The sequence below is a fragment of the Peromyscus californicus genome, unplaced genomic scaffold (genome assembly GCF_007827085.1).
Source record: "Peromyscus californicus insignis strain IS unplaced genomic scaffold, ASM782708v3 Scaffold_7__1_contigs__length_154581171, whole genome shotgun sequence".
Taxonomy (NCBI): Eukaryota; Metazoa; Chordata; class Mammalia; order Rodentia; family Cricetidae; genus Peromyscus; species Peromyscus californicus.
Genome location: NW_026294595.1, coordinates 5,584,792 through 5,726,921, shown reverse-complemented (window position 1 = coordinate 5,726,921; position 142,130 = coordinate 5,584,792). Strand labels below are relative to the sequence as shown.

At 52.3% G+C, this 142,130-nt stretch overlaps 2 protein-coding genes and 1 long non-coding RNA gene across 5 annotated transcripts; 1 reads left to right on the top strand and 2 right to left on the bottom strand.

The window, feature by feature from the left end:
• Positions 1 to 37,460: 37,460 nt before the first annotated feature.
• On the bottom strand, positions 37,461 to 39,558 carry LOC128101207 (dnaJ homolog subfamily B member 1-like). The gene is given in 2 exon segments (XM_052724108.1): positions 37,461 to 39,162; positions 39,165 to 39,558. Coding segments are annotated over 2 exon segments (1,005 nt in total). The 3' UTR covers positions 37,461 to 38,551.
• Positions 39,559 to 58,089: 18,531 nt separating this feature from the next.
• Lmx1b (LIM homeobox transcription factor 1 beta) lies at positions 58,090 to 135,725 on the bottom strand. Of its 2 annotated transcripts, none has more exons than XM_052724503.1 (8): positions 135,507 to 135,725; positions 134,581 to 134,767; positions 63,811 to 64,043; positions 61,915 to 62,096; positions 61,651 to 61,728; positions 61,433 to 61,499; positions 59,355 to 59,519; positions 58,090 to 59,080 (listed from the first exon to the last, which is right to left on the bottom strand). In XM_052724503.1, the coding sequence occupies exons 1-8, from the start codon at positions 135,643 to 135,645 to the stop codon at positions 58,923 to 58,925; spliced, it is 1,209 nt and encodes a 402-aa protein (XP_052580463.1). In that variant the 5' UTR covers positions 135,646 to 135,725; the 3' UTR covers positions 58,090 to 58,922. The 2 variants fall into 2 exon arrangements, with proteins under 2 accessions (XP_052580463.1, XP_052580464.1); XM_052724504.1 differs by having other exon boundaries at positions 59,376 to 59,519; positions 135,507 to 135,723.
• Positions 135,726 to 136,038: 313 nt separating this feature from the next.
• Positions 136,039 to 141,550, top strand: LOC128101418 (uncharacterized). 2 transcript variants are annotated; one of them, XR_008215085.1, is made up of 3 exons: positions 136,039 to 136,391; positions 136,520 to 136,645; positions 139,077 to 141,550. It is a non-coding gene; the product is annotated as an uncharacterized LOC128101418 (long non-coding RNA). The 2 variants fall into 2 exon arrangements; XR_008215084.1 differs by having other exon boundaries at positions 136,039 to 136,645.
• The last annotated feature ends 580 nt before the right edge of the window (positions 141,551 to 142,130 follow it).

The following is a 142,130-nucleotide window of genomic DNA, read 5'->3' as shown; positions in this document are numbered from 1 at the left end:
GGTGGTGGCGCACGCCTTTAATCCCAGCACTCGGGAGGCAGAGCCAGGCGGATCTCTGTGAGTTCGAGGCCAGCCTGGGCTACCAAGTGAGTCCCAGGAAAGGCGCAAAACTACACAGAGAAACCCTGTCTCGAAAAAACAAAACAAAACAAAAAAAAAAAAAAAAAAAAGAAATGAGATGCAAACAGGTTCCAGACTTCATCTCCACTGGGCACAGAACAGTGTGAAAAGATGTTCTCAATGTGCTCATTCATGGAGAATAAAGGCACATCAAGAAAAGAGAAAGTGCCACTGTGATAATTAACCATCCAAGGCTGTGGGTTTCCCTGGAGTTGGAATTGTCATGGAAACTCAGCCATGGGCATGTCTATCAGGTGTTTCCAGGAAGGCTTAACTGGAGCAGACTCACCCCAAATGTGGGTAGATTTGCATTCTAGGCCCAGACAGAATTAAACAAAAATCCAAAACCAAACCCAAACCAAAACAAGCAAGATGGGCACAGGCGCTCTTCTCTCTGTCCCCTGACGGCTGACACATGACCAGCTGTTTCCGGCTCCTGCCTGCCTGTCCTGCCATGATGGGCTGAACCTCCAAACTCTCAACCAGGAAAGACTCTTTCTTCCTTAATTTGCTTCTGTCGGACACTTTGTTACAGCAACACAACAGTAACTAACACAGAAAATTGGTGCCAGGAGTGGGCTGTTGCTGCGACATGGTCGACCGTGAGGTTTGTGCTGTGAAAGGCCTGACCATGCGGTTTGTTCTGGGCTTTTGGAACTGAATTGAAGGAGAGAAATGGAGAAGTTTGGAGTTGTGGGCTACAGAAGCCCTGGAGTTATAAACAGAGCTTAATAAATCCCCATAGTGGGAATTTGAACAACCAAATGTTAAGAGAAATACAGATGGTAGGGGCCTAGCTCATGAGGTTTCAGAGGAGAACAAGGATTCTGTCAGGAACTGGGCTTTAGGCTATTCGTGTTTATATAATGTAATACAATATATACATGCATACATACATACATATGTGTATATGTATATATATACATGTGTATTTAAATATATATTTAAATCCTGGTTTCATTCTGCTAGTGTCCTGAGAACTTGAGTAGGGCTAAACTTAGAAGTATTAGATTCATTTGTTACTCGGGAGGCATTTCAGAGGAGAGTTCTCAGGCTAGTGTAGCTACTGCTCACCGACCTCGTCCAGGTCTACAGCGCACAAGAGAGAGACAAGAGGAGCAGAAACATAAAAAGTGTAAAGTTTTATTTAAAAGAAGAAGAGCATCAGAGAGTTTAAAGTTGAAAGCTGCAGAGGCAGGGAGGGTGCAGAGAGAGCAGTGTGAACGGGTTGTTTGTGTCTCACGAGGACACCGTTAAGGAACACCCTTGTGCTCAGCGCTTGGGTACTTGGAGGTGCCAGCCCCACATAGCGCAGGCTCTAGCTTGTGTAAATTCAACTGAGAGGAGCAAGAACTGAGAACGCTTCGAAAGGGTTCTCTGCTCCAAAACAGCCCTCTAAGGAGGTGCTTCCCAGGGACCATCTTTCAAAGGCACACCACTCCAGGTGTGGCGGCGGCGGCAGGGTGACGGTGAGGAAGTGGGCAAACGTATGGAATGGGTCTGATTCCAAAGCTCCTCAGCAGGAGGCTGGACAGCTGTGAGTAGTGGCGCCCTCCCTCTTGTGGCTGATTCCCGAGTCTTCCTGGTCCTCACATAAGAGAAGCACATTCTCAGAGAGATGTCCTCATTGTCACAACTTCCAGCCCAAGTCTAGGAAAATCCCAACTTCGCCTTGGATTTATGCTGAGGGTGCGGGAGTCTTGGGAGGTACAGGACTGGAGACAGGGAGGAGAGAGGCAGCAAGGCCAGGAGAGATGGAGACAGACGGGCAGACAAGAAGCACGGAAGCCAAGATGGAGGAAGGTGACTGAGAAAGCAATGGGGAGGTCGCACATTGTGTCACTTTTCATGTCACTGTGACCAAACACAGGACAGGAGCACCTTACAAAAGAGAATTGCTTGTTTTGTCTCATTGATCTGAGGCCCAATCCATCAAGGCCAGGGGGCCATGGTGGGAGAGCACAAGCCACGTGGTCTTTGCCAGGAAGCAAAGACAGGGGCACGCCAGTATGCCACGCCTTCTTACACCCTGATGTGTATGCAGTCTGAACCCCCAGACCACAGGAGGGCGCTACCTGCACCCAAGGAGTTCTCTCACTCAGTTAAACCTCTCTGGAAATTCCTCACAAAAACATCCAGATGTGCGTCAATTTAGATGATGTGAAATCTAGCCACATTGGCCGTGAAGACTAACCATCACACACATACATGTGTGACATGTGTACACATGTAAACCTTCAATACAAGTACCCAAATTAAACATCGGCACACACAGTCGCTCACCAGACAATGAGGTTGCCCTAACTAGGGACAGCGAGTATGATCGCCCTGGAGGAGGGCACTGGCCAGTGACTCCAGGTGGGTGAACACGCTAAGCACACGGTGAGGAAATTCTCCAGGAGGCATTTCTCAGCTGATGTCCCATTGCTAAGCCGTGCAGGACTGCACAAGTCTGTCTGGATAGAGACAGAGAGAGTGAGGAACAGGCGAGCCCAGAGAAGCTCCACGGGAGGCAGGGACAGAAGAAAGAACGGCATCCGGGGAACACAGATGATGAGGGACAGTGGTACACAGAGGCGTGGAGGCAGTGGTGGGGTGGGAGGTGATGGGAGGGGCAAAGGAGAGAGAGAGACAGAGAGACAGAGAGAGGGAGAGACAGAGAGAGACAGAGAGAGACAGAGAGACAGAGGTCCAGAGAGATAGGGAGAAACAGACAGAGAGACTGTGAAAGAAAAAGAAACAGGCACACAAAGAACGGGGCGGGGGGAAGAGACAGACAGACAGAGACATACAGAGGGACAGACAGAGACAGAGAGATAGATACAGAGACTGAAACAGTGAGACATACAAGGAAGACAGAGACACAGAGATAGAGAGAGGAGATGGCAGAGAGAGATCGGGAAAGAAAGAGACAGGGACACAGACAGTGGCAAAGATAAGAGAGGCGGACAGGGCGGGGACAGTGGACGGGAAGTGGACAGGAATAGATGTGAACTGCAGGGGAGGGGGGAGGGGACGGGAGCCCAGGGCTGGGGAGGGAGGCAGCTGAGGCAGAGCTGGGGGCTACCGTCACCCAGGGGTGGCCATCCTCCCACTTAGGGGATGACGCCCCTGCTGCCTCCACGGCCTAGAAGCTCATTCATCCCTCTTCATCCCCCACCCTGGCACCGGCCAGCCAGCAAATGCTAGAGGGAGGAACTGGGCCCACATATTCCTCACTCAGAACAGAACCATTAATGTTTTCTAAAAAGCTTTTTAGCTGTGGCCTGCTCTGCATGTTATTAATTTCTTTATTACAGATCTTATTTTCAGAGGTCCCTGGGGACCCATTAACAACGGGTTTTTATGGGAAAGAAGTTGGTTAAAGGGGTGGGAATAACTGTTTCTCAGCCCTGAGTCAGTAATCGAAGTTGCACGGAGCACGATGTAGGCTGTTTTAATTTCCAAAATAGCAACAGTTCAGACACTTAATTGCACTTTTATGCCCTTTTCTTTTTCATGCTGCCGAGTGTAAAATATGTGACCAGTAATATGTAACTGCTAACCACTGAGCCACAGACCGGCCCAGCCATCTCATCTCTCCTGGAGAGGGGAGCGGTGAGGCAGGAAGGAAGGGAAGAAAGAAACAAATAGGAAGGTAGGATGGAAGAGGGAGAGGCTGGGAGAGAGGCGACCTGGCTGGGCTCTGAGGGAGGGGCTGGGAGAGAGGCGACCAGGCTGGGCTCTGAGGGAGGGGCTGGGAGAGAGGCGACCAGGCTGGGCTCTGAGGGAGAGCCTGGGAGAGAGGCGACCTGCCTGGGCTCTGAGGGAGGGGCTGGGAGAGAGGCGACCTGGCTGGGCTCTGAGGGAGAGGCTGGGAGAGAGGCGACCTGGCTGGGCTCTGAGGGAGGGGCTGGGAGAGAGGCGACCAGGCTGGGCTCTGAGGGAGGGGCTGGGAGAGAGGCGACCTGGCTGGGCTCTGAGGGAGAGGCTGGGAGAGAGGCGACCTGGCTGGGCTCCACGGTGCTCAGAACCTTGTGTGTGGTCACTCCTGCCTCCCACCTCTCCTGAAAATCCTTCTCTTTGTCTCTGTATTATATGTTTACATTTTTTTCCCTGTGGGGCTGGAGAGATGGCTCGGAGGTTAAGAGCACTGGCTGCTCTTCCAGAGGACCCGGGTTCAGTTCCCAGCACCCAGTTCCAGGGGATCTGACACCATTTTTTCTGGCTTCCATGGGCACTGCAGGCATGTGGTGCACAGACATACATGCAGGCAGAGCACTCAGACACATAAAACAAAAATAAATACATCTTAATTTTTTTTCCAGACAGGGTCTCCTATGTAGTGCTCACTGTCCTGGAACTCACTATGTAGACTTGGCTGGCTTTGAACTCACAGAGATCCTCCTGCCTTTGATACTTGAGTGCTAGGATTAAACCACACCCGGCTCATAATTCTTAATTTAAAAAAATGTTTTCTGTTCCTCTTATATCTCAACCTACCTCACAGCTGTGAGCACCTTGCCAGAGGACCAGGAACCCCAAGATAAGATGACCCCTACCACAAGTTCCCTCCCCTGACTGTGACCAAGTGATACTCAAATGTAAGAGGATCACTTGGGGAATTTTCTTGAGAATTTCCCCTAACTCTTGAAAAGGCACTTACCCACTGTTTTTGGTGTGGCCCCATGAGCAACCTCAGTTCTGCACTGTATCCATCTAGAACTTTCACCTGCCTGAGACGCTCCTGTCTGTGTGGCCACACCTGATCTTTATCATCTTAAAGAACTCAGGAGAGTTTTGTGGCCACAGGTGTTTTTTGGGAAATCTTTTCTGAATTGATACATGGCCTCTTGGGATCAAGGACTGTGCCAAGGTTGCCCCGATGAAAATGACTTATCTTCTGGGTACCTGCAGACTGTGTGTGTGTGTGTGTGTGTGTGTGTGTGTGTGTGTGTGTGTGTGTGTGTGTACGTGCACACATGTGTGCAGAGGCTACAGGTTGACAACTGTGTCTTCCACTTTCCACCCTATTTTCTGAGGCAGAGTCTGTTACTGAACCTTTTTGGCTAGCCTGCCTGGGCAATGAGCCTTAGGGAACTTCCTGTCAATGGGCATGACAGGCTCCCCTGCTCCCCTTGGTGCTGAGGATCTGAACTCAGGTCCTCATGCTCACCAGGAAAACACTCTACTGACAAGAACATCTCCCATCCCTCTGCCACTATTCTTCCATATGTGTTCTTGGGTGATCATGTATGAACCTGATGCTGAGGTCCTGAGTGGCCCCAGTCCGTATTACCTCATCTCTGCTTCACAAGATCAGGAGCATCCCAGGTCCATCACATGATGCTCAACAAGGGACACACAGAGGAGGTAGCCACCAGGAGGCAGCATCATTCTGTGGGCCTCTCTACAAGGCTCTCTTTGTGGTCCCTCTTCAGTGGCTCTCAGTGCTTAGCTTCTGAGATGCTATTTGAGCCAATGCATTAGTAGATATGGTGGTTTGAAAGAAAATTGCCCCCAAAGGGAGTGGCCTTGTTGGAGGAAATGTGTCACCATGGAGGTTGGCTTTGAGGTTTCATATGCTCAGGATACTGCCCAGTGAATCAGTTGACTTCCTATTGCCTGCAAGATGTAGCAACTCTCAGCTCCAGCACCATGTCTGCCTGTATGTTGCCATGCTCCCCTTCATGATCATAATGGACTGAACCTCTGAAGCCCTCACTAAATGTTTTCTTTATAAGAGTTGCTGTGTTCATGGTGTCTCTTCACAGCAATAGTAACTAAGTAATAAGTAACTAACTAAGACAGTAGGCTTGTTAATGACTTTGCCTCTGACCCACATGTGCATTCATGTGCACACATACACACACACATACTCATTCACACAATATGATAATAATAAAGAGAATTTTCAAAAAATGAAATGGATGAAGAACCCCTCCCCCCAAAAAAAGTATTTATGAATTTCCTAAGTATCACACCCCCCCCCAACTCTTGGGTCTAGAGGTTGAGAGTTCTGAAAGTCAAATCCAAAATCTGATTCTGTTGGTAGTTAAATAACAATGATAGTTCAATTTCCAGCCTTGAGGGACTCATGTTAAATTAAAGTTAAGGGTTAGAAGGAGTGGAGCTTATAAATTTGGAATATGGACATCTGGGCAGACTGATGGAGAGTAGAACTCTGAGCCCCAAGTCCCATCAACCCATTTATATGTCAAAATATCCCCTCTCCATTCTGAGATTACTTACCTTTCACCTGGAAAATCTATAATGGCTTTTCCTGAGAGGTATGTGTGTGTGTGTGTGTAAGTCAGAGGCTGACATCATGTGTCTTCAGTTGCTCTCCACTTTATTTGTTTTTGAGATATCCCTTGCTGAACCTGGAAACTCATCATGGAGCTAGACTTGTCCACCATACAACACAGGGATCCCCCTGTCTCTGCCTCCCCAGCATGGAGATAACAGATTCACACTAGCAGGCCCAGCTTTTTACACAGGTTCTGGAGCCCCAAGTCAAGTCCTCACACTTGCACATCAAGAGCATTAGCCACTGAGCCATCTTCTTAGCCTTTGTTCTTGCAAGGGAAAGGCTAACTTCTTCCAGAATTCCCACCCCACACCCCTCATTGTTTCTGGATTTATAACCAGATTCAATGCTCAGCAAGCTTCAGAGAATGAAGTGCAAATTATAACTCATAAGGAGACATTGCATGAAGGAAATGGAAATGCAAGATGTCTCAGAGTTATAGTGACATGGGAACACATCCTAAAGGGTCAGATTGTGGTAGAAGAGCATAATGTTGGGTCTAGCTAATTTGATTATATGAATACATCTTAGTTTGCTTCTTTGTTACTGTGATAAAAAAAATGACCACACCAATTTGGGGAGGAAGGGGTCGTTTTGGCTTACAGGTGACAGTCTATCACTGAGAGAAGCCAAGGCAGGAACTGAAGTGGAGATCTCAAAAGAACTGCTGATTACTGGCTTGCCTCCAGGTTCCACTATCAGCCAACTTTTTCATACAGCCCATGTCCACTACTTAGGAATGACAGCCCACAGTGGTCTGGGCCCACCCATGTCAATCAGAAATCAAGAAAATGCTCCACAGACCAATCTGATGGAGGCAATTCCTCAATTGGGAGGATTCCCTCTTCCCAGGTGTGTCAAGTTTACAGCTGATGCTGACTATGACAGATTGTGGAAGCAAAGATTCCAGACTTATTACAGTAGTTTATGTGGCTGGCACACTCAGTACTCAGTATAGCCCACATGAAACAATGTTGTAGCTTCATAACACCCTTCACATAGCATGGGCAGAAGAGGTGGGGTTGGGTATGATGTCCAAGAAAAGAGAAATTAGAATACTCTAATGGATGTATTATTTTGTGGTGGTACCAGGGACTAGGATATTACTGTGATAGGCCAGATCATGTTTTGGGGACTTTGGGTTAGGAAAGCAGTGGAATGCTTTAAGCACTGCTTAATGGGCCACACTAGTAGGAGTATGGAAGACCACAGTGCTGAAGATGATTTGAACTGTGGGGACCTGGCTCAAAAGGCCTTAGAGGAGAAGAATTTATTATGTTACCTAGAGATCATTCTTGTGATATTTTCATGAAGAATGTGACTGCTTTTTGCCTTTGTCTGAAAAGTCTGCCTGACGCTAAAGTGAAGAGTTTTGGATTAATTGCATTGGCAAAGGAAATCTCAAAACAGCCTAGTATATAGATGCTCTCATGTGGTTATTAGTTGTACTAGCTGGTTTTGTGTGTCAACTTGACACAAGCTAGAATCATCAGAGAAGAAGGAGCCTCTGTTGAGGAAATGCCTCCATGGGATCCAGCTGAAAGGCATTTTCTCAATTAGTGATCAATGGGGAGGGCCCAGCCCATTGTGGGTGGTTCCATCTCTGGGCTGCTGGTCCTGGGATTTTTAAGAAAGCAGGATGAGCAAATCATGTAAAGCAAGCCAGTAAGCAGCTCCCCTCTGTGGCCTCTGCCTCCAGGTTCCTGTCCTGTTTGAGTTCCTGTCCTGACTTCTTTCAATGATGGACTATGATTTGGAAGAGTAAGCCAAATAAACACTTTCCTCCCCAACTTGCTTTTTGGTGATGATGTTTCATCACAGCAACAGAAACCCTAAGATACTAGTATTCACTCTTATGAAGACCTATAATGAAAAAGAGTAAGCTGGGAAGGAAAAATACAAAACGTATAATTTGAGGAAGAGAAGGACACCAGGAAGTGGAATGGAGTTAAATCCAATGTTCAAGGAGATAAACAGATTAAGAAATGGAATAAAGGGGGTGGTGACCTCAGGACAAAACTACACCCAGCTAAGCTTCCAATTTGTGAAAAGGAATTAAAAAACAGCTTAGATCCTGGTATGGTGGTGCATACCTTTAATCCTAGTACTCAGAAAGCAGAAGCTTGGTGGATCTCTGAGTTTGAGGCCAGCCTGGTCTACAGAGAATATACCAAGACAGCCAAGCTTAGGCAGTGAAGGAAACCATTGAAAACAGAAAGTTGTTGAAGATGTAATTGAACAAGGGGACCATGTTCCAGCACCAATGAGTAGTGGAACTTGGCAGCTTTAGCCATGTGGTTCTGGCTTTAGAGTTAAGGATAGAATAAAGGGGATATTGAATCTTCCTCCACAGCTAAGGAAAGCCACTGGGTCCAGGCATGTGGTAGGCATGCCCCTGCATGGAGGTCTAGAAAGGCCATTGTGGCAAGCTTTGAAGGTGAAGCCTGGATTGCCTTGGAGACACCAAAATTTTGGAGATGACAGAATTGTAGTATACCTGCAGAGGAGAGCTGCTAACAGGGAGTGGAACCAGCCCAAGAGAAAGAAGTGTGTTGCAGTCAACAAAGCTGAAAGGAGTTGGAGATCTGAAGAGCTTTGACATCAGACATGGAGATGCAGAGTTTGGAGTTTGCCCAGCTGGTTTTTGGTCTTGCTTTGGTCCAGTATTTCCTCACTGTGTTCCCTTTCCTCCATTTTGGAACAGTAATGTATATTCTGTGGCATTGTTTGTTGGAAGTATGTGATCTGCTTTTTTATTTTGACTTTACAGGGGATTACAGATAAGAGATTCCATGAGTCTCAGAAGGGACTTTGGACTTTGGAATTTTAAACATTGTTGAGACTGTGATAGACTATGGGGACTTTTGAGGTTGGACTAAAAGCATTTTGCATTATTTTATGGCTACAAGCCTGTGGGGGCCAGGGAGTGTAATGTGGTAGTTTTAACAGAAATTGCCTCCATAGACTCATGTGTTTGAACGCTTGGCCAATAGAGAGTGGCACTATTAGGAGGCATGGCTTTGTTGGAGTAGGTGTGGCCTTGTTGGAGGAAATGTGTCACTGTAGGGGTGGGCTTTGAGGTCCCTTATGTGCTCAAGCCATGCTCAGTGTGGGACAGCTCACATCCTGTTGCCTGAGGATCAAGATTAGAACTCACAGCTTTCTCCAGCACCATGTCTGCCTGCATGCTGCCATGCTTCCCACCATGATGTTAACAGACTAAACCTCTGAAACTGTAAGCCATCTCCAATTAAATGGTCATGGTGTCTCTTCACAGCAATGGAAACCCCAACTAAGACATCCTGAAACCCATCCATTTTCTCTCTTGCTCTCCCCCCAGGAGGCTCCAGATGACAAACTAACCACAGCTTTAGGAAGTACATTGGTAAGACAGGTGTGGCGGAACACACTAAGTTCCAGCTCTTTGGGAATCTAAGGTAGGAGCATTGCTTCAGCCCGAGAAATGTGAGGCTGGTCTGGGCAACTAACAAAACATGTCGAGGGCTGGAGAGATGGCTCTGGAGGTAAAGTACTTGCCTTGCAAGCATGAGGACCTGAGTTCGATCCCCAGAACACAGTAAAAAAAAAAAAAAAAAACAAAAAAACAAACCCTGGCATGGTGGCATGTGCTTGCAATCCCAGCACTGGGGAGGTAGAGACAGGAGGATGCCTGGCTAGACAGCCCATCCTTATCAGTGAACCCCGGGCCAGGGAGATCTTGTCTTAGAAAACAAGGTGGGTTGCTCTTGAGGAACACCTAAGAGGTTGATCTCGGACGGGAGCACACACACACACACACACACACACACACACACACACACACACACCACAGAAACAAAACAACAAAAAAAAGAAAGACAAAACCTTGGTGGGGGTAATGTCAGCACCTCTGAGGAACTCCACAATATGTCTTCTCTGTAAGAGAGACAGATATGTTGTATTGGTGTTTTGAGAATTTTCTCTGGGATTGGGGGTGGAGTTAGGTGACATCTTCCTGCTTCCTTCTAAGATCCCAACAACAAACCAGAGTTTGATTCCACCAAAGTTTTCTCCAGGGGTGGGGCAGTGAGTTTATTGGGTTTACTTACAGAGAGCATGGGTGACCCAAAGCAGCCACACTGGAAAGTCTTCACTCGGTATGAATGATGACTGCCTCACCCCTGCGCTCCCTCCCACCCCCCACCCACCCCCTGCTCCAGTTGCATAAGATAGGGCATATCTCTCCTAGTCTTCCCCAGCCTATATCTTCTAGCCCCTCCCCTAGACCTCCGAGTCCTCATGCAGTCAAGACAGACTTGCACACGAATGGCTGGGAGGAGTGGCTGGGTACTCAGGTGAGGGTCCAGTGACCTTCCAACCCACCCCTCCTTCTAGGGTCAGTCAACAAGTCCAGCTGTGGTGTCTTCTGCAAGCAGACACAGCTGGTCTCATGAAGATGATGGTATTCTGCTGTGTAGCAATTAGGAAGTTGTTGCCCGGCTTTCAAGGAGACCCAGAATCCCATGGTGGCAGGGACCAAGGGTGGTACTTTGCAGAGAGAAACAAGGTGACTACCAGTCCTTTATGCAAACCAAAGCATAGTGGCCATTAGCATTGGCAGAGTGACTGTGGTGCCCTGGACTGTGGGAGATGGGAAAGCCATTAAAATCTTTCTTGATTCATTCTCATTGGAATGGCATTCACCATGATGTGGGGTCACTGTTCCTGGTCACAATGCTTCTCTCAAAACCACCATTCACAGCTCTACTGGTGTTCCATACAGCATTGCTTCTGACCAGAAAACCCACTTTGTGGAAAGCTGAGTCAGTGTGAAGAAGGCTATGTCCCGTGGAACCCACTCTACCTGTCATTCCTGCATCCCTTACAGCAGTGGTCTTCGGAAAACTGGTGTCTTCAGTTGTGACACCAGAGGTGTGGCAGTCCCTTATAGGCTAAGGCAGAGTCTTCTCAGATGGGGATATATTCTGGATCATTGTCAGCAAAATGTGTCTTTTTGTTTGTTTGTTTCTGAAATAGGGTTTCTCTGTGTAGCCCTGGCTGTCTTGGAACTTGCGCTGTAGACCAGGCTGGCCTTGAACTCCAATATCCCCCTGTCTTACCTCCTGAATGCTGGGATTAAAGGTATGTACCGTCACCACCACCCAGCACAAAATGTGTCTTTTATTCAAGTAATGTGGTGTGTTACACTGATTGGTCATCATATTATTTATTCCATGAACAGGGTCCAAGACTCTGTAATCAAAGGATTAACATGGAAATGTTTTTTTCTCATCACTGCCCCAATGGTCTATTAACAACAATTTTTCTTCCTTTGTAGTTGGTGTCCCTGATATTTCGGACTCTGTTGACTTAGAAGTCTTGACTCTAAAGGGAACAGGACTCCTCCTGGTGGGCATGACTGTGAAGCCATGAACTGGGAGCTGAGCATGCCTCGGGGTGGCCTGAGTTCCTCAAGTCTGTGAAGCAACAGGCAAGAGAGTGTGTATCATGCTGGTTAGATGGATGGATCCTGGAACCAATCAGGAGTCTGGGCTCTCACAGGGGGTCAGGGCAGAGAATATGTGGAATACAGAAATCTTTGGGGGAGACCCCGTCCTACTTTCATGTCCTGAAATTAAAGTTCATGAAAATGAGGACATCCCCGAACAGATGCCATGGTTTGTATATGGTCCAACTGTGTCCCCCAAGGGTCCACTGTGATTGGAGGTTTGGTATTAGGAGGTGGGACCTGCAGAGCTGGAGCCTAGAGGAAGATCTCAAGTCACTGGAGAGATGCCCTCAGAAAGCATTTGCAGGCTGGAGGACAACTCGGGGGTCATTTCTCAGGTCTAGGAAGACACGTGTAAGCTAGGGTAGGCAGCCAGCAAGACCCATGATCCACCTCACTCTGGGCCCCAGGGCTGGGGTCACGGCAGTGCACTAGCATGCTTAGCTTTAAAAAAAGTCAGTCCTGTGTTGAATATGATTTTAAGGTGTGTTACTTTTGTTTATGTTGCATCTGTTTAACTCTGTGAAGCTGTGTTACACTGCCTGTCTAAAACACCTGATGGTCTAATAAAGGGCTGAACAGCCAATAGCAAGGCAGGAGAAAGGATAGGCAGGGCTGGCAGGCAGAGAGAAGATATAGAAGAAGAGATCTGGAGGAAGGAAGAAAAATGAGAGAGGAAGGAGGAGGACATTAGGGGCCAGCCACCCAGCCACCCAGCCACCCAGCCACCCAGCCACCCAGCCACCCAGCCACCCAACTACCCAACTATACAGCCAGCCACAGAGTAAGAAATAATGAAAGGTATACAGAAATAGAGAAAGTTAAAAGTCCCGAGGCCAAGATAGATATGCTCAGTTAAGAAAGCTGGCAGGAAACAAGTCAAGCTAAGGCCGGGCATTTATAATTAAGAATAAGCCTCCATGTGTGATTTATTTGAGAGCTGGGTGGCAGGTCCCCCAAAAGAGCAGAAACAGCAACAGCCCCAGGCATCAGACTCAGGTCCTCAAGCTCAAAGAGCAAGCACTCTACCAGCGAACTCTCTCCCAGCACGTTAGTTTCCTCTCTACTCGTGTAGTCAGTCCTTAAATTCTCTTCTCATCATCGTGCTTTTCTAGAAGTGCATCCATTTCCTACAGCTTAGTTTGTTCTTTGTGCTCCCTGAAAGCCTTTTCATCTCTGCAAAGTCGGTCGCACCCTCTCTTCATTTCTGATTTTAGTAATTTGAGTTTTCTCTTGTCTCTGGGTCAAGCTTAATAAGATTCGTCAATTTTGTCAGTCCTTTCAAAGAACTGGGTTTTGATTTCTGAGTTTTCTCTTCTGTTCTTCTATTTGCTATTGAGTTAGTTTCCATTGTAGTTATTTTTCTCCTTTACTACTTGGGGTTTGGTTTCTATTAATCTCTTATTTTCCCAAGGTTGAAGATCAAATCATTGATCAGGACTCTTTCTGTCTGTCAATACCTGCATTGATAGCTACGCGGTGTTCCCTCTTAGTACTTCTTCTCTTCTCTCTCTCTCTCTCTCTCTCTCTCTCTCTCTCTCTCTCTCTCTCTCTCTCTCCCTCTCTCTCCCTCCCTCCCTCCCTCCCTCTCTCTCTCTCTCTCTCTCCCCTCTCTCCCTCTCTCTCCCTCCCTCCCTCCCTCCCTCTCTCTCTCTCTCCCTCCCTTCCTTCCGTCCTTCTTCATTTCTGTCTCTGTCTCTCTTTCTTTGAGAGAAGGTTTCTCTGTGTAGCCCTGGCTGTCCTGGAACTCACTCTGTAGACCAGGCTGGCCTTGAACTCACAGAGATCCACCTGCTTCTGCCTTCTTAGTGCTGGGATTAAAGGAGTGTACCACCATGCCCAAATAGTATTTCTTTACCTAAGTTTGCAATATTGCGTTTTTCTCTTCTTCCTTGCTCTTCCTCCTCCTCCTTCTCCTCTTCCTCCCTGCCCCTGCACCTTAGGCTAGCCTCGAAATTACGAAGTGTCTTAGGCTAGCTTTGAATTCACAGCAGTCCTCCTGCCTCAGTCTTGTGAGTACACAACCATGCCTAACTGTTTCCATTTTAATTCTTCTTGAAGTGTCTTCTAATTCCCCTGTGATTTCTTCTCTGGTCCATTAGTTATCTAGATAGGGCTGTGTTGTTGAATTTCCACAGGTTTTTTTGTGAATCCCCAAATTTCCTTCTGCTGTTGTGAATTGTTGCCTCGTGACTGGAGAAAATACTTTGACTATTTGGTACTTTTAATCTGTTGAGACTTGTTTGCTGGTGCCCTGGGGAATGCTGTGCAGGCACTTGACAAGAATGCCCACTGGTCTCCTTGGAGGGAGTCAGTCAGGTCTGACTGTTACACAGCACTTCCATCTTGTTTCTTTGTTGGTCTTGAGACTGGGCACTATGCCTTCAGTTGTGATTGTTGGATTGTCTATTTTTCCTTTGAATTCAGTTATTTTGCTTCTTTTAGGGGGGAATCCTATGATTTCCTTTAAGGACTGCCACTTTTATTAGCATAAAATAGCATTTAAAAAGTTTGTATTTATTTTATATCTGTGTATCTGAGTGTATGTGGGTTCACCACATGTGTGCACCTGCAATGTCTGTGTATCTGTGTGTATGTGGGTGCACCACACATGTGCAGATACCCACAATGTCTTTGTATCTGTGTGTATGTGGGTGTACCACATGTGTACAGATAACTGCAATGTCTGTGTATCTGGTGTGTATGTGGGTGCACCACATGTGTGCAGATACCCACGATGTCTGTGTATCTGTGCATATGTGGGTGTACCACACATGTGCAGATACCCACAATGTCTGTGTATCTGGTGTGTATGTGGGTTCACCATACGTGTGCACCTGCGATGTCTGTGTATCTGTGTGTATGTGGGTGTACCACATGTGTGCAGATGCCTGCCAAGGCTGGAAGGAAGTGGTTCCCCAAGAACTGAAGTTACAAATGATGTGGGTTCTGAGAACCGAACCCAGGTTCTCTGCAAGAGCATCAGCACTTTCTAAATGCTGAGCCATCTCTGCAGCCTTAAAATCCCCTTCTTAGAGTGGGCATGGTGGCACACGCCTGCAGTCTCAGCACTGGGGAGTGAAGGCAGGAGACTCCGGGTCAAGGTCACCCTATGTGAGACCCTTTCTCAAACAAAAATGCGCTGTTTTCTTCTTTTTTTTGTTGCTCATAACAGTTTTTGTCTTAAAGTCTGTTTGTGTCATTGTAGACAGTCACTTCCAGGCCTCCTTTCTTTGCTATTTATGTCATATATCATCTATTTCCATTCAATATAGCTTTTCCATTTAAAATATACCTGGTTTTGTTTTGCATGCATGAGTGTTTGCCTGCATGTATGTTTGCACCATATGCACAGTGCCCTTGGAGGCCAGAAGAAGGAGTTCGATGTCTTGGGACTGGAGTGGCAGGTGGTTGTGAGCCATCATGTGGGTGCTGGGAACCAAACCAGGTCCTCGCAAGAGCAGCCAGTACTAACTGCTGAGCCGTCTCTCCAGTTCCGGTTTCCATCTTTGAACTTTCAACTTACTCATGTGTGAATCTGAAGTTTGGCTTTCATAGATAGTATACAGTTAGATAATGTGGTTTTAAAATGCTTATTACATTTATTTATTTAGTGGTGTGTGTGTGTGTGTGTGTGTGTGTGTGTGTGTGTGTGTGTGTGGGTATGGGGGTGCTTGTGCCATGGTGCAGGTCAGAGGACCACTTGCAGGACTTGGTTATCTCCTTCCACCGTATGGGTCTCAGGGATGGAACTCAGGTCCTCAGGCTTGGCAGCAAGATCCTCTACCTGCTGAGCATTCTCCCTGTCCCTGATCACAGGATTTTTTTTTCCACCTATCCTCCCAATTCCTACTTTTGATGGGAGCATTCCATGCACCTCCATTTATCGTAGCTACTGACATGGCAGTGTTTTCAGCCTAAGCTCTCTACGTGTTTGCTCTGTGACCTATGACCTTGGACTGTCCCTTTCTCCATCGCTGCTCTCCCCTCCTCTGAAATATTTTTCTTGTGCGCCATTTTCATCCCCTTGCCTTCCCTTTACTTAGGTGTTGGAGTCACTTCCTTTGTGGTTACCCTTGGGATTTAAACAAACAATTAATATAGTTCATTTTAATATCAGTTTAATTACACTGGTATGAAATTTTCGTCCTACACAGTCCCTCCCTTGTGTGCGGTGTGTCTGCCCTACAAATGAGATCCCTCACCTGCCCACTGGCCTCAGCACGGCCTTCATTGTTGCTCTTCTGTCTTGTCATTGAAATCAGGAGAAAAGTTACAGAAAAAATATACCTGTACTTTTCTTATGTTTACATATATTGTTACCTTTGCCAGCGATCTTTCATGTATTTATTTATTTATTTATTTATTTATTTATTTATTTATTATTTATTTTTTATTCATTATTTGTATTTTTGAAACAAGTTCTCTCTATACAACCCTGGCTGTCCTGGAACTCACTCTGTAGACCAGGCTGGCCTCAAACTCACAGAGATCTGCCTGCCTCTGCCTCTACCTCTTGAATGCTGGGATTAAAGGTGTGCACTACCAGGTCTGGCCTGATCCCTTTTTAATTATTTATTCTCTCTCTCTCTCTCTCTCTCTCTCTCTCTCTCTCTCTCTCTCTCTCTCTCTCTGTGTGTGTGTGTGTGTGTGTGTGTGTGTGTGTGTACATCAAAGAATAACTCTTGGAGTCAATTCTCTCCTGCTACACTGTGTGATCCAGGGATCAAGCTCGGGTGGTCAGGTCTGTGTGCAAGCACCTCTACCCCCCTGAGCTCTCTTGCCAGCCCCAGACTTCACTTCCTCACATGAACTGGAATTAACCACTGGGTGCCTTCATTTCACTCCTACTGGTCTCCGTTATGGCAGACAAGAAATCAGTCATTCATCATCCTTAGGCTCCCTTGTGTGTGATGACTTGCTTTCCTTCTGACGCGCTCATATGCCTTATCTTTCCCTCCACCAGCTGATGATGTATCAGGCTGGGACCTCTTTGATACTATGTAACTTGAGGATCATTGATTTTCTCTGATGTGTAGATTATGTTTGCCATCAAATTTGGGTGGTTTAGGGCCATTGTTTTTCCAAGTCTCAAGTCTCTTGGTCTCTCTCTCCTTCTCTCCCCCCTCCCCTCCCCTCCCCTCCCTCCCTCCCTTCCTCCCTCCCTCCCTCCCTCCCTCCCTCCCTCCCTCCCTCTCCCCCCTCCCCTCTCCCCCTCTCCCCCCTCCATCCTTCCCCCTCTCCCCCTCTCCTAGAATTCCCACTGGCATGTATGACATGCCTGGTGATGTCTCAGAGGTCTTCAAGACTCTGTTTTTCTCCATTCTTTCTCACTGTGCTTCTGGCGTAGAGAATCTCTGAGGAGTGTGCTTCAAGTTTATTTATTCTGTCTTCCCTCATTCGGATTGGCAGTGAATTCTTCAGTACAGTTCTTTGACTTTTTGTCTCCAGCATTCCTGCTTGGATATTTCCTACCATCTCTCTCTCTATTGGTTTCTCTATTTGGCGTTATTCTCATGCTTCCTCTAGTTTTTAGATGTGGTTTCTTTTAGTCCTTTGAACATACTTGAAATAGCTGATGTGAGGTCTTTCCCCATAAGCCCAACATCTGTGTTTTTATAGGAGTGGTTTCAGTGGACTCTGCTCTTCCCTGTTTGCGGCCATATTTTCTTGTTGCCCTGAACATCTCAATTTTATCATAAGAACTGGGTATTTCCAATAATTCAACGTGGCAACTCAGGAAATTCAGTTCCTTCTTCCTCTCCCTGTCAAGTTTATTGTGATTGTTTTGGTTGTTGTCTGTTTTAGGGTTTGGTTGTGAACTAATTCTGCAAGGTCTATATTCTTGTCACATGTGACCACTGATATCTCTGTATTAGCTGAGTGGTCAGCTAATAAATGGACAAAAGGATTCTGAGATGCTGGAACCAGTAAAAGTCTCCAAGTCTGGGGGCTGGAGAGGTGGCTCAGAGGTTAAGAGCACTGACTGCTCTTCCAGAGGTCCTGAGTTCAATTCCCAGCAACCACATGGTGGCTCACAACCATCTATAATGAGATCTGGTGCCCCTCTTCTGACCTGCGATCATACATGCTGTATACATAATAAATAAATAAATCTTTTTAAAAAAAGTCTCCAAGTCATTTTTAACATTTATTTATTCACTGTATGTGTACATGTGCATGTGTGTGCATGTATGTGCATGTGTGTGCACACCACAGAACACATATGGAAGCTCAGAAGACAGCTTGCAGGAGCTGGTTCTTTCCTTCCACCATGTATGTCCCAGGGATCATAGTCAGGTCGTCAGGCTTGGTGGCAGTCACCTTTACCTGCTGAGCTGCCACGTGCCAGCCCCAAAGTCTCCAAGTCTTCTGGAGGGGTCACATCTGAGTACACGTGTCGGGGTGTGCCTTCGGTGCTCAGATGGTCAATATACAACTCTACCTCACCTTCACACCCTGTTTGCACAGAACTTCCGTGGTAACCAGAAGTGAGAGCCTAAACCCCTTCTCAATCTCTGTTACACATGCAGGTAGCCTTCTTGATTTCTTGGGATATGTTAGGGCTTTTCATGCTCCCTCCCCCATTGTCATTCCAGCCCCCCTACTTCCTTCAATGCCCTTTGGCTAACTTGCCAACTTCCTGCTTGCCCAAGCTGTTACTGGAGCTTGGGGCATCCACTGTTCTATTTGCATCTACTTCTGTCTGATACAAAATGGTATCTGAACTGGATGAGTTCTGAGTGATGTGAAGCAAACACCAGTAGGTGGGATCGTCTGTGGAAACACCAGCAGGTTCATGCGGACTGTTCTCTGGGAACCCGGGCTCCCCGGGTCCTCAGATTGGCTTTTCCCCTCCTAAGGGCTGCAGGGCTGTGGCTCTGCCTTGAAATCCCCGCGCAAGGCCACCAGAGAGCTGAGGGCACAGACAGGAGCAGAGAAGGTAAAAACTCCGTGAAGCTTGTAGTTCTCGCCCAGAACCAATTATTGCAATTTTCTCTGCTTAACCAAACCCTCCTCAGATTGCTTCAATCCTTTGGTTAATTTCCAGACATCGGAAAAGGTTGTTTCTGACGCTTTCTTCCCCCCGCTAATGTTTTCATTGCTTTTATGGAGGAATGCCATTTTTTTTTGGTGATGTCATCCCTTTTTTTCCTTAGGGGTACATAAAATAATAGTGTTTTTTTTTGTATAATTGATGACATCTTAGATTAGATAAAATATGATAAACTTTAGCTGTATAAAGTAACTAATGGAGAGTCAACAGTAAGGTGGGCTGATATTTTCACCTTATGTTATTATATGAAAATGGTATTGACCAGCTCTTGGCTTGCCCTGCCAATCATTCATGCCAAAATTTAATGAGGGCTACTAAAAACCATATAAATAAAATGTATACATTTTAAAAATGATTGCCCGTGTCCAGGTGTGAGTGCATACCACAGCCTAAGAGTGAGGTCGGAGGCCATCTTCCTGAGGTCAGTGTTCTCCCTCCACCATGGGATCTCGGGATTGAACTCAGGTGCCCAGGCTCAGACAGAAAGCACTTTTACCTGGTAAGCCCTTTAGCCAGCCCCAGAATATATAACATTTAAATGACCAGAGTAGAAAATAGAATAAAATGACTGGTTCAATAGGAAGCAGGGAAAATGTCAGGCGAGGTGGTGGTGCACACCTTTCATCCCAGTACTTGGGAGATGGAGGTAAGAAGTCTAGCTCTTCCTTGCCTATGTACTAAGTTTGAGAGACTATCTAAAAAATAAAAATAAAACAAAAATCTGGATGTTTATAACACTTTCAGAAGATAGATCCAGGCATGGTGCAATGTCTTTAATCCCAGTACTCAGGAGGTAGAGGCAGGAGGATGTCTGTGAGTTTGAGGCTAGCTTGGTCTACATAGTGAGTTCCAAGTCAGTCAGGGCTATATAGACAGACCCTGTTTCAAAACAAACAAACAAACAAACAAACAAATGTCTCAACAATAGAATACACATTTCTGGTAGAGAATGAAAATGTAACAAGAGAAGTATAAACAAACACTGGGGAAACTGGTAAAGAATGAGAAGACTGTGAGAGCCAGGCCCGGTGGCACACGCCTTTAATCCCAGCGCTCGGGAGGCAGAGGTGAGAGGATCTGAGTTCAAGGCCAGACCGGTCTACAGAGTGAGTTCCAGGACAGCTAGGTCTATTATATAGAGAAACCCTGTCTCAAAACACCACACACACACACACACCACACACACACACACACACACACACACACACACACGCACGCACGCACGCACGCGCACACACACACACACACACACACACACACACCACACACACACAAAAAAAAAAAAAACAAAAGAGAGAGGACTCTGTGTGAACTACAGATCCTACTACAGGCAACAGTTGTACTGAGCCAAATCAGAGAGTCTCCAACGCTGCAGACATTAGAATGTAACAGACTTCAAACACCTTTATGAGAAAAACCAAAGTGAATAAAAGTAATGAGCCAGGGCAGAATGATGAGTCAGGAAACAAAGCAAGCAGCCATTATCTGCAAAGTTACAAGTTATTCTACTAAAATAGGCTCTAGAGTGGCTGGCATCTTAGGACACAAGTTCACCATCAGACAGTAGACATGAAGGGAGCTGGAGGGGTCTTTTGAGAGACACTATGAAGTTAACTTATAAACTTGCTTGGAATAGACACCTCCTTTAGAAATCTAAAAAGAATTATTTTGGGGAAATCAAATTGCACATAAACGAAAACCCACTGAAGTAAAATGGAGGGAGAGAGCTGATTCCACAAAGCTGACCTGTAGCTGGAGTTTTCCTGTGTCCACCTGGCTCCTGCAGCTGCTCAGACCCAAGTAAACACACAGAGACCTATATTACTTATGAACTGTATGGCTGTGGCAGGCTTCTTGCTAACTGTTCTTACAGCTTAAATTAACCCATTTCTTTTAATCTCTAAGTTGCCACGTGGCTTGTGGCTTACCGGTACTGTTACATCTTGCTTCCTCTATGTCTGGCTGGTGACTCCTGACTCAGCCTTCCTCTTCCCAGCATTCTCCTCTCTCTTTGTCCCGCCTATACTTCCTGCCTGGCTACTGGCCAATCAGCACTTTATTTATTAACCAATCAGAGCAACACATTCACAGCATACAGAGCAATATCCACAGCACTGACCTTTGACCTTCATCTGTGTTCTGTGGCATTGTATCCCTCCTCCACCACACATGTACATTAATAATAAGTGGGAAAATTAAGATTTCACTGACAATGGAGACAAAATCAACTGAATGTTCACAGAAGATACACAAGATTGATCTATAAAACAAATTCTCTTTGTTGATTTAATGAGATCTAATAAAAACATCTCAATGAATCTAATAAGTAGGCTGTGTGTGTGACTGAGAGACACACTATTGCAGACCATGAGTCTACAGACATAAATAACTGAAGTCAGATGGAATTCCAACCAAAGACACAGCAACAACTTTTGCAGGAACTCAGTCAACTGTGATGAAAATCCCTGCAGGATAAAGACCAAGGGGCTCAGTGATGGCTGAAGTGCTTGCCATGCATGCAAGAGCCTGGGTTTGATCCCTAGCACCCATATGCTGGTGCGTGCCTGCAATCCAGGCATTCAGAAGATGAAGATGGGAAGATCCCTGGGGTTCCTTAGATAGCCAGCAAAGCTGGATCAAGAAGCTCCAGGTTCAGTGAGAGACCATCTTAAAAGAGAGTTGGGTGGTGGTGGCGCCCGCCTTTAATCCCAGCACTCGGGAGGCAGAGCCAGGCGGATCTCTGAGAGTTTGAGGACAGCCTGGGCTACAGAGCAAGATCCAGGACAGGCTTCCAAACTACACAGAGAAACCCTGTCTCAGGAAAAAAAAGAAAAGAAAGAAAAGAGAAACAATAAGATGGAGAATGATTGAGACACCCAATGCCAGTCTTTAGGTTCCATATGCACAGGAGCACATACACATACCTATACCTTCCCAACACATGCAAGCAAGAATAGCCAGATCAATGCCATTTTCTTACATATTTCTGTGAGGCTGGGAATTGAACCCCGGGTCTTGCATGAACTAGGCAAGTCTTTGTCCCAGGCCACCCAGGACAGTCTCAAGAATCTGCAAGGAGGAAGGGAGGAGGAGCAATGTTGAGCATCGCTAGCTGCTCAGACAAGCAAACCCCAATCATTTAGGAGTCAATACCATCGAAGGCCATCTCTGGCTGGCCCACAACCCAAAAGAGAAGTTTCTGACCAGTAGGCAGCTCTCCTTGGAGAAGCTATTTGGAGGACCTGGTTTATTTGTATCACGGTGATGGACCAGAGAAGAAGATGAAGGCTCAGGGGCTGGGCGGCTTTACAATTGAGTGCTGATTGTCTTCATTTACTTTGCTGGTCACAACTTACTTCCATGGTCACACTTGCTCACAATGAAGCCTGTGAGACAGGGCCCAGCTGAGACCCTCAAATAAGAGGAGACAGGTGTGATGACAAGCCAGCAGTCTGTTACATTTGAGAGCCATGGAGTGTGCTCACACTCTTTTTTCCCCTCTCTGCTCCTTCCCAGTCCCTCTCTGCATGGGTTAGTGGACTTTGATTGTCCCTGGGTTGTTGTGTCCATGGATGTGACACTACCTGATACACAGAACCAACTGTACTGTTATGTGCATGTTTACATGCACAATCATTCTCAATCCAACTGTACTGTTATGTGCATGTTTACATGCACAATCATTCTCAATCCAACTGTACTGTTATGTGCATGTTTACATGCACAATCATTCTCAATCCAACTGTACTGTTATGTGCATGTTTACACGCACAATCATTCTCAATCCAACTGTACTGTTATGTGCATGTTTACATGCACAATCATTCTCAATCCAACTGTACTGTTATGTGCATGTTTACACACACAATCATTCTCAATCCAACTGTACTGTTATGTGCATGTTTACACGCACAATCATTCTTAATCCAACTGTACTGTTATGTGCATGTTTACACGCACAATCATTCTCAATCCAACTGTACTGTTATGTGCATGTTTACACGTACAATCATTCTCATTCTGTCGGCACTCAGCATCATTTGCTGAGATTTGTCCACGTTGATGCATGTAGCCCTGGTTTGTTTATTTCATTCTCATGAAAGCAATATGACCTCAGGTCACACATGTACTTTAACTCGTGGACACAGATTTCTGATTTGTTGAAAGTGCAAATGATCCTTGTATAAACAACCATGTGCATAACAGCAAAGTATCTCAGGTGTGTCTACCAAGGAGGGAAATTGCTGGGCTCTGGAATATATAGGGTACCATATGGTCCTTTTCCAAAATTGCTCTGATTTACTCTCCATCAGCAAGAATCCTCATTTCTCCACATCCTCATTAACACTTGGTGCCATGGGATATCAGATGTTACATTTGTGGGATATAAGAAGGGACCTTTTTGCTGGTCTATTTTTTCCTTCCCAATTATTAGTGAAGCTGAGCATGTTTTCATTTTCTTATGGGAAATTCTCATTTTCTCCTCTTTATATTAGCTGTTCATATCTTATGCTCACTTTTCTGTTAGTTGTTTGCCTTTGATATTACTGGGCTGAATATCTTTATGTAATCTGAATAGTAACCTGTTTTTTTTTAAGCTCTGAAAATACTTTCTGCCATTTTGGCTTTTAAAGTTGAAGTAGTAATAATTCAAAGTTTATTTTAAAGTGCAAGTAACAATTGTATATGCTATACATTTATTGGATATTGTGTAGTGTTTTAATTAAATGAATTAACTTATTTTTTATTTATTTTTATTTTATGTACACTGATGTTTTGCCTGTATGTATGTCTGTGTGATGGTGTTGGGTCCCCTGGAGCTAGAGTTACAGTTACAAGCTGCCATGTGGGTGCTGGGAATTGAACCCAGGTCCTCTGGAAGAGCAGCCAGTGCTCTTAACCGATGAGCCATCTCTCCAGCCCCAGTGAATTAACTTATTGTGTGAGTGTGTCTGAATACAGACACACCTGTGGTGATGAGAGTGGGAGATTAGAGGACAGCATGCAGGAGCTGGTTCTCTCCTCCCATCTTGTTTTGAGGTGGGATCTGTCTTGTTTCTGCTGCTGTGCTGTATACTGGTGCTGGAGCTTCTGTCAGATTCTCCAGTCTCAGCCTCTCTCTAATCACAGCTTAAACTGTGGGTTGTGATCTGTCTTAGTTACCTTTTCTGTTGTTGTGATAAACAAAGCAAACCAAAAAAACAACATGACAAGGTGTGGAGAGATGGCTCACTGGTTGGAAGTGCTTACTGCTCTTGCAGAGAACCCTGCTGGGCTCCCAGCACCCATATGACCACTAACAACTACTTGTAACTCCAGTTCTAGAGGATCTGATGCTCTCTTCTGGTCCCTGTGGGTACTTGCACACACAGTGAACATAAACTCATGCAAGCAGACACACACACACACACACACACACACACACACACACACACACACACACAGATATTTAAAATTCCCTGACCAAAGCAACTCCAGGGAGAAGGGAGAAAGGCTCTCAGTTCTAGGTTACAGTTTATCATGGTGTGAAGGTCACAGCAGGTATTCGAGACAGCTGGTCGCACTGTATCTACAGTCAGGAAACAGCAAAGAACTCATGTTCAGTTCACTTTCTATTTTGCATACAGCTCAGCATCCTAGCCCTGGGAATGGTGGCGCCCACACTGAGTTAACCTAATTTAGTTAACCACCTCAGTTAACCTAATCAAGGCAATCCTCCGCAGACGTTCCCAGCAGCCCCTTCTCTTAGGTAATTCTAGCCCTCATTAAGTTGACAACCGAGATTAACTACACACAACCCAACTTGGAGTCCTTAACAATATGAGGTTCATGAAAAACTGGAGAACAGTAAATAGTTTCTGAATTGCAATGGCCAAAAACTAATTCAACACCAAATGTGGAACAGTGGCAGTGGCCACTTGTGTTTCATTGGGAGACATCACTGCAGCCTGGGTTCTGAGTACAGAACTTACACACTTTACACTGTTGTGTGGTCACTGCCCGCAAAGCCAACGGACGCTGCCCAAACACCTCCACTCAGACTTCAGACTATTACGTGTTATAGACTGCAGTGTGTTTTACTGTACAGTCAAAGTTTTCTGCTCCCACATAATGGATTAATTATAGAAAACAAAACCTAGTGTTTTCCTGCTATCACACCTCAGCTTCTGTCAACTTGGTGTATTTGGATTGTGTTGTGCTGGAATATTTGATTTTCAATGTGCTGTTTGACTTGCTGAGTTTTATAAAGAAATCATTTGATGGGTATTGGCTTGGGATTAGGAAAGAACTCCCAACACATTGTCAAATGTCCCTAACGATGTTCCTGTCATTGTCCACTACATATTTATGTGAAGTGTTGTTCATTATTATAAAATCAAAGTATCAATCAACTCAGAAAACTTGGTTGTTCTATACCTTGTGCTATCAAATATTCAGCTAAGATGGAATTCTTTATATAAAAAATAAGCGAATCCATCTCATTAAGTATGCAAATTTGCTCTTTTAAAGTAAGTGGTATAATTATATGTAAACTTAAGAAATGTTTTAAAATAAATTTCTTCATGACTGATTATTAGGAAATGTTTGATTTGCAGGTGTATTTTATATACTGACAGACACCGGGGTCGTGAGAAATGTTTCGTTAGTGGATACTTTTTGAGCAAATCTGGTTTCTCCCTGGTGTTACCAGGTGGGCTAGGGAGAGGGACGTGAGCGGCCCCTATAGGCCAAAATAGTTAATGCAGCCGACTCTTCAAAGCTCCATTAATACTAGTAAGAAAAATGACGGCTTCCAGAGGCCTTCATAAAGGCAGACAGTGTGCAGAAATGATGCGTTCATAGGCCACACACTAGGGATTGCAAAGACATAATTCAAATCCAGGTCTGTCGACTCCCTGCTCTTAAACATATGCCGAGGGGAGGGGTGTACCTTGGGCCATTAGAAATTCTTCAAAGTGACCCAAACTAGCCTTCTCTCCTTACTGCCACCCATGACACCCTAAGGTGTGACATTTCTCCAAGCACAAAAAGCCACGTGGTGGCGACCGTGCTGACTTCAGGCCTTTCTGCTGCTTGCTCGGCTGGGTTCACTGTGTTATTTTTTCTGTCAAACTATCTATGCTTGTAAGACCTAAGTTTTTCGGGGTTCTGCAGAATGTGCGCGTGCCTGTCTCGAGGCTTTTGAGATGTGCCCATAGAGATGGGCACTGACTTGACCAACTTGGTTTCCCGAGCTGGTGAATAAATTTGGGGTGAGCTCATGCAGGAAGTGAATGAATGAATGGTAATGGCGATAGAAATCAGAAAGTAAGCCATGAAGTCTGGAAGGATGCTGAACCTGTAACTATAGCAACGGTGATGCTGCTGAGTGATAGTGCTCAGAAGATGGTAGCCATGGTAACCTTGATGTTGAGGCGGTTGTTTGGACCGGACTGGTCCTACAGCTGCCCCTGTTCATGCCAAGTCTGACCTGTTTACTGTCCTGACAAGATAATGACCACAATTAGTAGCCACTGTCCCAACACACTGGCCACACCCTCCTCTTGAGTGGCCCATGAAACTCAGTAGCTCCTGTGTAGCAGGGAGGGTACAGAGCCTGCCTAGATGTGAGTGCGTTGGGGGGTGGGGGGGAGAAGCAGAGTGGAGGGCAAATGGGTAGGGTGTGGCTTGTGCAAATGCCCGAGACAGCCAGAGCGGTGGGGTGTGCAGCGGGTGCGTAGGTGCGTTACGCGCAGAGGGATAGTCCCAAGCGTGTGCAAGCCTCACGGCCGGATGTATGGGAGGCACGGTGTGTGTAAGATGGGGTGGGGCGGCGTGTGTGGTCGCTGTGCGGGGTCTCTCTCTGGAGTGTGTGTGCACTCCCGCCCTCGGCTGTCGGTGCAGGGGGCTTGGAGGGGGGTGCTCCGCCCCATCCATCACCCGGAGCGCATTGAGCCGGGCGGATATGGCGGTGTCACGGGCGCCTCGGCTCCCAGATCTTATCCTCTTCATTTCCGCCCGAGCCGAGCCCGCCCGCGCCGGCTCCCTGAAGGCTCCATCCATCACCGGGGGAGGGGGCACGGGGGGGGCGCGGGGGGAGGGGCGGCGGGATGCAGAGTCTCCGGGCGGACACCCGGGAAAAGCACGGGACACGTCGAGCGCAGGCGACAAGGCCCGGGAGACGCGTGCGGAGCGCAGAGCCCCGCAGGAGGGCCCCGCGGGGGTGACCTTGCCCGCTGCCCCGGAGGGAGGCCTTATTTCATTTCCCCGCGCTGCTGAGGTTTCTGCGAAGTGTCTCTCTCACCTCTTTAAATTTTACGGCGCTTGGCCCGTGGCCGCCGGGCTCCGCCCCGGGAGGAAGCGGGTGCCGGGGCGGAGAGGCTCCGCGGGCCGAGGGTGGCCCCGCCAGGCAGGGCGCGGGTCAGGCGCCGGTCCCCGGCCCTCAGAGCTGTTTGGACTGCAGGGCGGGGCTTCCATGAGTTTCTCTGCCAGGCCACGCCCCTTTCCCTTGGCTCCTTCCAGACCGCACCCCCTCCTCCTACTCTCGGGGTGTGCGATGGGACCCTGATCGTGGAAGAGGGAGCAGGTGGGGCCGAGTGGAAGCCAGTCTTAGAGCCCCAGGGGACCTGTAGGTTTCTGCTGGTAGGCTGTTGCCCCGAGGTCTAAATCAGGGTCAGGGGTACCGGGCCAGCCAGGCAACACTGGTGTGGGTGTTCAGACTGGCACCTGACGGGAGAGACCAATTTGAGGGCTGGGGATCCAGGACTAGAGTGAGTCTCCAGGCCTCAGCTATTCCCTCAATATATCCTGGGCCGTCCAGGATAACTCCATAAGGGAAAGCTGCCTTAGGTAGTTGCTTAGAGGCGCTATGACAAATAACGGGGTGGGGGAGGAGCTAGAGAAAACAGAAGGTGCGTGTGAACGGCAGAGCGGTTTGAAGGGGGAAAGTTGTGAACAGAAGATGGAGACTGAAGGGGGGCGTGCAGAGCAGAGGGGGCGTGAGGGAGGAAAGTGTGAATAGCTGAGGGGACGGGAGGGGGAGGGGAGTAAAGAGTAGAGGGAGAATGGGGAGGGATATGAACAGAGGGGTTGGAAAGGGAGAGGCGTGGCGAGCAGGGGGTGTGACAGGAGGGACCGGAGTAGGAGGGAAAGAGAGGTGTGAGGGGGAGAGTGTGAAGTAGAGAGGGGCGGAAGAAGGGGGTGTGAGCAGTAAAAGGGGTTTGGGGAGCAGAGGAGAGGGTGTATGGGTGCCCTTAGCTGGGGTGTCTTAAGGGACTGGGGTGTCAAGTTTGTGCGGGGGCGGGGCGGGGGGGGGATGTTGGGGAAGTGCTGTCCCAGTCCGTGGAGCCCATTCCAGGGGAGTTAGGATCAGAACACAGTTCTTAGGTCTGCAGTCATCCACTTGATTCATCTACAACTTACTCTGCACCAGTTCAGCCGAAGCACACACAGCTGAGCAATCGTGTACACAGCTTGTGACGGCACGGAACCAGAACCAGGAAACCAGACCCTTAGCCCGGGGATCTCTGTAGAAGCTGTGGAATACTAGGGGTGGAGGTTGGGAGAAAGGGGGGGGGCATAGACAGAAGCGGACCACAGCTGGAAATGTCCACTTGGTTGGAGCTAGCTGGAAACCTCAAGGGCTGAATGAGGCTTTGGAACTCTATTTTTTTTTTTTTTTTTTCTATTGAGCTGGAAGGAAATGCTCTGGATGTCACTCTCCAGGGGTCTCAAACATTGCCATCTTGTTAGGAGCGCTGGTCACCAGCAAGAGTCAGCCTCCCTGGCATAGCTTCCCTGCCGCACTTCCCAGCCTGGCTTCTGGGTCCCTCTTGGGCTAATGCCCCAGTCTTTATCACAGCAAACCATCTTTTGCCAAATCCTATCCATCTACCCTCTACACATCCCTCCGTCTGTCCCCTCCTCTTCCTGTCCTGGCTCCAGTGGTCCCTCCTTTGCATTACAGCATAGTCTTCTTCCTGGAACCCCTGTCATGCTCTGGTGACAATGGAGCCTGGCCAGGCCCCCTAGAACCCTTCAAATGTTGCCCACTGTGCCTAGGCTAAAGCTTGAGTTCCCAGCTTCTCCGTGGCTCTGGCCTGGCTGTCTTGGGCACGCTCCCCTTACTTTACTGAAGAGCACAGGCTTTTTCGTGCCTCTGAGTCTAAGGCTCCCTCTGCCTCAATCGCTCTCCTGCCTTCTCCTAACTTCTCATTACCTACCCTTCTAGTCCTGCTCCAATGTCCCTGCTTGCTGCTGGCACCAGCTCCACTGTGCTCTCACGGCCTCTATGGCCCTTATCTTGTTAGGGTTTGTCTGATCTTGCACTAGACTGATTATTTGCCAAAGGCTGGAGACGGGAGCTCACCTGACAGGAACCTGGATAGAGGAGTGAGGAAACTCACTCAAGGAAAGGGGGGGACCTGGAACTGGGTGGGCCCAGCGCCAGGGAGGCTGCAGCCTGCTTCTAGCCTGTGTCTCTAGGGCAACATAATTGGGGCATGAATGAGCAGAAAGGGGCCAGCGGTGCGACCCCGCAGCTTTCACCTGTACACACATTCCGAGCACACTCACGCTGTCGTCAAGGTCTGTGGGACAGCCACCTGGAAATGAGGACTCAAGATTCAGGAATGTTCCACTTACTGCTTGTGGCTTTTGCATCTCATCTCAGAGGAGGACTGGTTGTCATGGAAACTGGGGTGCAGGAAGTGCCAGCTGGCTCCTTCCCAGGGTGGGAGGCTCATGCTGAGCAGGCTGCGCAGCACACTGGCTGAGCTGTGGAGGGCACCTGGTGCTGAATGACTCTTGGCTGGGCTGGGTCTCATTTCATCCCCCACAGGAAGTGAGAGCCCATCCCAGAAACAAGCTACAATTCTCTACCCCTCCCCTGCCGCTGAGTGAGCTCTCCGGCCCCGCCCCCACCTCTGTGTGAGCTCTCCGGCTCTGGAGGGCATGGGCTCCAGTCCTCATCAGGCTTTTCTGGTGGGCTGTGCAATCTGCGATGGGGCATTTAATCAGTTTGCTTCTCTCTAAAATGGGGTTAGCAGCTGCAGCTGCAATATCCACTTATGAGAAGATGATGCTCTGTAACCAGAATACAGCCCTGCGGTGTGAGGATGACAAAAACAAAGCAAGATGGGACACTCAGTGACCTCTGGAGCCTGCGATGCTAGAAAGAAAGGGACCTCTTCAGGGACCAAATGCCTCCAGCCAAAACAAACAACAAACAAACAAACAACAATACAAATACACAAAACAAACAAACAAACAACACAAAATCACAAACCTCAATGCGATGAGTAGTTTTTAATCGTCAGCTTGTTATAATCTAGGATGACATGAGAAGAGAGCTTCAGCCGAGCAGTTGTCTAGATCAGGCTGCCTGTGGGCATGTCTATGGGGAGATTTGTCTTCATTAATTGATGCGGGAAGACCACGCTCATTGTGGGCAGCACCATTCCCTAGTCAGGTAGTCCTGAACTGTAGGAGACTGAAGGCTAGATGGTAGCAAGCAGGAAGTGAGGGTCCGTGCGTTTACTCCTTCAGCTCCTGATGTGAGTGTCACGCTCTCAGTTCCTACCTTGACACCTCTGTGAAGGACTAGACTTAACTTTACAGGCTCAGGAATATGCCATGATAACTGAAGGGATACAGAGCAGTATCCTCCTGCAGACATCCTGTCTGCTGTATACAGGAAAGGAAAGCTTAACAGGATGCTGTCTGTGGTTTATGGCCCTTGGAGATATCTAGATAATCCTGCTGAGTAGTCCAGATAATCCTGTTCAGCGGGTTGTGGTTCCCTGCCAAAAGTCTAGACCAATAGTTTCAAAAAATCACCTTGCCTCTTCTACCCAATCCCAAGTTGCCAATTCCTGGCTTGTGGTTTTTCCCTATAAAAACCCTCCACACCTGGGCTCGTGGCTGTCGCCACATTTCCTTCCATCTGCCATGTGGCGGCCCAGGTTTGAACCTGAATAAAAGGACCCTTATGTGCTTGCATTGGAAACCGGCTCCTTGGTGGTCTCTGGGGGTTTTTCGAAATGAGTACAACACCTCCACAACCATGGATTGTAATCTGGAACTGTAAGCTGAGTGAACCTTTTCCCTTAATTGTATTTTATCACAGCAACAGTAACCAAACTAAGACACACGCAAGATGATATAGAACTGAGATTTAAGCAAGGAGTGGTGGCAAACTGGTATTAGAAAAGTCAAGCTGAAGCTTGCCATGAGCTCCATAATGGACAATTTAAATGCAGTCCAGAGGCCAAGTGAGAGAGGCAGATTTCCGCACTGGGCCAGAGTCGCTTAAAGGTGACGTTAGCCACCCTGGTTAGTCGCAGTCCCAGCTCCCAGCAGGAGCAGGTAGAAATGCCTCAGTGTGCTTCCTGTAGAAACCTTCAAAATGCCCACAGACTAGCCCTTGACAGAAGGGCACACAGTCAGTGGTTGCCAAACTACAAGGGAAAGAACCGTGTTGAGTGGCAAGGGCAACAATGTGCTTACATATCCCCTTAACACTTCAGCAGGTGGAATTAGTAAATGTAGACTATAAAATCAAGTAGAAAATGTTTGAAGAAATGCATGGTGGATACACACACACACAGAGGGAGGGAGGGAGGGAGGGAGGGAGAGAGAGAAAGAGAGAGAGAGAGAGAGAGAGAGAGAGAGAGAGAGAGAGAGAGAGAGAGAGTGTTCAAGCGTGAATGAGATACTGGGAAACACCTTACATATAACTTGTGCAAGCAAACACGGTCATTGATGGTGCAAGGGTCTCCTCAGGGATGAAGCGAGCCGCCCAGTGGCTAAAAACACTTGGTACCCAAGCTTCACCACCTGAGTTCAGAGTCCCAGAACCTCCGGACAGCTGGACTCAGTGCCCCAGAGGCGAAAGCCGTTGCTGCGCAAGCGTGGAGACCAGAGCTAGGTTCTGCAGGACCTGGGTAAATGCCGTGCGGGGTGTGGCAGACCACCTGTAATTCTAACTTCAGAAACAGTGATGGGAGCTGGTGATGGTCAGGTTTTTTGTCACTTTGACACAAGCTAGGGTCATCTCGGAAGAGGGAATTTCAGTTGAGAAAATCCCTCCATCAAATTGGCATGGAGGCAGGTCTGTGAGGTGTTTTCTTGATTGGTGTGGGAGGGCCCAGCCGACAGTGGCGGGGCCACCCTGGGCTTGTGGTCCAGGATTGTATAAGAAAGCAGGCTGAGCAAGCCGTGGAGCATAAGCTAGTAAGCAGAGATCTTCTGTGGTCTCTGCTTCAGTTCCTGCCTTCAACTTCCTGCTCTGACTTCCCTTCATGATGGACTGTGAGCTGTAAGATCAAATAAACCCTCTCCTCCCCAAGTTGCTTTTGGTCAGAGCAATAGGAAGCAGACTTCAGGACCCCCCCACCCCCACCCCAGAGCAAGCCGGCTAGCCATATTGGCAGTGTGCTTCACTGAATGAAGAGGAAGACTCATCAAGGTTGGTTCTGACATCAACCTTGGCCTCACCACATGCACTGTAAACTCATATACATGCAGACACACCACACACATGAAAGTGGAAAAAGAAAACAAAAGATGGACACAGCCGCACAACCATTTTGTGCCAGCATACTCCCATGGGAGACGGCGGCGGAGGGGTGGGGGGCTGCGCAGCGGGCAGGTAATCTCCAGAAACTTGCTGACCAGTCAGCCTGACTTACAGAGTGGCAGAGACCCTGTCTCAGACAGGGTGGAAAAGTTAGGACCAACAGCTGAATGTGGTCCTCAGCCTCCACACAGGTACGTGCACATTTGCACCCTCAAGCATGAGCAAGCATCCACACATGTGCAGGCACACACACAGGCACACACACATACACAATTTCTTCAGATAGGTTCAATGGCAGGTTGTATACAGCTAAAGAGAAAATCATGAACTAGAAAGTAGAAATGTAAAATTTACCTGGAACACAAAACTGCAGAGGGGATGGGACAGGGGGATGTCTGTTGGCAGAGTGGGATGGGGAGGGCGGTTACATAAGACCCACCAGGAAAACGGCAAAGTGAAGGGGTGGGAAATATGCTGGCCCATGACTGGGAAATTTTCACAGCTTCTGAGGTTCGAGTTCACGCCTGCACACATTGTAACAGGCTTACAGAGCTCCAAAACTAGGGAGAAATCAGAGGGAACCAGAGGGCCGGGGCTGGTGGTATGCACCTGTCCTCTTTGCACTTGGGAGGGGAAGGTAGGAGGATCAGGAGTTCAAGGTTACCCTTGGCTGCATAGCAAGTTCGAGACCAGCCTCAGATTTACAACACTGTGATACCTGTCTTCCCGGACCCCAAAAGAATCCACCGGAGAAAAGAAAAAATTGAGTACAAAACAATGATCTTGGGGATGACAGTAGAGGCATCCACAGCTGCAGGAGGAACCTGCGAGGAAGTTCAGGCTGGAGAGAGGCCTTGGGGGTTAAGAGCACTGTTGCTTTTCCAGGGGACCAGAGTTCAGTTCCCAGCATCCACATGGCGGCTCACCACCACCTGAAACTCCAGCTCCCTGGGATTGATGGCCTTTTCTGGCCTCCACGGGCACTGCACTCATATGCACAAACCCAGACACAGGGATATACACATGGCACATAATTTAAAATAAAAATAAAACCTTTTATCTGGGCGGGTGGTGGCGCATGCCTTTAATCCCAGCACTCGGGAGGCAGAGCCAGGCGGATCTCTGTGAGTTCGAGGCCAGCCTGGGCTACCAAGTGAGTTCCAGGAAAGGCGCAAAGCTACACAGAGAAACCCTGTCTCGAAAAACCAAAAAAAAATAAAAAAATAAAAAAAATAAAACCTTTTAAAAAAACCCAAAAGTTATCTTTAAAGGCATTTCAACTATTAAATAACTTGAATTAGACAATGGAATCAGCAAGTGAAAGTAGACATTCACACTTGGCACCAACCTTTCAAGGATGAGAAAGAAGTAAAGTTCTTCACATGGACCAAAACTGGAACCTTTCCAGCATTAGAATGCTTGGCTGGGTAGAATTCATGAGGCCCTGGATTCTGATCCCCACCCCCAACAGTACAGGAAAAAAAATAAATTTAAAAGGAAAAGAAAAAGGTTATTAATTTAGACATTATTATAAGAAATAAAGAAGTTCCTAGCAATGATAGAGGATTTAGTACTAGGAAGGCACAATGATAGCCAATAAAATAACTTTAAAACACGCAAAGTGATAATGGATAGGAGTCTAGAGACGGTAGAGCCGAGACTGCGCAGATCTCACTGTATCCCTTCCCACTGTTACTCCAAGCAAAGGAGAAATGGAAACAGTGAAGGTTTTTTGTTTGTTTCTTTGTTATTTTCATTGTTGTTTTTGGTTTTGGCTCTTCCGGACAGGGTTTCTCTGTGTAGTCCTGGCTCTCCTGGAACTCACTCTGTAGACCAGGCTGGCCTCGAACTCAGAGATCCGTCTGCCTCTGCCTCCCAAGTGCTGGAATTAAAGGCCTACGCTACCACCATCCGGCTATCATTGAAGTTTTAAATTACAAAATAAACTTGCATTTGCTCAGTCAAATTCGCTAGGAGTTCTAAAGTCTTAAATGCAACAATTGGGGAAATAAGTCTTTCCAGGCGCACGTGGGGGACTGGAAAAAGTAAGCACGCTAGAACACAGTAGACTTGTGTTTTACATATTAAAATGCAGCGAGTCGCCTCAGCAGGTAAAAACACTTGTTGCCAAACCTGATGGCCTGAATTTAATCCCTAGAATCCATTGAAGGCAAGAACTCCCGAACAATGTCCTCTGACCTCCACATTCACACCATGACGTGTAACCCACCCATACACTCACAAAGACACATACAAACACATAAATGTGAAAAAATCCAATTAATACGTTTGTAAATAAGAAAAATATCATCACAGAAAATCTAAAAGTACTTGGAACTGAGTGAACACCCTGTGTATCAGAATGTATGTAATGAAGCAAAAGTAGTAGTTTGACAGAAACCGAGAACCTTCGAGTGGGTAATATAACAAGCTAACCATGGGGCTTAAAACGTTGCTAAAGGGGCCGGGGGCGGGTGGTGGCGCACGCCTTTAATCCCAGCACTCGGGAGGCAGGGCCAGGCGGATCTCTGTGAGTTCGAGGCCAGCCTGGGCTACCAAGTGAGTCCCAGGAAAGGCGCAAAGCTACACAGAGAAACCCTGTCTCGAAAAAACAAAAAACAAAAAAAACAAACAAACAAACAAAAAAAAAACGTTGCTAAAGGAAAGAAATAAAACTCAGCAGCAATAGAACCCATAGAAGTAGAAAGCTTCAGAAATTAATTTAAACAATGAAGATGTTAGTTTAAGATCAGCCTGGTCTATATAGCATGTTTTAGACTAGCCAGGCTACATAGTGAGAGCCTGCCTCAAAAAATAAAATAAAAAAAAAAAATAAAAATAAAAAACACAACAAAAAACATAGATTTAAACATTTTATTCTTTAAAAGTTGAATGAAACAGATAAGCATGTGGCAGAATGTATATAGAATATAAAGATACAAGGAGTAAGCAATATCATAATTTTAAATAGAAATATTACTGTAGAGATTAAATATAACAAGAAAATATCCAGTGTAGCTTTGTATGAACGGCATTATGAACAGGTAAAATGTGCAAATTCCTTGAAATATACAACTTATTAAAGAAAAAATCCAAGAAAAGGACTGGTTGAAGAAGAAACAGAAATCCTGCCGCCCCATGAATCTACACAAACACTTCACCAGAACTCACTGAGCTCAGGTGATCTGAAATATTTGTGCCCCAGCACTACAAAGTAGTAGAAATAATATTATTAATCATAACACATTTTTAAAGTTCTTATCTTGCCAGGAATACAAGGACATTTAAACTTGAAAAATTTATCAAAATCATACTTAGCCAATAATGAGTAAAAAATCATCCATTCTCCTTACCGGAACAAGACAGGTGTCCAAGCCAGCAGCGTCCTTGTCAACACTTCACGGCAAGTTCTGGCTAGTGTGTTTGAGAATGAAAGAAAGAAGAGAGGGAAAAAGTATAGAAGCTCATCATGGCTCCAGACTGTAGAATTGCCTATACATAAGAACCTCAAATAATCTATCTAAGCCAGCAGGCTGGCTGCTTGGAACTAATTAGTTTATGAAGGTGGCAGGGTATCAGATCACTATTCAAACTTTTTAAAAGTTTAAATGATGTATATGTGTGAGTGCTTTAGTGTATGTTATGTGTACCATGTGATGCAGGTGCCAGAAGAGGCCAGAAGAGGGCGCCAGATCCCCTGGAACTAGAGCTACAAGTAACTGAGTCATGAGATATGAATGCTAGGAACCAACCAAGGTCCCTGCAAGAGCAGCCCAATGTTTTAACCACCGAGTCATCTCCAACCCTCAGTGTTCAAACTTAAACTGCTTTTCTCCACACTTACCAACAAAAATTTTCAACTCAGGAAAAGGCAAAATTGAGAATAGTGGTGGACAGATCTAAATAAAAGTCCAGGAAAAGAGTGCAGAAAGTTATTCGACCTTACTGAAACACAGCAAAAGACAATTAACTATGATTTATCAACACTCCACAGATTACCTAAAATAATCATAATTCCAACCAAAATTTTAAAAATGTTTTATAGGGCTGGAGAGATGGCTCAGCGGTGTTCCTGGATGAGTGGGAAGACCTCCTTTAGATGTATTCTGCACATTAGGAAGTGTTAGCAATTAAGGTAGTGTATGGCTGGGGTGTCACTCAGTTGTGGAGCACTGGCCTAGAGTGAGCAAGTCCTTGGTGTGTCCCAAGCAGGCAGGCAGGCAGGCAGGCACAGGCAGGCAGGCAGACACAGGCAGGCAGGCACAGGCAGGCACAGGCAGGCAGGCAGGCACAGGTAGGCAGGTACAGGCAGGCAGGCAGACAGGCACAGGCAGGCACAGGCAGGCACAGGCAGGCAGGTACAGGCAGGCAGGCAGGCAGGCACAGGCAGGCACAGGCAGGCAGGCACAGGCAGGCAGAGGCAGGCAGGGCACAGGCAGGCACAGGCAGGCAGGTACAGGCAGGCAGACACAGGCAGGCACAGGCAGGCAGGTACAGGCAGGCAGACACAGGCAGGCAGGCACAGGCAGGCACAGGCAGGCAGGCACAGGCAGGCACAGGCAGGCAGGCACAGGCAGGCAGGTACAGGCAGGCAGACACAGGCAGGCAGGCACAGGCAGGCACAGGCAGGCAGGCACAGGCAGGCACAGGCAGGCAGGCAGGCAGGCACAGACAGGCACAGGCAGGCAGGCAGGTACAGGCAGGCAGGCACAGGCAGGCACAGGCAGACAGGCAGACAAAGCAGTGTGTTGTTGTCATAGGGTCAGAGACAGACTAATTCAGCCATAGTAGGCACTCACGCATGGGAACCTGGCCTCTGATGAGACTGAGATTTCAGATCAGCGGTGCGCGATAACTGGGAATCCATAAGAAAAAAATAATTGAAAATTAGCTCTGTGCTTCACCTGTATGCAGAATATCATAAGCGACTTTTTGTCTTTTTTTTTTTTTTGAGGTTTACCATCAGTCTTTAATGCTGTCACACTGCATAATGACAAGTCACACACTTTGGTCTCGTGTTGGTAGTGGCAACTTACAATGAATCGAATGTCAGAGCACCGGGCTAGCTTCAAAGAACAGACACCTTCACTCCCAAGGTCTGACTCCATCGCAGCCCTGGGCAGACAGCAGCAGTTGGAAGGGGCTGCTTTCATCTGAGTGCACACCAGCTTTGAATGGAATTATAAAAACATAATACAGACGTTCCACAGTGCTCCTTTCATCAGAAGCAAAGACCCTTTCATATAAAGGGATTATATCTAGGGCTGTGCAAAATTCAAAAGGATTAGATCCTTTTGAGAGTTCAGAGTCCATTACACACACACACACACACAAAATCACCTGGGCCTGAGAAGTCCCAGGTACGGCCAAGGACTACCTTTGGACCGACTAACAAATACTGTGGCCATAAGCCAGCCATCTGACTTCAACAGAGCCAGAGGTCCAGGGGATCTCCTGGCTGTCCAGGTCCCAAACCTAGAGGGAGGTGGCAGTGAGATTTGCTCACCTGAGGCTGGCCCTGTGGTCCTGCAACCAGGTATTGCTTGTGCTGCTGGTCTGGCAGTCCTACTGAACTGGTCTCAATTTGAGATAGCCAAGACAAGACAAGGTTCTTCTGGGGAGGAGGAACACGGCGTGGGACAAATACATAATAACACAAGAACCTCTCACACAGTGCAGACTGACTAGTGCACAGGTCTGCCAACAGAGATGCTGGGCCACTGCCACATGACAGCCAGAAACTAAGGACAGCACAGGGGGCGAGTCCAATTGCAGGCCTGCCTCACACCCTTGGTCAGGAGCTGGGGTGCAGAGGGTGGGTCCATTCCAGGAGGGCTGTTCTTCCCACCGCCTGCCTAGCGCTCGAAAAATCACTGTAGTCTAGTGCGCAACTTTGAAAGATTGTAATATAGTCTGTGGAAAACATTCGGCAGAGCAAAAGCCCTCCCTGGGCCCTCCCGCTGTATGCAACCAGCGAACGGTCCGGAAATCTGCAGCTCTGGAGAAGTCCCTGGCTCAGTCCTTGGGGAATGCAGGCGGCTATATGGGAAGAACCTGCTCCAGGACGGTTCTGGAGGTCAGGGGAATCCTTTCGGGGAAGACGACTTCAAATTCGATAACAAGGTCCCCACGTTTCTCGGGTGTTTTGGGGAGAGGGAGGCCTTCTCCAGGAACTTTCCACCGCATGCCAGGCCTGATGACATCTTTGAATACAACAGGGATGGTCCTGCCGTCCAGAGTGGGGACATTTACAGTGCAACCACAGAGAGCCTCCCGAAGGCTAATCCTGGCTGGATAAATGATATCAGAACCATCTCTCTTGAAGATGTTGTGTGGCTTGTCCTTTAAAACAAAGACGAGGTCAGCTGGAATGTTGTTGGAGGTCTGGTCCCCTTCCTTGGGAAAGGTGATTTTGGTCCCTTCTTTCCAGCCCCTCTTCACTTCGATGGTCAGGATCTTATCTTCATTTCGAATGCTTTTTCCATCAGGGTTCAGCCGATTGTGGGAGATTTTCATCTTCTTGGTACAGCCGCTGTAGATCTCTTCAAGGGAGACCCGGAGGTCATGGGTGACTGGGGGATCTTGCTTCTTTTGGGTGGGCTCTTGGGCAGGGCGGGCACGTCCAAAGTTCACATTGGGGAAGCCACCCTACCCATGGGGAAGGCAGAGAATGGGTCATCGATGTCCATGCCTTCCTCCCAGTTGCGCTGCCCAAAAAAGGTATCAAAGGGGTTTCTGCCACCAAAGAACTCAACAAACACAGCATGAGGGTCTCCATGGAATGTGTAGCTGAAAGAGGTACCATTAGCACCACCACTGCTACCACCACTGGGGCCACCACCCTTTAGGCCTTCCTCTCCGTAGCGGTCGAAAATCTCGCGCTTGCGCGGGTCGCTGAGCACATCGTAGGCCTTGAACTTCTCCTCGGCGGGCTCCTTGTTCTTGTCGGGGTGGTAGCGCAGCGCCTGGCGGCAGTAGGCTCGCTTGATCTCGTCGTCGGACGCGCCGCGGGCCAAGCCCAGCGCCTGGTAATAGTCCTTGCCCATGGCCACCACTCCCAGCTGTCGCCGCCTCCGGCTCCGCAGCTGCCCTGTCCCGGACTCTATCCTTTTTGTCATTTTTTTTTTTTTTTTTAAAGATTTATTTATTTATTATGTATACAGCATGTATGTCTGCAGGCCAGAAGAGGGCACCAGATCTCATTACAGATGGTTGTGAGCCACCATGTGGTTGCTGGGAATTGAACTCAGGACCTCTGGAAGAACAGTCAGAGCTCTTAACCTCTGAGCCATCTCTCCAGCCCCCCTTTTTGTCATTTTTGTTGTATATTGTGGTGACAAGGTCTTACGATGTGGCCTTGAAAGCAATCAATTTTAAAGTTTTTACATTTCTTGTTGATTGACTGTGTGTTTGTGTGAGTGCGCATGCATGCATGCCAAAGCATTTTCAAGGACCCCTTACGGAAGTCGGTGTTGTGTGTGTGAGGACCCCTTACGGAAGTCGGTGTTGCGTGTGTGAGGACCCCTTACGGAAGTTGGTGTTGTGTGTGAGGACATCTTACGGAAGTCGGTGTTGTGTGAGGACATCTTACGGAAGTCGGTGTTGTGTGTGAGGACATCTTACGGAAGTCGGTGTTGTGTGTGTGAGGACACCTTACAGAAGTCAGTGTTGTGTGTGAGGACATCTTACGGAAGTCGGTGTTGTGTGTGTGAGGACATCTTACGGAAGTCGGTGTTGTGTGAGGACATCTTACGGAAGTCGGTGTTGCGTGTGTGAGGACACCTTACGGAAGTCGGTGTTGTGTGAGGACATCTTACGGAAGTCGGTGTTGTGTGTGTGAGGACACCTTATGGAAGTCAGTGTTGTGTGTGAGGACATCTTACGGAAGTCGGTGTTGCGTGTGTGAGGACATCTTACGGAAGTCGGTGTTGCGTGTGTGAGGACATCTTACGGAAGTCGGTGTTGTGTGTGAGGAGGACATCTTACGGAAGTCGTGTTGCATGTGAGGACATCTTACGGAAGTCGGTGTTGCGTGTGAGGACACCTTACGGAAGTCGGTGTTGCGTGTGAGGACACCTTACGGAAGTCGGTGTTGCGTGTGTGAGGACATCTTACGGAAGTCGGTGTTGCGTGTGAGGACATCTTACGGAAGTCGGTGTTGCGTGTGAGGACACCTTACGGAAGTCGGTGTTGGGTGTGAGGACACCTTACGGAAGTCGGTGTTGCGTGTGAGGACACCTTACGGAAGTCGATGTTGCGTGTGAGGACACCTTACGGAAGTCGGTGTTGCGTGTGAGGACATCTTACGGAAGTCGGTGTTGTGTGTGAGGACATCTTACGGAAGTCGGTGTTGCGTGTGAGGACATCTTACGGAAGTCGGTGTTGCGTGTGAGGACATCTTACGGAAGTCGGTGTTGCGTGTGTGAGGACATCTTACGGAAGTCGGTGTTGTGTGTGAGGACACCTTACGGAAGTCGGTGTTGCATGTGAGGACATCTTATGGAAGTCAGTGTTGTGTGTGAGGACACCTTACGGAAGTCGGTGTTGCGTGTGTGAGGACATCTTACGGAAGTCGGTGTTGTGTGTGAGGACATCTTATGGAAGTCGGTGTTGCGTGTGTGAGGACATCTTACGGAAGTCGGTGTTGCCTGTGAGGACACCTTATGGAAGTCGGTGTTGCGTGTGTGAGGACATCTTACGGAAGTCGGTGTTGTGTGTGAGGACATCTTACGGAAGTCGGTGTTGCGTGTGTGAGGACATCTTACGGAAGTCGGTGTTGCGTGTGTGAGGACATCTTACGGAAGTCGGTGTTGCATGTGAGGACACCTTACGGAAGTCGGTGTTGCGTGTGTGAGGACATCTTACGGAAGTCGGTGTTGCGTGTGTGAGGACATCTTACGGAAGTCGGTGTTGCATGTGAGGACATCTTACGGAAGTCGGTGTTGTGTGTGTGAGGACATCTTACGGAAGTCGGTGTTGCCTGTGAGGACACCTTACGGAAGTCGGTGTTGTGTGTGAGGACATCTTACGGAAGTCGGTGTTGCCTGTGAGGACACCTTACGGAAGTCGGTGTTGCCTGTGAGGACACCTTACGGAAGTCGGTGTTGTGTGTGAGGACACCTTACGGAAGTCGGTGTTGCCTGTGAGGACACCTTACGGAAGTCGGTGTTGTGTGTGAGGACACCTTACGGAAGTCGGTGTTGTGTGTGAGGACATCTTACGGAAGTCGGTGTTGCATGTGAGGACATCTTACGGAAGTCGGTGTTGTGTGTGTGAGGACATCTTACGGAAGTCGGTGTTGTGTGTGAGGACATCTTATGGAAGTCGGTGTTGCGTGTGTGAGGACATCTTACGGAAGTCGGTGTTGCCTGTGAGGACACCTTACGGAAGTCGGTGTTGTGTGTGAGGACATCTTACGGAAGTCGGTGTTGCATGTGAGGACATCTTACGGAAGTCGGTGTTGTGTGTGTGAGGACATCTTACGGAAGTCGGTGTTGTGTGTGAGGACATCTTATGGAAGTCGGTGTTGCGTGTGTGAGGACATCTTACGGAAGTCGGTGTTGCCTGTGAGGACACCTTACGGAAGTCGGTATTGTGTGTGAGGACATCTTACGGAAGTCGGTGTTGCCTGTGAGGACACCTTACGGAAGTCGGTGTTGCCTGTGAGGACACCTTACGGAAGTCGGTGTTGTGTGTGAGGACACCTTACGGAAGTCGGTGTTGCCTGTGAGGACACCTTACGGAAGTCGGTGTTGTGTGTGAGGACACCTTACGGAAGTCGGTGTTGTGTGTGAGGACATCTTACGGAAGTCGGTGTTGCATGTGAGGACATCTTACGGAAGTCGGTGTTGTGTGTGTGAGGACATCTTACGGAAGTCGGTGTTGTGTGTGAGGACATCTTATGGAAGTCGGTGTTGTGTGTGAGGACATCTTACGGAAGTCGGTGTTGTGTGTGAGGACATCTTACGGAAGTCGGTGTTGTGTGTGTGAGAACATCTTACGGAAGTCGGTGTTGTGTGTGATGAGGACATCTTACGGATGTCGGTGTTGTGTGTGAGGACCCCTTACGGAAGTCGGTGTTGCGTGTGTGAGGACCCCTTACGGAAGTCGGTGTTGTGTGTGTGAGGACATCTTACGGAAGTCGGTGTTGCATGTGAGGACCCCTTACGGAAGTCGGTGTTGCGTGTGAGGACACCTTACGGAAGTCGGTGTTGCGTGTGAGGACACCTTACGGAAGTCGGTGTTGCGTGTGTGAGGACACCTTACGGAAGTCGGTGTTGTGTGTGTGAGGACATCTTACGGAAGTCGGTGTTGCGTGTGAGGACATCTTAGGGAAGTCGGTGTTGCGTGTGTGAGGACATCTTACGGAAGTCGGTGTTGCCTGTGAGGACACCTTATGGAAGTCGGTGTTGCGTGTGTGAGGACATCTTACGGAAGTCGGTGTTGTGTGTGTGAGGACATCTTACGGAAGTCGGTGTTGCCTGTGAGGACACCTTACGGAAGTCAGTGTTGTGTGTGAGGACATCTTACGGAAGTCGGTGTTGCCTGTGAGGACACCTTACGGAAGTCGGTGTTGCGTGTGTGAGGACATCTTATGGAAGTCGGTGTTGTGTGTGAGGACACCGTACGGAAGTCGGTGTTGCGTGTGTGAGGACATCTTACGGAAGTCGGTGTTGCCTGTGAGGACACCTTACGGAAGTCGGTGTTGCGTGTGAGGACATCTTACGGAAGTCGGTGTTGTGTGAGGACATCTTACGGAAGTTGGTGTTGCGTGTGAGGACATCTTACGGAAGTCGGTGTTGCGTGTGAGGACATCTTACGGAAGTCGGTGTTGTGTGTGAGGAGGACATCTTACGGAAGTCGGTGTTGCGTGTGTGAGGACACCTTACGGAAGTCGGTGTTGCGTGTGTAAGGAAATCTTACGGAAGTCGGTGTTGTGTGTGAGGAGGACATCTTACGGAAGTCGGTGTTGTGTGTGAGGAGGACACCTTACGGAAGTCGGTGTTGTGTGTGAGGACACCTTACGGAAGTCGGTGTTGTGTGTGAGGACATCTTATGGAAGTCAGTGTTGTGTGTGAGGACACCTTACGGAAGTCGGTGTTGCGTGTGTGAGGACATCTTACGGAAGTCGGTGTTGCGTGTGTGAGGACATCTTATGGAAGTCGGTGTTGCATGTGAGGACACCTTACGGAAGTCGGTGTTGCGTGTGAGGACATCTTACGGAAGTCGGTGTTGCGTGTGTGAGGACATCTTACGGAAGTCGGTGTTGCGTGTGAGGACATCTTACGGAAGTCGGTGTTGTGTGTGAGGACATCTTATGGAAGTCGGTGTTGCATGTGCGGACACCTTACGGAAGTCGGTGTTGTGTGTGTGAGGACACTTTACGGAAGTCGGTGTTGCATGATAGGACATCTTACGGAAGTCGGTGTTGCATGTGAGGACACCTTACGGAAGTCGGTGTTGTGTGTGAGGACATCTTACGGAAGTCGGTGTTGCGTGTGTGAGGACACCTTACGGAAGTCGGTGTTGCGTGTGTGAGGACATCTTACGGAAGTCGGTGTTGTGTGTGTGAGGACATCTTACGGAAGTCGGTGTTGTGTGTGATGAGGACATCTTACGGATGTCGGTGTTGTGTGTGAGGACCCCTTACGGAAGTCGGTGTTGCGTGTGTGAGGACACCTTACGGAAGTCGGTGTTGCGTGTGTGAGGACATCTTACGGAAGTCGGTGTTGTGTATGTGAGGACATCTTACGGAAGTCGGTGTTGCATGTGAGGACCCCTTACGGAAGTCGGTGTTGCGTGTGAGGACACCTTACGGAAGTCGGTGTTGCGTGTGAGGACACCTTACGGAAGTCGGTGTTGTGTGTGTGAGGACACCTTACGGAAGTCGGTGTTGTGTGTGTGAGGACATCTTACGGAAGTCGGTGTTGCGTGTGAGGACATCTTACGGAAGTCGGTGTTGCGTGTGTGAGGACATCTTACGGAAGTCGGTGTTGCCTGTGAGGACACCTTATGGAAGTCGGTGTTGCGTGTGTGAGGACATCTTACGGAAGTCGGTGTTGTGTGTGTGAGGACATCTTACGGAAGTCGGTGTTGCCTGTGAGGACACCTTACGGAAGTCAGTGTTGTGTGTGAGGACATCTTACGGAAGTCGGTGTTGCCTGTGAGGACACCTTACGGAAGTCGGTGTTGCGTGTGTGAGGACATCTTATGGAAGTCGGTGTTGTGTGTGAGGACACCGTACGGAAGTCGGTGTTGCGTGTGTGAGGACATCTTACGGAAGTCGGTGTTGCCTGTGAGGACACCTTACGGAAGTCGGTGTTGCGTGTGAGGACATCTTACGGAAGTCGGTGTTGTGTGAGGACATCTTACGGAAGTTGGTGTTGCGTGTGAGGACATCTTACGGAAGTCGGTGTTGCGTGTGAGGACATCTTACGGAAGTCGGTGTTGTGTGTGAGGAGGACATCTTACGGAAGTCGGTGTTGCGTGTGTGAGGACACCTTACGGAAGTCGGTGTTGCGTGTGTAAGGAAATCTTACGGAAGTCGGTGTTGTGTGTGAGGAGGACATCTTACGGAAGTCGGTGTTGTGTGTGAGGAGGACACCTTACGGAAGTCGGTGTTGTGTGTGAGGACACCTTACGGAAGTCGGTGTTGTGTGTGAGGACATCTTATGGAAGTCAGTGTTGTGTGTGAGGACACCTTACGGAAGTCGGTGTTGCGTGTGTGAGGACATCTTACGGAAGTCGGTGTTGCGTGTGTGAGGACATCTTATGGAAGTCGGTGTTGCATGTGAGGACACCTTACGGAAGTCGGTGTTGTGTGTGAGGACATCTTACGGAAGTCGGTGTTGCGTGTGTGAGGACATCTTACGGAAGTCGGTGTTGCGTGTGAGGACATCTTACGGAAGTCGGTGTTGTGTGTGAGGACATCTTATGGAAGTCGGTGTTGCATGTGCGGACACCTTACGGAAGTCGGTGTTGTGTGTGTGAGGACACTTTACGGAAGTCGGTGTTGCATGATAGGACATCTTACGGAAGTCGGTGTTGCATGTGAGGACACCTTACGGAAGTCGGTGTTGTGTGTGAGGACATCTTACGGAAGTCGGTGTTGCGTGTGTGAGGACACCTTACGGAAGTCGGTGTTGCGTGTGTGAGGACATCTTATGGAAGTCAGTGTTGCATGTGAGGACACCTTACGGAAGTCGGTGTTGCATGTGTGAGGACATCTTACGGAAGTCGGTGTTGTGTGTGAGGACACCTTACGGAAGTCGGTGTTGCGTGTGAGGACACCTTACGGAAGTCGGTGTTGCGTGTGTGAGGACATCTTACGGAAGTCGGTGTTGCCTGTGAGGACATCTTACGGAAGTCGGTGTTGCGTGTGTGAGGACATCTTACGGAAGTCGGTGTTGCGTGTGTGAGGACATCTTACGGAAGTCGGTGTTGCGTGTGAGGACATCTTACGGAAGTCGGTGTTGTGTGTGAGGACATCTTATGGAAGTCGGTGTTGCATGTGCGGACACCTTACGGAAGTCGGTGTTGTGTGTGTGAGGACACTTTACGGAAGTCGGTGTTGCATGATAGGACATCTTACGGAAGTCGGTGTTGCATGTGAGGACACCTTACGGAAGTCGGTGTTGTGTGTGAGGACATCTTACGGAAGTCGGTGTTGCGTGTGTGAGGACACCTTACGGAAGTCGGTGTTGCGTGTGTGAGGACATCTTATGGAAGTCGGTGTTGCATGTGAGGACACCTTACGGAAGTCGGTGTTGCATGTGTGAGGACATCTTACGGAAGTCGGTGTTGTGTGTGAGGACACCTTACGGAAGTCGGTGTTGCGTGTGAGGACACCTTACGGAAGTCGGTGTTGCGTGTGTGAGGACATCTTACGGAAGTCGGTGTTGCCTGTGAGGACATCTTACGGAAGTCGGTGTTGCGTGTGTGAGGACATCTTACGGAAGTCGGTGTTGCGTGTGTGAGGACATCTTACGGAAGTCGGTGTTGCGTGTGAGGACACCTTACGGAAGTCGGTGTTGTGTGTGAGGACACCTTACGGAAGTCGGTGTTGTGTTTGAGGACATCTTACGGAAGTCGGTGTTGTGTGTGAGGACATCTTACAGAAGTCGGTGTTGTGTGTGAGGACATCTTACAGAAGTCGGTGTTGTGTGTGAGGACACCTTACGGAAGTCGCCTTTTAGGGATTGAATTTAGGTTTTCAGACTTGATAGCAGGCACCTTTACCCACGAAGCCATCTCATGAGCCCCAGCAATCTATTCTTGATAAAGATTTAAATAAGAAAGTCAAGAGAACTGAAGAGTTGGTTTAGTGGTTAAGAGCCCTGCCTGCTCTTCTGGAGGACCCAGGTTCAATTCCCAGCACCCATATGGCAGCTCACAACTGTCTGTGATTCTAGTCCCGGGGTCCGACATCCTCTTCTGGCCTCCACAGACAACAGGAACAGATACAGATGCAGGCAAAACTGGCATTTACATAAAATAGAAAAATAGCCGGGCGGTGGTGGCGCACGCCTTTAATCCCAGCACTCGGGAGGCAGAGCCAGGCGGATCTCTGTGAGTTCGAGGCCAGCCTGGGCTACCAAGTGAGTTCCAGGAAAAGGCGCAAAGCTACACAGAGAAACCCTGTCTCGAAAAACCAAAAAAAAAAAAAAAAAAAAAAAAAAAAAAAAAAAATAGAAAAATAATTTAAAAACAAAAAAGTCAAAACCTTAAAATTCGCCAGGCATGGTGGTGCACACCTTTAATCCCAGCACTCGGGAGCTAGAGGCGGGTGGATCTCTGTGAGTTCGAGGCCAACCTGGTCTACAGCGTGAGTTTCAGGACAGCCAGAGCCACATAGTGAGACCTTGTACTGAAAACAAATCAAAACAACAACAACAAAAAACTTAAAATATCCCAGTCTAGCTTTAGGACTCCTGTATTGAAGGATTTTGAAATAAGACACACAAGGTCCTAGCTCCAAAATGTATGATAAATTGGGCTACATTAAAAATGATTTTTTTATTCCTCAAAAACAATATAGAGAAAGATGAGGTACAAACTGTAAGTGAAACGATTTGTAACATTTATAAAGTACAAAGGATTTCCAGTCAGTGTATGTGTGTACTGGTGTGTGCGTGTGTGTGTGTGTGTGTGTGTGTGTGTGTGTGTGTGTGTGTACTGGTGTGTGCGTGTGTGTATGTGTGTGTGTGCACGCACATGTTTGTGTACTGGTGTGTGTACTGGTGTGTGTGTGTCTGTGTGCGCATGCGTGTGTGTGTGTGTGTGTGTGTGTATGTGTGTGTGTGTGTGTACTGGTATATGTGTGTGTGTGTGTGTGTGTGTGTACTGGTATGTGTGTGTGTGTGTGTGTGTGTGTGTGTGTGTGTGTGTGTGTGTGTGTGTGTGTTGGAAGTAAATGAGAAAAGATAGAAGAAAACTGAACAAAAGTTGTGAACATTTCACAGAAAGGACACTGATTTAGGAGACACATGTGGAAAACTGCTCAAACTCAAGTGTGGCCACTCACATCATTGGGCAAGTCAAGCGTGAAACGTCAAGGTGCTGGATTTAGGAGGACTCAGCTGTTGACATCACTTGCTGCTCTTGGAGGACCTGAGGACCTTTGCCAGCATCCACATCAGGCAGCTCACCACCGCCTGGAACCCTACCTCCAGGGGATCCGACGTATTCTGGACTCTATGGGCACCTACACTCACAAGTGCACATGCATGCGTAAAATTAAAAAATAAAAATACGGGGCTGGAGAAAAGGACCGGCAGTTAAGAGCACTGACTGCTCTTCCAGAAGACCCAAGTTCAATTCCCAGCACCCACATGGCAGCTCACACCTGTCTGTAACTCCAAGATCTGACACCCTCACACAGACATACATGCAGGCAAAACACCAATGCACATAAAATAAAAAATAAATAGATAATTTAAAAAAATAAAAATTAATCTTAAAAAAGGAGAGGAACTTTGTCAAGACGGTCAACGTGAGAATGCTGCCGCTGCTGGAAAACATTGGTTTTGTGCGTTGTCCTGGCAACCCAATAGCACCCGCCCAGGTAGTGTGCTGGGAGGTTCTGGCACATGAACCTGTGCAGACAGGGATACTCATTGGAGCATCGCCCATTTCAGTGAGGAAGTGAGAGCAGCTCACTTGTGTTCACCGGGAGAATGAATGAATGAATAGATGCACGAAACGGTGCGTAGCTAATGAATAATGAAGGAGGGTAACTGCCACAGCGTGAGTGTTGTGAACAACAGAGGTCTCCCAGAGGCCAAGGGCGACCTTGATCGCCTTCCTTACTGTCCTACTTCTGCCTCCTAAGGTCTAGGATTATAGGCATGTATTGCCACGCCCTGACAAAAATAGATTTTTTTTTAAACATACACAGAGGGCCAGTGAGATGGCTCACTGGGTAAAGGGATTGCTGTCAAGTCTGATGACTTGAGTTTGATCCCTGGACCCCAGGTCATGGAAGCAGAGCCAACTCCTGCAACTCCTGAAAGCTCCCCTCTGACCTCCACATGTGTACTGTGGCACATACGCACATGGACACAAAATCAGCATATGAACAAGAAACACACACACACGAGCAAAAACACAGACAATAATCACAACAAAGCAGGCTCTGAAACACAGCGGTGCACATCCGAGTGGCCAATATGGTAGGGGAGGAGACCGATCGCTCCAACCAGCCTGGGTGAGTGAATTTATGTGACGAAAAGAAATGACCAAGCTTCAAAACAGATTTCATGAGTTTGATCACCATTTATGCATGGTACTGGGAGCTGGAGAAGATGCTGACAACTGGTGGAGACACGCACAGAGACAACCCGACATCGCAACACTTGGTCTGGGGAGATGGTGTTTCTCTGCCCCCTCTTCCCCACAGGGAGTTTGCTGAGACAAAGCATGGGTCCTGCACAGAAAATAAGAGGCTTACAATGGCCTCGTTAAAGTGTAAGGTGGGGGCTGGAGAGATGGCTCAGAGGTTAAGCGCACTGACTGCTCTTCCAAAGGTCCTGAGTTCAATTCCCGGCACCCACATGGTGGCTCACAACCATCTGCAATGAGATCTGGTGCCCTCTTCTGGCCTGCAGGCATACTGTATACATAATAAATGAATAAATTTTTAAAAATGTTAAATAAAATAAAATAAAGTGTAAGGTGGGTTGGAGAGATGGCTCAGTGGTTAAGAATACGTGCTGCTCTTCCAGAGAACCTGGGTTCGGTTCCCAGCATCCACATGTAGACTCGCAACCATCCGTAACTCCAGTTCCAGGGGACCTGATGCCCTCTGACCTCCGTGCACACCAGGCCCACTCCTCGGAGAGCCCTGGCCTTCTCCAGCAATGTTAAAAGGAACATGGCCAGGCTCCCAGGAGTCTCAGCCTGACCGTGTCCAGTCCCAGCTCCTTCAGCTGCTCCCAGATTTGGTTTCTCAAGGAAGGTCTTCTTTCCTGCTCTCTTCTTTCCCTGGCCTGTCTGATGTTCACTGAGTTTTGAGGCTCTTAACTTGATCATTGCCTTCCTAGTGGGGTGATGAGGAGACTCTCATCTGTGATGATGAGCCCCATGTCCAGCCTTTTCCCAGCTCTGAAGCATCTCTCTCTCTCTCTCTCTCTCTCTCTCTCTCTCTCTCTCTCTCTCTCTCTCTCTCTCTTTGAGACAGGGTTTCTCTGTGTAGCTTTGGTTCCTGTCCTGGATCTCACTCTGTAGCCCAGGCTGGTCTCGAACTCACAGAGATCCACCTGCCTCTGCCTCCCCAGTGCTGGGATTAAAGGTGTGCGCCACCACCACCGCCCAGCTCTGCAGCATCTTTTCACATGTGACATGTGCCCCGTATTTGCAAGTCACTCTGAGCTCTGTGCTCTCCTCTGTCCAGCGAAAGATGCAGCTGGTGCCTTGGGGTGGCCTGGGCTGCACCGAGACAGGGGGGATGGGCTCCTCGGGGCAGTCTTCTCTACCTGCTCTGTGTCTGAGCCAGTGCCACACCTTTCTGCCTTGGCTGAGTCCTTACCCTGGTTCCCGTGGAGAAATCTCCTCGCCTGCCCTCAGGCCACTCCGTGGTGCTCCTTGCCTTAGAACCTGGGCTGCTGAAGCTGCCCACCCCTCCAGAATGCAGAGTTGTAGAAAATGTGGGCTCTCTCTGTTTTTCATTCCATGCAACATTGCTTGATGGACCACACTGGTGCCCCAGGAACTGCCGCTCTCTAGCTCTGTGACCTTGAAGAGGCTCCTTCACCTCTCAGAGCCTCGGTATCTTCATCTATACAATGGGGTCACAATGCTACTTTGAATGGGAGTTAAATGAGACAATAGCCAGAGCCTGACTCATGAGCAGAGGAGCCATCATTACTGTTATTGTCATGGTCGTAGGTATGATTGTTCCTCAGCATTGGCTGGGCGCATTATAAGCAAAACAGCCACTCCATAGCTCCTGTTGACACCCTTCCATAGACACAGGAGCAGAGAACCCTGTTCCATGCAGATGCTCATGGCCATGAGAGCTGAGATGCCAGGAACCTCTCTCAGGGATGCTCCATATTATCCACCATACATGTCCACCGCCCACTTCTTTGCTCTCTTTGGATTTTTTGAGACAGGGTCTCACTTTGTAGTTCAGGATGGCTTTGAGCTTACTATGTAATTCAGGCTTGTCTCAAACTCACAATTTTCCTGCCTCAGCTTTCTGAGTGCTGGGATTACAGGAGTGTGCCATTCATCTTTTAAAAACGCAAGGGACACCAGCTGGGGTTAGGTCTATTAGTAAAGTGTGTGTGCACAAGTGTGAGGGCCTGGGTTTGACCCCCAGAACTTACACAAAAAGCTGGGTGTGGTGGCCTGTGCTTGTAGCCCCAGCCCTGAAGAGGCAGAAACAGGTGGATCCCTGAGAGTTTCTGGAAGCCAGCCTAACCTAATCAGGCAAGTCCCAGGCCAGAAAGAGACTCTGTCTCAAAAAACAAGGTAGCTGAGAACAGTGGCACACGCCTTTAATCCCAGCACTCGGGAGGCAGAGGCAGGCGGATCTCTGTGAGTTCAAGGCCAGCCTGGTCTACAGAGTGAGTTCCAGGACAGCCAAAGCTACACAGAGAAACCCTGTCTCGAAAATAGCACAATAAAATAAGTTGAATGGGTACTTGAGGAGTGGTGGAGGTTGTCCTTTGGCCTACACATATAAATGCACACACGAACATGTGCACCTGCACACACTGGCATAGTGTGTGTATTTGTGTGTGTGTGTGTGTGGTAGTGTATCATGCTATATGTTTTGAGCAGCGCTGAGGATGCAGTCCAGAGCCTCTGCATGCCAGACAGGTGCTCTGTCACCAAACTACATTCTCAGCCCACATTTATAATTTCGTTTGCTCCAGGAATGTCTGACAATATCTTGTTGGAGGTTATTGCAAAGAAAACACCTCCAATTTCTCCTCTTAAGCACCAGTTCAAAATCTGTCCCCTATAGAATAGGATGGCATTGCAAAATTGGGGGCTTTATATAGACGGAGTGTGTCTCCTAAGGATGCATGTGCTGGTGTTCAGTTTCCCTGTGGCAGTGCTAGGAGGCTATGGGACCTTTAGGATGTGTGGTCCTGGGAGAGGTACTATCTCAGAGAGCACTGCCCTCCCATAGTTCTCACGGGGCCCTGATTGGGAGGATCACTGTAAGGTCCTCTGACCCTCCTGTTTCCGTGACATGGAATTCTTACAGTTACTTCTATACTGTGTAGGGCAGGGAATTTCCAGCACCACACATGACATGGACCCCGCAGTGCCTGACATTCATTCTCCCCATTGGCCATCTTCAGGCTCCTGAGCAGTCTCTTCCGCAAGCACTGGGAGCCCATGGATGATGGCCTGCCCGACTCTCCAGTGCCACCTTGTGGCTTGATGGGTGACTGCAGGTTCAGTGTGGAAATTCTGGCTGGTCTGTCTTGGGATTTAGTAGCTACTAAAATAGAGGGTGAAGAAAGAGAGTGGGGAGTTGTTCACAGAAAGCCACATGGATGCTCTGTCATATGGGGGAGATGTTCCTGCAAGATTTTGTGCTAAGAATATTTAATATGTCACTTGATGGTCAATTTCCAAATGAAAAGGCGGAGGTTCCTGGGACCCTGGCAGGGATATCCAGAGCTCCAAGGGATGGACAACGCACATATTCTTCATCCAGGGAGTGGATATGGGTTCCTCCTCCTCTTCCTCTTCCTCCTCCTCTTCTTCTTCATCTTCTTCCTCTTTCCTCCTCCTCCTCCTCCTCCTCCTCCTCCTCCTCCTCCTCCATCCCCATTTGAGAATGGAAACGTTTCTTTGCATTACACAGTAGTTCCCAGTGTGCTGACCCAAACCCTGCTGGTTTGGAGCCTGGGCAAATTATTGTTCCTCCTTTCCTGCCTGACCCTGGCGTGTCCCCTGTGGACACAGGTGCCCTCAGGATCTCCTGTCTCCATTTTTGACCTCCAGACTCCAAGTTCAAGTGGGGTGTGCCCTACCTCCATGCCTCTTGTGGCTCCTGCCTCAGCCTCAACCCTGCTGTTCCCTCTTCCCAAACGTCCTTGATCTCTGTCTCGCTCACTCTACTCTGAGCTCCTTGGTATGTTCAAGGCAAGCACTTCCTCTTCCAGGAGGTGTCTCTGGAGTGCCAGCACTGTGGTGCTCCCTCCCTGCACCAAGTCCTTGTGTCTTTTGAGTAACTAACTGCTCACACTTGACCCAGGAGGCCTGGGTCTTGGAAGAAAGAGAAGATGGGAATGGGCACTCCAGGCCCTATCTTCCACCTCCAGCCAAGTCTGGAGGTTGGATCAGAACTCAAAGCTGTGAACAGAATGCCCTTGTCCTGCAGTGACTTGGGTGCAAGGTCTGGCTGGTATAATCTGGGGACACTGAGACGCCATCAGCCTCCAGGAATGGGGGTTTTGAGGAGGGGACCCCTCCCCCTCTCACTCCCTCATCCACGCCTTCACCTGGACTGGGGGGGGGTGACAGGCAGGTAGCAAGGGATCAGTGGATTAGCCCAGCCCCCAGCCCCACATTTTTTAGTGACAGGATTTTAGACATTGCTGTAGGCTAGAGGGCTGGCAGCCCACTGCTCTTGAGGAGTGGAACATGGAAGTCCTCCCCCGCCCACCCTGCCCCAAGCCGCCCAGTTCCAGCTTGGAGCTCGGGCACCAAGGCTCTGTTTAGTCCTGCCTCCCAGCTGTGTAGCTTGGGCCATGTGACTTAGATTCTGAAGGTGGAAGAATCCCCTTGTCTCCTCCAGGTGTCTGGTCTGGCCTTGGAGGATCAGATCCTAAGGTCAGAAACAGTGGGCCCTGGGAGGAGCAACAGGGGTGTGGTGGTGTGGGGGTGGGGGTGTGGAGGTGGGGGTGGAGGGTGGTGGAGGGTGTGGAGGTGGGGGTGGAGGGGGTGGTAGGGCTGAAATGTCTGTGGTCAAAGCTGCTTTCCAATCTTAGTTTTTTCCTCGTGTTAACTTTGTCATATTGACCTATCACCTTCTCCCTTGGGCCTCAGTTTCCCTTCTGAAGCCTGGGATCCTGCCTTTCAGGGTAGTTGGGGGCCACAAATGAGGAAATGGAATCTCTGAAGTCACTTAGCTGCCAGAATTACCCAAATCGGCCAGCTCAGCAGAGGCTGTGGAGGAGCAGGCCTCTAGGGGGCGCTGGTGTTCACTGGCAGAGTAAGAGGTGCTATGGTGGATCTCAGGTGGCCCTGGCAGCCACCAGAGCCACACTCTGTTTGACCTGTTCTGTTCCCTGGCTAAACTGCCCAACTGTGCCTCAGTGAAGAGACCCTATGCTTGGCCTCTAGCTCCTCAGGGGCCCAGTTGCGGTCCATGTCACCCCATTCATTTGGGGGCATCCTTGGCATGTCATCTTATTTGGGGGCGTCCCTGGAATGCTCAGCTCACATGCCTCAAACCAAAGACTCCCCATTCCATCTTCTCCTCTTGTACCCCAGTAGCAAGGAACAAAACCTAGATGGTTACCTGAACACTTTGAGAGTTTGGCCTTCTCCTGCTCTCCACAGGCACCACTCTGGTCAAAGCCGCGGTCACCTCTCACCTTAGAGACACAGCTGACCCCCTGCCCCCATTCAGTTCTCCTAGGCCAATCACATAACTTTTCTGCTCAGCAGCGTCCTTCTTCCGGCCCCCAACCTTGGCTACCTTTCTGGTTAAGACACTCAGATTCTGCCACCTCCAAGATGTGGAAGCCACTCCCAGACAATCCTCTCACCAGCTCCCTGTCCCGCTGAGTAACTTCAGATCTCAGCTGAATGGCTTCTTCCGGGAAGCCTTCCCTGATCCTCACCCCCCATGAGACTAGGTGCCCCTGGACCAAGGCTCCAGTGTTCCTCACCCACACTGTGTCAGGCTTCTACATCCTTGGTGGTGACCATCATTTCCCTGCTTCTCAGCCTGGTTGGCACTCAAAGGACCCTTCCTAAGCAAGGGCTGGTTGAGGGAAGGGAGAGGTGAGTGAGTGTTGGGTAACTGGGCAGGGGGAGTGGTGACGGATGACTGCGTGGGCTCAAGGCTGGAGATGGCAAGGGGCTGAGGTGGTACAAGAAGGAACGGAGGAGGAGATTAGGAGGTGGAGTTGGGCAAGACCAGGAACGCCCCCAAACCCTGTGTCCGTGACTTGCTGTGCCTGGCAGCCACAGGGAAGTCCAATAGTGTCACAGGCAGGTCCCTCTTAGGCCCAGTCCCCATCCCCCAAGGAGAGGCCACACAGGCGTGTACAGGTTGTTTATTTACAAATATACCAACATCTCATCTTTTTCTCATTGTTTCCATTTCTGCTTTTGTGGGAAGAGGCAGGTGAGTGGAAGGCGGGGGTGGTGATGTGGTAATGCTAATAAATAATTTAACAATGACAAGTTATTAAATAAAATGTGTGTGGGGATGGCAGGCGGGCAGTCTGTACAAGGCAAACGGAAGAATACGATGGGAGACCTGGCCCCAGCCCAGCTGCAACAAACCCCCTCTGGTGGGACCCCGGGGCACCCCGGGGCAGGGCAGCAGCCCAGAGACCGTTGGCAATTGCCCCTGTGAAGAGCCCTGTGCTCAAGGGTCCTTCCTGCTTCCCTGCTCCAGGCCACATGTGAGCCTCCTTGTATCAGGTGTGAGTGTGTGTGCATGTACGTGTGTGAGTGTGGTGGCCCTTCCCCACAGTGGTCAGTCCTGGGCTGCAGCATCCCCCTGGCCCTAGGGGTGCTCAGAGCTCTGAGTCCATCTTCCCCCGTCCTCTGACTGAGCAGGGGGGACATCCAGGTAAACTGGGGTGGTGGCCTCACTTCAAAGGAATGTCCCTAAAGGAGAGACCGCCTCTCTGTGGGACCTACTCATGTTGTGGCATTTCCTCACCGTCCACCCCCTCCAGGAAGCCTCCATGACAACAGGCTGCCTGCACCCCCCCCCCCCCCCGTGGTGTGGTCTGACCCGCACACTGCTGTGGGGCCTGTGTGTGGCCTCTTGTGAGTCTCTGAGGGCAGCAGAGTATGGGGAAGCCTCATGGAATGAGCTCACAGAGAGGACGGTGGCTGGGACAAAGCCGGGGTACCTGTCACTCCTGTGTGACACCTGGGCAGGCTCCTTCCTCTGCCTGAGCCTCAACATGCCACATCCCCAGGCAGGAGGTGGGACTCTGTTTTTCTCTCAGTTTCTGCCTCTTACTCTCCCACATCCCTCTGCTCCTTCAGGCTGAAGGCTAGCCCTCCCAGTCCCATACCCCTCTGTCAGCCTCAGCTCCCCAACCTGAGTGGGGTCTTTAACAAGGTCTGGGCAGGGCTGGGTCAAAGGCTGCCTCTGCTCACAGGACAGAAGCCTGAGTCCCTGAAGCAGTCCAGGGCTGGCGTGGGCGCCCGTGTCTCAGCAGGGCAGCAGGCCACAGCCATGGTGAAGGAATCCTGAGAACAGCTGCCAGGGCATCTCCGGCCTGATGGCTGAGGTCCCTCCTCTGGCAACTTAGAAGTGTCCTGATAACATCTTCTGCCTGGGGACACCCGCATGGGGACAGCAGAGGCCAGGGCAGGACCTGGAGTCTGGAGGCCCCGGAGCAAGAAGGGAGGACCCTTAGGGACCAGCAGCTGCTGTGAGGCACACTGGTCCTGGGTGGGGGCCTTTCAAGAGATAAGGAAGATGGGGACACACCTACTATCCTTTCCCGATGCAGTTCTGTCATCTCGGGGCTGTGAGGCCTTGAGCACACCCCTTCCCCTCTCCTGTCTCAGGTTTCCCAGCTGCCACAGAAGGGGACCTACACAGCCCATTGGTATTGTGTCTTCCAACTTAAAACATGGTTAAGAGAAGGCCAGGTCTCCCTGGAGCTGGTATCTACCCTGGGTCTGCCCCAAATATGCCCTGTACAATTCAGCCAGGGGCCTGTGCCAGAGAGGGGAAGGGTAAATCCCAGAAAAGCAACTGGTTCAGGACCCTAACTTCAGCATGGAGATTAGTAATGTTCTCTTTATGAAAAGAGGGACACAGGAGGGCTGTGTTGGCAGTTGCTCTTCCGAACTGACTCCATCTTGTGACATCTGAGTGGGGTTAAGGGGGTTTGAGGTCTCTCCAGAGACAGAGAACAAACCCACACAACTAACTAGCCAGACACAGGAGCCCAAAGTGGAAAGAGAAGAGAGACACTCATCCTTATGTGCCCATGGCTAGAGCTCGGCACACATCAGGATGTATGTTGGGGGTTAGGATTCAGCATTAAATGAGTGACAGCATCCTGGGCATCTGGCCCAGGACCCAGTGCCTGTTGGGGGCCAGTGGAAGTTGCCAAGGAAAGACCCACTATTGCTTCTGCTTTGGGCAGGAAGAATCCAGGGGACTCCGGGTGGGACTGACACAGGAGGCTGAAATGCTGGAGGGCTCTACACTGTGCAGGGGTCTGCAGGGAGCCCCATAGGGCTGACCTCTCAGCCAGCTGAGACAGAGGGAGACAATACCGTGGGTTCAGAGTAATGCCCCAAGCTGACAGTCAACGGAAGGTCAGGTAACTAGGCACAGGCCAGGGGCCTCCCTGGGCTCTGAGCAGTCAGCCTCCCAACTGCACATGTTGAGGAGTTGTGGCATGTCACTGTACCAGTGCGAGGCCCAGAGGCTCCTTACAGAATGACATGGGTGGGTTTCCAAAGACCTAAGCCACCTGCTGGATCTCGGGCCACATTAGCAGAGGTAAGGTGGTAAAGCAGGGGAGGGGATGGGCCTGTTTGGTGTGAGCTGGCTAATGTCAGGAGGGAAGCTTGGTCACACAGTCCCACCCCTGCAGAGGAGTACAGTACCTGCCCGGGTACAGCCTGTCTGCTAAGGAGACTAAGGGTCAGGAGAGGCCACAAGGAGGGCAGCTGCCCTGTCCAAGAACAAGGGCCAAGGGAACAAAGAACCAGATGGTGTCAAGCCGGTGACTCTTGAGGTCCTTTCCATCTGGATCACCTGCTGGGGCCCGATTCTACCTGGTTCTGCGGGCTCCATCTCTGGCCTGGGACCTGGGTCTGTGACTGCCCCCCTGCCCTGCCTGTACAGAGCCTGGGATCCATGTAGGCCCCCCCCCCCCCCCCCCCCCCCCCCCCGCTCACACCCGAAGCCTCCCTCCTTCTGTTCTCTCCAGCTGCTCTCAGAGGCAGGCCCTGCCCACTGACCTCACTGTCCCTAGACTGCAGAGCGTCTGTCCACCTCTTCCACATCTGTGTGTGTGCGCGCGTGTGTGCACCCAGGTGTATACACATGTTTACACAGGTGTGCCTGCAGATGTGTGTGCCTTACACACGCATCTCTGTCCCTTTGGGTCTCTGGGCTCTGCCCACATCCCTCCTCTTCCTTGGGACTCCTAGGCCAGGCAGGGCCAGAGAGACTGTCGCCCCTGCTCGGTTCCTCCTCTACTCTGCCCCAGCCTAGGGCTGGGGACAGTGACCCTGGGCCTCTTGGACCCAGAAACCATCCCCTGCGCTGACCAGAAGGGGAAGTGGTCACCTGCGCAGGACACCCGTATAACCGTTTCTCGGGTACCAGGCACTGTCCCAGGGCTGACCTTGCAGGGACAATGGAGCTTGGCTGGAAACAGAGAGAATGTTTAAGAAAAAATAGAACAAATATAAGCTTCCCAAAAAAAGAGGTGGGGAGGGGAAAGAAGGTGACGGAGTCCGGGGCTGGGAGGCAAGTGACTGTCCCCAGGGGTCACACGGTCTCTGTGGGCAGGACACAGTCCCTGCCCAGGCTGCACCCATCTGCCTGTCTGGCTGTGCCCAATGGGCACTTGAGCCAGGTCCGGCTGGCCGAGGGGAGGGCACCGTATGGCTGTCTGTAGAGTCTGAGCGGGTGGTGGGCTGGGGGGCCGGCTGGCTGCAGAGGCCTGTGGTCCCACCCTAGGCCCAGGCCCAAGCGTCCATGCGGCCCGGCTGGCTCTCAGGAGGCAAAGTAGGAGCTCTGCATGGAGTAGAGCCGGTCGATGGGGTTCCCCACGCGGGCCTGCAGGGAGCCCACGTCCGAGGAGCCGAGGAAGCAGTCGCTGAGGCTGGTGAGGGAGGTATCGCTATCGATATCGTGGAAGATGGAGTCGTTCCCTGTGGGGGTGCAGAAGGGATGTCAGGAGCTGGGTGTAGGCCGGGGCTCAGGGGGTCCTGGCAGCCTTGCAGGCTCCATGGCCAGGGGTTACGGGCAGGCCAGCTGGCTGGGGCTGGGCCCTTCCCGTCAGGGGGAGGCATGCTGGCAGTGCTCGCTGGACTGCCCTGGGCCCTGGGCCCTCGGCTTAGGGCAGCAAGGACTGTCAGAGCCTCTGCCCGGTGGCGAGGCAAGGGCAGAGGGCAGTGCTGGGCAGATGGGGGTGGGGCAGCTTACCATAGGGGTTCATGTGGTCACCTGGCATTTGGGGCGGCGTGAGGCCCTGTTGGAAGGGGTCGCTGCTTCCGTAGGGGCTCTGCTCCATGGCCACGATCTGTTGCTGCGGAGGGGCCAGTGGCGTGTAGGAGGCCATCATGCCCTCCATGCGGCTTGACAGGACCTCTGAGGACAATGGATGCCTTCACCAACTGGTCCTGCCTGCCCTGTCCTGGGAGTCCCTTCAGATGCCGGCAACTCCCCTCCTAGACGCACTTTCCACCGTCTCTCTCCAGTGCCTTCCCCCAAAGACTTCCCATTGCTCTGTCTTCCATCAGCTCCAGCTGTAAGGGCACAGCTGGAGAGGCGGCAGGCTGTGTTGGCAGTAGCCATGTACCACGGTTCACCATGGGGGAGCACTAAGAGGAACCCAAGCCTAAGAAAAGCCCTCATCCCCGCAGAAACTCAAGCACCACCAGGAAGGGACGCCACAGGCTGGGGAGGGGATGGTCTGCCAGGTGGGCCTGGGAAGTCCAATAGCTGGGGCCAGGCCATCAGGGAGCGAGGCGTCAACGCGGGCTAACACGTTGTAGGGTAGCTAGGCCGACAGGGTGTTTTAGGAACGGGATGCAGCAGGGTCCCCTCTGGGGCTATCTAAGCAAGGAAAGTGCTGTGGAGAAATGTTGGGAGGCTGGGTCTGTTGGGGAAGAGGAAGTGGGGGAGGCCCTGGGGACCCTGTCAAGGTCTCTGTAAGAAAGACAAACCATACTCAGAGGGGTACAATGGGCGATGGACAACCGCTCCCCGGATGGCCACAGAACAGAGGGAAGGGTGGGGGCCAGAGGCGTTATGGGCAGTGAGGTAGCACCAAATGGGCTCTGGTGGGCCGGGAGGATTCTAGGTGGCATCTAGGAGGGAGCAGGGGCCACTGGCAAACAAGGAATGCTGTCCTCCAAGAACAAGTGGGGTGCCTGGTGGCTGGAGGCAGAGGACTGTGGCCCCAGGAGAGCCTCTAAGAGAAATAAGAGATATGGGGTTTTGGAACCTCGTCAGTAGGTCCCCAAGTCTAGGCTGGGGTGCTGGCCTGGCTCCAGCCTTGAGTGGCAGAGCTGCCTGTGGGTGCCTAGCATCTTCCCAGGGCCGCCCGCTCCCGCAAGCAGATGGTTCTGTCCCTCCACCACACTGGCGGTCTCTGGAGCCCTCTGTACCCCCCTTCCCTCCATAACTTCAAAGTCTCCATGTCCCTGTGGAGCCATGGAGACCATCCCCCGCCCAAGCTGTTGGTGCTGAAACAGATTTCTGACCTTGGACAACCTGCCTTCCACTCCATGGACTGGCTCCTTACTGCCGACGGCCACCCACCATAGGCTTCCCCATCCCCACCCAGCTTTTCTGGGGCACTTTCACAAAATGAGTGAGCAGCCAGCATATGTCACTGCTAAAGTGCAGGTTGGAGCCCTATATATGGGCAGCCTCGCCCCTTGCTAGTGGTGGAATCCCAGAAGGTCCCTGGATATCCCCAGGCCTCTGTTTCCTCATGAGGTATGCTTGACAATCCTGGCCTAGAGGGATTCCACGAGAGCAGAGTGAACCAGGGTGGGCAGGATGTGAGGCCACTCTTAGTGACAGGGGACAACAACGTCTTCCACAGTAGCAATCCTGACAGACAACCCTTCCCGATCCTGACAGACAACCCTTCCCAATCCTGACCACCCTTCCCGATCCTGACAGACAACCCTTCCCAATCCTGACTACCCTTCCCGATCCTGACAGACCACCCTTCCTGATCCTGACCACCCTTCCCGATCCTGACAGACAACCCTTCCCAATCCTGACTACCCTTCCCGATCCTGACAGACCACCCTTCCCGATCCTGACAGACCACCCTTCCCGATCCTGACAGACAACCCTTCCCCATCCTGACAGACCACCCTTCCTGATCCTGACCACCCTTCCTGATCCTGACAGACCACCCTTCCCGATCCTGACCACCCTTCCCGATCCTGACAGACCACCCTTCCCGATCCTGACAGACCACCCTTCCCGATCCTGACCACCCTTCCTGTGCAACCTCTGCTCCCCATGTCTCTGGGGCTCACCTTGGCCCAGCCGCTGGGAGTTCTGCTGTTCCTGCTGTTGCTGGTGCCTCCGGGCCAGCTTCTTCATCTGCAGGGGGACAAGCCAGGCACCTACTCAGTCTCAGCCTGCACGCCAGGCCCCCTTTATGCCCCTCACCCCACATGGACCCTTCCCTGTCTTCTCTCCATCCCCACCTCCCAGGTGTGCCCTAGACCCTGGAGTAGCAGTGACCTCTCACCTTTGCTCTTTGGTTCTGAAACCAGACCTGGACCACACGCACGCTGAGACCTGTCTCTGCCGCCAGTGTCTCTCGGACCTGACCCGGAGAGAGGGGGCAGGGCGGTCAGTGTAGATGGCAGCTGAGAGGTGGCAGTGGGTTGAGGGATGGAGGGACACTCCTGTCCCCATCGGTAGCAGTGGGTTGGGGAGGAGGAGCTGGACCCACAATGAGCAAAAGAGGGGTGTTGGCCTCAGACCATTGCCCCCCCCCCAAACTCCTCACCTTCCGACAGGGCTTGGAGGAGACCTCAAAAGAAGCTTTGAAGGCTCTTCGCTGCTGCGTGGTGAGGATGGTCCGGGGCCGTTTGGGCCTTCTCGGGTCCTTCCCATCGTCTCCACTGCCCTTACTCTGGCTGCCCTGCCCCTTTGCCGGCTTCATGTCTCCATCTTCGTCCTCACTCTTCACTGTGGGAGACACAATCCAACCTGTCAGTTCAAGCTTTGTATCTTGAGGTGAGAATTCCTCCCCACACCTGCTGTGGCCCCCAGTGGCCTCAGGATAAAGTGGTCCCTTCCCTACGCCCATAGGGCCTTCTTTGCCTGGACCTTCATCTCCTGCTCCCTGCATGTCCTCACTCCCTCATTCTGGGCCAGCCTGGTCTAACTGCTGACCCACAAGCTTTCCTGTGGCATCATCCACAGTTGCTGGTGCTCATGGGCTCAGGGAGACAGTGAATCAGGCCCCTGTGGGGAACGTGACCGAGGTGCACATGCATGGCCACGCATGAGCCTCAGGTAGGTACACACTAGAGTGTGTGCAGGATGCTGGCGCTCCCACACAAGGGCAGATCTGCTCTTACACGTCTCTGAAGGCCAGCAGCCTCCTGCATAGGCATGTGGCAACTATGGCCCAGGCTGGCCCTGGGCTTCCCCAACTCATCATGTTTGAAACCCACCTTCGGCTGGTCTCTTAGGGTCATGTGTCATGCTAGCTGGGGACCAGGGTGAAAAGAGAAGAATGTCAGGAGCCTTCTTTCTTGAGACCTCCAGGGACTAACAGCTGACAGAAACGCGGGGGCCAGGCATCCTCACAGGAGGACTTAGGACTGCGAGATGCAAGCGTGTGCACACACACAGTATGCTCACTGGGGGTACACACACCTGCATCTTGGCACAGAGGTCCACACATATGCTGCTTAGAGACATTTACAATCATGGGCACACAGAGGCTTGTACCCACAGGCAGGGACATACATGCCAAGACACATGTGGCATGAAGAAACATGTATGTACACCAAGCAACACACAAACACTTCCATGACCCCAGGGCTTGGGGCCTTAGAGAGCCAAGTACATGGCTGAGCTTCCTAATGGCCGTCAGCTTCCCACACCCCTCACCTCTCCCTAGCCCCACTTTTTTTGGAGGTGAGCCCCATGGAGGACTGTGATCCCTTCTATCTTATCTGTGAACTGGGCCAGTGACCTTCCCTTCCGTGGGAGTGCAGGTGGCCACAGGGATGCTGTCACAGTGTCTAACCCAGGGATGGCCAGCAGCAGGTACATGAGGACTCTGCCACACTGAGGCCCAGACACTGGGGCCCTGGCAATGGCAGATACCCCCCACATGGGCAGAAGCCATCCCTGTGGGCCTAGGATACCTCAAAGGACAGGCCAGTCATCTCAGCATGTACCCTGGTCAAGTTTCAGGAGTGACAGGGTGCCAGCTGAACTTCAGGCCTTGCCAGAGAGCAAGTGTATGCACGCACAGTGCATGTGAGTATTTATACAAACATGCATATGTAGCCTATGAGTGTACTGGTTAGCTGCAGAGATATGAAGCACATACGTGTGTGTGTGTGTGTGTGTGTGTGTGTGTGTGTGTGTGTGTGTGTGTGTGTTTGCCTAGGGAGAGCTTTGCATGTTTGGGTGTGTGAGCACATGTCCCCACATAGGGGCACATGGGGTGGTGTCTCTATGGCACTGGGTACATGTGTGGTCAGATAGGCATACAGGTGTGTGTGCTCTGGGGCCGGCAGCCAGATAAATACTAGGGTGGCATGCAGGGATGGGTGTGACACACCAGTGCTCTATGTGTGTGGGTGCAGGTCTGCAGAGCTCAGAAGCCCCCCTCCAGCATCCCACTGAACCATGTCCTGCATCTGTCCCAGCCCAGGCTCACCAGAGTCAGACTCATCGGGGCTCACGGAGCTGAGAAGATCCTTCTCCTTCTCGTAGTCACCTTTGCACAGCAGCTGGCCCTCCTTGAGCACGAATTCATCACCCTTTCGCAGCTGCCTCTCGCACACACAGCAGCAGAAACAGCCCAAGTGGTACACACACTCGAGCGCCCGCATCACAAACTCGGTAGGCGCGATCTTCTCCATGCAGCCGCTGCATTTTGCCGCGAAGAGCCTGCAGGGCACGAAGGAGGCACAGGCTGGGCTGAGAGAGTCTCGCCCAGGACCTCTCCCTCTGCCACCCTGGCAGACAGTGGGGTGGTAGTGGGGGAAACACCCTCCTCTTTTGCATGTCCCACGGACCGGTCAACTCTGTTTCTGGGTCTTCCGGCTCAGACATGGTAGCCACTAGAGGGCAGTGTTCAGGGTCAGTCTCACTTCCTGACCACTAGCCTCCTTCACCCCCATAGCCAAATAATCCCAATTTTGCCCTGCCCTCCAGCCGGGACCCTTCTCCCTACCCTGGGCTTCCAGATCCTCAAACGCTTCAATCTTCCCTCACCTGTGCACACAGGACTCAGAAGACTTTGTAACACACGTTGATCTTGTTCTTTCCTGATCCACACTCCTGTAGCTCCCTAGTGCCCTTAGGAGAACATCCCACCTCACTACCCCTGGCTTCCTGGCTGTAATCCCTCAGAACAGCCACGAGGTCTCCAGAGCACCCTCACAGCAGCCCCTGGGCACGCTCTGTCCCTGCTCCTTGGCTTGGCGTCACCTTCTTGTCCCTTCGTTTCAGCCTGGGCACAGTTTCCTGAAACATGGCTAGTAGCTGTACTCAGCACGTTACCCGTGCATGTCACCTGATCTTGCAATGGCCTTGAGATCAGAGAGACCTGGTCCCGTTTTAGGGATGAGGAAAAGGAAGTGCAGACCAGAGTTCCTCGTGCTCAGCACACATGTGATGTAACAACTCCCCGTGTGGGCTGATCCAGGCTCTGTCCCCCATCCAAGGGTCCAGCCCGAATAGGGTCTCCACGCCCCTGGCTGGCTTGTGCTGGAGGGTCCTGCTGTTCCGCTGACCACCCCTCCCACACCCCGCCCTGCCACGCGCTCGCTCTGTGGGAACTCGGCCTCAACAACACTTTGATGGAAAAATTTATGAAGAATCAAATTATTGCTGCTGGGAGGGAATTAAAACCATTTTTCATTCCCCGCATCCCCGGGCCACGTCTGCGGGCGCCACCTTGGGAGCACTGCGCGTCCCATCCCTCTTTATGGCCCGCCATCACGGGCACAGATTACAGCTGCAATTCTCTGCTAATCGGTTCTGGTGCAGGGACAGCAGTAAATGGCAGGCTCCAGCCCTGCCTCCCTTCCCGGGGCTGCCATCAGCACCGCCCACCACAAAATGCTGTGGCGCAGTGGACAGGGATTCCCACAGTCCTGGTTGCTGCCCTGGCACCGGCCAGAGCTCTCGGCCTGGGGACAACTCCCGTACCCACCTCTATTCTGTCTGGCAGACTCCTATTCAACCTGCAACACCCAGCTCCAATGCCACCTTCTCTGGGAAGCCTTCTGTGATGATGCCCTAGTCTAGGGCACGTGGCCTCCCCTACCTGCCTCTGAACTTCCTTACTGCCTCAGGTTGCTCTGCTGCAAAGTGGGGGAACCAGAAGACCATCCTGAGGATTTGATGACATTGAGCATGTGAGTCAGCAAGAAGCCATTATGTATGTCTTCAAAGTAGTCCCAGCTCTAGTGGGGATACCTCAAGGCAGGTTATGGCTCCTTCTAGTTCCAGGGGGCCTCTGTGTGCATTTGTGGTGTGGGTATGCAAAGTCTGGGTGTGGGACTGAAGGTCAGAACAGGTGCTTGAGGCAAGTGGGAACCCTCTAGCCCCACCTCAGCTTGTGACTTTGCAAGGAAGGCACAGGCCGGGTAGTTTTGTTCAGGGCCCAACCTGTCCCATTGGCAGCCATAGGTAGGCAGAGGATCCGAAGAACCCGTCTGGCCATGGACTCCTTCCCAGAGCAGATGCCTACCCCTCGCTGCTGCTCTGCACCTGACCAAGGCACCCAGTAAGGGCTGCAGGGATCTGAACAGCTGGAAACTGGTCATGTCTTGGCCATCTTGGCAGGCCCAGGTGCCAGGCCAGAGTCAGCACATCTTGTGGGACTCCAAGACACAGAGCTTCCTGGGCTGCAGAAAGGCAGCCAGCAGGGTGTGTGTTGGGGGGTGACCTGCATTCAGCGACTATGCCACCAAGCTGGCGCTCCCGCATTCAACAGTCACACTAATGCCTTGGCAGCAGGGGGTGGATTGCGACTTTCTCCAAGCTTATCAACACAATCTATTATTAATACCCCTCCAAAGGCTCCAGCAGCCATTTCCAGGCAGCACAGTCACTCGGGGCATCATCTGTTATCTAGATTGCAAGAGCCTGGGAAATAAAACAAACGGCGTGCACTTTATAAACGGAATGTGCCATCCGTTCGGTCTCCAAGCATCTCTCCACCCAATAAAACATCGGGGGGCACGTATGAAATACTCACTCCCAATTACGGGGCCGGCTTTGTCTACCACGCAGGGATAGAGTGAGAGCTACTCTCGAGTGCATGTGTGTGTGTGGGGGTTCCCTTTTCTCTCTCATCCCCTTCACCACGGGCACATGGCTGGAACCAGAAGCCACTGAGAGCCAAGGAGGAGCGGGCCAGCCACAGGCAGGAGGACACTGCCATCACGGAAGCTTGGAAGCTTTGTGAGCAATTCCTCTCTCCCAGCCTCAGCTTGCTTCTCGGCACAGCAAGCAGGAGCTACCAGCTTAAAGCTGCTGGCAGACGGGGAGGGGGCATGCCTTGGCTCCACCACTTCAAGGTGCAAAGCCAGGGCTTTGCGTGTCCTAGATGAGCACTCTATGTCTAGCTCCATAGCTCCCTTGCTATGTGACTTTGGGCAAGACATTTAACCTCTGAGACTCCAGTTCTCCGTCTATTAAATGGGAACATTTGGGCTGGGAATGAAGCTCGGTTGGTAGCGTGCTTGTCTGGCATGCATGAAGACCTGGGTTCCATCCCCAGCACCAAGTTTAACTAGGCATAGTGGTAAACACTTGTAATCTCAGCATCGGAGAGGTAGAGACAGGAAGATCAAAAGTTCAAGGTTGGGGCCAATGAGATGGTTCACTGGGTAGGACTTGCTGCATAAGTCGGAACCCAAGTTCAATCCCTCAAACACACAGAAAGGTGGAAGGAAGGAGAGATCTCCATGTGGCATGCTCTAGCACGTATGCCTCCCACCATACATACAGTAATAAAAAGAAATGGAAAAGTTCAAGGTCATCTCTGGTTACGCAGAGTTTGGGGCCAGCCTGGCTACATGGGACCCTGCCTTAAAAACAAAGAAAACAAACAAAAAAACGAGCCAGGCAGCTGTGGCGGCGCACACTAACTTTAATCCAAGCACCCAGGAGGCAGAGGCAGGAGAATCTCTTAGTTAGAGATCTACAGAGTGAGTTCCAGGAAAGCTAGTGCCACACAGGGAAACTCTGTCTCAAACCCCCAAAATGGTGGTAGTCGGGGGTGGGGGTGGGGCTGTCCTAACTAACTGCAGAGCAACTGGGAAGATTAGGCGCCTGGGAGGCCCTTGGCACCATGCTGGTTCAGGGGGCCTTGTGGTCCCTGCTTATTGGGGCCCCCATGATTTCTGGGAGCAGGTTCCTGGCTGTGTGTACAAGTCCCAGCATGCCTTGCAGAACCCCCAGGGCCAGTCCCTCTTGCTCCCCTCTGCCATAATGGGTCCTGCTCTCTGGACTCAGAGACAGAACAGCTCGCTTGGTGGCTGTCCACCTGTGTCATCTCTCTAGGTCCTCACAGACCGACCGGGAGGCAGGGGCAGACACTTGTCCAAGGTCACACACAGCACTGCTCTGACCCTGTGAGTCCAGAGGGCCTTGTTTCTGGGTACCGGGTCTGTGCACCTGCCCCAAGGCTATGAGCTTCCTGGAGGCCCAATCCACATCACACCCCATGATTCTTCTTCTCCACAAAGGGTCTGGGTTCTTTACAAAGTAAACCGAGGCCTGGAAATAAGCTCAGCATGTTTGCTAAGCATGCACGAAACTGGGTTTGATCCCCAGGGTTGCATAAGCCAGACATGGTGACATATGCATGAATTCCCAACACTCAGGAGGTGGGTCAGTAAGCTTAAAATCATCCTTGACTATATAGTGACTTTGAGGCCAGCTTGGGATCCATGAGATCCACTCTAAAAATAATAATAAAATAAATAAAAACCAAATTGAACATCACTCTATATGCCCATTTTTCAGTGATCACTGTGTAAAATATTCTATCATGAGGACTTCCCTCTTTGAAAGAGTTCCAGGATGTAAGATCCTATTCCCATCAGCAATTGGTTTGGTTTGTCTAAAGCATAATTTATTAAACTCATAACAGGCTAATTAAAAAAAAGTCTGAAAACACAGTATTTTGCAGAGGATTTGAATGTGGGTCACAAATCTGACAGACTAACTTCTTAGCCAGTGGCCACTGTGGGATGTCTGGAGCAAAGCTCTAGCTGCACACAACACTGGCCTTTCTGAGATGTCCTCACCCCAGATGTCTTCAGCCAGAACCCAGAGTTCAGGTGGTACATGCTGAGCTCAGAACCCAGGCTCTGTCACTGTCAAGCCCTGGAACCTTGTTTAAGTATATACTCTTGTGCCTCAGTCTAATGGGGACAACGATAGATGCTGCTGATGTGGGGGTGGTGGTGGTGGTGGCAGGGCTCCTGGGGCTGGATGGGTAAAAGGGGACTGTGATTGCTTCTATTACTTCTTCAAGATTCCCAGCGCTGGGGCAGGAGAGATGGCTCAGTGGTTAAGAGCACTGACTATTCTTCCAGAGGATCCAGGTTCAATTCCCAGCACCCATATGGCAGTTGTGAACATGCCACGCCCACACAGCAGTTCACAACTGTCTGTGATCCCAGTTCCAGGAGACCTGACCTCCATGTTAAAACACCAATGCACATAAAACAAAAATAGATAAATTAAAACTATCCCCAGCACTAGCTTAGCACTCTTGTTGAGTGGAGCTCCCTCCTCCTCCTCCTCCTCCTCCTCCTCCTCCTCCTCCTCCTCACTGCACAGCATGACCCATCAGCGCACTTTTTTTGTTTTTGAGACAGGCTTTCTCTGTGTAGCTCTGGCTGTCCTGGAACTCGTTCTGTAGACCAGGCTGGCCTCGAACTCACAGAGATCTGCCTGGTTCTGCCCCTGAGTGCTGGGATTAAAGGCGTGCGCCACCACCGCCCGGCCCATCATGCACTTTACAGTTTGTGGGGCCCCAGCTGGGTTCTGAGGATAACTTCTATTCCACGTGTGTGCTCGTGGCTCTCAGGGACCTCCTTCAGCCCTCGAGACAAGGCCTCAATGGGCAGCTTCAGTGATGAGTCAGCCTCCCGGGCCTTGTAATCACCACACTCCTCCCCAGAGGACACTGCTGCTTCTCAACTGATAAGGAGAGAGCCTGAAGACACTCAAAAACCTAGCCTTACTTCCTTGCTGTGGTTTGGAAATGTCTCACAAAGGCTCATACGAGGCTAGCCTGTGGCACTATTAGCAGGTGGTGTTTCTTGGGAAGGTAGGGGAAAGGTTAGGTCCCTGTGCCTTGAAAGGGGCCCTGGAAACTGTCATGATGTTCCACCCTACCATAGGCCCAAAGCCACTAGGCCAAGTGACCATGGACCAAAGCCTCTAAAATCATGAGCCAAAATAGATCTTCCCTTCTTAGCAGATGATTGCCTCAGGGGTTTTGTGACAGTGACTGAAAGCTGACACTCCTTCGTTGAGTCAAAGCAGACTTCAGTTTACTTCACAACACTTGAGAGCACAGAATAATCTCAAGGTAAAGCCCAAGATTAAATCATGGCCCTCTAAGCCACATCCTGGCCTGTCACCAGCCAACTTGCTCTTCACTGCCCCAAACCCAGCAATTCCGGTCGGCTTCCGAGGTTGGCCCTCTCTCGCTCTTCCCTTTGCTTCTGGACTGTTCATCCTTCAAGGCCTGCTTCAAAGGTCCCCTTCTCTGTGAGGGCTCCCCGATGCCCTCTCAGCCATTCTGTATTTATGTGTCCAGTGTCCCTACGGAGCTAGGAACCGACACTGGGTCTAACTCACCCCAGGTCTGACACCGAGATTATTAGCGTTTGTTGAATGGATGAACGACTTTGTGAAAAATGAAATGGCAGCCAGGTTGGGTGAGAAAAAAATTATGTTTCTTTAAGGGGCTCTAAGAATATCACTAGGTAACAAGACACAGATTTGCTCTCTCTAGAAACACACCGGAGTCTGTCTGCCTCTCTCTGTCAAGGCTTCTGTCAGAATGTCACGGTGGCTGAGGCAGATGCTTCCTAGCTAAGCCCCAGAGCTCCTGGACATAACTGCTGGATTCTTCTCTCCGACGGAGACCAGGTGAATGGATGCTGCTGGTTTGGTGGCCTTCTGTGCCCACTGCAGCACCTTCCTTGATTCATCCAGCCACACACTGGAAGCTGGCTCTGAGGACGCCTGGGCACAGAGCCAGACTGCCTGGTCCCACAGAGATGGCCACAGTGTGGCAGGTGATCTGCCAGGCTGTGCTCACCACAGGAGGCTGGGATGACAAATGTGGAGGACAGCTGGGGACTTCCTTGTAGAGGGGACATAACACAGGCCTAGGGAATTGATTCTGGGAGGTGGCAGGAGTGGTTTTGAATCCTAGCTCTGCCCAACTAGCTTCCTGATTTTGGGACAAGATACCTCTATCCTGACAGTCTGGCTCCCTGTTAGAAAACGGAGGTTGGGTGCCCACCTGGCAGGTGTGGTAGCCTTCTCCAGGCCACACTCAGGTGGTGGCAGGACTCCAGATTCTGATGGGGCTCAAGATAGCAAGAGCTCCCTGTGGCATGGGGTTCTTACAGCTGGGGGCAGTGGCACCCTATGATGGAGGTACAGGGGTGAGGGGCAGGCCTCCAAAGCCCAGGGACAGGGCCCTGGACAGTAGGGGTGGGCGGGACCACAGGAGCCAGCCCATCACTGGGACTTGCTGACATCTCCCCCATGCGTCTGTGCATCCTTATCATTCCGGGCTTAGCTGTTTTTTATTTGGAGACAAAAAGGGGCCTGTTGATGGGATCCAACTCAAACCAGCTGCAAACATCTGCTTTGATGCGGCAGGAGCCGCAGGCAGGCCCGGAGTGCGTGTCAATCAGGCGGCTGGAATGTGCAGCGTGGCTGGCCATGCTCACTGGCTGCCGGTGTGGTACCTCCTGGCCTGCCAGGGCTTGGCAGGGCCTTGCTGACCTGCCGCCTGCCCAGCCGGCATGAGGGTTGCCCCGGGCTTCTCTTAGCCCTTTGATCCACCTCCAGGGCACAATGGGGAGGCTGCAGCCAGGGCTGGAGGTCACCAGCCATAGGCAGGCAGGGACTAGCCCAGTTTGGAGACTTAGGTACTGTCCTCATACCAACAGGCATACATTCAGGGATCCCACAGACACTGGCATCTTCTCCATGCCAGGCACTAAATGAGGATGGAGCTGGGAGCAGAAGAAAGGGACCATCCCAGGCTCCACCTCAACTTCCACTCTCACAGCAGAGGGGACATTCCATAGGTTAGAGTAGCGTGTGTCTATCTGAACAAAGAGACCAACACACACACAATGTACCAAAGGAGACAATAAAGCTACACAGGGGCAATGAGGGGTCTAGAGGGCTGCAGTTTTAGAGAGGGCAGTCAGAGGCAGCTGGACATCGAGGGAAGGGGTTCCAGCTGTGGGGGACAGCAGTGTAAAGGCCCTGAGGTCGGAGTGCACATGGAGTGCCAGGAAGTGACATTGTGTCCAGCACCATGGCTGGAGCAGGTGAATGGAGGGAAGGGACCCAGGTGCAGGCAGAGCTGGGGGAGGGCTGCTCATGTGGCCTGGAAGGGCTGCGAGCTAATAGACTAGCACTTAAAAGTCTTTTTAAAAATAATTTATTTAACTTTATTTATGTGCATTGGTGTAACAGTGTCAGATTCTCTGGAACTGGAGTTACAGACAGTTGTGAGCTGTCATATGGGTGCTGGGAATCAAACCCAGGGCCTCTGGAAGAGCAGCCAATGCTCTTAACAACTAAGCTATCTCTCCAGCCCCCTTGAAAGTCTATTTAAACATTTATTTGTTTGTTTATTTATTTAGTGTGCATGTGGTGGGGAGACAACCGTCTGAGTCAGTTCTCTCCCTCGACCGTGAGGGTTCCGGGAATTGAACTCAGATCATCAGTCTTGGTGGCAAGCACCTTAGCCCCCTAAGCCATCTGTTTGGCCCTCTGGTTTGGCATCTTAACTGGCTCTCTCTGGTAGCTGTGTGGCTGTGACGGATGAAGAGCAGAGACAGGATTGGGGACATCAACCCAGCGACCTAGGCGAGGTGAGGTCAGCATCCGGAAGTAGCCTCACCCCCAGGAGCCTTCCAAAGGAGAGGACGCCAGAGGAAGGGTTGGTCTGACCCTCTCAACAAATCGGGGGTGAGCATTAGAAAGGAAAGCCGAGGCACAGTAAGGGAGGGGAGAATGGGGCCTCAGCTCTGGACAGGATGTGCCCAGGGCAGCACCTGACATCTGAAGTTCTGGAGAAGCTTAGATGGGAACACACACATAGGTATGGACATGAGCATAGACATACATGAGCACACACAAACACAGACATACACATGTGCATACCCATGCAGGCCTACAGAATGAGCTTGTACTATGTTCCATCTTCAGTGGAACTCATCATGGAGTTGGGTGGGGCACTGCTCTGAAACCAGGCACTCCTGGGTAACAGACAGGAGCCCTCTTGCCACCAGGGAGAGACAAAGTCTAGGACAGGGGGGAGGTGGATGAGCCCCTCTCCCCGTCTGAGCTCCTTCCCATGAAGACCTGTGGTCCAGCTCAGGATGCCGATCCAGACAGAAGAGACACAGGAAAGCCCGCGGAGGCAGCCAAGTGTGTGAGCGCACCAGGCTGGGGGCTTCGTCTGTGTTTGAAGAGAATGGGTTCTAGTATAGCTTGGGTAGTGGAGGGTTTGTTGGCATACAAGAAAGCTTGGGTTTGATCCCCAGCACCACATAAAGGCAGGCGTGGTACCACCTGACTGCAATCGCATCACTTGGGAGGTAGAGGCAGGAAAATCAATGGCTGATGTTATCCTAAACCCCATAGAGAGGATTGCTCTCACCACATTCATGCACCCGCTGTGAGCCAGGCCCCGGACTGCTCCTTCCTTTCCTTCTGCTGCCCACCCTGCCTCAGGAGCCATCCACACTCCCCTCCCACACCGAACCTGCAGTCACTAGCCCCTGACACTGGACTCCACAGCTCTTAGTCCTGTTACTTACACTCTAAGTCTTAGAGTCCAAGACTTACTGGAGTGTTTCCTGCAGACCAGGCCCCACGTCTCATCACTGAAGAAGGATATGGAGTTAGGAAAGGCACTAGGCTGCTGCTCTCCTGGCCCTTGGCGGAACACGGGGGTGGGGGTGGGGTGGGGGTGGGACGGCGGGGCGGGGGTTCTGTTCTTGAAACCCTCTGTGGCTTCCTCCTGCCCACCTGTGATAATTTTGTTTCACTCTGTCTGCTCAGAGTGGCCAGGTCCATGTCCCAGGCTGGAGGTGCTGAGTATGTGAACAGCTGTGTGGTCCCCACAGTCCCGGTGGAAGACGAGAAAGCCCATACCACGTGACATGGAGCCACTAGCTTTGTCTTGGGGTCCTCCCTGACTGGCAAGGGCTGGGTTCAGAGCCATGTGCCCAGGAAGGGCTGCAGGACTAAGGCAAAGCCTGAGCAGGTGTATGCTCAGCCAGGTAGAAAGCAGAGCTGGGCAGCCAGAAACTTGCTGGCAGCTTCAAATACCCCAGAAGAGCTGAGGGTGGTAACCCTCATGTGTAATTGATGATTGCCCCAAGTTCAAAGCCAATGTCTACATAGTGGGCTCCAGGCGAACCAGTACCACATAGTGAGTTCCCATCTAAAAAAAAAAAAAAAAATTTCAGAGGAGGAAAGACAAGATGGCTTATTGGGTAAAAGAGCATACTGCACAAGACTGAGGACCCAAGTTCAATCCCTGTGCAGAGACAGACAAGCAGAGAGGCCATCCCAGGAGGGAGCAGCTGGAAAAAGCAAAGGTATGAGGAATGCGGAGGCCTTTTGCAGGGCTAGAGAGACAGTGCATTCGACTGGAACAGGCTGGTAGGAATGAAACGTCATCGAGCAAGGCCTGAAGACAAAGCACATGTTTTTGTTCTGTACAATGGTACATCCATGCACCCATTCACAGTCACCTAACTGGCTACGCATCCATCCACTCTCCTATTCACTTATCCATCTTCCCATCCCTTTATCCATAAATCAGTCTAGCCAGCCAGTCACCCACTCATGTATCCATCTATCATTCACCCATCCACCTATCTACCCATCCATGTGTTCATCCACCTATCATCTATCCATCCATCTGGCCACTCACCCAAGTATTCCTCTATTACCATCCACCTACTCATCCATTTTTCTTACATCCACCCATCATTCATTCATCTACCATCTAGCCACACCTTTATTCATCCCACCCACTTCTGTCTATACCCACCCATTGCCTCAGCCGTCCACTCGTCCACAGACTGCCTACTCATCCATCCCAACCTCTCACTGAAATGTGAAGTGTTAGCATTTGCCAAACACACACCACAGCCAATTGCTGTGTCAGGTGACAAGGACGGAGTGGGAAGAGGACCCAGGGGCTCTCCTGGTAGAAGGAACAGCAGCATTCAAGAGAAGGGGGTCCCTGCAGGAGGGATCTGGGGCACAACTGTGGGGCAGAACACTGACCAAACTGGTATTGTGGTTTACTATTCTAAACCCTGTTTGTATAAACTGTAGCAGGGCTTAATTAGGGTTCTATCAACATTGATAAACTTTCTTTGAGCTAGTGTGTTCTAGTAGAAACTCCATTAAGGCAATTTAATTTTTTTTGATCAATTTTCTTTCTAGTATAGTTAAATAATTTACAACTTTTCCTTTTTCATTTTTTTATTTCACTAAAATTATTTTTATTGAGATAAATGATTTTTTTCACAGGAATTTTTTTCAGAGGGCTTGCTCTGCTGTGGGGTTTGTGTCTACCTCAGCCTTGCTGATGGCCAGTGGCAATGCATTACACCCGCCCAGCCTCCCTGCTGGCAGCTGGACTTCACACGGACTTTTTTATTTACCAAGGTAAATCTCCCCCAGGATCAGGAGGGTGTTTTTCAATCCTGCCAACTCAATCACTGAAGTTTGTTTTCACAAATCTTACCAGGCAGCCAATGAAAACACGCCTACCCAGGGACCAAAACACTGAGTCAAGACAGACTTCAAGGTGTCCTATGTGGACTGCAAGTGTCCCCAGAACCTGTGTGTTCCTTCTTGTCCTTCAGGGACACAGACAGCACCTCCTCTCTTGACCCCCATGTTTCTCAGAGTCTAGTCCCTTACTGAACACGTCTGAGTTTTGCCAAAGAGCCTTAAGCCGGTTAGCTGAGTAGTTCGTTTCTCTTCAGGTGAGATGGTCCTTTCCTCACTTCCCCTCTGCTCCATGCTCCCCTTGACGTAGCCATGCATAACACAAGCTCTCTTAGCACAGATGCCCCAGTCACCATGAGATCTGGCCCAAGCCTCTCCTCCACCACGCATCTGTGTGTGTACACATTTCTCTGGTCACGCTCTGGTCTGAAGCCACATTGTGACGCATGTATAAGGTCCTACCAAGTGAGGCACTGATGAAGTCTGCTCAGCCCAGAGCTCACAGCTACACAGGAAGAGCCTTCCTTCAAACAGGCTTCCCTCCCGCCCCACCTCCCCAATCAGTAGTGGCGCACGCCTTTAATCCCAGCACTCAGGAGGCAGAGCAGGTGGATTCCTGAGTTCCAAGCCAGCCTGGCTACACAGAGAAACCTTAAAATAAAAAACAAAACAAAAAACTAACCAAAAAACAAAAACAAAAAACCCACACAAAGCAACAAAAACAAAAAACAAATAAAAAAGATCCCAGGATAGCCTCTTGGAAAGGTAGGGTCCCTTCCTCAATGCAGAGTGCCCGATAGGCGGCACCACACTTTTCTAGGAGTTGGGAAGAACAGGAAAGAGGTGCCAGAGATAGGGAGGGAGCCTGAGAGTTGCTCTTGGGGTGACTTTGGGGAGGACATAGTTATAGCTGGTGAGTAGAACAAGTCCCCATGATGCACCACAGGATTCTGAGAGGTGGGTGCAGGAGGGGGCGGGCTGAGAGTGACTGTAGGCTTGGAAGCCTGAGGGCTGGACCTTGCAAAAGCCTGTGGGCTCTGTCCTGCAGGCTGGGGTGGCCGGGGCAGGTTAACCCTGGTGTCCCTGCAGGGCAGGGCACACAAGGCCACTCATGCAAGGCCACTCCTGGGGACCCCCCTCTACTGTTGGCCCGTTTAGTGGGTAACTGATCGCCCCACGCCCCGCCCCAGCCGCCCGCTGCCCGCGTGAGCCGCTTAATCACCGCCCGCCCGGCTGCATTAGCATAGTAATGGCCTTTAAATTGAGCCTCTTTGTTTTTTAATTAAGCTCCCAGCAGGTACAGAGAAGAGCGATTATTGAGGAAGCTGCCAGCGCTAATCGCCCGCAGTCATTTGACAATTAAAAAGCGCCTAGCTTTAACCCTTTCCCTGCGCCCGCAGCAGTACCCCCCAGCGTTTAGCACCCGCTGTGTGTGCGCACGCTTTCGACTGGGATCCGAAGATCCCTCCCCTAGCAACTCAGAGGTCCTTGCCAACACCCCCATTTTGATGAGGGGCAAACTGAGGCACAGAGCAGGGAGGTAACTTGCCCAAGGCACACAGTTTGGGCGTGGGAGACCGGAGTTTGGCAGACAGGTTGCTATGGAGACTCAGTGCCCAGCCTTGGCGCCTTGCAGCGCCCTCTGCTAAGAACACCTTCCCGCTTACAGAGTCTGGCAAAATTTTTCTCACCCTTCTAACGCCTGTGGGGTGGAATTCCCAGGCCTCCTCTCCTTCTCCTTCCCCATCCCGTGCTGTGTACAGGCATGGGACTGGGCCTCCCGCACACCTGAGAACAGCTGTGTGAGAAGAGGCAGGCGTGGGCTCTGCCCAGATGGGCGGCCCACCGAGAAGTGGGACAGGAAAATTCAAAGACAAGCACCGCAGTTCCAGGTCCAGCCCCTCCAGGGAGAGGCGGTCAGACACACCTGACCTCGGAAGTTTGGAGGGAGGTTCTAGGAAAGGCGTAGCGTAGGGAGATCCAGAGGCACCACCAGCAGGACCTAGAAAGAAAAGCTGAAGGGGAGGGGCAAACGGAACCAGAGGAGCCGGGCAGAGCGGGAGCAGCCAAGGGGCTGGTCTTACAGACTTCACAAACAAGTGCACTTATGTTTAAATGGGTAATGCCTCCCGTGATTTACTACAGAAATGTCCAAAAGGCAGCTGGCTGCCGCCTCCCCCACCATATCCCTAGTCTCCAGATACTCTCCCCAGAGACAACCTATGTCTTGGTTGGGGTCTCCTTCCTGAGAATGAGATAAGTAACACATGGGTGTGTGGACCCATGGCACCCCTCAACCCAAGCTTGGCCTTTTATAAAGAAGACTGGCTGGGTCTCTCTGTCTCTCTGTCTCTGTCTCTGTCTCTCTCTGTCTCTCTGTCTCTCTGTCTCTCTCTCTCTCTCTCTCTCTGTCTCTCTCTCTCTCTCTCTCCTCTCTCTCTCTCTCTCGCACACACACACACACACACACACACACACACACACACACACACATACACACACACACACACACACACACACACAACCACTCTTCACTAGGGCACCTGACTTCCAGCTGCCAGATCCTTCACCATAGGCTCAAACTCGGATTTACTTAACCTGCACCCCGCGGAGGCCTTGTGGGCCATTTAAAGGATTTTGTCTTACTCTCAAGAACCATTGAAGGGTTCTAAATGGGGAGTGGCTTGAGCGATTTACATTTTCAAAAGATCACTTTGGCTCCTAGCTGGAGCCCTCTGAGAGCTGCTGTTGGGGTCCCGCAGGAGGCAGAGCAGCTTCTTTCTGGCTGGGGGTCAGAGAGTGGGAGAGGGTTTGGGAGAGAGCTATTGGGTGGGGAATGCACTGGGCTTGGGCAGGATAGAGGATGCCCCAACCCTGGCCACCCTGAGATGGGGCGCCGGGTGGTGGAAGCCGGCTCTCGGCCCCTGCATTCCTGTCACCTCAAGGCAGGAGCCTCCCATAATGGGGAGGGCCCACAGACACTCAGGAGGAGATGGGGGGCCTGGTTCCCCACACACACAGGGTTCCAAGCTCTGTCCCTGTCTGGCTCAGTTTCTCAGGGGCTCTGACCTCATCTCTGTATTCTACTCCAGGTTGAGCGGACGAAGCCTGGCAGGGGCTGTGTCTTTCACAGAGAACTATCCCCAGGGTGTGTGGGGCAAGAGGGGAATTTGGATAGAAAGAGGAGCACTTGACTCTGATCACTATTTTTTCTCTGTTCCAGGCTTGGGAGTGGAATGGGACAGGCTGTCGGCACCCTGGAGCCCCCCTTACTCTGCCTGTGACTCAGAGCTGGGGTGGGGGCAGTCAGGGCCACCCACCGGCTGCCTTGTCCCCTGAGCAGAGGCAGGAAGCAAGGAGCCCTTGCAGGCAGCTAGGGGTTAACAACCAGCCCACCCCCATCTATCAGCTAACATCTCCCAAACAGACAGACAGACACGGCAGCTGTCCAAACAGCCCTGTGTACCTGGCCACAGCCGCGGAGGGGACAGGGCAGTGCTATTTACTCAGCTCCTGCCCCACCACACGCACACTCACTCACTCACACACACACACAAGGGCATTTCCATGCAGTCTCCCTTGGGTTTGTGCTGAAGGTTCGACAGTTGATAATGCTAAGCGTCCTTGTTCTGAACTGGGGTCTCTGGACACCAGTGTTAGGGTTGATGGTCCAGCCCAACCACTGCCGCTCACCATGAGCAGAGAAGCAGCACTAAACTGCTCTCAGAGCGTGGGAACTGGGGAACCAGCTCAGACACCCTGGGGGCTTGTCAGGCTTCCTTCTCGCTCCCTCATGGCTCTCTGACCAGCTCCAAACGAGGTTCCAATGCAAAGGCACCAGCTACCATTCACTTCAGTTGAGTGGTCCAGGAAGTTCCCTCCATCACACCTGTCCATCACCAACCAGGATGCTTCATACAGGGTTCCTAGGTCTGACCCTCCTCAGTGGTGAGCTACCTCCCACCTCTCCACTGGTCCCCAGGTCTGGTGTATCAGGTGCCCGGGAAGTCCAGCCACAAGCATGGCCTCTCTCCCTCTGTTGGTGACCCCCTATGTACTCTGCAAGTTCTCCCCAATGCTCCTTCCCTGGGGAAAGTGTTAAGGCTCTACTGCTCCGCTCAACTTGTACCTCCTACACAGAGCCTGGGTATTTAACTCCCCTATGGCAGAAGGCTTCTATTTTACAGAAAGAAAACCAAGACTCACAGGGGCACCACACCTGTGCCAAGCCCCACAGCTACAGTACAGGCCCCACATAAGCAGCAAGATAGGGGCTGGAGAGCGGTTTAATGGTTAAGAGTGCTTGTGGCCCTTGCAGAGGACTGGAATTTGGTTCCTTACATCCATGCTAGGTGGCTCACAATTGCCTGGAATTCCAACTTCAGGCTATCTAATGTCCTCTTTTGGCATTCGTAGGTACACACAGGCACATGCACACACATGCATGCACACACTCACACTAGGAGAAGAAAAAGAGGAGCAGGAGAAAGAAGGAGGAGGAGAAGAAGAAGGAGGAGAAGGAGAAGAAGGAGAAGGAGAAGCAGCAGCAGAAGCAGAAGCAGTAGCGGCGGCAAAGGTGGGTGCAATCTTGGGGAAGGACAAAGTCCTTGACTCATGTGTCAAGTCCTAACGGGGGTAGCATAGGTCAGCAGTGAGAGATGCCCAATTTGACTAAGGTGCCTTGGATCTGTGAACCAAGGTGCCCAGGGAGGGATGCCCCACTTATCAGGGCTCTCATGAACTCAGGCTCAGGCTCCACTAGCAGGGACATGTGCAGCCCTAAGAAGTGTATCCTCTCCCCAAGGCCAGGCTCTAGAAGGCTCTTCAGTGCCCCTACCCAGTATGACATCTTTACAGCACATGCTGGGCCTGCGAAGGCCTGGGTGGGGTGAGGGGGACTGTAAATTCCTGGGCCCCTGGCTTTCCATCCCTAACAACCTCCTCCGTGGCCACAGCGCCTGTCCCTTCGCAGCCAATTTACATGAGGGGTCCCAGACCTTGGGCGTAAAGCATTCCAGACTCCAGAGAGGGGGCAACTATTGTTTCTTTGGGAAAAAAATAAAATAAAATATAAAATAAACCGGATCTCTGCAGCGTCTAATCACTCTCATATGTGCTATGGGGTTCCCAGCGTGGACAACCCTTTCCAGTGTGAGAGCCCCTGGGGCACAAACCCGGCTTCCCTGTGAGAGCCTGTGAGGGAGGCTGCTGTGGAAGAGATCGAGGCAGAGGGCAGAGCCACTGGGCCCCTGTCTAATTTAATCTACTCCATAACCTCACAATGACTGAATGTCCCATTTCACAGAGGGTACAACTGAGTCTCTCGTTCAAGGTCAACAGCCAGTACCTAGCCCTGTCAGGATGTCTCCTGGGAACTGCCCTGCACTGAGTGGCCTCCCTGTGTGAGGGCCGTGCACTGCCCTCGTAAGGGGTCTGGTCCCACCAGGCCTGCCCCAGGCAGGCCCGCCATAGCCGCAGCTGGGGCCTGAAAGCATCAAAGCTGGTTTTTAATAAGGAGGATGAATCTTCTTGGAAGCCTCAATCCAGGAGTGGAGGGGAGGGGGTGGCCAGGCAGCCAACGACCTTAGTTCTTCTGCCCCTCTGAAGGCAGGGAGGGGAGCCCTGGCCCAGTGGCCTGTCACTGGCCGCTGGGGGCCTGGGCGGTGGGGGGTGGCTGCCCCGGGCCTGGAGGGAGCTGGCTCCTCTAGCAGAGTAAGCTCACAGGATATTACACAGCCTTTGTGTGCCTGGTGACCCAGCTGCTGGTTATTGAAAAATTCCACCGCTCGGCACAGGGCAGGCCTGCTGACCCCTCATCCCAGGACGCGCCTATCTTTCAAAAGATACAGGATTAGAGCAGCAGGCACGACCCTGAGCAAAGCCCGTCTGGGGTGTCTGTGTTTTCGTGGCCTCACGGGATACTGGTTGGAGTGGGTTCTTGGCGCAGGATTTAATTAGTTGGAATCAGTCTGCGATTACTGTGGCGACTATTTACCCAGGCACTCAGCAGTCTGAGCCCTACTCAGAACAAAGATGGGCCCCTCGGCCCTGGGCTGGCCAGGCCAGGGGCCCCAGCTGAGCTTGGGCCCAGCTGGGCGGGCAGGGAGAGCTGCAGGCCCGGCCAGACCTTCTGCCTGCGCACCTCATTTAGTCGATATTTGTGGGTTTTCGAAATGCAAAGCATCTACATGGGGCTTTTAAAAAATTAAAGCATCTCAAGAAATTTATGGCCAACTTCCGAGTGGCCCCTCCCCCAGCTCGTGGCTCTGTGGCGGTCGGTGGCCAGGCAGAGTGAGTTTGCTGGGGTGGGATGGAATTCCTGCAGGAGGATGGTGGGGGGGCTATGCCCAGAGGCTGGCCTGGCCCTCACTCTGCCTCCTCAGGTGTGTGTGTGTGTGTGTGTGTGTGTGTGTGTGTGTGTGTGTGTGTGTGGCAACTACTTTGCTTAGGGAGGTGAGCTGATTTCTCTTGCTTGCACCCATTCCCATACCATGGGAGCTTTCCTAAGGCCTACAGTGCTACTGGGAACAGGAACTATGAGTGTACATGTATGTAGTCTAGATGGCCCCTCCTCCTGCATACACCTGCCTGTCAATGCACATGTGCATGCCTCCTGGGCTCATACTTACCTGTCCGCAGCTGTTCAGCTCTTGGTATACGGCCAATGTTTAGCAGTCTACATCTACGCACACTTGCAAATCCAAGTGTGCCCCACTCTATGCACACATGCTATGCACATGGACCCACACACACTGACACAGGCCACTGAACCAAGAGCTGCACTTGTGTTCAGCCAGTGACAGGCATAGCTCTAAGCATGTTCACACATTCATACACAATGTCTGTACACACATGTACAGACAAGTGGGGACATCAGCTTCCCCGGACCTATGGGAGGCTATGGGGGTAGTTTTGCAGCCCAGAGTCAGGTGTGGCTTAGAGATACTTTGAGTTTTGTTGTTTGTACATTTATCTCTTGGCAGGGTCTCACTATGTAGCCCTGGATGGATTAGAACTCTCTCTGCAACCAGAGTGCTGGGATTACAGGTGTGAGTCACCACACCTTGCTAAGGTAGTTCTAATGTGGAATAGGACCTCTCTGGTTGGGAAAGCTGCCAGATCAGACTGCAGGGCAGATCTGGGGGTCTGGTCCTTCATTCAGGCAGGCCTTGTCCCAGCTCTCACCAATCTCCCTCTGTCCAGCCTGTCCTCAGCCTCCTCTGAAGACTTCTTGGTTCTCACCTGCCCTCCCACCGTAGCCATGGCCACTGAGGCTTATGTCCTGTAGCTTGGCGCATTTCAGGGCCACCTGCAGGTCAGGGACAGAGAAGCAAACTGCTGGACACAGAAGGACTCTGGGTATAATGGCCTCCTTTTCTGCCCTGCTGCAGAAATCAGTAACCCTGGCCCTACCCCAGAGCCACAAGGCCTAATGTTTGTATGCTGTGGGCACTTGCACATACAGAGTCACACCCACACGAAGCCACTAGAATCCCATTGACTGCACTAAGAGGAACATACAGAGGGACAAAAACCCTGGTAGTAGACATGGGGAAGCAGCAGATAAAGGAGGCCACAGTAGACGCTGGCCTACACAGGAGCCTCTGTAGGTGGCAGACACATGCACGTGTGTTCTGTGAAGATACACACACACACACACACACACACACACACACACACACACACACACACACACATGAAAGAAAGTGGTCTCAAGAGAATGATTCTTGGATGTTCCAGTGTGGCCCCAAACATGGCTACTGACTCATTATTGTTGAGCCTTGGGCAGTGAGCCACCCAAATCCAAGGCTGGTTGGTGACCAGGCAGGATCCCAACCTACTGCTGGTCACCACCCCCAGTTCTTACATCATCCCCCTCTGCTGACACTGCTAGGCCCTCCTTCAGGCCTCTCTACTTCTCCCCTCACAGACACCATGGGGGGTCCCTGGCTGATGCCCCCCTCTGCTCCCTGGGCTGGGTTTCTTTTCATTGCCCAGCACCTCCCCTCCCCCGGGCTGGCTTCCAGCATGGCTTGCACCTGCCTATCTTCACAAGCCCCCCCCTTTCCTGTCCTCACTCCACCTGTCTGCCTCACACCCGGGGACAGCCACACCAGGGCTGAACCCCAAACCTGTTGCTATCTTTGGGTCATTTCTTAATGGTCCATGAGGTTGATGGATCCTTATTTATAAAAACCTCCAGAACGGCTTCACAAAGGAGGGCTGTGCAGGGCATTTTCTCAGAACTGGGCAAGGGAGACTGCTCCCTAATGACTCTCTTATCGCCATCCAGGTTGAGCACCACAGGACAGGGGGACGGCGGGGGTATGAAAGTGGAGGGCAGCAGGATGAGGTGGTAGCCCCTCTGGAGTCTGAAAGATGCACTCCAATCTTGCCTCTATTTAGCTTTGTGGGCTGGACCCCTGGCATTCATCCAGGGCCTCAGTTTCCCCCCTTTTCTGGGAGGTTTGAGCCCGCTCAGATGGCAAAGTTACAATAAGACCATGAGTGCTAAATGATCAAGACAGACTCAGAGGGTGACTCCAACATCCTCTCCTTCTGGTTCAGCTGCTGTCACATCCCAGACGGACCCTATGTCAAGGTTCCCAGATCCCAGGGACTTCCACTGGTCTCAGGAAAAGTCTCTGTCCCGAGCCCTGGACATTATAGTACTTCCTGGTGTCCCCCTCCCTCCTCTCCTAGCCTGAGAGCTCCCAGCTTCCTTACCCTCCCAGCTCTAAGCTCCCAGCCACCGTGCTAACAAAACTGTCCAAGCCCATGGGCATCATGTCCCTCCCTGCACTTCCTTGCCCGAGGACCTGGCTTCAGCCCCTCTGCTTGCCACAAACTGCCACCCAAATGGAAGCAGGCCTCACTTTTCCAGGGGCCTCCATGAGGGGCCACTCAGAGGCAACTGGCCGGGGTTTGGTAAGCAGCTGCCGTGGGACAGGCAGAGGACAAGGGCTGGACACGAAGCTCACACCATCCCCTTCTCAGCTGTTGACCACTTTCAGCTTGCTTTCCCTATAAATGTGACACAGCACACATATACACAGACACACAGACACACAGGCACACACACACACACACACACACGCAAGGGGGGTGGAGATAATGCACACCATATGGAGGTTAGAGAACTGTACAGTTGGTTCTCTCCATTCACCTTTGTAGTCGGTTCTGGGGATTGAACTCAGGTCTTCAGACTTGCATGGCAACTGGGCTATTTCACCAGTCCCATGAACCATCCATTTCTTCTGGAAACTCCAGACACCCTCAGCCTGTCTCTCTCCACATTGCAAGTTCCTGGTCTCTGCCTCCTGAGGTGCTGGGATCATACTCCACCTGATCAGGGCTGGGTCCTCCTGTGGCTTTAGTTGTTGCTTCAAAGTCCCCAAAGCTCTGCTACAGCACTGGCTGTTCCTCCAGTCAACTCCACAGCCTCACATGACCATGACACCAGCCCACAGAGGAGAGAACCGAGTCTCTGGCTCAAGATGACCAGCCAGTATCTGACCTAGGCAGGATCTCCTCAGATGCACAGGCTCCTGAAGGATGTCCTGCAGCTGCTGGGTGCTCCATCTCCTAGGATGCTCTGTGGGTGCCTCAGGGCAGCAGAGCCCCAGTGTTCACACCCCAGCTCCTGTCAGTTAGCATATGTGCACAGTGACAAATGCACCAGAATGCCTGCTGATGTGGTGTGTGTGACAGTCAAGCCCTGGCATGGAAAAGGTTAATAAATCTAGGTCTACCCATTCCCCAGACAGTTGTGCCTGACAATACAGGTTAATTTGTGTGCGCTGACATGAGAGATGGTCCTGGGCATTTTACTGAGCAGGACAGGCAAGAGGTTAGTTAGCAAAGATCCAGGTCCCATGAAATGGAGAGCCAACTGGACACACTCAGCATGCTCAGAACACATTTCTAAGAAACAAGTTTGTGAAGTTCATAAGTAAGGGTCAGAGTTCAGATCTCCAGAACCCATGCAAATGTGATGGCCACCTTTAATCTCAGCACTCTGGAGGCAGAGATGGGGATCCCCGGGGCAAGCTGGCTAGTCACACTAGCTCAAATCAGTGAGTTCTAGTTTCTGTAAGAGGCTCTGTCTCAGTCCATTAAAATGGAGAATGATTGAGAAAAATGTCTAATGTCAACCTCTGGCCTCCATGCATGCACACACACAGGCATGTGCCCCTGTACATGTGTTTGTCTACATACATGTGAACACGTATACTCACACCCAAGCCACACATGAGAGAAGGAAGGAAGGATCCAAGGACGGAAGGATGGGAAGGCAGGCTTGCGACCATCTGGGCTATCTGACTTCAGGGGGTGATGGGATAAAGGGAGATGGTCCCATTTTGTTTTACTTCTGCTTTGCAGCAATGGCTTTTATATTAGAAAAATAAAGGGACATAAGAAATAATCAAAAAAGTAAGGAGGCATAAAGAAGAGAGAAAACGACCACTTCTGCCTGAAGTCGGATCTTACAGGGTGACATCGCTTTCCAGGACTGAGGTCCCTCGAAGCCCGCCTGCCCAGGTCCTCCACTGGCCTCCTCCACCTCAGCTCTCTACCATCAGCAATTCTTGGGGAGTGACAATCCAGCTGTAGGCCGGGGAGATGAGTCCGTAGGTAAAGTGCTTGTCGTGCAAGCATGAGGGCCTAACTGGTGGCGCACGCCTTTGATCCCAGCACTCGGGAGGCAGAGGCTGGTGGATCTCTGTGAGTTCGAGGCCAGCCTGGTCTCCAGAGTGAGATCCAGGACAACTAGGGCTACACAGAGAAACCCTGGCTCGAAAAACAAAACAAAATCAAACCCAAAACCAAACCAAGCCAACCAACCAAACAAAAAACAAAAACAAACAAAGAGTCTAAGTTGGAATCCCCTTGGCCAGCGTGAACACGGCGGAGTGTGGTTGCACACCTATTGTGACAGACATACAGGTCAGAGGACAGCTATACAGGGTCGTTTCTGCCGTTCACCTTCATGTGGGGCTGTGGGGATCAAGCTCAGGTCTTCGGGCTGGGGAGGCAGAGATGGGGTCCCTGGGGCTCGCTGTCCAGGCAGCCAAATCTGCTAGTTCCAGGTTCTGAGAGACTCTGCCTCAAAATATAAGTGGGAGAGTGTTATAGGAAGACACCTGAGGTCAACTTCTGGCCTCCACATGCACTCACATACATGTGCACATGGATCTGTACACACACACACACACACACACACACACACACACACACACACACACACACAGAAGAAAATTAAACTGCAAACAAGGTAGAGAACCTGGACTTCTCAGCACAGGCTCCACAGTCCCCTGAGCTGGCCTCAGCTTGCCTTGCATTTGTGTGTGTGTGTGTGTGTGTGTGTGTGTGTGTGTGTGTGTGTGTGTGTGTACACAAAGTGGCTGGTGCTAAGCATAAAAGGCACAGGTCTCTGCCATTCCTGTTGCTACTGCCCTGACTCTGCCACCTGCTGTTCACAGCTCCTTCTGTCCTCTGCCTGTTCTCTTTGTCTCTAGCTCTCACTGTCTTCCCTGCCCCTTCCTGGAAAGAGGCTGTATGGCTCTAGCCACACACATGCATGCTGTCACTGTCCCCGACCTGGCCCTGCTCCCTTACCACCCCTGCACTTCACTCTCAGTGCCCCCTCTCCCTGGCCTGCTCGCAGTCTGTCTGTCCGAGCCTTGAATGCTTTCCTTCCATCAAGGCTAGATTCTGGAAGTGCTTCCTCCAGGAAGCCGGCTGGGCTCCTGCTGGGTCTCTGAGAGAGGAGCCATGCTCCTGATAGCTCTGGGTTCAAGGCCAGTTTCTGTCTCCCATCAAGTGTTCCCAGCATGTGAGACAGGACAAAGATCAGAGCCAACCAGCAGGGCCTTCCGAGGATGGCTGAGGTGCAGGTGTGGGTCCTGGGTGACCTGTCTGAGGATGGTTGAGGTGCAGGTGTGGGTCCTGGGTGACCTGTCTGAGGATGGCTGAGGTGCAGGTGTGGGTCCTGGGTGACCTGTCTGAGGATGGCTGAGGTGCAGGTGTGGGTCCTGGGTGACCTGTCTGAGGATGGCTGAGGTGCAGGTGTGGGTCCTGGGTGACCTGTCTGTGGTAGATAGCTGGGACACCAGGATCCTTCTTCCTACCTTTGTTCCATGGCGGGGCACGTGCAGCCTCCCGCACACTGCCCTCTGTGTTTGGGTCTCCATTTGCATTCACCCTGGAGACAATGGTGCGGTCCTTAGGGAGTGCCCAAGCCCCCCTTGCTCATCAGGGGGACACAGCTGAGATGCCCCAGGCTGGCATGGGCTGGTCCCACCACCGAGGAGGCAGGCTACCCAGGGGCTGCTGTGCTCATGGGGGTGGGGGGCAGCTGGTGTCTGCCCTATTCGAAGGCCAGCAATTCTCCACGGCTGGTGAGGGGTGAGTAGGAGTGCCCTGCAGGCTCCCCTCTGCCAATACACATGCCACCCAGGCCAGCAGCCCAGTACCATGGGAGGGAATCTTTGTTTTCCTAGCAAGAGGAAGGGGACCTCTTGGAACAGCCCCCTAATTTGGCAGGCACTGGGCTCACACTGGTTAAGCATTTTCTCCCAACACTCCGTGACTACTCAGTACTGCATCAGCGCAATAAATACTCATTTTTAAGAAAACTGAGACTAGCCGGGCGGTGGTGGCGCACGCCTTTAATCCCAGCACTCGGGAGGCAGAGCCAGGCGGATCTCTGTGAGTTCGAGGCCAGCCTGGGCTACAGAGTGAGATCCAGGAAAGGCTCAAAGCTACACAGAGAAACCCTGTCTCGAAAAACCAAAAAAAAAAAAAAGAAAACTGAGACTCCATTTCGCCACCACAGTCAGGAGCAGCAGTTAGCAGGGCTGTAGAATGTCACTGCACAGATGGCAGCCCCACCCTGCCAACCCTGTCATGGCTGGGGTGGGGTGGGTGGGGAGCGGTCATAGGCCATGCCAAGCTGCACCACCTTCCCCCCAAATCAGACCAGGGAGCAGGGGGGCAGGCCAACAGCTAGGCTGCCAGCTCCAGGGAGCCATGGTGGACCCCCACACCCATTTGGGGAAGACGACAGCCCCCAACATGAACAGGAAGAAGACAGTGCCCACCTAGTGGGATCTGCTGGTGCCAAGCTCCGTCAGGTGTCACTCACTGACTGTGCCAATCCTGCTGATGAGGTGGATGCCTTTATCCCTACTGAGGCCAAGGAAGATGAATTACTTTGGTGAAAGTCGTATGCAACTTGTCTATTAAGCATGGAGTAGGGCACGTGTCTCCATGGTGCATCTCATCCTTTAGACGGGGAGCGGAGACCTGCATGAGGTTATATGTCTTGCTCCTGCCTCCGGGCCTCAGCAGGGATAAAGGGATATACTGCCCACCTTCCCCACAAAAATCATGGGGTTGCCCATCTGATCACTAGGGCATTGGGTTAGACCGGATAGGGGACTCGGGCAGCCTGGGGCTGTAACGAAGTCTCCAATGTTATGCAGGCAAAACAAACAAGGCCCCTCTGTGCAGGGCTGGGGGATTTGTGCTCATTGCCATGGAAACAACACAGAGCATGGGGGAGGGGATCATGGCCTGCCACTGCCTTTACAGATGTGAGCCCTCTACAGCCTCAGACAGGCCAGGCCATGAGTGGCCAGGAGGTTGCGGGAGCCCAGGGTAACCAGATAGGCATCTTATCTCCCCAATGTCCCCCTGGGCTGGGCTTGAGAGGCAAGGTCCTGGCATAGACCTTGGGTCTGGGCTATGTGGGTGTGGTGGCTGGTGCAATGAGGGCAGAGGAGCCTTCTGAGTCACATGTGCCAAAAATATATGACAGAGATAGGAACAACAATTCCTACCCACCTGGCTAAAAATAGCCACACTCAGGAGGCAGAAAGGTGTGGGGTTCCCCCGAGAAGGCCTGCCCTGTGGGTGGCCAGTTCTGAGAGGAACTCCTTTCTTGGAGAGATTCACCAAGGCCAGGGCCAGCCCTCTAGCGTGCATCTGAGAAAAAGCATCCTTGAGCACCCTGGGAGGGCTGGTGCCAGGCGCTGCCTAGGGAGTGACTGGCAAGCCAGGTCCCAGGCAAGCTAAGAGGGCAGTGAGAACAGGTGGTCAGGGCTTACTGTACCCTCCTGCAGGGCAACAGTGTTGTGAGCCTTCTGTGTGCTTCTTCTCATTTCAGTAAGGAAGAAAGGATTCTTATCGCCAGTCTAAAAGATGATGAGACTTGGCCGGGCGGTGGTGGCACACCCCTTTAATCCCAGTGCTCAGGAGGCAGAGCCAGGCGGATCTCTGTGAGTTTGAGCCCAGCCTGGTCTACAGAGCAAGTTCCAGGACAGCTAGGACTGTTACACAGAGAAACCCTGTCTCCAAAAAACCAAAACCAAACCAAAACAAACCAAATAAAAAAGAAAAGATGATGAAACTCAGACCCATAGAGTTCAAGTTCACAAAGTAACCCAATGTTAAGAATTACTGAAATGGAACTTGAACACAAGTCTGGTAAAGTTCAGAGAGGGGCATTCATTTGCCTCAGATCGCCCAGCAAGGACCAGGATTAGAAATTAGGAGTTTCTGGCTCCCAAGTTCAGCACATTTGAGGTCCCAGGCTCATCTCTGGTCAAAGCACCACTGGCCGGTAAGCCCTGCCCCTACCCCAGCCTCCTCTGTCTGCCTGTTGGGTCCCACCTGGGCTGAGGGCACAGACCCCTCACTGCCAGGGGTGGGGGCACAGCCTAGCACAGGGCCTGCGGCATCTGGACGTTTGTGAAACTCGGCAAGGGTAGCCCTTCTCATGCCCTGCCAGGCTGGGCCCAGCAACAATGAGCCATCTGTGCCCAGGTCAGGGCCTGCTCAAACAGGCTGCCCACCGGCTCCCAACCCAGCCGCACACTCTTCCTCAGGCCCCTGTGCCCACCCTGGGAGCAGGCACCCTTCTTCTCGAGATCAGGGTGTGGGAGCTCACCATGCCAGCCAGGGAACTGGTTCTGCAGAACTTCCTGGGCTGTCAGTGCTTGGACTGGACCGAAGCCAAGAGGACTCAGGGCAGGAGCCAGTCTCTGGCACTGCCCTCTGGCAGCAAGACTCCTACTTCTCAGCTACAGAAACCGGGGTTGGCAAGGAATTTGCACGACCATTTCCTGGGCCGATACAATAATGATAATAACAACCTGGCTATTAGGTCAGCATCTATTGGGCAGACATGCATACCAGGCCTGCGCTAAGCACGACACACGAGTCCCCTTTAGATGTGAAACCTGAAGCCCAGAGAGGTCAAGTCATTTGCAAGAGACCACACAGCAGCATGGATTGAAGGGGTGTCCAGGCTGTCCTGACTCTTGCTCCTTTTCCTCTGTAGGACAAGGCCCTGTGTGGAGGTGGAGGTCAGGGCTCTGTTGTCCTGCAGGTGCTGTGCCCTGGGGGCCTAGCACTGGGAGCAAGGCCCCTTCCCTCGCCGCCGCTCTGCCTCACAATCCCTGCATTGTTGGTTCATTAGGTAATTTCCCTGGAAGCACCAGCTGTTCCCAGGGTGGGGAGATGTCTGATAGAAGTGGCTTCGGCAGCAGGGACCACTGGGCCAGAGGTGCTTGGGCCTGCCCTAGTGGGGCAGAGGTCACACCGGCCAGGTGTTCCACCCTTGCTGTTGCCTGAGGGAACCCCTAGGCCTTGAAGGACAGCAAGGGGAAGCTCTGGCTCCGCCCACCAGGGCCTGGCATTCCCAGGTGCCTGCTCAATGCTCCGGCCACAGCCTGCACACAGGCTGGCTGGAGGGAGGGAGGGAGGGAGGGGGAGAGGGAGGGGGCACTCAGAGCCCCAGGCTTGGTAGGTCCAGCTGAGCAAAGGCAGTTGGGGAAGGAGGGACCGCCCTCATCCATGGCTCCTCTGAGGCCTCCTCTATGTGGCCTCAGGGCTGGCCCATTAAACCTGCTCCACTGCCCAATAAACAGACAGCAACCATGTGCTTCGGGTCAGCCTCAGTGCCCCCCTGACAGCTTCTACCAGCCACACCCGGAGCAGCTGTGGGAGGCATCAGTCCGCCTCATCCAAGCTCCTGGTGGCCTGCTGCACCGAAACCCTGGTCCAGGAGTTCTTTATAACACGTGTGTGTGTGTGTGTGTGTGTGTGTGTGTGTGTGTGTGTGTGTGTGTGCAGGGTGTGCAGGGTGTGCAGGGGCTCCCAGGTCACCCAGCCTCAGAGGCTGCCCAGCATTGGTTAGAACTAGCCAGGCATGAAGCTTTCCGTACAGCGAAGAAGCTGCCCTGGGTGTGCCAATTGCTTAGTCCTTTCCTTGGGGACCTGGTATCTCTTGCCAGTGTCAACATTGCTGTTACAGGGACAACTTCTGCAGATCTTTGACTATGAGGTACTCCTGCTTTCACTTTCTGTGACCTGCCTGTGTCCCCAAAGCACACTGTCACTGCTTGTGGCGTTGAGACCCTAGTACAGCCCAGGAACCATGGCTGGCTCAGCTGCAGCCTCAGTCCTAGATCCCCGAGTGTCCGGGGAAGGAGGACTGTCAGACACAGGAAGCAGGAGGGCAGGGGAAGCGCTTGTGCTAGCATGAGGACCTGAGTTTGGGTCCCCAATGCAGGTGCCAACAACCCTGGTGCCAGGAGGCAGAGACAGAATTCCTGGGCTTGCTCCTCAGTCAGTCCAGCTCAAATGGCAAGCTCCAGGTTCAGCAAGAGAAGCTGTCCTAAAATATAAGGCAGAGAAAGGACCTAAGGCAGGACATCTGACGTTGACCTCTGGCCTCCACACATGCCCACACGTGCAAATGCATGGACACACACATGCACACACACATAGACACACACACAGGAAGAAAGGATTGGCTAGCAAAACAAGCATGTGAAGTGTATGCCAAGTACTCATGCCAGCCTCTACAGTGCCCTGACCTGTGGCATCTGCAGTTCTTGAATGGTGCTTACCATGTCCTAGGCTTCAGTTCGACATTTTGCAAATGTCAACTCTCAGAGATGCATGGAGGTAGGTCCTGTTACCACTCTAGTTTACAGAGAGGCGAAGTGGCTGGTCCAGTTTCACAGTTGTCAACCTGGCTCCAGCATCCAAAATAACCATAATACTATATATGCCTGTGTGTGTGTGTGTGTGTGTGTGTGTGTGTGTGTGTGTGTGTGTGTATGCAAGGTGTGTGTGTGTGCATGCAGGTATGTGTGTATGTGCAGGTGTGTGTGTATGCAGGTGTGGTGTGTGCAGGTGTGTGTATGTGTGCAGGTATGTGTGTGTGCAGGTATGTGTGTATATGTGTGTGTATGTGTGTAAGCAGGTGTGTGTGTATGCGGGTGTGTGTGTGCATGTATGTATGTGTGCAGGTGTGTGTGTATGTGTGTGTAAGCAGGTGTGTGTGTGTGTGTGTGTGTGTGTGTGTGTGTGTGTGTGTAGGTAGAAGCCAGAGGATAACCTTGCAGTTTTCAGTGCTGTTCCTCAGGTCTTACCCATCTTGCTTTTTTTAAAAAGAGAGTCTTTCACTGGTCTGAAGCCTCCCAATTAGATGAGCCTAGTTGGCCAGTGACCCCCAGAGATCTGCCAGTCTCTGGCAAGGTCTTTACCAGATCTTTACTATGGCAAGCACTTTACCAAGAGAGCCATCTCCTCAGCCATTACGCTATTTATGCAGGTGTCAGAAGTTATAGCCACACTGATTATACAACCCTACTGCAACCTCCAAGGCTAGTGTAGACCCCCGCCCCAACACACACATACGCTGTGTAGACACCCACCCCAACACGCACATACGCCATGTAGACACCTGCCCCAACACGCACATACGCCATGTAGACACCTGCCCCAACACGCACATACGCTGTGTAGACACCCGCCCCAACACACACATACGCTGTGTAGACACCCCTGCTCCAACACACACATACGCTGTGTATATACCCCTACCCCAACATGCACATATGCTGTGTAGACACCTCTGCTCCTCCCAAGGCAATGGCTAAGGCTCTCATAAACACCCTCCCTTGGTGCCATCTGGGGAGCTGAGCCTTGTCTGCATCCAGAGGAGCTGGCTGGGTTCTTACCCTGCCTGTGTGAAGGTGGCTGCATAGGTTGGGGTGAGTGCCCACAGAGCTAGCCCAGCTCTGGCCCAGCTGGGGCTCAGAAGGACCTCCAGGGGACAGCGTGAAATTGCCATTCTCTACTCAGGGGCTGCTGCTAGAGGGAGCCTCTGGGCCCAGCTGGGAGGGGGTCAGCGGGTGCCCCTGGACATGTTCCACCCAAGACTGGGGCGTTCCTCACCACCTGCCCTGCGCTGGTGGCAGGAGAAGAGACAGGCAAGCCTGGGGCAGGAGTCACTTGACACTGTCATGCTCAGTAGGGGTAAGGGCTCCATTCCGGCCTGTGAGCGCCTCCGGGGCCAGACAAAAGGACTTGGCTCTGGCTGCAACAGACAGCAGAGAGAGAGAGAGAGAGAGAGAGAGAGAGAGAGAGAGAGAGAGAGACAGAGACAGAGAGAGACAGAGAGACAGAGACAGAGAGATAGAGATAGGCAGAGAGAGAGAGAGAGGGAGAGAGACAGAGAGACAGACAGAGACAGAGACAGAGACAGGAAGAGAGACAGAGAGAAACAGACAGAGACGGAGGAGGAGGAGAGAGGAGGAGAACAGGAACATCTGTGTCAGAAGACAGGAATCCTTTACAGAGCTGTTCTCCCGCTCTTAGCCCCAGGCCCAGGCCCAGGCCTCTCAGTCACAGCCAGGCCCTCCCATCCCAAATCTCAAGCCCAAGCCGGCCACCTATGCCTTCAGCATGCTTGGATGCTCTGGATGCCTCATGCTTCCAGATTGGGCCTCTCCTGCTCTCACCAGGAAGCCTTCCCTTCCTGCTGCCAAAAACTCTGGCCTGACAGAGGCAGGGCCTTCCCAGATTTGGACACCAGGGCCTCTCTGGCTGCAATTTATGCAAATGACTTAGCGAGGTTTTGGCTTGATAATTCGATTATTTGTTCAGCATTTATCTTAAGCAAACTGGATGACAAAGAACTGCAAACTAATGTGATAAAAACCATTTATAAAGCTGCCTTGTTCGGGGGCCTTCCCCTAAATATTTGTGACAAGGTAATAATGCTGCTGCGTGCGTCCGCCTGACTTTAAATTGGTTACTTAGCTGCGTGATGGATGAGGGGCGAGGCCACCTTCTTCTGAGGAGAGCTCCTGATTTCTGATCTCATTTTTTGAGGATAATGAATTATATCTAATTAGTCCTTCCCAAATCTAATCAGGGGGTAGGGATTTGGTACCCGGAGGGAGGGGGTTGGCAGGTGGCAGGGAGGGCAGAGGGGTCAGCAGGCGGGGTGCCCTGGGCCCTGAAGGAGGGGGTTGGGCAGCTGTTCACCCACCGCCACACCTGGCTGCAGAAGCCATGACTTTGGCTCTCCTGCTTCCTTCCCCAAGTCTGCCTTCTGGGCTCTGCAGGCTTGCCTCCTCCTGTCTCCTTATCTCCGTATCTCTCCCTCTCTCTACTCTGCTCTTCCACGCTTCCAGACTTTGGCCTCCATGGGCTTTGCTTTCAAACCTAGTGATCTCCAGCTTGCCTGGCTGGGCTCAGGGCCCTTAGTCTTTGGTGTCTTCTTCCATTCCACTCTCCCCCACTCCAAGTGAAGAGCCACGCTTCTTGTTCATTCTTCTATGGAACCTCTCACCACTAAACTGCCAGCCCTGCCTGGACCTTCCTGTTGAATGAAGGAAAACGCTCCTTTAGGACAGACATGGGCCTGTGACAGGTGAGCAGAGTGGACGTCAGTTCTCATCTCGCTCTGTAGACGAGCCTTGAACTCGGAGATCACCTGCCTTTGCCTCCCGAGTGCTGGGATTAAAGGTGTGGGCCACCATGCCCAGCTCTGATGCCCTCTTACTTAACTTTGTGTGCTCCATTCCTGGTGTGCCCATGCCAACCCATAGCACATCCTCATTAGCTGTTTGTCGGTTGGCTGCCTGATTAAATAATCAAGACCCTTGCAGCCCCAAACTGGCCCAGGAGCTGCAGAACTGGGGCAGTCACACCCTTGTAGAGGCAAGGGCTCTGCAGCTGGGATACACTCCCGTTCTTCCTGGTGAGGCTGGTGGGGTCTAAAGACCATGGGTGTCTCCCTGATCTAAGCCTGGCCCAGTGGTCAGCAGCCTCTCCTGCTACATATAAAGAAGGTGATCCTAGAGCCACACTGCACCACTGCAATGGAAAACCAGACAGTGTCTTGAGTTCCATTTGCTGTGGATAGAAAGTGGCCACGCTCCCTCCATTCCTTATGCACTGTGCCTGCCCAGTCACGGGATTCACCCACCTTGCCTTTAAACACTCCCCAGCACTTCATGCATGACCCATTTTTCTCTTCACAACTCGATGGATCCATGGCCTCTTTGTGAGAAAGCACTTCTAATTCGTACTATGCACTTTTCTTTTGCCCATTTCCCCTGTAAGTGTGTGGCAGGTGTGAGTCTGCACGTGTGAATGAGGCCAGATGCCAATGCAGGTGCTGTCTACCTTGTATCTGGAGTCAGATCTCTCATCTGGACCTGGAATGCACCAGTTAGGTTAGGTTGGCCAGGGAGCTGTCTACCTCCTCCTCCCCAGGGCTGGGGTTAGAAGGACAGACCTGGTACCACAGCTGCCTTTCTTTTTAAACATGAGTTCTGGGAGTTGAACGCAGAGGCCCATGCACCTATCTCCCCAACCCATTTTACTTTTTTTAAAGTCCCAGGATGACCCATGAAATATTCAAATCCTCACACCATGCTGCTTCAAAGGTGCAATCTGCTGAGTGAGAGGGGATAGTATTCTCCTCTCAGCGCTGAAGGTCCACAGCTGATCTGGGTAGGAGGCTGTTTGTGGACACACCAGAGTCAGGTCAGAGGGTCAAGTGTTCTCCATGGTGTCCACAGGGGATACAAAGCAGCTTCTGGAAGCATCTGTGATGGTTACAGTAGGGAGAGGTACCAGTGACACTAAGTGGAGCCTGCTGCACATGAAATGCCCAAGACGGCCGCCCTTGTGGCGATCAGCTACTGCAATTGAGCAATCCTATAACACAGCTGTGTTGGTCTCATCTGAGGACTCAGCTCTGTCCCTCAGAGGGCACGGAGACTGAGGAAGGAGGAGGGAAGAGGGACATCCTTCCTGGGGCCCCTTGGTTCACTGCAGCCCTCCCTATCATAACACCGTTTCTCCAGTGGCTTCTGGGGATTCCTCCTTGCCTGTCTGAAACCATGAACCAAGGGGGAGGCCTCTGAAGATCCTGTTCAATATTGAGTTCATCCAAGTCTTAACCAGAACCTCTGCTGAACAGGAACTGGGCAAGGGCTGGGAATCTGACACCTGCCCATTTTCCTTTCTCACAGCATGCACTTGCTGTGAGTTTGCTAGCAGGAAAAAACCAAACTTTCCCAGCGCACTGATCAGCCTTCTGTGCCAGGTAATTCATCCAGTTCAGTCATTTAGACCTCTGACCTATTTCCTCTTCTGCTTCGGCCGCTAGGACTCTATCTTCACAAGAGTTTAGCCTGGGTGCCTTTTTCTAAGACTCTGCCTCTGCCTCTGCCTCAGAGGCGGCCTCCCACCTATCCTTTTGGGAAGGAGCGCCATCCAGGAAGAGTGCCATCCAGGAAGTCCATCATCCAGGAAGTACACCATCCAGAAAGTGCGTCATTCAGGAAGAGCTCCATCCAGGAAGTGCACCATCCAGGAAGTGCACCATCCAGGAAGTGCACCATCCAGGAAGAGAGCCATCCAGGAAGTGCACCATCCAGGAAGAGAGCCATCCAGGAAGAGCACCATCCAGGAAGTGCACCATCCAGGCAGTGCACCACCCAGAAAGAGAGCCATCCAGGAAGTGCGCCATCCAGGAAGAGCGCCATCCAGGAAGTGCGCCACCCAGGAGGAAGCAAAGCAGCACTCACAGAGAACAGGGCTGCTCAGGCCCAGGCCACATTCATTGTCAAAACAGCAGCCCCCTGTGACCTCACTAAACCCCACTGACCTGTGTGCTTTAAAACAGTGAGCCACCACGGCGTGAGGTGGAGCTCAGTGGTAGAGGACTCGCCTAATTTGTGCAAAACCCTAAGCTCCAACCTCAGAACAGGAAAGAAATTTTTAAAAATTTAAAAAGTTGGGGCTGGAGAGATGGCTCAGAGGTTAAGAGCACTGACTGCTCTTCCAGAGGTCCTGAGTTCAATTCCCAGCACCCACATGGTGCCTCACAACCATCTGTAATGAGATCTGGTGCCCTCTTCTGGCCTGCAGGTGTATATGCAGACAGAATGCTGTATACATAATAATGCTGTATACATAATAAATAAATCTTTAAAAAAAAAAAAATTTAAAAAGTTAAATTATGGCCAGTGAGCTGCCTCTGTGGGTAAGGAAGCTTGCAGCCAGGCTGGCAGACCATGAGTTCTATCTTAGGTTCCCACGAGTGTAAGGAGAGGGCTGACCCCTGTGACCTTTGTCCATGTACTGTGGCATGCAGGGCACACATACATAAATAATATACAAAACGTTAAATTAGAGAGGGATTTGATATTATATGAATGAAACAAAAAATAAAACACAACCACGCTCCGTTTCTAGCTTAGAGGAGAGTCATGCTTTGCCAGAAATTATTCATCTCTTTGGCAAACACTTTCTTTCCTTTGTTTATATTTTTGAGACAGGGTCCCACTCAGCAGCCCACTCTGGCCTGGAGCCCCGTGCAGCCCAAACAGCTGTATAACGCTGCATGGGCTCCACAGGTGTTCTGGATGCCTCCTGGGTGCCAAGGTGCAGTTCCTCATTCTGGGTGAGGAAAGAACAGCTGTCTCTCCCTCTTTGCTGGTGTGTTATGGGGACTTAGCTGGGTTGAGGGACAAAGGCAGGATTTCAGTCCATGGGACTTAGTGTCCTGAAGCTTACTTCCTGTCTTATCTGTCTGTCCTGTTGGGACAGAATTCTCGCCCTTGCCAGCAGGCATTCCTGACCAACAGAGCTGCCATATCAGGGCAGGGGATGGGGCTGGGGACACTGACTCTGGCCCCAGGCCAGGGCATCTTTGGGAGCCTCCTCAAAGTTGGCCATCCTGTAATAATAGCTCTTTGTGATTTCTGCCACCACTGTGCTCCTCTCTCCTCTTAGCTTCGGGACACATTAGTACTGCTGCCTAGAACACAGTGAAGGAACCCACCCAGGGTCGCACAGCTCAGAACCCGAATTTAGGACCAGTGTCACAATTCCCCTTCCTCTTCCCAATAGCAGGTCCTGATCCTTGTGGACTGATCAGGGTCAAGCATCCAGCAGGAGCTTAGCAGTGCACCTGTTCCCTCCAGGACTGGGCACTATGTCCTGTCTACGGGGCCAGGAGAAGAGGAGAAGCCAACCCCAGACAGGTGCCTACCATCTGTATCAGAGACGAGCAAGAAGTCCCCTCTGCCCTTCTTGCCCTGTCCATCCTCATTCTTCACTGGCACAGAAGGCTGACCTGCCTATCTACCTCCTTCCTGCCCTCCTATTACAATCTTGGTGGGGTGCCCACTACCCCCACACCCCAAGACAGCCTCTGCAGGTAAGATCCCCACTTTTAAGTTATTCCTGTCTGCAGGAAAAGCCTGAGCAGCCAGAGGCTAAGGATCAAGGAATCGGCTGAGATGGAGGTGACCAGGGCTCTCTGACAGGATGCTTAGGCAGGTACTGTACCATGGCAGTGGTGGCAGGACCACAGAACACCCCCAGAGCTGGATCATTCAACACGCAGGCACTAGAAAGACCCCAGGCCCAGCTCTTGGTTCTGGAGCAAGGCGGGGTTGTGGCTCTTGCTGCATTTGAGCACAATGGGCACACCACAGAGACTAAACTGGTGGATCCAGGCCCCAGGCAGAGCCCAGGTACAAAGGAAAAGTAGCCAAGAGATGCAGAGAAAGGGAGAGCTCCAGAAATGCCCAGGCCTCGATGGACGGGAAGATAGGACGCAGCCGGTGGGGATAGAGATGAGAGGTGACATGATGGCCTGATTCTCACCATAGGAGCCTGGAAGAGGGAGGTGAACTAAGATGAAACAAAACAAACCGTGCAGGAAGGCCTGAGGTCAGAAAGGACGGAGGGAGGGGTGTTTAGAACCAAAGGCAGGGATCCTTGTGCCAATGGACTGGCTCTGTGTCTTGTGTGGAGGTAGACATGGTAACCTACATGTGTGACCAATTGCATAGACACACACACACACACACACAATCAGACAAGTGAAGTGAAACTGGAGCATTAGGCTGGTGTCAACATCCAAGGTGACACTGTGATACATGTTAGCACCAAGGGATGCCGGGTATAGGGTACAAAGGGAATCTCCATTTCTGACAATTGTATATGAATTATCTCAAAAGAAAGAGGTTAATTATAAAATGTCTCCAAAAATGCAACAGAGAGCACTGGTTAGGGATGGGCCTGGGGATGAAGCTGCATGAAGTCCCAGTACAAAATGAACACCCCACCCCATCACCGTGCACCCCACCTCGCTTTTCCACCTTGCCTGGCCCTGGCCCTGGCCCTGGCCCTGGCCCTGGCCCTGGCCCTGGCCCAGCCTCTTCCAAAGGCTCCTTCTCCATCCATTTGCTCAGGTCCCTCTCTCATCCCCCTGCAGAAGCCAAGGTTTCACACAGGCATTAGAGACCCATCACACTGTTTCCCACAGGTCCTGAGGGACAGGGCATTTATAGGGTTGGCAAAGACCAAATATCAGGACAGAAGCAAGGTAGTCCTCAGCCCAGCCTCAGGCCCAGGTCTGCGTGCCATGTTACCCGCTACCCAGAGTGAATCTATTCTGTACCCGCTGTGCACACAGGTGGATGCCAACTGACCTGGAAGTGTGCAGAGAGGGGACTGCAGGCATGTATTGCATGTGTCATGGGCCACATTCCCCTGGACACACACCTTGGAGCTTCGGCCTGCTCAGGCTGCCCCTCTGGACGCCTGCCTGTAGGAAGGAGGCTCTGCCAGGTGTGGGCTCCCTCTACTGCACCCCAAACAAATCCCTGGCTGATAAGGAGCCTTTGAACAGAAACCCCTCCCTCCTCTGCCATCAGATAAACAGGGAAGAAAGAGAAAACCCCTTCTTTCTCTCCTGCAGCTTCTGACACTCCACACAGGGGCTGCCCCAGGCCTCATCCCCCCCCCCCCACGGCACCCCCTTTCAATCATGTGGATCACAGGCATCTTGACAGGCGGCTCCTCCGGTTTGGGTTTCAATCCAGGGAGCCGCAGCCTCCGGCAGCCCAGTAAGGCCTTTACACCTGAGTCTGATTGAATACAGAGCCTCTGTTGTGGGGACGCTTCTCAAGGGTCCTGGCTGCAAGGGCACCTGAGCCTCATGCGGCGTCCCGCCTCTGAGACCCCACCCTTGCACCAGGTACCCTGGCTTGAAATTTTGTTTGCTTTTTCTTTTTGTCTCAATGGCTCTTACTTGGAAGGGTCCTCTCACTCAAACTGGATCTTTACCTAAGCTTGTAGGCCCCCACTTCCTGAGTCCCAGTCTGTGGGATTCCTGGAGTAGACCCCAGCTTAATGAGCCATTAGCTCAGGCCCTGGTCTGTGGGGGTCCTCAGGTCCTAGGCCCTGTAACTCAGATCCTGTTGTCAGAGACACTAACTGCTGTGCTCTCCAATTTGTGAACCCAAACCTATACTGGAACTGGGGAGATCTCAGGAGGTGGACAGGAGCTGGAGGAGAGTCAGGCAGGCAGGTGAAAGGACATCTTTCCCATGGCTCTGCCTGGGGCCAAGGCATAATTACAAGGCATAAGGTCTCAGGTGTGTGTGCTGAGGGGCAGGCTGACAGCAAGGCCTCCATTCTGTTTATCCTTCACAAAGACCCCCTGCAGGGGACCACAGTCTCCCTGCGGTCTCCGCTCTAAGCTGACCCCAGCCCCTTGCACCTGCCAGCTGCCTAGTGAGAAGGCCTGCAGCATTTGGGGTGGGGGTGGGGGCTGTCCCTGGACTACACAGGGACCATAGGCCAGGCTGGGCCCCCTCTCCTACTCCTTCTTCCAGGTGCCTCCCCCGCCCAGCTGACTCAACAGAAAACCCTATGATTTATTTATGCCCAGGAGCAGCCTCTGCCCAGGCTGCAGGAAGGAGGATCCATTCAGTCCCAGAGGGGGAGGAGAGGGGGAGAAAAGGAGTGAGAAGGACATACAGGAGGGGGAAGGGAGAGGCAGGCCTGTCTCCTCCACCCAGGAGCCCCATCTAGGCCCCTGTCCTTAGGTCCCCAGATCCTAAGGAACCTTCCCCATCACCGCTTCATCTGGGCTGTGGAGGACCCAATTACTTATAATAAACAATTCCGTTTATCTTTATCAGAATCATTATCTAAATTGGCTACATGACACATACTGTTCTCTAAGTGTGCCCCGGGGAGGAGGGGCCATAAAAGCCGGGTTCTGCACTCCGTAATTATCCCTCTATGGGCCATAAACCATTACACTGGTGTTTAAAATAGGTATGGCGAGCAGTTTCCCTGGCCATGAGAGCTGCCCAGGGCACCCACGGAAAGGATGCAACTGGAAGTTTTGCTGCGACCAACAACTTCCAGCCGCTCCAAGGTGGCTCCTGTGAGGACCTAGCCTTGCTGTCCTCAGAATGATAAGGGGCCTGGCTGGAGGTGTGGGCAACATAGAGAAGCCAGTGAGGGGGGTAACCATCAACCTCTCGGGGGCTCTTCCGTGCCCTCCTGACATAACGAATGGCCTCTGTCCAGGACTGCGGCCCCTCCCGCCCCACTGATGCTGACTTGAGTTTCCCTTGGTGTTTGGAGAGGTGCCTCCACCCCTGGTCCTCCCCTCATCATGCCCAGGGAGGGCCACATCAGCATCTCACCCATGATTAAAACAAAACACAGGCTGCCCCCTTGGAGCAGCTCCTCCCTGTCACCTCTCAGCTGATGGGTCAGAGCTGTGGCTGGCTCTGGCCTTGGTTTCCCAGAGGCCTCTGCTTCCTCTAGCTACTATGAGGGTTGGCGGGGGACTGTGTCCCTAAAACTGTCCCTTCTCCCAGCACCCCAATCCCTTGCTTGATATTCTGGGAGCAGGAGGCAACCTGGCAGGGTAGGATGTACATTCTCTGAAGTCATTTGTATCCAGTTCCTTCTCGGTGGACTCAGTCACTGGGACTGACAGGTACAAAACTGACTGTTTCTGAGGGCCTTCCTGCTGACCTCTCCGGGGACGTGGGAGAGGGTGGCAGGGGCTCCCTGGGCTGGAATAGGGAGGAGGACCATTTTGAGCAATGGCTTTCAGCAGGTGCAAAGATACCCAGTCTAGGCACAAAGCAGATATGTGAGACTAGCACCAGGTGCTTGCTGTACATCAGGAAGTGTCCCCAGACTCACTTGCTACGGCTCAAGCATCTCTGGGGATCTTGGAGAACTGCAGATTCTCCCAGCCTGGACTAGCTGATTAGAAAGCCTGGGCAAATCGCAGCAGCACCGATTGGCTGCTCAAGTTTGAGAACCTGATTCTGGAGCCCACATCAGAGAGAGGGCATGCTGATGCAGAGAGGAAGCGCGCGGGGTGTATGTGTGTGTGTGTGTGTGTGTGCGCGCGTGCGTGCCTGGGACAGCTCCAGAGGTCTTGAATCCCTCTGGAGGGATGCTGGAGACCCAGGGGTTGAACCTAATAGCTTCCCTGAGACTTTAGGATGGAGGTGGGGTACAAGGTAGGGTGGTGGGGATGCCAAGGGGACAGAGAAGGGGCAGTGGGAGGAACAGTAAAAGGGTCCAGTGGAAAGAGAGGTGGTGAGGAAGGGAGCACGCAGGATGACATCAGGGGCTCTGACCTAAGAACCCGGACGGAGGGGCCAAAAAGATGATGGCTCAGTGGTTAAGAGCACTGGTTGCTCTTGCAGAGGACCTGGGTTCAGGTTCAATTCCCAGCACCCACACGGAGGTTCACAATCACCAGTAACTACAGTTTTAGGGGCTCCAACATCCTCTTCTTACCTTTATGGGTACCAGACATGCAGGCAAATGCTGTTATACATAAAATGAAATAAATACATAAAAACAAAAGAACCTTGGCAGATGTGCGACTCCCCCAGAGTACAGAGTAGAAAAAGGCCCAGGTTCTGGATGAGTGGGGCTGGGAAGCTTCAGGTCTAACTAAAGGACCAGAAGTTGCTGAAGTCCTAAACCCGGTGGTGCTCAGCATTTATGAGCTGTCTGTGCGGCAGGCACCTCCCTCCACCTCATCCATGGTCCCAGCTTCCAATCCTTCCAGCCACAGCCTTTCAATGCCAGTTACCCTTAGGGTCCCAGGCAGCCTTATCACCCCTGGTGCCTCCGACTGGCAGCCAGTATCGTCCTGATTCAGGCCATCATCAGCTGCACAGGCATCCACCTCTCAATCTCCGCAGCCAGCAAAGTGCCAGTCCACGTACTCCTTGCTCAGGGACCTTCCCCTATCCCTCTGAGGCACCCCTAAGAAAAGGATGAACTTGCCCACTTTACAATGAAGACACTAAGACATGGAGAGCCCAAGTCCCTGGCAAGGAAACATAGCACCCAGGAAGGAGTTGATATGTGAAGCTTAACTCTGGCCTTGCTTTTCATTCAAGTAGGGCCCAGGTTCCTCTTCAGCTGCAGAACCTAGCCTCCTTCTCCCAGGACAGGAAGGAGGCAGTACCCAGGGCGGGCAGACCCACAGGCTGGAACCTGCCTTCAAGGGAGGCCCTGGAGGCTCGAGGCCTCCTTAATGTGCCTATAACTCATTCTCTGGGTTCACTAATGCTCCCGGCTATTAGTGCCGAGCACAGCTAAGCAAACTACAAAATATTCCTCCGCCTCAACAATCAATTTCCATATTGTTACAAATGGAGTCCATGCCTGCTGTGGTTCATTTTTCTTCCAGGTTTTTCCCCCCTTCCCTTTACCCGGGACTGTGAGGAAGTCATTATGGGGTGTTATGAATTTCACAATGTGCTAAAAAAAATAAAATAAAATAAAAATGCAAACTGTGTGGCGTCCACGTGCTAGAGAGCAGCCCTTCCCATCACCCAGGGAGTTGCTGGGGTCAGGAGAGCAGGAGGGAGATGGCAGTGACAGCCGCTCCCTGAGGACAGGATGGGAGGCAGGGGCAAAAGCCAAGTCTCCAGGGAAAGAAGTCTATGTCCTCGTGAACTGCTTTTTCATTTTGTTAGGTTTTTTTTTTTTTGTTTTTGTTTTTGAGTCAGTGTCTAACCATGTAGCCCAGCTGGTCTCAGGCAGGTGATGACCCTGCCTCCACCTGAGTGCTGTGTGTGCCTCATGGCTGTCTTGTTTGGCTGCTCCTGAGCTGAAGAGTCCCCAAAGGACAAAAGGACACAGTGTGGTCTCACACCTGGGCCAAGGCACTATTCAGCCTGGGCTGGAAGGGCAGAGGCTGTCATGGCCTCCTGGAAGGGTTTCCTGAAGGAAGGGAATGCAGGGGCAAGGGTTTCCCTACAGCTGCCTTGAGCCACCAAAGTTCCCCAAAGCGAATGATGTGTCAGGCAAAGGGCCAAACAGCCGGGGTGCAAACAAACACCGCTGCCCGTCAGCGGCGGACTGGTTAACCGTGGGGTCAGTGGACAGTGGGAGAGAGCAGACAGACTGCTGTGGAAGGAGCCGTGCAGTAAACCACACACCCACCCCAGGTCGTCACAAGGGTTGTGGGAAGGAAAGCACGAGAATGTAGGAATGGGGTCTGGAGTTGATTTCTGGGGGCTTGTGTATGGGAGCCCTCTTTTACTTTGTTCAGACACTCTATATTTGAATTTTTCCTAGCACATATACTTTGCTAATGCTTTCTATTTACACTAAAATTTTTCCATTAAATTTATCACTATTGTGTGTGAGTTTGGACACGCATGTGCATAGCTTGAGTGTGATGGTCAGAGGACAACCTTGTGGGGTCAGCTCTCTCCTTCCACTAGGGGTTCCAGGGATTGAACTCAGGTCACCAGACCTGCTAGTAAGTGCTTTTATTCTCTGAGCCATCCCACCAGCCCATGCTTTGCTGATGAAGATTTTTTTACAAGGATATTTGTTCAAAAGAGTTAGCACACACGCATTTTCTTTTGGAAAACCTTCCCTGATCCAATAAAGCAAAACATATTCACTCTGACTTTGAATGCCTCTGAAGTTCTGCAGCTACGTGAGTACATAACACCATGTCCCCATCAGACTGTGATCTCAAGATTGGGAACTAATTGTTCAGCTTGCCTTGACAACTGTGGAGCCTGCGCTGGGCAGGATTTGTCTGCTGTGCCCTAGCAGTGGGGAGGGTTGGGCACAAGAAAGCTTTGGTGACTGGACCAAGAGTTTATTTCAAGGAAACTCTGGTTCTAAGCACCAGACCCTGCTCATCTGCCAGAAGACAAACCCTGGGGCCAAGGCACTTGTCTTACAGATGTGCCAGTTGGCCCTGACCTCACAGGAGACAGCACGCCTTACCAGCCACTGTCTTGTGGACATGAGCCTTACATAAGTAGGCTTTGCTTGTGGGTTTTACTGTTGTGTGTCTTCGTTTGCTTAATATATCTGTATAGCATGGGAGTTCAGTAACACTGGGTGGGTGGGTGGCTAAGATGATGGATGGATGGATGGATGGTAGATGATGAGTGGATGGATGGATGGATGGACAGGTAGATGATGGATGATGAAAGGATGGACGGATGGACAGATAAGAGAGTAAATGGATGGCTAGATGATAGATGAATGAGTGTATGGATAGATGCATGGGAGGTGGATGTGAAGATGGACGGATGGATGGACAGGTGGATGACTGAAGACAGGAGGGGACAGCATAGTTTTCTGCTTTTCTTCATGATGACATCCCTCCTATTCTTCACAGTGGAGCAAACAGTTTCTGAGCAGACCCACCTTCACTCACTTCTATTCCAGGGATCCAGTGGAGCTGCTATCCCTAAATCTCCTCTCCATCAGTGTCCCTCACAACTTGTCCTTCACGAGGCACAAGGACACTATCCTTCCTCCTGTACAGCCCCTGCAGCACTCCCTTTAGACTCTACAGTCAACTCAAACATGGACTCTGAGGACAAATGCCCATTCTAGGTCTCTTGGGAACTGTTCCTTCAGCAACACCACACCCTAACTCTCCCCTTATGTCTTCAAGGGTTGCAGAGGGCGGGTCTTCTGCCCTTCACGTTGTCAGCACCATCTCACTTGAAGGATCTATACAAGTACCTTCTACCTTCATGAATCCCACACCCCTCACATCATCCTATATGGTAGTGGAGGTTGTCCACAGAATAAAATGCCCAGAATCCTAAGTGGGTTAAAATTTTGAGCTCAGTTAACCATGTGCCCTGTTAGGGCTACATTAGAGATGGTCCTGCACCCTGCTGGGCTCTAGAGCATCCCTCACAAAGCAGGTAATATTAATGCAATAACAACTCGGTCTGGTAATATTGACATCCCTGTCTGCCTCCCTTATAAGTCTAAGGAGTCCCTGGCAACACGGTCCAGCTGTGAGTCCCTCCACAGTGTCAAGCAGGCCCAGAGGAGATGCTGAGGCGTTTGCTAGGGGCCAAGAGCAGTTTGGATAAAGTTGTCTATCTGCTCTGGGGAGGTGGCTCCCTGTTCTGAGGGTCTTCACAGGGTCCTCCAGTGGGACATGCATAGCTAGCCAGATGAGCATATACCTCGAGGGGCCTGCTGCTGCTGGGCCAGGTGGGAGATGAGAGCAGACAGCCTTTCTGCAGGCAGACTGATGGCAGGAAGAGCCCCAGGCCCCTCTGTCCCTGTCAGCGCTTGGCAGGGGTTCTGAGGAACTCCACATCACTGCTGAAAGGACCTGTCTTGCTTGAGAGAAACTCCAGTGAAACATACTGGCCTTCAGCCGCACCTCACACCTGACTCAGGCAGATACAACCAGGGACAATGCTGGCGTCAGCCCAGCTGCTCTATGCTGCTCTATGAGGAAGAGGAGGAGGAAGAGGAGGAGGAGAAGGAGGAGGAGGAGGAGAAGGAGGAGGAGGAGGAGGAGGAGGAGGAGGAGGAGGAGGAGGAGGAGGAGGAATGGATCCTGGTTCATAAGACAGGAAGCTGAAGGCTGGGGAATGGACTTGTCCAAGTACCATGGCTAGGGGGGACTCTCCCCTAGGTCAGCTGGAGGGCCTGGCCATTCTCTCTCTGTCTTGCCTTAGTGAGGGGACCCCTCTCAAGACTGACATGGTCATCTCACCATTCAGGAGGCCCAGGCTTTGGGAGGGAATTGGGAGCAAACACTGATCCTCAAAGACAACCACCAGAGCCTTCAGTGGCGAGTGTGGCTTCCCATGGGGTGGGAGCATCTCCGGGGAGAGGGCAAGGCGGCCCAGCTTTCCTCTCCACTATCTCTGCAGCATGAAGCTGAAGGGTGCAGAGGGTCTGGGAGGAGCCCTCCCTGGGGCGCGATCGATAGCTTGCCAGCAAACAGGCTTTTCAGAACTGGCTTATGGACTTCTCTCTCTGCCTCATTCTCCAAGCCTGACAGCTGTGGAGCTGATGGAGGAGACTCTCCAGCCTGGGAGGACACACACACGGGCTTGGTTACCTGGCAGGATGCGATGACTCCCACCTGGCCTCCAGATGGCCCTTTGTCAGCTGCTGGGACACAGACAGGGTAATAGTTCACAGGGGTGCGCCTGCAGCCCCAAGCCTGCCACTCTTCCACTCCTTTCTGGCCACTCGCTGGACCCCTTTAAGTCCCAGTTTCTAGAAGACTAGGGTCTACTTCCCAGGGTCACTGTGACATCTCAGGGAGAACACAGCACCTCCACACGCAATAAGAACCCCATAAAGACCCTAGGTATCATCTGTAGGGGAATTCCTCTGCCCCACCTCAGGAGCCTTTTCCCCAGCAAGTCAGAGGCAAAGGAAGAGAACGCATGACAGTCCTTGATCTACCATGTCCTTGAATTGCAGAAGAACCCATACTGGGAGGGAAATGGGACCCAGGATGCCAGGGGTCATCCTGGTTTACAGGTGTGGTCTGGACCGTCCTAGCAATTAACAGCATCTCCCTTTGCTCTCAAAGCATCCCTGCCGGAATAATGAAGATATAGTCACTGATCTGTTGAACTGCTCACTTCTGCCAGGGAGAGACAGGCTGCCTCTAAGTCTTGTCAACAACCTAGGAGTAGGGATATGCTCCCCAGGGAGACAAGTGGAATTCAGAAAGCGTATCTGACTTGTCCAAGGACACACAGCTGAAAGTGACCCCAATGCACCGTCCACATTCATCGAGCCTGCCTGCTTAGATGCTCTGGCCTCGCCCAGGCAGGCAGAGCTGAAATTCCAGTTCCTTCTCCAGCTGTCTTCAAAAGCACATGCAGCCTTTCCCTGGACTTGCAGGTCAGTGAGAGCAGGCCAGCTACCTGCAAAGCACCCCCCTCTCCCCCCAGCTGTGCACACAAGAGGATGAGATCAAGGATAATAAGCTGAGATCTTATCGGAGGCTTGGAGGCTGGAGGCTGCCTCTGCGCACTGTAGGCAGCTCCTCTTTAGCCTGGGGAATCCTGTTTTCTTTCCTAAGTGGAACATCAGATACTCATCTCTGATTTCACTGTGGATTGGGGGGTGGGGATGGGGCAGCCACTTAACACCTAGACCCAGGGTGAGGAGGGGGAGGGCTGTGTATCCATCACCAGCTGACAGCATGGCTGTCCCAGCTGGGCAGGTGGGGGCTGCGATGAGAGGTGGGGTCAGCCTATCTCAACCTCCAGCACAAATGAGGCCAGAGCTGCGTTGGCCATCCTCACGTTTCCATTCCCTGATTTTCAGAACTCCCCGGGGGCTATGCTGGAATGTCCACCATTGGGTAATGTCAGACTGTGGAGTAGATGGTAGTGAATGCATGTGACCAAGCAGGCAGGGTCAGCCCTCATGGACAGCTGGGAAGGGGTGTAGGTGCTGGTCTTATTTTGGATGACCAAGGCTGGCAGAGGATGGAAGTCACCTTCTTGGTATAAGACTGTAGTTAGCCACAGAGGTATGAAGAGTGGCAGGCCCAGGGGAAGAGGCCTTGAGGGAGGCACTGAGTGCTGGTGGTAGGTTCCTGAACCGGGGGAGGGGAAAACTAGCATTCATGATCATCTGGGGTCCAGACAGCACGCTATGGGGCCAGAAGAGCTGGAGGTGGCTGAGGGCAAAGACCAGGGCTCAGGGTTCCCATGCCTGTGTGGCATCCAGCCATTTCCTCTGCTTTGACCGCCCCCATTCTCTCTCCCTCTGTGCAGTGTTCAAGAATCTTCCTGGGGCCTGAGGTTGCTTAGTCCCGTGGTATGGGAGACAATGTGTGAACAGACCCAGTTTCCATCCTGTCTGGCCTCTTGGGCCAGCTGGGAATCCATACCTGCATCCCACTGCCATAGTTTCAGATGCCACGATTACAGAGAACTATGGGGTGAGACTGCTGTCCTAGTTGAGGAAGTGGGTGTGCTTTCTTCTCTGTACCTCAGTTTCTTTATCTGAGGGGGGCATGACTGAGAGAATATGTATAGTGTTTGCCCAGAGCCTGTTCTGCAGGGTGAGAGCCCTGTTGCCATCATGCTCATGTGTAAGAGGGTAGCAGGCTAGCTGGGGCTGGCATGTGGGTAGCAACATGGGGAAGGGTGGACACAGGAGAAACCTGGGAGGATGGTGACATGAGAATCCTCAAAGATGGAGTACAGAATCCCTCCCCTACACACATACACATGGGTTAGGATGAGGTATGGGCCTGACCCCAGGACAGAAACTCTGGCTAGGATATTGAAGATCAGGAGGAGGAAGAGGAGGAAGAGGAAGTGGAGGTGGTTCCATCTTTCCCTCCACAGGCTTCCCCTGCCTTGGGAAGACCACACTATCAGTACCTGGACCCAGGAAGTTATAAATACCTGGTCTCACACCTGCCCTGCCAGTTAGCTGTGATTCCAGACACACCTCAGTCTCAGAGCGTCAGTCTTCGTCTCTGTAAATGGAAATAGCAATGTGGCCACTCTTCTTGAGAACACAGAGGATGTGCCGCAAAGGATCATGGGAATTCACCCCTCAACTCAAAGACCTGGACCCTGACCCTCCATGCTCTAGGAAAAAGACTTCCATATCATAGGCGCTTACAAAAATCCTGGTGGCCTGAGTGTGTCCGTCAGAGCTCCCTCTCTGCTTGCCGGCCCTGCCCCATGGGGCCCTAGCCCCACGGATGGAGAGATAGAGTTCATGCCTCCGGAGACTCTCTGGACTCTTCCCCTGAGTAGACGTTCTGTGGAATCACCACAAAATGACTGGCAGTCTCCTCCCCAAGAACTGGCTCTCTGAACATCCTCCACGCTCCCAGCTTGCTAACCAAGGGCAGAACTACCTCTGGCCAGCTGCTCAACCTGTCATCAGAGCAGGTGGTTCATTAGAGATGTTGCCCCAAGCAGGTGTAGGGTATCCTATTTGCTCTCATACAACCCTAAAGAGACAAGAGCCTGCCTTCCAGGAAGCTACATGGGACACTGACCAGCCCTGGCCTTGCCCTTTATTTACCCCTCCCAGGGAGGCCAGTCGGTGAAGGGCTGAAGAGAGGACATTTGGTGAGTGTGATGAGGCCCCACGGGATCTGTCACAGATGACAAGCACGACCTAGAAGCATCCACTATTGCTGTTCTTACACTCAGAGTCAGGTCACAAAATTTGGCAGTAGTGGAAAAGTTGGCCTCCTTGGCTCTCTAGAGCTGTTCAAATCTTGACAGTGCAATGACCTGGAGCCACTGGGAGTGGTCCCCTGACGAGGCCTACAGCTCTCAGGATAGCTGGAGCAAAGACTGCCTGGTAGGCCTTTGCCTGAGCTCATGCTACCACCGTCGGCTCCCCTATACCTCGCCAACACCTGGACCAGGAACTCCAAGGGAGTTCTTCTCCAAAGGACATATTTTAAGTCGATCAAAGGGTGTGCTCCCCCCACTTCTTTCTATACATTGGACTCTAGAATCTGGGCTATCCCGCCACTTGCATTAACTGTGTGAAGGAGGAATTATAAAAAGAAATCAAATTTCCCATAGCATTTGAACGCCATTAAAATGCCAAACAATAAACTACCAGGCTGCAAATTAGATCAGTGGAAATATCAAACACATTGAGGTATAAAATCCATAATTGCATTTAGTGGCAGCCGTCCCCTGAGAGGCGCTGCTAAAGATCACCACAGCCCCACATATGAGGGCCTATTGACAGAAGAATAAAAATCGACAGGCCAACCAAATAAACCGGCAGGCCTCATTAAATATTCAGCTATGGAAATTTGACTATCCAGGCTTCCTCTCCTTGGTCCCAGCTGGGGGCTCAGCCCCTGCTCTCCCCTAACTCTCTCCCCCATGGCTTCACAGGCAGGGTGAGGGGAGGGCGTCTGGGAGGGTGGTGGGAGAGGGCGAGGAGGCAGCAATAACGGGGGCTCCACCAGAGTTATTATTGCTGGGCGGGTGTTATTAGCTCTCACCCAGGAGTACGTGGCCCCCGAAGTCTTTAATTAGGTCATTACAGGGTAATTTCCAGGGAGGCTTTAACTCCTTAGCAGCCGAAGAGTCCCCAGCTCAGTCTCAGATTCCCGAAGGGACCCGGGGTCAGCCCACCGGCTGGAAAAAGAGCGGGATGGCCCAGGAGAAGGGGCTGGGCTTGACTCCAGGTCCCTAGACACCGAATTCGCCTGCTCCAGGACAGATGGATGCCTGGCTGGCTGACGGGTGCTTAGCCCTGGGGGCGGTCTGGGTTTTGCAGGGCGCTGGTGGGACCCCAGTCCCATTGGGTTTCAACCTACCGAGCCACTTCGCTAGGAATGGATTTTTCATCTTCTTGGCCCTCCCCAGCGCCTCCTCTTCCTCCTCTTCTTTACCATTCCTGTCTCCCTACCTCTCCTCCCAGGCCTCACCCAGTCTCCTTCCCAGCTCTCCTCCCCTTTCCTCCTCTCTCCTCCCCTTCTCTCTCCTCTCTCCTTCTCCTGCCCAATTACGCCCTCCCCTCGGTGCTCACCTAGGAGCTGCCGCCATGTATAATGCATGCGGTGGACGCACCAATAGGATTAGGCACCTCCGCCCGCCTTGGCGGAGTAAAGTTTATGTAAATGACTGATGACAGCGCTATTGTGTGAGGAATATCAATGGAGTAATTACAGTTACATCGGGCGCCCGCGCCGCCGGCCCGTGTTAATTTTTCACCGGCTCCCCCGGGAGAGATCGCAGCGCGCTCCGAAGAGCACAGCTAATAATGGGAGCTCGGAGCCGCCGCTGCGCCATGCGCCCCGAGGTCTTTCTGAGCAGACTGCTAAGCACTGCCTGTCTCCCCGGAGAGCCGAGAACAGAGATAAAATGATTAAAAACTGCCAAGCGGGCCTGGCAATCACTCGCTCCGCTGTCAGCCCGACACAAGACAAATCTCTGCGATTTTTTCTCTTCCCACCTCTCCCTTTGTGAGCCCCTCGAGCTGGGACGTGGGGGGCCGGCTGGGGTCAGGGTCAGCTCTCCAGGGTGACAAGGCCTTGGGCAGGACAGGCAGCGGTGGAGAGGAGGGCACTGGCCTCTTGGGTCGGGGGTGAGTACACAGGCTGCAGGGAGCCCAGGGGAGCCAGAGACCTAGCTAGTTGTCTGCTTCTCCCAGAGAAACTCCACCTGTCAGGGCATACCTGTCAGGGCACACCTGTCAGGGCACACCTGTCAGGACACACCTGTTGGGGGACATGGTGGGCACACCTGTGAGAACATACCAGCCAGGGCACACCCTACTAGAGCACACCTGTCATGACCCACCTGCTAGGCACACCAGCAAGGGGGTGGGGGGATCATTTTGGCTGGGAACTCTAGGCTTCCAAGATGGTATTCTCTGTCCTCCACTCCCCCAAGCTGCAACATGGCCACTATCTGTCTTCTTTCTCGTGTTTCCTAGGCCAGCCTGAGCACTGACCCAGAGCAGATCCTGGACGGGGTTTCTGCCCTCTCCTTCCTCTCGGGACTTGAGCCACACCTGGGCATCCATCCCTGTGACTCTGGAACTTCAGTCTGGTCCCAGCACCAGAGAAGGGAGTGAGAAGGAAGAACAGAGGTAAAGGAGGCTACCCACTGCCCTCCCCAGCCCGTCATCCATCATCAGGCTCTGCCTGGGCCATCACTGCTCCACCTGACACACCTACCTGTGTTCACACATCATCACTTCTGCACGGCCCACACGGACACAAGTGAAGAGCCCTCCATGGACAACACCACATGTTGACACCCAGACTCACAGTGTCCCCAGGGTAGACTTGTAGACCACACATCATGGGAGACATCAGTCCACCCACCAAAGAATAACACTCACCAGGCGTTCGCTTGCACTAACACCCTGAGCCCGTGCCAGCCCATGACACACACAGCATGCTGCACTGGGGCACATGACGTAGGCACCTCCCCTCTGTGCTGCTTGCCTGGTTGCATGCACAAGCCAGGGTCCCCACAGAGGCTCAGAGCCGGCCTCTGCAGATGCTGTGTGTGCTGGACTAATATGTGGCAGGACCACCTGCCTGTGGGCTCAGATGGATTGGGCTGGACTGCAGCCTGAGCTGGGACAGTCACAGAGCAAGCTGGCTCTGACATCAAGCAGAGCTTGCCCTGGTGGCCTCTGGCTGGATGCTGTCAATACCAGGCAGTATCTGTGTTAGGCCTGGCTGCTCCAGACAGACCACACTGTCTGCCCTCTTGCTTAAGGCTCCCTGGCTTGGTTCCAGATTTGAACAAGAATAATGAAGGGATTACAATTTCTTCCTTCATTGGACTCCACTGCCAAGAATACCCATTTTATAGGTGAAGAGACTGAGTTCAAAGGCAAGAATAAGAGCCAAGGTTAAGGTCACCAGCCTCTGAAGCACACACTCTTTCAAATTCGAAGCCACCAAGTCCTGCATACACACTGCTCTGGAGATGCACAGTTCACACCACTGTCATATGTGAATACTCAAGCATACAGCAGAGACACGAGCACCTGAGCTCACAAGTGTTTGCCCACACATGTCCACTGAGTCTCCATCACAGGTCCTGTGCTAAATGTTAAGTAGGAGGCCTGAGCCAGCAAGGTCAGACTCTCACAGGGCTCCAGTCAGCTGACATTCTGGCCATGGGAATGCACAGCTCTGACTACCACCTTGCAGGACCCCCTTCCCATGCCCACAGCGCTCTCCCCAAGACTGACCTCTTCTCTGGCCCCCCCAGCCTTCTCAGCAGCTCACACAGCAGTGCCTTTTCTAACGTCAAACCTGACATGCTGCCTCCTATTAGAATCCTCCCATGGCATCTAGTCACCCCTGGAGGAAAGGCTGCCGCTGTAGCAGCGCCTTCTAGATCCCCGTGTGTGAGCTCTCTGCATCAGTCTGTGCTGATCTTTGCCTGAAACCTGCCTAGAATTAACTCCCACCCCCACTTGTCTGTGTGGGCTTTCGTATCCTTCCTCCAGGAAGCCCTCTTCTCTGCCTCTAGGCTGGGTGAAGAACCCTGTCCTGTCTCCAGGTACAGCAAGGCCCTGTGTCCCTCTACCAGAGCCCGAGCCAAGCTCTCTACCCTAGGCCTGCTTTCTCTCTCCCATGGGTCAGAGATTCTTTAGGGGTAGGTAGCCTGTGTCTGCAGAGTCTGGGATGAGGCACTCAAGGTCTTGACAAATACTTGAAAGAAGGGAGGAGGAAGCTTCTAGAGGGGTCCTGGCCAATTCAGGCCTACGGAGAGGCTGACGGGAAGGTCAGTGCAAGAGGACTCTGACAGGAAGGATGCACAGGCAACTCTGAGGTCATCGAGCTGCCCTTTGGGAGGAGGAGGCTGCCTCTCTTGTCAATCATTCCTGGGCCCTGGGAATGGGAAGTTGCCCCTGTCCTCACTGGGGGCTGGCAGGCCACAGGGCAGCCTGGTTCAGACTGTGTGGCCACAGACTCTACTTTTCTCTCTTCTGCTAAAGATAGATGTCCCTCAGGGCTTCCCACAGGCCCAACCCAAGTCAGGAGACCCCCAACACAGCCTCCACCCCAGCTCCTTTCCTCAGCAATAACCTTTGAGATTTGAACAGTGATAATGCAGCATCTACCAGGGTCTTCTCAAATCCACATTTAGGGGCCCAGGTTTCACTTGATAGACTGCACATTTAGCATGCACAAAGCCCTCAGCTTGGTTCCCAGCACTTCCTAGAGTGAGCATTGTGGCACACCCCTGTAATCCCAGCACTTAGGAGGTAGAGGTGGGAGCATCAGAGATCCCAGGTCATCCTGGCTACGTAGTGAGTTTAAGGCCAGCCTGGGATGTATAAGATCCTATCTCAAAAAAAAAAAAAAAGTACACACACTTCATAAGTACAGAGCTAAGGATGGAGGAGGCGTTACTGACAGAACAGAGCTCAGGGTTCCAGACTCTGAAGCGCACCAGACTCATGGCTTGGAGCCCCCAAGGTCCTCTGTGACTGTGTTGTGCCATTAGTCACGTGTCCAGAACTGCCAGCCCAGGCCCTGGCCATAGTGTCTCCAGCTGGCAGTGGTTTCCCCAAGCTTCCAGGTCCTTCTTCTGCACAACGGATTCCATTTCCCCAGCTTGTCTGCCTTGGTGGGAGTCCCCAGATAGCTTGCGTGTTCAGCCAGGACATCATACTCCTCACCCAGCCTACAGAAGGCACAGAGGACTTCTTGAAGCTAAGCCAAGAACAAGCAGGGAGGGGAGCAGGCTCCAGGCAGGGACTAACACAGGGAGCCAGAGATCGGCTCACAGTCTTGAAGGCAGTGCTAGGGAGGTGATGCTGGGGTGGGTCTAAGAGAGGTGACACATGACACAGAAGGGCAATGACCTACTGATGACAAGTGGCGGGCTGGGGAGGTGGGGGTGCAGGGATGACATCAAGCCTGGTAGTGACACTTCCATGTTGTGTGGCCCTGTCTCAGTCACCTCAGTGTGGCATGCTGTGGGGGCCAGACGGTGGGTGTGCATGCCTGGCACTCAGCAGGTACTTGCTCTTCAGGACTATGAGGAGGGGAAGAGAGCGCCTCCCAAAGCTGCGCTAGCCCCTGGAGGGTCCACCTCCTCATCTTCGCTGATGCTGTCCAGTGTCACCTGCCGTTAACGGTCTCTCTGCCTCTCTGGCAGCACCCCTTCCCTAAGTGTCCATCACCAAAGACCCTCCCGGATCACAGCTGCCACCGGGAGGCTGTCTTCACCACCCTTGCTTTCTTTGGTCCTGTGTCCTATGAACCTCTGAATTTAGCATGGCTGGGACCAGTCAAGTCACCACTGTCCCTCGCCTCCTGTTGGGTGGGGAGCTGACCCAGAGAACAAAGGGGCAAGTCTAGAGGCCAAGGCTGGTACAGCTGTTTTGAGTGTTCACTGATAACAGAAAGGCTGGGGTGGGACTCAGGATGGAATACTTACGTGGCATGAGCAGAGCCTTGGGCTTTATCCCCAGCACTGACTGGAGACACACACACACACACACACACACACACACACACACACACACACACACACATACACACAAATAAACAAACACATACACACAAGCATACACACACAAACATACACACAAACACATAACACACACAAACACATATATACACAAATAAACACACAAATACACACAAGCATACACACACAAACACATGCACACAAACACATAACACACACAAACACATATATACACAAACACACACAAATATACACACACTCAAACACAAATACACACACATGCCCGCACACAGACTGATGTCCACAGCTGTTGTTCCCCTCAGTTTTTGCAGTGAGGAGCACTGTCTTAGGAGCCTTAAAGTTATCCTCTTGTTATCCCTACAACAATTTGTACCCATTTCACAGATAAGGACTGGGGACTCAGAGAGGTCAAAGTCCAGCTCACAGACTGACACTGTATTAAGGAATGGCCAAAGCCCAGCAGTCAGGGGTTAACAGGGCTGCTGTAAGTGGTGATACCTAAACTCCATGAGGACAGTCCCTGAGTACCTACTATGTGCAGCCTACTCTTGGCATTTGCTGTCCCTTGGCTAGAGACACACTACTCAGCGACAAGCATCTACTGGTCTCAGGACCAGGTCTTCATGACCTTAGCTCCCCCATGCCCCATGTCAAGCCCTGCTGGGGGGAGGTGGAGTTAGACCACTCATTTGAAATGGGATGTGGGATTCAAAGACTGGCCGGCCCGTGGTGTGCTGCTGCTTCTGGGTGAGGGGGCTTTCTGGGCTCTGGGCTCCTTCATGGAGCGTTCTGATACCTCCTGTCTCATCCTGCTAGGTCTGGATCTTGTGTGTCTACTCCCAGGTTGCCTGTTCTCCCTGAGTGTTCTCGGAGCAGGGATCCTCTCTGAGGGCTGGTGGGAAATAGGGAGCAAGCTTTGTTATCTCGGAGACTGATGGTCTCTCCTGCTTCTCAGTTTGCACAACTCTGAAATGGGGAGTCACACAGATGAATCTGTGAGCCTTAAGAGTTTGATTTTGGGTTTTTCAAGGCAGGGTTTCTCTGTGTATTCCTGGTTGTCCTGGAACTCACTCTGCAGACCAGGCTCACTCAGAGATCTATCTGCCTCTGCCTCCTGAGTGCTGGAATTAAGGGCGTGCACCCCACCAGCTACACCATCTCTCCCTTACTGTTTAATGAGATACTGTCTTAGGTCAGCATCTGCATGGTGTAAAGAGCCTTCTCTTCAGCATGTGCAGGGAGAACAAGGTTGAGAGAATGCAGCTCTTTCAGAAGCAGGGGACCCAGAGAGAGGATATTCTGGGGGACTCCACGGCTCTTGTCTTTTCTTGCCTCCCAGAGGATGCTAATTTTGTCCTGCCCTCTCTTAGCTTGCCTCCCTCTGCATCCTGGGATTTATGGAAGAGAGAGAGAAACCTTGCCTGGCTATAGACCCTCTAGCCCTCTCTATACCCACACCAGCCATTGCCTCTCTAGCCCTCTCTATACCCACACCAGCCATTGCCTCTCTAGCCCTCTCTATACCCACACCAGTCATTGCCTCTCTAGTCCTCTCTATACCCACACCAGCCATTGCCTCTCTAGCCCTCTCTATACCCACACCAGCCATTGCCTCTCTAGCCCTCTCTATACCCACACCAGCCATTGCCTCTCTGGCCCTCTCTGTACCCACACCAGCCATTGCCTCTCTGGCCCTCTCTGTACTCATACATTCTACTGTCCTGCTGGCACTGCTTTCCAGCTAGGAGAAGGCCAGGCCCTGGGAGATGGGTGCACCAGCACAGGCAGCCAGCCATGTCTAATTTATGCATTCGCAATGACATTGTACCCAGACACAGATGCCAAGCTGGGGTTCCCATACATCTGTGTGCCCTGGGCGAGCTATGATGTGATACTCAGGCTTTACCCTAAAAGCTTGAGTCTTTCCACGGTCCTGGGAATCTGCACGTTTAATAAGCACCTCTGGATGGATCCCAAGCTGGATGTGGGTCAGGATACAGCCAGGGAGATGCCATGAGACTGTGACCTACGTGTTAGGCCCTCAGAAGTGGATACCATTTCCAGAAGCAGGAGGATATGGCCAGGGGCTTTCAGGTGTGGACTGGCCTATGGGCCCTGCAGGAAACCAAATGCCTGGTCAGAGCTCAGAGGTTCACCAATGAGGGAGCTGAACAGTAAACCAAGAACAAACACATGAGCCCTGGTGACTGGTCACATGCCCATGGAGCCAAAAATCCTTCTAGAGACATGATCAAATTGGTCAGCCTTGTTTGGAGCATGCCAGAGCACCTAGGCCCCAGGCACCGAGCAGACTGCTGAGATCTGAGGTTCTAGCCCCAGGCTCCTGTGACCCTCCCTCTGTCCTCCCTCATAACCACAGCTTGATGTTGGCTTCCACTTATCCTCTCTACACTGACTTCATGTCTTCCCACCTGGGGGCCAGCGGCCGCCTTTGCCAGTCCCTAATCCTGTTCATAGGCTGCCAGCTCATCTTCATAAAGTGCCTCCCTAGTTCCCGTCACTCCCCTGTCCAATAACCTTCAATGGCTCCCTCCTGCCCACAGGATCAAATCTAACACCGGCTACTGCCCTGCTCTGCAGCCTCTTGTCCCGGTGTCCTGAGGTAGCCCCTCCAGCCAGACTTACTGCCCCAGACCACCCTTCTCAGTTCACATTTAACTCCAAATAGCTCTGCTTGCAGAGCTCACCTGCAATGCTGTCCACGGTTTGCCTAGCTTCAGCTCCCAGGAGCCTGCTCACCTAACACAGCACAGACTTTTTGACACACAGGGTCTCTTGTATACCAGGCTGGATGACTGGATGACGTTGAACTTCTGATCCCCTTGCTCTGCTTGAGTGCTGGGATTACAGGCAATCTCAGGTATGTGTCACTACGACCTTTTATTCAGCGCTGGGATCAAACCCATGGCCTCTCCCATGCCAGGCGACACTGTACCAGTGGGTCTACACCCTCAGCCCCTTCATAGAGTCTTTAAAAATATTATTACTGGGGGGCAGGGGCACGTGTGGGGAGGTCAGGGCACAACTTACATTAGTTGGTTCTCTCCATCCAGTGTGGATTCCAAGGATTCAACCCATGCCATCGGACTAGCAGCACCTTCACCTGCTGAACCATCTCACACCCCAACCCTCCAGCCACAGCACGAGCTAGAGGTCCTTTCCCCTGACAAAGTCACTCACATCGACTAACGTGGCCCTTCACACATATCAACCCATTTAACATCTCTGGACCACCCTGCCGGCTGCGTAGGTTCGTTGATTACTAACATTTTTGGTGAGACAACTAGACTCAGAGAGGCTGAGGAGTCTGCTGAGGGTCACACAGCTACAGAGAATTCATGCCAGGACCCTAGACCAAAAAGTCTGGCTCCTGCCCTGTTCCTCCATACCAATAACCATCCATCCACCGAGGCCTAGCACATAGACCCAAGCCACACACCTGCTTTGGCCCAAACACAAAGACCTTCAGGAGAAGTCATCAGGGAATCTTCACGAACCTGGCTCCTACCCAGAGGCCTGCATCCGTCCTGTTCTTTGAAGGGCATTATTGCCCTTCATTTAGATCTTGATAGGCTTTGCTGGGACTGAGGTACAGAAACAAGGTCTAGCCTAAGGTCACAGTCAGAAGGCAGCAGATCACAAGCTCGAACTCAGGCTGCAAAGTCCTGGCAAAGGAAGCTAACTGAGCAGCCGTGGTCCTCAGCTGGCCTAGTGGGAAGCAGCCATCCAGATGCCCCAGGCTCGCCTAACTCCCCCTGCTGAGACTCCTCCAGGATGCTTGCCAGGCTGAACATGCACTGGGCCCCTCATCTCTAGGACAAGCTGTTTCCTTTTACAAATTATTTATCTCCATCATTACTGTTATTTAAATTAAGTGTGGCTTTTAAGAAGATGTGTCTGTACATCCAAGAGAGCATGTCTGTGGGAAGGTGGTACCTAAGTGACCTTCCTGAACTCTTGCCACGTAGGCCAGCCAGACCAGTGCGAGGCCAGCTCTGTCCTTCTCCAGGAGTCTGTCACTGCTCACTTATCAGTCTGATGTCCCTCAGGGGGCAGCTGCCCTGCCCGCCCCCTCTGGCTCCAGGCCTGCCGACTGGAACCGGACCTGGTGGAGTGGGCAGACGGGGGCACGTGGGAGGGGGTTGAGCCTCACCGCAGGCCCCTTTGCAGTTCAAAGTGACATGCTCAGGCGGCTGTCCCTTCAAAGGGCAGACACAGACTGCCCCCAGTTGCTGTAGCGGCCTTCCGGAGCCAGGAAGGCGATGCAGGCCATAGAGATGCCTCTGGGAGGTCTGGCTCTGCTCCCTGTCCTTGCTTGCTGGGCCTCCACTACCTGGGTAGGAGGGCACCCCTTGGCTGTAGAGTCCTGGGAAATCACGTGCATTTGCAAAGCACACAGAGGGCTCTAAGGGAGCATGCACAGGGGTGCTAATGAGAAACCCCACCTCAGACCCCAGGACACTTGCTTGTGCCTCTCATCAGCTGCTTCTCAGGTATATGATCTGGGGCAAGTCACTAGACGTTTCTTAAGCTTGTTTCTCAAGAGTGATATGGGCCTAAGATGGAATGACATCATGGCCAATGGAACTAGACAGGTCACAGATAAACTCCACTAGTGCTGAAACGTGTCCTGCCTACTGCTACAGCAGCCCCCGTGACTTAAGGGAGGGCATGGTCCAGGAGCCCACTGGCTCAAATGGACCCCAATGGGAGGACTTGGAGAGATAATCACTCTCCAAGACACACCCCTTGCACCACAGAAGAAACACAGGACTTTTATCAGGAGCCATACATTCAGCATATAGTGAGCTCCTGTGTTAGGCTGCTACCAGGGCACCAATGCAGCACGAGGCCAGAGAATCCGCCTTCCCAGAGGATCTCCAGAAAGTTCTCTGGTGACACAATGGCAGGGTTCCACTTTCAGTCTTCCAGGCTGGCTGGGTGACCTTGGACAAATGATCAACTTCTCTATGCCTCCTATCTTACCTGAAAATGAAAATAACTGTGGCACCTGTGTTAAAATGACACTCAAGAATGGAAAGCCCTCAGAGCTGTGCTCCGGGGCTACCAGCTCGAAGCAAGCATACAGCTGTTGGCCGCTGCTGCAAGTTCTCTGGGTCCTGCCCTGCCTGCTAGAAGCCCGTGCAGCTGGGCCCCCTTCTGCCTCTCAGACTTGTGAAGTGTCAGCTACTGAGAGACAGCCCGAGTGCCCCCGCAGATCTCAGGCTGCCGAGGGCTTCCCCTCAGCTCTGTTTCCTTAGCAGCTGGAGAGAGTAGAAAAAGAGCCCTGCCCTGCTGGGCTTGTCAAAGCAGGGCTGGCTTGACTCGAACCAGGCTTGGATGGTAATTTTGCGGTCATGACAACTATTTTCTTTACATACTGCTATGGAAGGAGGAACCGCCCCCCCCGGTTTTTTTTTTTTTTAAACATAATTGAAGACACTATCAAGCGTAAATATGCTGGCATTCTTAATAAAAACATGATGGAGGGAAATATTCGAAAGCTCAATAATCAGAAGCAATTTGTGTTGTGCAGGAGATGTGTCTTGCGCCAGCTCCCCTCTCCCCGACTGGGCTCCCCACAAGACTGGCTTTGGGGCTGGCAACTTTAGACCTATGGCAGAAAATGGAGAACAGCAGTGAGGCTTGGAGGTAGCCTGAAAAATATCCTGGAAAAGAGAAACCCATGCAGGAGAGTGTGGTGCAAAAGTCATCCTTCATGCCTGACTGTAGAGATGGTTAATAAGGATTAGAACCATACTCCAGCAGCCCAGCTATCAGTCAAGGCGAGGTAATTAATGCTGCTTCAGATCTCTGTGTGGGGAAAAAATGGAAAAGGAGAGTGTCCCTCATTTCATAGCAGAGAGGGCTCATCACAGCGGAACAGCCCAGAGGACTTCCGGACCCAAGTCCTGAGCCCAGCTGAGACCCGGCTGTTGCTGGCTGTCCCTCCTAATCTGTCGCCAGGCAGATTGGGGGATCTCTTCTAAATCGTAACAATATCAAACCCCCCTTTTTTCAGGATTGGCTAATAAATATGATTAAGATAACACGTCTGAAACCACATGTCCTCAGCTCGGTGGACAACATGTGGAGGGCAGATGTGTTTTCCATCCACAGATGACCTACTCGGCTGCTCCCCTGAGGCAGGGACCCTGGAAGATGGAGCCTGAAGAGGTCTTGGCACTGTACTGGCCCTTGCAGCCCTGGCCAGGCTGCTGGCCTCTCCATGACCCACTGTGAGAATAAAGGGCCAAGTGCAGGGTGTCTGGGAGTCATACACAAGGATCATAGAAAGAGGCACCCATGCTCACCTGCCTCTCGTCCTTTAATGGTCCAGAGCTCCACAGCTCAGAAACCTCAAAGCCATTGTACTGTCTAGGCCACCTGTCACTGACTCCCTCTCAGGAGCCAGGAGCCTGATACCTCAGGCAAGTATTAATGCTAGAGCCTGGAAGAGAGTTTTACAAAGAAAGGCAAAGTGCTAACCCTACAGGTATGCGCAGACCTGGCTCCTGCTTCCATTCAGGTACCATGGTGCAGGAAGCCTAGTAAGGCACCTGGCCTCGTTCTTCCCTTGCTTCAAGGATCACTCCACCCTCCCCAAGACAGGGTTTCTTTGTGTAGCCCTAGCTGTCCTAGAACTCACTCTGTAGACCAGGCTGGCCTTGAACTCAGAGACCTGCCTCTCTCTGCCTCCCCAGTGCTGGGATTAAAGGTGTGCACCACCACCTTCCAGCTTTGCTTCAAAGATTTTAAAGAGATTTCAACTGGGATATTAAGTAGCAGTCCAAAGACCCTGAAGATATGGTCAGGTTATATGCTCTGTAAGCAGTGTCTTTGGATCCTGCGTCTGCAGAGGTGGAGAGTCCCAGCTATAGCTCTGGAGAGAGAGAGGCTGCAGGCCCAAAGGTCCCATCCTTAAAACTACAAGCCAGGATGTAGGCCACTGACATGATGTGAGGTATTTCAAACTCAGCTTAGGCCAGACGTTCAAATTCAAGCAGGGAGGAGGGCAGCTTGTCCAACCCCAATAAAGAGTGAATGAATGAGCCAGGCAGTGGTGATGCACGCCTGTAATCCCAGGGAGGCAGAGGCAGGAGGATCTCTGAGTTGGAGGCCAGCCTGGTCTACAAGGCAAGTTCCAGGACAGCCACAGCTACCCAGAGAAACCCTGTCTCAGAAAATAAAAATCAAAAATAAAACAAGCAAGCAAACAAACAGAAAAGTGGTAATCTCACCTTTGGGAGGGGTATTGCCACAGGACTGACCACTGCTTATAGTGGGGTAGGCTACCCTCTGGGAAAACACCAGAGAGCTTCCCTCCCTCCACGGTCCCTGGGCCACTTAGGGCAAACGACCAAGCCATGGCTTCTTCCTTAGCCAGGCTGGCCTGGTGGCTCAGTGCTGTCCTAGGCTTCTGTCTCAGGACCACTGCTTTCTGACCCTCTCCTAGAGCTCCACAATGGTCTCCCTTAAGACCCAAGGCCTCTTGTCCCTTCCCAGTGGAGGAACCCCGGGCCAGGGGGCAGATACTGTGAGCCTAGGGTGCGGCCGGCAGGCCGGCTGATAGGAACCATCTGCGTTGTCTTAGACTGCCCCTCTGCCCACTGTCCCTCTGAACTCGGCCGGTTCCCGCGGGCCGTTTGATGCTCGCAGGGTCACAGACCCCCGCACACAAATCACCACCGAGGGGCTGGGGGTGGGGCGGAGGCGCTGAAACCTAATCCACAAAGTTTGCCATGCCGCAGGCTCCCTCCTTCTCTCAGTGCTTAACGCCCCCTCCCTTTCCAAACAAGCCTTAGTTTTTCTTGCCAAAAAAACAAAAGTTGGTATCAAGTGTTTCGAGGGAGAAAGTCTCCCCCGCAGCCCCCACCCCTTACCAAGACGAAGGGCCTGCCACTTGGCTGAGCCGCGGATTGCAGAGAGGCTCAGAGAAAAGAGTCTAGGAGGTACTCTTAAGTTATCAGGTCCATTGGTCCCTGGCCCCAATTGCCACACATCCTAGACCCTGTGGCCCTGTGGTCCCATTCCTGTGGAATCCAGCTCCCTCCTCCATCGAATCTCTGGGTCCCAGTGCAGCCAGAAATAGATAGGAACATTACCCCTGCCATTCTCTTGTTCCACAGACCAGTCCTAGCCTGTCCCTTTCTGGAGGGGCTATCACCTACTCTTAGCTGCTTCTCTCAGTGTCCCCAGGCTGGGCTCAGGCACTGGAGAGACTAACTGCGAGTGCCCCACCCTGCCAGGGTACATGGGCACAGCCAAAGAGCTTAGGAAAGAGACCAGGATTCTGGCATGAGACACAAATTCCTGCGAAGTTCCACTTCCTGCTCCTTGGAGTCCTTGGGCTAAACCCCGGGGGCTATGATGACTAAGGAGAGGCAAAGCAGACCTCGGGAGCACAGGAAGATGTTTTCACTTGCTAGGGAACAGTGTGACTTTTTGTTGTTTTCAGTAGAATGCATGGGCCCCCGGAACCATGCTTGCCTTGCCCTTGTCTCCGTGGCCCCGGGTTCTCCACCGTGCCTGGAAGTTGCTGAGTCCTTGCATTCTAGCTGGCCTGTGCAGCGGCAGCTCTACTAGTCCACGCAGGCATCTGGGGTTCCTAGATGTGGCAACAAGGACGGGCTGCGTCTGCACTGGAGCGGTTGAACCGTGGGGCGACGGAGAAGAAAGGCGCCAGCGGCCCAGCTGAGAAGCGGGTTTCTGCGGGGGTCGAACAAAGGAATTTGGCCTCTGAAGAAAGGGGCTGAGCTCACAGCTGGGAATGCCAGCTCCAGACCTGCGGGAGTTTCAGGACTACGGCATTAGTCTCTAGAATCTAACGAAATCTGCCCCTCAGAGAACCCTAGTCTATGCAACTCTATGCTGGCCCGCACTCGCCTTAACTAGGGTGGTAGTTACATGCTCTTCCCTCCTGGAGGCCCCAAATACCCGGTTCTAAGGTACCCTCTGCTTGTGGGTCTATATCTCCATTTCCCAGATGCTGCCAACCGAGGTTTCCATATTTCCTTTCCTCTCCTGTTCCTTTTAGCTGGGTCAAGAGGCCCTAGCCGCTCCTAAACGAAAAGCTGGTAGTGGGGACTCTGGGGCCCTCCAAGGCCCCCTCCTCTAGTCACCCTCGGAAGGGGTGGAGGGGACACGGTTGTAAGGTGTTCAGCCTCTTTTCTCTGCTTGACATGAATAAGGGGATTAGGGCGGCAGGTTTCCGTCGGTCACTCGGTGGGACAAAGGGCCCCGCGGTTTGAGCGGTCAGCTTCTGATTAAACGCCAGAGCCCTGTCACTCAGCGCCAGGCTAGGTACTTGTGTTCCTGACATAATCTTATTAGAAGATAAAACCAGAGAAATCCTTTTTCATAATGAAAAGTTACATTTAATGGCTGCACTCGTCCCCCACACCCTCCCGGACCCTTCCCGCCTTCCCCGGTTGCTGTTGGATATGGCTCGCCTGTAATTGGCATTTAAAGTACCAAGTCCGGGAGAAAAACGGGGTTTAGGGTTTTTGTAATCCCCCTAAACTGTCTTTGTTCGAAATCTCCACAGATACAAGTCTGTTAAGGGTAAATATTTGTGGATTGATACAACCACACCCCCACCCCTGCAAACCAAATCTGGAAGGGGAAAAAAACCCTCCAGCCACGGTGCTGGTACACGGGAGGAGGAGGCCCAAGTCTGCCCGCGCACGCAGCCGTGCTGGGGACTCTGCTGCGAGCGGGCCCCTTCGCCAGCTCCAGGAGCAGAGGGGCTTTGGACATTTCTCAGGCGGGAAAAAGATCTTACAGGCTTCCCTTCCCTTCAATGTTCTATTCCCTAGATCAACAAACCTCCCCGACTCGCTTTCGCGCTTGCCTAAAGGGGTGGGCTGGAGGGCCGGCCGGGGTGTGTGTGTGGGTGGGGGGGGGAATCTTAAAGCTAGCTCTGCCCACCCGCTCCCTCCAGCAGGACCCTTAGGTGGTTCCAAGGGGGTGCTTTTCCGCCACTCTATCCCACAGGGCACCCAGACTCCAGCAGAGCCTCCAAGCTTCCGAGGATCCCTCAACTGCGAAGGAACCCTAGGGCTGCGGCGGGGCCCAGGGCTCCGGGCTCCAGCCGAGCTCGTCCTGGATCGGATCGGATTCCTTCATAAATCAGCGGCCGGGTGAAAGGGCTGCGCGTTAGAAAGGGCAGGACCGTGTGCGCGTATTAGAGCGCGCGGTTCCCAAATCCGGGCTAAACCCCTGGTGACACCGAAATTCATCAACCGCCGCCAATGCCCCTGCTCCATCTACCGAGGAGCCCGGCAGCCTGCACACCCTAGCTGCCCCACTCCCGGGAAAAGAGAATCCCGCAGGAACGGCTGAGAGGAGTGTCTGGAACATAGCGCAGGCCCAGGCGTCTGTGAGCCGCCTTGCCAGTCCCGCTGGCAGAAGGGGCCTCTACCCTCTGGGAAGGAGTTATTCTAACCTTTCTGTCCTTTGGTCAGGACTGGTCCCTCAAAAGCACTCAGCCCAGGGAGGGCAGTGATACCCGCCCCCCTTCCAGGCCGGCGCTCAGAAGATAGAGAGGTACAATTGTTCAACTCAGCATCTGGCGCTTCAGCAAGTTAGGAGACTGCTATCTGGGGCTCCCAGGAACGGAGCCTGTTTCCTCGCCCACAGGTCCAGCAGGGGGCGGGGGCATAAAGCCAGTGGACTCCACAGGCACGCAACAAGTACCATTTCTTTCTAGAAGCAATGGCTACCGCTCGCCCACTCTGCTCAACCCGGCTCTGTTCTGCTCTTGCACTGGTCAAGTCCCAGAGTGTTAGAGAAAATGGTCCCATCGAGCCTGCCAGTCATGGCGGCCATCCACAGGCTGCCTGTGGTGGGAAATATGCGTATTTCCTTCTCAAGGGATTCAGACGTTGGTCCCAGTCCTGGGTAAGAAGCAAAAGGTGGCTACACGCCTCGGGCCTCCCACACAGGCTAGACCATGCTCCTGCCTCCGGCTTACTTCCCAGCAGGAAGGAAGAAAACACACATCGACTGAGTGCCCTATCCAGGCTGGCACCTCTGAGTTTACTTCACTTTGTCCTCAGAGCAACCCTGTGACATGGGACCTGTCATCCCTATTCCACAGAGGAGGAAATGGAGGCTCAGACCCTGGCCCCAGTCACTTGGAGATGGTTAGGGTCTGTATCCCAAAGCAGCTGCACTCGCTAGTAACCTTGTTCTTTTCTTTTTCTTTTTCTTTTTCTTAGACAACAGCGCTCCTCTCAGAGCTCAGGTTACCCTTACAGCATCTCAGTCCTCTGGTTTCCACCCTGGCCTCAACGAGGATCCACAAGGATGGCCCGAGGATGGCCGCATCTCAGTGCCACTTTACCAGAGTCCCCTCTGCAGGTGACAGGTGGGAAGAGGGGAACACAGTCAGCACTGGCCCAGCTCTGCCACTCCCTTCTCAGCCAGGTGCTGAGGAGCTGGAGGCCCAGTGTGGTGGTAGGTTCACCTACCTCCAGAGCACCTCGCTCCTGCGCTCCTGCCGCTCTGGTGGGCACTGCTGTTACTTGGGCAGCCCTGAGCACTCTCCCTCCTTAGCCAGCAATCTCTCTCTCTCTCTCTCTCTCTCTCTCTCTCTCTCTCTCTCTCTCTCTCTCTCTCTCTCTCTCTGAGTGTGGGTGTGTGTGACTCTTTCTAGCACAGGCCAGCCAGGAAGCAAACACCTTTGTTTCTTTTAGAACCAGACTCCAGAAAAAAGGTGGGTTTTTTTTTTCCTTCACCCACACACCAAGCACCAGGACAGCCAGGTGCCCCACCATCAGCCAGTACTGGAGCCTCTGGGCCTGTCTAGGGTCACTTGGGGCCAGGCACTCCCTGAGGTCCTGTTCCCTCCATGTGTCCACACAACCTGAGTCCCCTCTCCTCCTTCAGGGCCCCCAGGGTCAGCAGGGCAGACCAGGGGGCTGCCAGTCATGGAGCTGAGATGGAGACAATATTGCCTTGAGAATAACAAAGGAAGGGCTCACGTGAGAATTGATTTGAACTCATCAGAGCTGAGCAAAAGGTAAAGGCCATTGAGGAAGTGCTGTCAGCCGGCCTGAAACCTAAGAAAGATGCCATTGGGAACACAGTGGCCCCTTATGGCCCACCACTCCATGCCACAGTGGTGGTTAGAGCAAACACAGGCCTTCACTGCCTGTCACTTACACCTTCCCCCCAAATTACACCAACTTTGAAACATTTTTCTAGAAGAAGATGGATGCTTCAGGAGACTTGAGGTCAAGGCTGGGCTGTTTAAAATATATTATTAACAAATAAACATTTACTGCAGGGAAAAAAGAGGAGGAGGAGGAGGAGAAAAACTCTATAGGCCACCAGGGAACCAAATCATGTTGCTTTTGGCATCAAATGACAGGGGACATTTATGACATGAATGGAGAACACCAGTGGCTGATGGGAAGGCAGCCGTCTGCCACTTCACTTCCCCTGCCTTTGGAGTCAACTTTTTCAGCCCTCCCCTCCCTTCCCCTATTACCATCACCTCTCCACTTCTGACCGCAGTGGTAATAAATACACATAATTTGGAGCTTGCTCTTTGCTGCCATCAACACAGAATCTGGGACTTGTAGAGAGCTAGAGATCTTCTGGCTGGGTCAGTCAGAGAGCCAAGGACCTGGAGTCCTGGCCACCTCGGGGCTGACTGAAGGCTCATACCCAGCTCTGAGGATGGGTGGACCATCCTCCCTGCCTCCAGACCCCAAGCCAAAGACCAACTGTGGTGTTCAACAAATTGGAAGGTAACTCCTGTCATGGGAGTGTCCTCTATCCTTCAGCCAAAGTGGTACCAAAGTTGTTGGATTGTGTTTATTCATGTTTTATATCCCCCACCCGACCCCGTCTCTCTCTCTCCCTCCCTTACTCTGTCGGTTCCTGTCTCTTTCAAAAACCTGCATAGTCACAAGACAGTCCCATCAGGGAAGCTTTGCTAACCTATCACAAATAGAAACTCCACAAGACCACAGAGCCTGAGCCAGGGGCTGTCTTCCAACCTTCTGGAATGCTCTGCCACCATTAAGACTCTTCCTTCTGCATGAAGTCCTGGGATCTCTTCTCCACATCTACCCCCTAGATCAGCCTTGTAGATGTAGGCTGAACTTTCTTGTCTGACATTTGAGTTACAAAATTATAAACTGGGACCATTCTTCAAATACAAAATCCTATTATTGAATATGCTTTTCCAAGTGATATGCAGGCCCCAGGAATGCCCATTGTTTTTCCCCAGTAGAAATATTGCTTCTCTGGGCCAATACAGGCTCCCAGGAGGAACAGAGCCACATGCCAGCCCAGGATGCTAACACACCGTTGGCATCTGCACTCATCCTCGCAATCACAAGTTTCTCCAACACTGGGGCGGAGGATAAAGGATGCCTTCAGAATGAAACATTGACTGACCTCCACCAGGTGTCCCTAGGAATCCTTGAAGCAGTCACCTCACAAGGTGATGTCATCGTGCTCAGTAGAGACAAGGGCTGGGGATGGGCCGCCATCTAGCTGAGCGCTGGGGCTGGGGGGTGAACCTGGCCGTGACTTGGTGTCTAAAGCTCTTTTTGTAGCAGTGGGAGGCAAGACCTTCAATGTCCTCTGAGGCAAAGGGGAATGGTTTCCCTGGGGACGATGTCTGCAGTCTGGAGAGTATCTTTGGGAGCAAGGCATTCCTGGCAACTGCAACCTTGAGGACAGTAATAATTCCCAAAGTGTAGCAACATACTGAGCAAGGACACCAGGTCCTGTGGGCGCCTAATCTAGAGAGTCTATAAGAATACTTTCCCAGGTAGGCAGGTCTTGGTCATACAGCAGAGGGTCAGATAGATACCTGGTGGCTCTGTGTTTCTAAGCTTGGCATGAGGGCAGGAAGAAACCTGGACCTTCCAATCACACACCACAAAGTAGATCCTCACAGCCGCTTCCCCCACTTAAGAAAAATACTGCAAACAAATAAGGCCACAGCAGCCCAGAGCCTTGGGAATAGAGGGTGAGCCAGGAGTCGGGCAGTGAATAATGCTTTCCTTCAGCCCCATATGCCTGCACGGCAGGGGAAGGCTTTCCCTCACCTCCAGTCCACAGAGGAGGTGCGGGGGTTAAATATACAGGCTCCCTCCAAGGGACCGGGGATCCCCGGGTTGGTGCTGGCAGCGGGAGCCCTTCAGCCCTTGGGGCTCTAGAGAGAATACCCCCAGTCCATTTCGTAAGGCAACGTATTGGCTCCTTTTTTCTAAGCAGATTTCTGGAGAGAGCCGGTACCCTAGGAGTGTCTGCAACTCTGAATTCGTCTGATAACAGTGGGTGAGACTTGCAGGCTGGAGTTCCCACCGTTAAGCGGGTGCTGACCGCAAGTGGAACCCCAGTACATCTAAGGAAGAAGCCTTCCTTTCAAGCTGGGAAACGAAACCCAGGAGCGAGAAAGGGGCAGAAGCCTGGGTTTGCTCCACAGATGCCACACTGACACAGGCTGTCTCTGCTGGCGAGGCCGAAGTGAGCCTCCCGATCCAGGAAAGCGTTTGCCTGGGTAAATACTTCCGAGGAAAAGAATGCCGGGAAGAGCGGGGCTGAGCCACTGGCAGCCGCAGCCAGCCGGGAGAAATGTTTGAAAACCCAGCCCAGGACTCAGAAGGCTTTTTGTCAAAGTCATAGCCTGGATGCCCACTTCTGCCGCGGAGGGGTACTCTACCTGGGCGGACTAGCCCAAGGCATCCTCAGCATTTTCAGCAGAGCCAGGGAGGTCGCAGCACCCGAGGCTTGGGCGCCCCGCCAGGCCCCTTACAAGCGGGTGGAGGAGCTCCGGGATGGAGCTCCGCATCCCGCGAGCACAAAGACTCCCGTGCGCACACCTACTATTCCCCAGACCCCGGAGTTGCTCTACAAGCCCTCAGACTCCATTGTGTGACAGATTTTTGGACTCTCCCACCGACCCTCCCCCCTTCCGGAGCCTCCTCCAGGAATCCACCACCTCCTTAGGACAGAAACCTTTTCCAGACAAACGTTCGCAGTTAGTGAGCGACAGCCGGCACGAGGAGGGAGTTATAGAATTCGATTTCATCAAATTGCCAAGAAAAACAACATATTTTGGGGGAGGTTGTCATTTTTTTTTTTTCTCAGAGTTTCTCCGGTGGAAGACAGAGAGGTGTTCGCGATTTTGCGGAGGCCCTGTGTTTTCCCGATTTCTAAGCCGGTTTTCTATTCGAAAGAGGGCCGAGGTCGTGGGTTCTCCCTTCCCCTTCTTTGAAAGAGTCCCCGAAATGCACACAAGGCCAGGAAAAAAGGAGAGTTTTCAGGTTACAAACAAAAACGTTCCAGTTCCGCAGCCCGCATTTTCCTTGCTCTGCCTGGCCTGCGGGTTGATTTTTATCAATTGTCCTAAATGTTCCCAATAACCAATTAATCGCCCCTGTGGTGCGTAAAACAACTTCGCGCTTTTGGGTGCTTGCGATCGTTGAGAACAAACCGAAAGGAAGAAGACGCATCAAAAAACCAGCAACCTCTTTATAAGGTTCTGCTCAGCCGGGTGAGGGATGCCTTCTATAAAAGTTGCGTGTGTGTGTGTGTGTGTGTGTGTGTGTGTGTGTGTGTAAATTTCCCAGTGCTGGGGAGGCACACACTCAAAATCAAGACAGCACGTCTCCGCACCCATTTGCCTTCATTCTAGCCTGAAAGACATTTGTGCACACATGAAATAAATATGTATGTGGATTTTCAAAGAAAAAAATCATGAATAAAAATATTTTTTATTGTGTAAAAAGAACATTGTTTCCGTGTGAGCTTTCAGGGAGCCTGCCTGATCTTTTGCTCCCTGCAAAATGCTGCCAGGAGGCCCAGGGGATTTGTCCCCAAGATTGTGTTGATAACCACTACCCCGCCCAAGCACAGCAGGAGGCTGGCCTATAGCAGATACTTAATTGTCATTATTGTTAGAAAGAAGGAATGATGGAGGAGAGGCGAAGGCCGACTCTCCTTTTCCAAGGCTTCCTCCCGGGATGCCCACTTCAAACTCAGGGATCCGAGTCCTGGGGAGCAAATTCCTTCCCAGCTCTGGGGTTTGCACCTAGGTAGAAGCCGGTTCTTTGGTGGTGTTTTTCTTTTCTTTCAAAAACAAATCTCGGTGGGACAAAGAAGCTGCAAATGTTTAATTGTTTTGTAAAGTGCGGAGGTTGGTCACTCATTTCTCCAGGACAAAATCCAGCTTCTGTTGTTATTTTGTGGCTGAGCCAGAAGGACCTGGGAGGAGTCCCTGTCCTCTCTTAGGAGAAGCTCCATAATGATCCCAGGGGCAACTATGTGCAAAGGGTCGCAAAGTTTTTCCAGTGTTGAAATTTTTAAAAAGTACAACCACCCCAAAGTTTCAGAGGCCCATTTCTACTTTCCCAGGCCTCTTAGAAAACCCACGTGTGGCAGCTGCTGAGGTCAGTGGCTTAGCAGGATATAAGTGGTACTCCCAGAGCCCAGCCAGGAGTATATCCCATAGAGGGGCTGCCTGAGTCACCCCATGTTCCCAATCATTGATACCCCATTTTATAGGCACAACTGTGGGTGAACTGACTGGTGTGGCCTTCTCTCCAGGATCTAGAGTTCCAGGGCACAGACACGGCGCAGACATCAACAATGTGCCTCAATCTGGGGAATGCAGTACAGAGGGCCAGCCTCACACCATGTTATAGGACCAACCAAAGGACAGATCTTCAAAACCCACCCCAGTTCTTGCCCATGGAAAACATCACCAAGAAGAGCAAGGAGCAAGAGCAGTTTCTGACAGTTCCCCAGTTCCTGGGGACACTATCAAGACCTGCTACCAAAGCCCTGTGCTGGGCTCTGGCCTGAGGTCTTAGTATTCCCAGGCCCCAAAGAGTCCAGCTGACCCTCTTCACACTAGACCTTGGATTAGGTGACAATACTTTGGCTGCACTCACGGCTTGGCACACACAGCCCTGCCTTTTTCTCCAAAGGCTTCTAGCACTCGGACACCAGGAGCCCAAAGCACCTGAGCAGCCTGTCCGCCCTACAGCCCCATCCAAGACACTTTTCTGAGCACCACTTAGTTCTCACAGGCACACACACACTTGTCCCTGGACTGACTCCCAGGATCCCCACACCTTTCTCCCCACTGAGGCTCCTCACTGCCCCGCCCCCATTGCACTTCCAGGTATATGAGCCCAGGCAGGTCATAAGAAAAAGCCTGCGTCTGCTGTGGTCTGCCCCCAGCCTCCAGCCACACAATCCACAGCGTCAGCTTAGCATAGAAGCCGGCAGGTAGGGCTCAACACACTTCTCTAGCGTCAACCACTCTTTTCCTGCACACTGCGAGAAAGGAGGCTGTCTGGGAGGCCCGACTCCTTCAGCCAGCCACCCCAACTAGGATCCCTAGGCGGCAGCTTCCTAGGTAGACTGATTCTCCAGCTAAGAAAAATTGCAAGGGCAAAATTCCCGTATGGAACGGTTTAGGAAGATGGACACCCATTTCTCTTTACCAGAGAATAAAAGTACAACAAGGAACCAGGCAGAGTGGGGATCGCCCTGCCTGTACCGCAGCCGCAGCCGGGGTTCAGCACCCACCTCCCTGCTCCAGGAATCCCAGACGCTCTTGGACTAGGGAAGCACACAGTCAGGCTTGGCTCTCTAAAGCAATGCCTTTCTTGGAATATAAATTCTTGGTTCCCACTTCAGGCCTTAGTGGGGCCAAGCCCTTTACCAGGACAAGCATCATTTCCACCGGTCTGCCCAGGGCTTTGTCTTGTACCCCAATTCAGTCACTCAGCGCAGGTTTCCGGGACAACAGATGGCACCTAGGGGCCACCCCACCAGTGTCGGCTGGGATGCGATGGTCCGCCCCAACCCGGAGACAGGCAGCCCTTCGCGCCCTCCGAGGGGCCGGGCCCAGTGGAGCGCAGAGCCGGCCGCAGGGCGGCGCGGGCCCTTCCCGGCAGGGACTGGCCGGGCTGGAGTGCTGGTCCGTGGCGGGGAAAGAGAGGAGGGCGAGAGGCGCTTACTGTTGGTAGTCTTGTTTGCAGTACAGTTTCCGATCCCGGAAGTAGCAGCTGGTGGTGAGGGCTTGCTGACATGCCGCGCACTGCAAACACTCCTCGTGCCAGGACGACTCGTTGACTCGCATCAGGAAGCGGTCGGAGATGGGCCGCTGGCAGCCCTCGCAGACGGCGGGATGCGGGCAGTCGGAGCCTGTAGCGCACAGGGCGAGAGCCGGGCCGTCAGCGCCGCCTGGCCCAGTCCGGGAGCGCCACCCTTCGCTGGAGGAACCCCATCCGCCGCCAGAGACGGGGCAGCCATAGACAGCACGTCCCGGTCCATAAGCTGGGGCGCGGAGAGGCCGAGGGCCTGCAGCTCTGGCTGGGCACTGCGCTCTCCCAGGCTGCCGAGATTCAACAAGAAGGAGCTCCGCGCGGGGTGGCCGGCTGGGACCCAAGCAGCGAGGTGAGGCCCGGGCACTCGCTGGCTGACACGCCCCACGATGCTGATCCTGCCTTCTGCCCCAAGACCCATGGTTTGGATGGACCGGGGGAATATTCTTTTCTTCTAGAAGTTCCCCTTCCCTAGGTGACCTGGCACCTCTCCCGGACTCTAAGGTGACAACTTGGTCCTCTATCATCCCTGCCACCCGCTTCCCATTCCAGCCCAGTCCAGAGGAGCAGTTCTAGAACCCAGACCCGTAGAGGATGGTGCGAGTGACAGATGAGGCTGTTAGGTCCTGTCTGGGTGATGTCCCTGCATGTTGTCCCTTCGGGGAGCCTGTCTAGGTGTGCTGGTTGCCCTCCGGCCGTCTTTTCAGGGATCCGGACCCCCTCCCCACGTCCTGCAAACCCATTTTCTTTATCCTTTGGCCCTCACGCCAGTGTCCACAGCGGCACGATGGCCCTACCCCCCGACCAGGACTATTCGGGCGTTGTGACCCAGCACTCACCCAGCAGCACCCCCAGGGTGGCGGGCCCGGGGCGCAGGGCGTGCTCCTCCATCTTGATGCCGTCCAACATCTTGGCGCAGTCCGTCTGCCCGCGAGGGAAGCACCTCTCCAGCGACTCGGGACCTGTTGCTATATCCATGGGACGCAGGGCGCGCTGCGGACCCTGCCGGCCGGGCCGCTCGCCCTCGCGCCCGTCCGCCCGCTCCGCTGCAGCCGGGGAGGCGCGGCGCCCGCGGGGTCGGGGCCGCCCGCTGCCCCCAGGCAAGCGTGGAGCGGCGGCGCGCTGGCCCCGGGCCCCGGCGTCGTGCGGGCGGGCCCGGGCGGCCGGCAGCCCCGCGCGCCGTGCTCTCCGGGCCACTCGCAGCCACGCGCGCCTGCGGCTCGCCTGTCACCTGCTTGTCAGTCCCGGGTCCCGGCTGCGGCGGCCGGCAGCACGCGGAGCCGCCGGGAGGAGGAGGCGGCGGCGGCGGCGGCGGCGGGCGGGGGAGGGGGCGGGGGTGCAGGGGCGGCCCCGCGGGCTGGGGGGGCGCGGGTAGCGCAGCGGGGTCCCGGGCGGGGCGCAGCGGGCCGCGGGGCTCCGGGCGCGCTCCCCGCACTACTCCAGTGCCATGGTGCTCCGGAGGAGCCGCTCGGTTTAGAGCTGGGGCTGGCGGCGGAGGGATACTCCGGCCGGGAGCCGCCTCACCCCTCCTCAAACTTCCTGACATTTGAACTCATTGGTGCGCCTCGTATCACTGCGCCGGGATGAGCCGGCGGCTCCACGTCAAATAGTGCCGTCGCCGCCCCCCCCATCCCCGCGGGAGGGCTCCCTGAGCCCCCGGCCTGCACCCCGCACCGTGCCCCGGACCCGGTCAGCCAGCCTGCCCACCCTTGGCAGAAGTTTGGGTAGCCATCGAAACAAATCCTGTGCCCCACCCCTCTTGAAAAATTGATTTGGGAGTTGGGGAAATCAGGCTTTCTTTTTTTTTTCTTTCTTGCCTTTTTTATTATTAATATTTTTGTTAAAAAAAAAGCTCCAGCGATCAGAGGAGTGGCCCCGAGCGAGGCCAGACTGTGCAGACGGCGGGGAGCGCAGTGACTTCTCCAGGGGACGGCGCCAGGCGGAACGGCTGCCCGGGGACCCCGACTTGTCGGCGAAGGTAGGTCGCAGGGTCTGAATTGGTGTCTCTCCCCCCCCACCCCACCCCGTAAGGCAGCGCCTGCACCGGACAGCTCGATACGCAGAGAGAGACGGCTCCCGGGATCGAGGGATAGGGAACATCACATGGCGAGAGCTGCTGGCCCGGGACTGGCCAAAGGGAGCGATGGCCTGGGGACGGGGCGGAAGGACTCAATTTGAATGAGGGGTTCTGAAAACCTTGGCCTGGCAGAAATAGGGCGGGAGAGTGAGCTGAAGGAGCCCCCAGATCCTGAATGGGAGACATTGAGTGGGTGAGGACAGTCAGGCCAGAGTTGAAACCAGGAGCGTGTAAGAGGATCAACAGGACTGGAAAGGTGTCTTGGTCACCGGCGGGAGCAGTGGACGAAGGCTGGGCCTACCAGGGCTTGGAGCATGAGATGCAGGTAAGAAATGGTGTCCCCAAGATTTAGAGATGAAGGCCTGGGACGGCGCGAGTCCGACCGCTCCAAGGAAATCAGGGTGACTTCTTGAATAGGTGCCCTTTCACTGTGGCCAAGGGGCCTGGCCTAGGGTCGAGACGGAGTGCTGGCCAGCCTGGGCAAAGTGGGCCTCGACACCGGGCAGCGCAAGGCCAGAGGCATGCAGCTGGCGACTGCTGGGTGCATCCTACCTGACACCCCCCTCCACCCCGGGGAGGAAAGTAGAAGACATCGTGTCAGGACATTGGGCACCTTGGGCACTACCACTCGTCCTGGAATATCAGGAGGGATGGTGCGGCCTCAGGGCAGGAGCTGACTGCCACCCCCCCCCCCCCCGCCGCCGCCGCCGTGAGCCTCTGCAGGGCGGCCCTGGCCCCTCCGGGAGTGGAGCAGCGACGCGGAGCCGAGCGGGGGTGGAGGGCACGGAGGGCGGGTCCCCTGACCCCGCTGGAGGCGAGAGGGCGGATCGGATTTGGAACTTGCAGGAGGCTTGGTCAGAAGTGGCCCCTTGTGCTTCGGGGGGCCCCCCGGAGGGGCCCGGCTTTGTGGAGGATTAGCGGTCACCGCCCCACCCCAGTACCTGCCTGTGCGTCGGTGGGTATCCGAGTGTGTCTGTGCGTGTCGGCGCTCCCGACTCTGATGCTATTGAGTACGTGTGCACCCGTGTCCTTGTGCACATACAATTTTGTGTTTGTGTGGCCTTGCGACTTTCCAGATTGCGAGTGTCTGCGTGTTGTGTGCACATCTGCAGACCTTCTCTTGCTTCTGTGTCATGCTTTCTCACGTCTTTGTATGTGTCCTTGTGTCCGGGTCACTATGAAGATGCCTACGCCTTTATGTGCGCCTCGGCCCCCGTAGTGTGTCTAGTAGATTTTTCTCTATATGTGTGTCTCCGAGTTACCTTTGTGTTTCTGTTTGCCCCCAAGTTCCTGAATTGTTTTGTGTCACCCAGGGGTTTTGTGTTTGTGGCTTTGTGTTCTGTGTATTTCTCAGCGCCTTTGTGTGTCTGTATCCGGGAGCATGGGTATGTGGATGTAGAGTTTTCTTCACACACTCTTCGTCCTCTTGTCTTTACTCAGTGTGGGAAATCTTAGGCCTTGAGCTCCAAGGTTGGGCCTAGGCCTGGGCCTGGGCCGCCTTCTCTGGGTATCTGGGCCCCGGCGCGCGTAGCTGCGGGAAGAAGCCTGGCGGGTAAGGCTCGGGCGTGCAAAGCCGAGAGGCGCCGAACCGCGCGCGGGGCCCGCAGGTCGATCGGGTGCACTCTGCCCTCTGCTGGCCACAGTGTGTCCCTGCAACCACTGCTGGGCACCGCCTGCAGGCGAAAGCCCTAGTTCCAGACCGGGACCTTCGCATTCTCCTTCAGGTTGCATAGAAGTATCTTCCTTGTCTCAAACCCTGAAGACGCACCTGGACCTTAAACGCTCCATGCAGTGTTCCACTTCCACCCGCACCTTCCCATTTCCCCACGCTCCCTGTGCCTGGTCATTTCACTTCATCGCTCTTCTTTTCTCTTTGGCTGAACGGAGGGCCCTGTGGCCCAGCCTCTGAAGCTTCCCTGACCCTGTGGATGGCGTCTAGAACCCGGTCTGGGCCTTTGGCTGTGTTGGTTGCGCTTTTTGCAATGCTTGAAGCGAGGTCTCAGCGCCGAGGGTACACCTGTAGCCCCCATTTGGTGCAGGGCTGGTGTGTTTCCAAGGTGCAGAGGTTACTGGCGGCTCTCCCTGCGCCCCTGTCCAAGCCGCAGCTCTGTTCCAGCAGGTCGACCCGGGGTGGGCTGCTGGAACTGTCGGCGACTCCTTGGGTGGAAAGGCTTCCATCTCTAGTTTGATTGAGGATGCTCCACCACAACCTTGATCTCTCTTCCACGCCTGTTTCCTCCCGTCCATTCTCCCCGACCCGGAGGCCTTGGCCGTTGTCCTTTGTCCTCACTTTCTCAACCTGTGTTGATTATCACCGGTCCTTTTCACATAGCCGCGCACGGTCGTCCACGTGTCCGTGAAGCATCCTTAGGGTTTTTGGCCTCCCAGTCTCTGCCTCCGTGGAAGAATAATACGACTGGACAGGAGGACACCGGCCTAGGCTCGGAGCCCAAGTCTCTCGCCTGGCTCTGCGGGATCTCAGCCATCGTTTCGGTACCAGCCATTGCCCCCCTGCGGCTCTGAGACTCACAAGGCGGCTGATCGCCCAGGCAGGCGTCGTCCAACGCGGGATGCTTGCTGCCTCCAACGTCTTGCGGCAGAATCTGCTCAGGACTGTTTCCACCTTAGCAAAGACAGAGGAGGCGGACTGCCAGCACCGCTGGGCTTGCAAGAAACAAACAGGAGGGAGCTGGGCTCTTCCTATTCCCAGAGGCGCGCAGCTCCTGAGCCCTGTCCTGAGGCTTCTGGCTCTTCTCCTTTAGGACTTCGCAACCTCTCGGTAGGACCCGCCTCGTACGTACGTACGAGCGTACGAGAGCTCACAGGGTGTGTGTGTGTGTGTGTGTGTGTGTGTGTGTGTGTGTGTGTGTGTGTGTGTGTGTGTGGTTAGGGCTACACCAGTGAAACTCCAATCGTTTCATGCTTCTGACCAGAGTCGGAGAGAGAGGACTCTCTAGGTTTAGAACCCATAGCTGGAGTCTCAGATCCCAGCATGAATGAGCACCGGGCACAGCCTTGGGTGCACCAGTAAGAAGGAGAATATCAGAAACATCCAGCCTGGCCTTTTTGCTCTGTCACTAGGACCAAGGCCATGGAGCACCTAGGCACACCCCACGCTGCCCCCCAGGCTAATGGAACCTCAAGATCTATGAGACTGAATTAAAGCTGCCCCAAGCCATGGTCCAGGTCGGGAGCACTCTCCGGGAGAGTCAGCCCCAGGTCCCGGGTGCTGAAGAATCCGCAGACTCCGGAAGTGGAACAAGGGCGTGCCCAAGGCTCAGCAGAGGTCGAAGGTGGGCTATTTCCAATTCCCGAGTGACCAAGCACACCTCTGAGCATCCCAGCTAGACTTAACCCAGGACGCACGGGTCAAAGGATGGGGCAGTCACTTCCCACCACCCAGGAAAAAGCTCTGAGGTCATCCTGTGCTGCTGGAAGCCCGCTTGGAGGTTCTCCAGAGAGGAGAGACTGGGAAGGGACCCTCGGGCTGCTTCTCATTCTCCACTGGAAGCTTTTGAGGCTGATGAGAGAGGGGTGCCGGACTTGCGGGTGACCAGTGTGTACTATGCCCACAGCGGGAGATGAGCCAAGTCCCTCAGCCTTCCAACAACCCCCACTCTGGCCATTAGGTCGGACTATTAGTCATGGGCTTGCTCCACATGTCAGGAAATCGGGCTCCCTCAGATCCAAAGGCTGCTGGCAGCCCTCGGGAAGGGCTGGAAGAGAAGGACACGGGCCCTCCCCAGGAGCTCAGGTCTCCCACCAGCTAGGCAGTGATTAAGGGCAGAGAGTGGCCTGTCTCGGGAAGTACCCCAGATCTTGTCTCAAGGGCTGGTTAGGAAACATCAGAATGGGAGACCTGCACCTCTGCACCTCAATGTCCCTGTCTGTGCAATGGACATAAAAAAGGCATCAATTTTACAGGGTTGCTGGGAGGGTGATGCAGACGCGCTCTTGGTGTGCCCAGCTCACTGTAGGGCTCTAGACTTACTATTTGATGAATAATTGTATGGGAGGGAGAGCTGCTTCTTAGACATAGGGGACTCTCTTCCTCCCCCTTCTTTTCTTCTTCCTCTAGAGCTAGAGGGAGAACAGACTTGTCTCAAATTCAGTCCTGTCTGGTGTCTTCCTTCCCTCTGGGGCAAGAGAAGTCAAGAAGCTGGTCACAAGAGACTCTGGGCACTGCCTGGGCATCCAGACGACCGCCCAGCCTTCTCCACTGGCTTTGCCATGAAACCTGGGGCTGAGAGCAGCTAGCACTCCCAGTGAGAGCTTTGGGATGATGACGATGATGATGATGAAGATGATGATGATAATGATGGTGATTATTTTTAGCCCATTGCTCAGAAACCCGTTAGGGGCTGGGATATGTATGTGTGTGTTATGTTTACTTTTACCAAGCACTTTTCTTAAGAATCTCTGCATTTCTTGCCAAATGGATGGTTTCAGCACCCAGTCTGTAAGAACGAGGGGCTCCCCAACCCAGGACAGGAGCCAGAACAAAGAGAAGGTGAAGGACCATGTTTGGAGCCATAAAAGCCTCATTAGGATCTCAAGAATAACTCACAGAATCGGACACAAATTCACAAAAGCCAGGGAATTCATTGGTCTCCACCCTGAGGGTCCACGGCTGGGGAAGGGGGTGGGTGTGAGCCAGGGCGGGTGCCTCTCCTATTTGATCTCTATCTTAAATCCACTTCAAAACGCTGCGGCGCAGCCGAATTGGAGGTTGGCCCCTTCCTGTAATTATTTGGTGTCTAGTAAAGTTTTTATGAGTGTCTGTGCAAATAAATGCATCTGATGATGTGCGGTTGTGTGGCTCCGCTGCTTGCTCCATGTGATGTAGGAGATGTGTACATCGTGTGCTGGCCCTCGGAAGAGAAAAGGGCAAAGTACAAGCAAATAAAATAAAGCCAGGACCTCGGCATCCATCAAGCAGAGGGGCGGGGCCTGGGCTGGTCCATTGCTGCCCCGCTAGCTGGCAGCTCCCTGTTAGCAAGGCCTGCCCAACCCCCCCCCCCCCCCCCATAACCTGCAAATAGAGTCTGAAGCCTTTGGGTGTGCTCTGTGGGGGTAATCAAGGTTGGGTGACAGACTTGGTGACTTGCTAGTTTCTGGAAAGGCCTTTTTGGAAACTGAACAAGGCTCACCTCCTCTACGCTCCCTGCTGGGTATTATGGCAAAGTCAAATGAATGCTAAGTAAGGAGGAGCTTGGGGAGTTACATTGTTGCCTGTGTGAGCTCAGTCCATCTGCCTGGGAGACGATGCTGGTCAGAGGGGCACGCTGCCTGACCAGTGTCTTCGGAAAAAGCCTCCAGGCTGGGCAGGGTGGGAGCTGGGGTCCTGCTCTTCTTTACACGACCTTTAAGCACAGTTGGAGGGTAT

Coding starts and splice junctions, on each gene's coding strand:
- Lmx1b (XM_052724503.1), bottom strand. CDS start 135,645: ATGGATATAGCAACAGGTCCCGAGTCGCTGGAGAGGTGCTTCCCTCGC. Junction 134,768..135,506: donor CACCCTGGGGGTGCTGCTGG/GTGAGTGCTGGG, acceptor TGTGCGCTACAG/GCTCCGACTGCCCGCATCCC. Junction 62,097..63,810: donor CCCCGATGAGTCTGACTCTG/GTGAGCCTGGGC, acceptor TGTCTCCCACAG/TGAAGAGTGAGGACGAAGAT.